The sequence below is a fragment of the Silene latifolia genome, chromosome 3 (genome assembly GCF_048544455.1).
Source record: "Silene latifolia isolate original U9 population chromosome 3, ASM4854445v1, whole genome shotgun sequence".
Classification (NCBI taxonomy): domain Eukaryota; kingdom Viridiplantae; phylum Streptophyta; class Magnoliopsida; order Caryophyllales; family Caryophyllaceae; genus Silene; species Silene latifolia.
In genome coordinates, this window is record NC_133528.1 from 152386836 (window position 1) to 152515808 (window position 128973).

The 128973-nt window shown below is 38.1% G+C and overlaps 12 protein-coding genes and 2 non-coding genes across 18 annotated transcripts; 8 read left to right on the forward strand and 6 right to left on the reverse strand.

Moving 5' to 3' along the window:
- Nucleotides 1-2967: 2967 nt before the first annotated feature.
- Nucleotides 2968-4667, forward strand: LOC141646481 (uncharacterized). The gene is made up of 4 exons (XM_074454356.1): nucleotides 2968-3131; nucleotides 3215-3312; nucleotides 3967-4102; nucleotides 4178-4667. The coding sequence occupies exons 1-4, from the start codon at nucleotides 2979-2981 to the stop codon at nucleotides 4361-4363; spliced, it is 573 nt and encodes a 190-aa protein (XP_074310457.1). The 5' UTR covers nucleotides 2968-2978; the 3' UTR covers nucleotides 4364-4667.
- Nucleotides 4668-9909: 5242 nt separating this feature from the next.
- LOC141648528 (putative jasmonic acid carboxyl methyltransferase 1) lies at nucleotides 9910-13682 on the forward strand. 2 transcript variants are annotated; one of them, XM_074457257.1, is made up of 7 exons: nucleotides 9910-10082; nucleotides 10236-10640; nucleotides 10749-11009; nucleotides 11274-12277; nucleotides 12580-13084; nucleotides 13166-13298; nucleotides 13398-13682. In XM_074457257.1, exons 1-4 carry the CDS (start codon nucleotides 10008-10010, stop codon nucleotides 11616-11618), a joined length of 1086 nt encoding a protein of 361 aa, XP_074313358.1. In that variant the 5' UTR covers nucleotides 9910-10007; the 3' UTR covers nucleotides 11619-12277; nucleotides 12580-13084; nucleotides 13166-13298; nucleotides 13398-13682. The 2 variants fall into 2 exon arrangements, with proteins under 2 accessions (XP_074313358.1, XP_074313359.1); XM_074457258.1 differs by having other exon boundaries at nucleotides 12987-13084.
- Nucleotides 12203-13577, forward strand: LOC141649985 (putative jasmonic acid carboxyl methyltransferase 2). Its single transcript, XM_074458648.1, has 5 exons — nucleotides 12203-12277; nucleotides 12580-12921; nucleotides 12987-13084; nucleotides 13166-13298; nucleotides 13398-13577. The coding sequence occupies exons 1-5, from the start codon at nucleotides 12203-12205 to the stop codon at nucleotides 13575-13577; spliced, it is 828 nt and encodes a 275-aa protein (XP_074314749.1).
- Nucleotides 13683-14706: 1024 nt separating the features above from the next.
- LOC141648525 (uncharacterized) lies at nucleotides 14707-49681 on the reverse strand. Of its 2 annotated transcripts, none has more exons than XM_074457253.1 (9): nucleotides 19482-19666; nucleotides 18867-19288; nucleotides 18702-18780; nucleotides 18188-18338; nucleotides 17926-18098; nucleotides 17727-17833; nucleotides 17566-17633; nucleotides 16367-16440; nucleotides 14707-15085 (listed from the first exon to the last, which is right to left on the reverse strand). In XM_074457253.1, the coding sequence occupies exons 2-9, from the start codon at nucleotides 19262-19264 to the stop codon at nucleotides 14885-14887; spliced, it is 1251 nt and encodes a 416-aa protein (XP_074313354.1). In that variant the 5' UTR covers nucleotides 19265-19288; nucleotides 19482-19666; the 3' UTR covers nucleotides 14707-14884. The 2 variants fall into 2 exon arrangements, with proteins under 2 accessions (XP_074313354.1, XP_074313355.1); XM_074457254.1 differs by lacking the exons at nucleotides 18867-19288; nucleotides 19482-19666 and adding exons at nucleotides 48888-49309; nucleotides 49503-49681 and having other exon boundaries at nucleotides 14744-15085.
- Nucleotides 19921-22765, forward strand: LOC141646504 (uncharacterized). Its single transcript, XM_074454375.1, has 4 exons — nucleotides 19921-21168; nucleotides 21267-21364; nucleotides 22366-22501; nucleotides 22580-22765. Exons 1-4 carry the CDS (start codon nucleotides 21082-21084, stop codon nucleotides 22763-22765), a joined length of 507 nt encoding a protein of 168 aa, XP_074310476.1. The 5' UTR covers nucleotides 19921-21081.
- On the reverse strand, nucleotides 23552-25810 carry LOC141646482 (putative jasmonic acid carboxyl methyltransferase 2). The gene is made up of 4 exons (XM_074454357.1): nucleotides 25706-25810; nucleotides 24907-25311; nucleotides 24285-24545; nucleotides 23552-24138 (listed from the first exon to the last, which is right to left on the reverse strand). The coding sequence occupies exons 1-4, from the start codon at nucleotides 25778-25780 to the stop codon at nucleotides 23794-23796; spliced, it is 1086 nt and encodes a 361-aa protein (XP_074310458.1). The 5' UTR covers nucleotides 25781-25810; the 3' UTR covers nucleotides 23552-23793.
- LOC141650002 (small nucleolar RNA R71) lies at nucleotides 31976-32082 on the reverse strand. The gene has a single exon (XR_012546068.1). It is a non-coding gene; the product is annotated as a small nucleolar RNA R71 (small nucleolar RNA).
- A 1370-nt stretch (nucleotides 49682-51051) lies between the features above and the next one.
- On the forward strand, nucleotides 51052-52957 carry LOC141648534 (uncharacterized). The gene is made up of 4 exons (XM_074457264.1): nucleotides 51052-51187; nucleotides 51286-51383; nucleotides 52383-52518; nucleotides 52597-52957. The coding sequence occupies exons 1-4, from the start codon at nucleotides 51101-51103 to the stop codon at nucleotides 52780-52782; spliced, it is 507 nt and encodes a 168-aa protein (XP_074313365.1). The 5' UTR covers nucleotides 51052-51100; the 3' UTR covers nucleotides 52783-52957.
- A 613-nt stretch (nucleotides 52958-53570) lies between these two features.
- On the reverse strand, nucleotides 53571-55831 carry LOC141649987 (putative jasmonic acid carboxyl methyltransferase 2). Its single transcript, XM_074458649.1, has 5 exons — nucleotides 55727-55831; nucleotides 54927-55331; nucleotides 54512-54565; nucleotides 54303-54479; nucleotides 53571-54157 (listed from the first exon to the last, which is right to left on the reverse strand). The coding sequence occupies exons 1-5, from the start codon at nucleotides 55799-55801 to the stop codon at nucleotides 53813-53815; spliced, it is 1056 nt and encodes a 351-aa protein (XP_074314750.1). The 5' UTR covers nucleotides 55802-55831; the 3' UTR covers nucleotides 53571-53812.
- A 6160-nt stretch (nucleotides 55832-61991) lies between these two features.
- LOC141650005 (small nucleolar RNA R71) lies at nucleotides 61992-62098 on the reverse strand. The gene has a single exon (XR_012546070.1). It is a non-coding gene; the product is annotated as a small nucleolar RNA R71 (small nucleolar RNA).
- Nucleotides 62099-76052: 13954 nt separating this feature from the next.
- On the reverse strand, nucleotides 76053-89155 carry LOC141648516 (uncharacterized). Of its 3 annotated transcripts, none has more exons than XM_074457240.1 (8): nucleotides 88844-89036; nucleotides 78990-79411; nucleotides 78806-78884; nucleotides 78552-78702; nucleotides 77672-77844; nucleotides 77369-77418; nucleotides 76451-76512; nucleotides 76053-76338 (listed from the first exon to the last, which is right to left on the reverse strand). In XM_074457240.1, exons 2-7 carry the CDS (start codon nucleotides 79385-79387, stop codon nucleotides 76503-76505), a joined length of 861 nt encoding a protein of 286 aa, XP_074313341.1. In that variant the 5' UTR covers nucleotides 79388-79411; nucleotides 88844-89036; the 3' UTR covers nucleotides 76053-76338; nucleotides 76451-76502. The 3 variants fall into 3 exon arrangements, with proteins under 3 accessions (XP_074313341.1, XP_074313340.1, XP_074313342.1); XM_074457239.1 differs by lacking the exon at nucleotides 88844-89036 and adding an exon at nucleotides 80530-80613; XM_074457241.1 differs by lacking the exons at nucleotides 76053-76338; nucleotides 76451-76512; nucleotides 77369-77418; ... (2 more) ...; nucleotides 78806-78884; nucleotides 78990-79411 and adding exons at nucleotides 84837-85520; nucleotides 85987-86018; nucleotides 86114-87505; ... (1 more) ...; nucleotides 88049-88127; nucleotides 88229-88650 and having other exon boundaries at nucleotides 88844-89155.
- On the forward strand, nucleotides 81103-84039 carry LOC141646483 (uncharacterized). Its single transcript, XM_074454358.1, has 9 exons — nucleotides 81103-81192; nucleotides 81456-81884; nucleotides 81968-82046; nucleotides 82687-82837; nucleotides 82934-83109; nucleotides 83197-83294; nucleotides 83416-83459; nucleotides 83557-83645; nucleotides 83733-84039. Exons 2-9 carry the CDS (start codon nucleotides 81463-81465, stop codon nucleotides 83913-83915), a joined length of 1242 nt encoding a protein of 413 aa, XP_074310459.1. The 5' UTR covers nucleotides 81103-81192; nucleotides 81456-81462; the 3' UTR covers nucleotides 83916-84039.
- An 8764-nt stretch (nucleotides 89156-97919) lies between the features above and the next one.
- LOC141648529 (putative jasmonic acid carboxyl methyltransferase 1) lies at nucleotides 97920-99741 on the forward strand. Its single transcript, XM_074457259.1, has 4 exons — nucleotides 97920-98092; nucleotides 98243-98647; nucleotides 98756-99016; nucleotides 99281-99741. Exons 1-4 carry the CDS (start codon nucleotides 98018-98020, stop codon nucleotides 99623-99625), a joined length of 1086 nt encoding a protein of 361 aa, XP_074313360.1. The 5' UTR covers nucleotides 97920-98017; the 3' UTR covers nucleotides 99626-99741.
- Nucleotides 99742-100141: 400 nt separating this feature from the next.
- On the forward strand, nucleotides 100142-102265 carry LOC141648527 (putative jasmonic acid carboxyl methyltransferase 2). The gene is made up of 4 exons (XM_074457256.1): nucleotides 100142-100341; nucleotides 100691-101095; nucleotides 101408-101668; nucleotides 101766-102265. The coding sequence occupies exons 1-4, from the start codon at nucleotides 100267-100269 to the stop codon at nucleotides 102111-102113; spliced, it is 1089 nt and encodes a 362-aa protein (XP_074313357.1). The 5' UTR covers nucleotides 100142-100266; the 3' UTR covers nucleotides 102114-102265.
- Nucleotides 102266-128973: the final 26708 nt, after the last annotated feature.

Below are 128973 nucleotides of genomic sequence, written 5' to 3' on the forward strand. Positions count from 1 at the left end.
GTGGTAGAATTATGTAAGAGCTTTATGTCATAGGTCATATGGTCAGACGCACCAGTGTCAATTATCCAATCAGTAAAACAATTATCAGAATGAGCAGAATGTACTTGATGAAATATACCTGCGAAATTAGAGAAAGAAAGTCCCTGCTTATTATCTGAGATTCTCTTTATCACCTGATCCACAACTGAAGTGACCAGCCCATCAATCATGGTTGGATCAAACTGAACATGAGAGGAAGCTGCAGCAGGAACCTCATCAGCATCTTCAAGTGGTGTTAAATTTTCTTGAACATCAACATTGTTTGCTGACTTCTTGTAATGTCCAGCTGCATTCCCAGGTTTACTTGAACCCATTTTGGCTTTCCCTTTGTTATTCTTGCCAGGGTAACCAACCACTTGAAAACATTTTGTAACAGAATGACCAAACTTTCCACATGCTGGACACTTATTGACCATAAAACACTCAGAAAGATTATGGCTATTCATCTTGCAGTGACTGCAATATTTTGCAGAAGAAAAATCAGCTGAAGTGCTTGCCTTCAAGGACTGGGAATCAACATCAGAAGCTTTATATGTTGCATAAGCATTAATATCAGCAATATTGTCAACAGAATCAGAAATATGCTTCTGTTTCTCAATTTTCTGCAGCAAACCCAAAGTCTTGCTGATAGATGGCAAAGGATCCATGGATAAAATTTGTGTCCTAATAGTATCATATCCAGAATTAAGACCCATCAAGAACTTGATTAACTTGGTATTCTGATCACGAATGAGCATACGTTTCATGAGAGTGCAAGTGCAAGAAGCCATCCTACCACATGTACAGCTTGGAACAGGATCCAAACTGTCCATTGTTTCCCAAAGATTCTTGATTTTACTGTAGTACTCAATCAGGGACAAATTGGATTGTGATGTAGAGTTGAGATCTTGAGAAAGTTGGTAAATCTCAATGGCATTAGACTGTCCATATCTTTCCATGAGTTCTGACCATAGCTCTTGAGCAGTTCTGATGTATTTCAGGTTCTCCCGTATTGGCTTATCAACAGAATTTAGGATCCACTTAAGAACCATCAAATCACACCGAATGAATTGATGATATTTCTTATCTGTTGATGGTGGTTTAGTGAGAGTACCGTTGATAAAACCATCTTTATTTTTAGCAGCAAGCGCCATGAGTATATCTTGCTTCCAGCTGAGAAACTCAGACCCATCGAACAAAGAAGCAGTGAGTTGAGAGAAGGGTTGATCAGAAGAGGAGAGATACAAGGGATCGTCATAATACTCATAAGAATCAGATGTTTGATCAGTAGGCATATTGAAAAAGATGAAGATAAGAAGAAGTGTTTATGAAAGAATGATGAAGATTAATGAAGAAATGATGAAGATATGAATGTTATGCGGAAGCGTTTGTATTGAGTTTCTTGATTTATGAATAACCTGATACCATGTAAAACATCAATGTTCTTGCATTGATGTTATTAGTAAAGGAGAGAGATTTGTGTAAATGTAAAGTAAATTTGATATCAGAAACTTGTATATTACAATGTGCATTGATCTAGTATTTATACTGTTTCTATAAACCGACTCAATAACTAAGTTGGTTTCAATAACTAATTTTGTAACTAACTTCCTAACTAACTTCTTGTTACATTAGTTGCCGCTGCTCTCAGCTTATCCTGAATATATAGACACGTATGTTGTGGGGAGTTGTGCATATTTTCATGCCAGAAAGTGTTTGCTCGCAATGATTGAAGGAGAAGGATGCGAACCTGCCCTTGAACTATATGCTAGAACAGCACCCCAGGATCCCAAAATACCGACACCTCTTGCGTCTGTCACATCCACATTCCATCAAGCTTATGATATTATTCACCTATTGCTCAAGCGAGGGCCTGTTGATCACCCCAACATTAAGTGTCAAATCTTTCCAGTTGATGACGTTAGTATGTGTCCATTAGAACGTTTGCTCTTCCCTGTAAGGTACTCATGTCCGTCTTCATTATCATTTTCGTAACTCATCTCATATAATTTCATGATTCTGACTCGTATTTTTCACTTAGGCTAGTCATATGCTGCATATCAGTGAATGGGATCAATGCACCTCCGTCATCAAACTTATTATTTTACTTTGCCAATGGGAAACGGTGGGTTGTTTCTGTATATCTGATTCTCCGTCATCAAACTTATTATTTTATATTGCCAATAGGAAATGGTGGCTTGTTGAGTTGTTTCTGTATATCTGATTCTCCGTCATCAAACTTATTATTTTACTTTGCCAATGGGGTTCTGTATATGTGATTCTCTGCCATCAAACTTATTATTTTACTTTGCCAAATGGGAAACGGTGGATTGTTTCTGTATATTTGATTCTGTGTCATCAAACTTATATTATTTTACTTTACCAATGGAAAACGGTGGGTTGTTTCTATATATCGATTCTCTCGTCATCAAACTTATATTATTTTACTTTGCCAATGAGAAACGGTTATGTATCTCTGATTCTCCGTCATCAAACTTATTATTTTACTTTGCCAATGGGAAACGGTGGGTTGTTTCTATATATCTTGATTCTCTGTCATCAAAGTTATATTATTTTACTATGTCAATGGGAAACGATGGGTTGTTTCTATATCTCTGATTCTCCGTCATCAAACTTATTATTTTACTTTGCTTGTAAATTGGCCTAAAATCCTGTTGATAGTATGTTCCTGTCTCGTACTATAGAAATCACGTTTGGCCTAATATTCTCCTGATAGTATGTTCGTGTCTCATATTATAGAAATCACGTTTGGACTGTGCACGGTTGCTCGTTCCACACACGAATGGGCTCAACGATATTGCATGGTCATATCTTACGGATGGCAATTTGGTATCCTTTGGCGGCTTTGCTTCTTGTAGCCGGAGAAAAGGTCTTGGTTCCATTTGATTCGGGTATTCTGTTTTCTTGAAATTTGAAGTTCAACAATTCGTTATCGCATAATGGATATGGTGCGAGAGTTAAGCTCTAAGGGTGATCTTGACGACGACGGACTTGTGTATCAGTCCATGCTTATATCTGCCTGCAAGTTATTTGATATTTTTGAGAAGGCTGGTGATGCCTTGAGGTTATATTGCAGTTCAATCCACGAACATGTATGATCAGCTGATTACAAACATTATATATTTATATTATTCACTCAAATGATAGCTTTTAATTTAATTTAATTTTTTGTCAGGTTCCTCCCCACAAAGTATTGACTGATGTTGCTACTATACTTAAGAATGCTGGTTATGCTCTAGAGCCAAGAGACCTTGACCTGAGAGATTGTTACAGGTTTGATTGTGTTTGATCGCATTCTTGTCATTCTTGTTTTGGTTGTTGGGTGTCTTAGATTTAGACCGATCAAATTCTGACCTGACCGACCCGTTTTTCAGGGTCAACACCCGAAAATTCCGACCGGGGAACCCGTTTGCCCCGAACCTGAAATGACCTGTTATTTTAGGGTCGAGATTGGATCAAAGGTAAATCAAGAATTTTATTAAAATATAAATATTTATTTATATGGTATATTTGAAAAAGTAGTTCAAAAAATATTTTTTTTATTACTTAAAATTACAAACACAATTAAAAAGTCACTTTTATATAATAACTTTTATTATATTTAATAATAAAAAAATTATTAAAAAAATTTATTTTAGTATTATGTCAATGTAATTAATGTAAACATTTGAATATGATTAAAAAATTAATTTTAAATGTGTTTTACATTTTTTAAAAAATATATTTTTTGATTATAAAATCGTTAAAAAAAGACGTTATAAATTATTTCTTGACCCGTATTCTGACTCTAACCCGACCCATGACCCGACCTGTACAACCCGACCTGGGACCCGACTCACCCAACCTGTTTAAGATGTCTACTTAGATTTGATGGTGTCCGTTCAATCTCATTCATTATCGTTGCTTCTAATTTTGTTTGCTCAATAGGGCATGTCCTGAGCTAAAAAGAGCAAGTGTGTTCAAGTTGTCCGGTCCTGAAAGCCCGAACAACAAATACCTTTCACCTTCTTCTCGTACTCATCGGACTCAAGGTTTTGGTGCAGCCATTCCAAATTATCCTTATGTAAGTTTTATGTGCGTTTCTTTGATGATAGTTTCATCCATATTCTGGTTGACAGTGTAAAACTTTTCTTTTCAGCGCGGAAATTGCCCATTATTTAACAAGGTTAAGTCAGGTCCAGTGCTAAGTTTTCGGCCTTCTGCTTCTGAGCCACGGCTACTCAGTACAGTAGCTATTCATGTCGAGAATGGTGTTTCAGGCATTCTACAAAAGCATATGGCGTGCATTGCCTTCAGACTTAAGAGAGGGTCTCTTAAGTTTTAATGGTCAACTGCCGTCTACTTATTCGTGTCGACGTATTTCTCTATAATGTATTTTGTAATACCGTATTGTACTAATAGTACAGAAAGCATATGGCACCAGTATGGCAGTATCTACCAAAGTTGGCTGGTATGAGTGGTAAGAGCTCTCATCTCTTAAACAAGTGGTCAAGGGTTCGATTCCTGATTCTTGCGAATAAAAAGGCCAAATTAACCCGTATGGCAGTATCTCAGTCCAACCTAGCAATGGTGAACTTGTCACATCTTCAACAATCAACAAATAGATTAAAAATCATTGCAATAAACTGAAAATCACAGTACGTCTTCAAAGAGTGCTAAGGGGTTGGTTTAGACCGATACGAATGCGATTTTTTTTTCTTTTCAAAATAGAGTTATTTCGCAAACTATTTCTCACTTTAGGTCGGTTTCAAACTATTTTTCCCTAATGGGTCCACCGTCCACGTTATCACTTTTCATTTTTTTTCCCCAGGTTTTAGCAAAATTGCCAACTGAAATAAAGATTGTATGTTTAAACCCAAAGGCCAAAACCTCAAGTGACTTTGAGGCGACACAGCGATTAAGCAAAATCGCTTTCTGAAATGGCGAAGTATCCCCAACAACAGAACCAAAACCTCCTGCAAGTTTCTGAAATTACGCTGTTGAAGTAAATCGCTTCGGGTTCTTTCTTTGTGAAGTAGATCTATCAAATCCTATTTTGTATGACTAAAGTCTACACCTCTTGAGTAAAGTGTGTGGTTTATAATGTAATAGCGAATTGCCCCTTGCAACGCACAATAACAGGTTCTGGTTTGGAGTTCAGATATGTAGAAAGCAAATCGCTGTTTCAAATGGCGAAATACCTGAAATTGGTAAAATCACTATCAAGATTTGTAATACTATAAATATTGTACCTTATCGAATTAATACAATCATCACATTCAAAATCAATCTCATCTCTTGCTTTTCTAAGAGTAATAAGAGTTGTAATTTTCAGAACAATACTTGCATATAGTTCAATTTTCAGAATTATTACGCTCAACAATAATTTTACGTAACTATCTAGCCTACGACTACTCAGCTCATACATGAAATCTTGATTCTTATGCTTATTAATTGTAGATTCCCGTGTTCTTTCACAATTTATCTTTAGATATTTTCAGTTTTCACAAAGTGCCAAAAATTTCGACATAGGAAGCTAAGAATAATGGTTGGGTGAATGAAGAGTATGTATACTTGAAGTTTGGCTCAAGTTGAACTATGCAAGTATTGTTGGTGGTCGAAGAAAGGCCTCTAAGAGTTAAGTGTATGTTGAACTAAAATATCTTGTCTGTCCCAAACTAGCTGATTGTACTGTATTGTATTATATAAAGGGGATCGATCGATCGTGAGATCGTGAACAGCATTCAGCTCATCGATCATTAGGCTGCACTCGGTTATTAAAAAAAAAAGAGTTAATTGCGAGAAAAAAATGGAAGTTGAAAGAGTTCTTCACATGATGAAAGGAGTTGACCATAACAGCTATGCAAAGAACTCTTTGCTTCATGTATGAAGTGTAGGAATATATTGGGTCCAATACTATTTATGGGGACACACTATTAAATCACCTAGCATCTTTCCTACCCCCTCTTTTCCTGTTTGCTATCGTTTAAGTTTAGCCCAATACAGTGATCCATCTGAATAATAATACTAGCATAATTAATTACGTCTTATATATAAAGTATAGGCCGGATATCTTAATTATGTAGATACCCATTAAGGCTTTAGATGGTACTCCCTCCGTCTCAGTCAATAGTTATCTATTTCCATTTTTTGGTGTTTCAATGAATAGTTATCTATTTACATTTTTGGTAATCTTTTGTGGGTCATTTCTCATGTGTATGTGGGAGTTAAATGATTTGTGTGGTCCAAATTCACTCATATTCATTTCCTTAATCTTTGTGCCAAAAGCAATAGATAACTATTGATTAAGACGGAGGGAGTACATGATGGGCGTATCAAACTAAGGTCGTTGTTATAGGATAATAGGGTTTATATCCCCCTTCCTCTATATATAAACAGGGTTATGGTCCCTGACAGCACACTCTTTACCTAAACTCTTATACATAAGTAGAGAGAACCCTAAGGAGAGTGTGTCTTGCTAGAAGGCTATATATAATCCAGATCTCCTGTTCATCAATTCATCCCATTCCCATGGATTCATCGGGTATGCCTCCGCTACTCTTACATCGGTATAGTGATTATTAATTTAGTATGAAGTTATGGTCTCATAAGATTTAATTCTAACACGAAGGACAAACATTTGTTTCATTAGTTTCTGTTTAAAAAAGTCTTAGTCGTTGCGCACCGGTTTCATTGTTTCTTTAAATTTTCCTTTTGGGGACAAAGAACAATAACAACACAAGCAAGCCCAGTAATAGAAGAAAGCGCAAGGGAAGTGTATAATAGCTTAAGGCCAAAATGATTTAATAGCCAATTAGTGAAGATTAATGATTTATATTATCACAAATTGTTGTATAGGACTATTTAGGACGTATAAGGATGCTATTCATTTCCTTTCTCTCAATTTCCTTTCTAAGATTCATATAATAATTAATAATAGTGTATATTTTACACCCATCTTCTCTTTATCTTTAAAGTAAATTAGATTTTACTCCCTTTTGAAATCAAAATTGTTCAAAATACTCTCTGAGATATTTTAGGTGGTAACCTTGTGTTTTTTTATTTTCTACATGATAACCTCGTTTTTAACTAAAACGCCTTTGACTGGCCATAACTAATCACGATCAAAACTTCTGAAAACGACTATTTTTTTTCCAAATTGATCGGCTTTACAAGATCTTTGATCTTGAAAAAAAAGATTTCAGTTTCTGAACTCGTGGCAAGAATTAGGGCCAGTTAAACATTAAACTTTGACTGACCGTACTTCTTTGTAGCGAGTTCCGAATGTGACATTTTTCTTTTCAAATTGACCGCATTTATGATATTTTTGATTTGAAAAAAAAAAAATCATCCCTTTCAGAACTCATGGTTGTGAGTTATGGCCAATCAAAGCCGTTTTTGGTGAAAATGAGGTTACCATGTAAAAATAAAAAAAAAACACGGGGTTACCACGTAGAATATCCCTTTGAATTTTTTTGCTAAAATTACTCCCTTAAGTTCTATTAGGATATTAGGCCCATTAGGGCCGACTATCATTAGGGTTAAGTTATGACGGCTACCGTCTAGGGTTTAGACTAATGTTGGTTTATTATATAAATCGTGTCCATGTATTCAATGAGACATACAAAATCAATAATACAATATCCCCCTTATAATCTTAACATGGTATCAGAGCCTCTTTCTTGAGGACTCTAAAAACCGTTTCCGCATTCTTACCGGTGGGTGGCCGGAAATTTACACCCACCGGTAGGATACTCAATCAAAATCTTACAATACCTTTTTTTTTTTGCAAAGAACTTAAACAAATAAGAAAATAAAATGAAAGAGGGAGATCAGAAGGGTTCATGATGGCAGATCAAAGCAATTTGAGGGCTCATGAAACTCCGTATTTGAAGAATCAAGCGCACTGCACTACACATAGATAGCCTTTGGAAATTCCTTCATTAACAAATTGTTTTTTTTGTGTGACAAATGATTCCATGTCTCATGTTGAATTGAAAAAAAAAAAAAAAAAAATCCCCAAAATTCTTCGTCTTTGAAATCATTCTAAGTTTTCGATTTTTGATCAAGGTGGTACAAAAATGAAAATTGTCTAGCGAGACCAATACGCACTGAAAAAAACTGGCGAGTTACGCACTGAAAAAAACGGCGAGTTACGCAATGAAAGTTGTCCGGTGTCTGGCGAGTCCTATACGCATTGAAAGTTGTCTGGCGAGTCCTATACGCACCCCTTACCACCTTGTGAAGATGAGAAGCTTTATGAAGCAAGATCGAGATGGAGACGTTTTTTTATTGATTATGATTTTATTGTAATTCTCCAATCGTACAGTTCGTACTATGTACTGCCTTTACGATTGCGCCTTTACGATTGCGGGAGGGTATTAGGATATTAGGCCCATTAGAGCCGACTATTATTAGGGTTAAGTTATGACGGCTACCGTCTAGGGTTTAGACTAATGCGGTTTATTATATAAATCGTGTCCATGTATTCAATGAGACATACAAAATCAATAATACAATCTCCCCCTTATAATCCTAACAAGTTCCTTTTTTTTTTTTTCTAAAATTGCTCACAAACTCCACTTTTTTTTTTTTGGGAGGAAATAAGTGAACTTAAATTGGAGTTTTGAAGCAATTTTAGGAAAAAAATGCAATTTAAGGGAGTAATTTTAGCAAAAAATGAATTTTAAGGGAGTAATTTTAGAAACGGTGGACATTTAAGTGTGCCATTATGCGATAAACTAGTATTGGTCGAAAATCGAGTACTCCCAAAACCGGCAAATATTGTTTTAGCTATTACTCCGTAGCTTTTACATGAAATTAAATCTTGAATCCTAGGCAGCTAGGCTTATTTATATATTAGTGGAATGCATGCCATGCAAAATTTTACGTAACTATCTAGCCTATGATCGAGTACTCAGGTCATGCATGAAATCTTGATTCTTATGCCTATCAATTGTAGCTTTGCGTCCCCAGCCGTATGTATTGTTAATAACGATTCCCGTGTTCTTCACAATTTATCTAGATATTTTCATTTTTGGATCGAGTAGTGGTCGCTAAGGGCTTCCTAAGCTAGACTTCAGGCTAACTGCCGCTTTCTTAAATCTTTACATATTTTCAGTTGTTACGAAGTGCCAAAAATTTCGAGACAGGAAGCTAAGAATGGTGGGAGAATGAAGAGTATGTATACTTGAAGTTCTATAGTGTTAAATTCAACAACGGGCCTGGGCTGCAACCAATTGGCGATAGAAGGAGTAGCCCCTCACATGTGAAACCCATTTTTTACACATCTTTGGACAAATTCAATCGAGCAACTTTGCTCGTCCGATCGCAAACTTTCAGACCATGAAACCCGGTCTTGAGCCATGAGATCGATACCATGTTAAATTCAACAACGGACCTGGGCCGCACTCAAATAGAGGAGAAAGAGTCCGCTTCATAAGGTCAAGGAGGTCCCACTCTAAAACCAATTGGCCATAGAGGGAGTAGTCTCTTGTCTTATAAAGTGGTAATTCTTCTCCTCTTTTATCAATGTGGGACAATCCTCACATGTGAAACTTTTAGGTTTCTTCATAGATAGAAAGCTAAGAATGGTGGGGGAATGAAGAGTATGTATACTTGAAGTTCGAGATAGAAAGCTAAGAGTAAGAATGGTGGGGGAATGAAGAGTATGTATACTTGAAGTTTGAGATAGGAAGCTAAAAATGTTGGGTGGGGGAATGAAGAGTATGTATACGTGAAGTTTGGCTGATGTCGAACTATGCAAGTATTGTTAGTTGAAGAAAGGCCTCAAAGAATTAAGTAACATAAAATAGTTAAGTGTTGAACTAAAATATCTTGTTTGTCCCAAACTACATAGCTGATTGTATTGTATGGACTATGGAGTACTACTACTACCTTATATAAAGCCAATAAAGGGATCGATCGTGAAGAGCATTCAACTCAGACTGCACTCGGTTTAAAAAAAAAAAAAAGAGTTGCGAAAGAAAATGGAAGTTGAAAGAGATCTTCACATGATGAAAGGCATCGACCAGAACAGCTATGCAAAGAACTCTTCGCTTCAGGTCTATATTATGATATACCGTAATCAGAATAATATCGATATTATTCTGATTACGGTATATCACCTAACAAAGATACATTATAGTTTATCTATGTTTGAATTTCGCGGTTTCATTGTTTTTTCTAAGTAAATTAAATTTTCCTTTTGGGGGCAGAGAACAATAACAACACAAGCAAGCCCAGTAATAGAAGAAAGCGCAAGGGAAGTATATAATAGATTAAGTCCAAAATGCTTTATGATGGCGGAAATGGGTTGCTCTTCAGGGCCTAATGCTTTGCTAGCAATCTCGAGAATCATTGATGTAATTGACGAGGCTAGTCAGAGTATAAATCAACAATGCCCTCAATTTGGTGTCCACCTCAATGATCTTCCTGGGAACGACTTCAATTCGTTGTTTGACCTACTACCAAGTTTCAAAAATGCGATAGAAGCAGCAAAAGGAAGCAATTTCACACCTTGTTTTGTGACCGGAATACCCAAGTCATTTTTCGGAAGAGTCTTTCCTGACGACTTTCTTCATTTTGTTCACTCCTCATATGGTGTTCATTTTCTTTCTCAGGTAAACATAAGCCCTTTTGATTTTTGACATTGCTTGTATAAAAATGCATGAATTAGGTAAAAATTGTTAAAGATGCATATATTACACTCGCGTTAAATGAAATGGCAGGTACCAAACGGATTGGTGAGCGAAAATGGAGAAGCATTGAACCAGAGGAACATATACATAGCAAAAACAAGCCCTCCAGAATTACACAAGGCATATTATGCACAATTTAAGAAGGATTTCACGCTCTTTTTAAGTTCACGTTCAAGGGAAATCGTCTTTGGTGGTGGCATGGTCTTGGTATTCATTGGTAGCTTCGATAGTGATGACCATGATTCAATATACGAGTTGCTTGGCTCTACCTTACATGACATGGTTTTAGAGGTAATTAACTTAGATTTATCTTTTCAAAAAAAAAAAAAAAAACTTAGATATATCGTCCAACACTTTGCTTGATTTTATTCGCTTTGCATAAAATATTTTGCGAAATTCTGCGTTGTATCCCTGAATTTTAGAGGTAATTAACTTTAATTTGATATATTGTCCAACACTTTGCTTAACTTTATTCGCATTGCATAATATTTTGAGAAATTTTGCGTTGTATCCCTGAATTGTTGGAGAATGAATAATTATTTGAATTAAAAACAGGGTTTGATCGAGAAGGAAAAACTGGACAACTTCAACATACCATTCTATTCTCCAACAGTTGACGAAGTAAGAAAATTAGTCGAGGATGAAGGATCATTTGCTCTCAACAAACTCGAAGCATTTACAACTGATTGGAGCGTAGATACGTCTCAAAACCCCGAGATCCGAGCCAAGTTTGTAGGCAAGACCATAAGAGCGGTGGCAGAACCTTTACTTACAACTACATTTAGCCCTGCTGTTATAGATAATTTGTTTCTATTGTTCGAAACACGTGTTAAGGTACGAAAGGCGGAAAAAAGGGATGAATACTTTAACATTGTGCTATCAGTGACCGAAAAAGAGTAGAACATCTTTCTTGTAAAAGTCGTCGCAAAATCAATGGATCACAATGTAATAGAATTTATAATGTCACAAGCTAAATAAATTGTCGCTTATAAACGACTACAGAGTATGTTCTAATATACGATATCGAATTTATTTTATTTTCCGAGTGTTAGTTAACTTGTCCTATAAAAGTGTCTTAGGCCGTTCACTGCCGATCCCAAGCCCAAATAAACCAGGGTTGCGGTAGGTTTGTGGCAATAAGTGTGAAAACGCCTGTCACACTTTATGGACATGAATCGGAATTTATTGTTGTAGTTTCTCAATGGTAGCTATCCGTTTCCTAGACTTTCGACAACTACCCATTTCTTTGTGTTTTATACATGGGTACATCATCATAAGCACCAAAAATTCATATAGAAAGAATGGAGGTGCAAAGAGTGTGTACTTAAAATTCGGCTTTATATTAAAACATGCAAGTATCGTTGTCGGCCTCATGGAGACCTCAAATAACTGAAGTACATGAACTATTAACAGTAAAACTACAAAACTATCTTGTATGGCCCAATATAAGGAGAACCTACCGTGAAGAGAGTTACTCGAAAAAAATGGAAATCGAAAAGGTTCTTCACATGAAAAAAGGCGTTGGTGACAATAGCTATGCAAAGAATTCTTCGCTTCAGGTCTACCCTTCGTCTCTTTCGCTTACTATGTTAAATTACTATGACAATTTATATTACCTTGTATACGGTGTATCAGAGTCTAATACTCGGCATCATGACTTATGAGAATGCCTCGGGAAATTCTTTTTAATACTTCCTCTGTCCCATTGAATTCTTTACGTTTTTCAAAATTTACGAGGAGAATTTTAAAAAAGCGTAAACAATTCAATGGAACAACATACTGTAATAAGTAAAGCGCGTAAATACTGTAAATATTAAAAACATTAGTTTCATTCTGTTTGTTAACTTTTCTTTTGAGGCAGAGAACAATTATGACACAAGCGAGACCGATAATAGAAGAAAGCATAAGGGAAGTTTACGATACTTTAAGGCCGGAATGCCTTATGATGGCGGACATGGGTTGTTCTTCAGGCCCGAATGCATTGCTAGTAGTCTCAAGAATCATTGACATAATTGATGATGCTACTCGGAGTTCAAACCGACAATGCCCTCAATTCGGAGTGTTCTTAAACGATCTACCCGGGAATGACTTCAATGCCTTGTTTAACTTGCTCCCGAGTTTCAATCAAGCCTTAGAAGAAGCTAAAGGAAGCAGTTTTGGACCTTGTTTGATATCAGGAATACCGAAGTCATTTTATGGACGAGTTTTTCCCGACAATTTTCTTCATTTTGTACACTCTTCTTATAGTGTTCACTGGCTTTCTGACAGGTTCCTCCCCACAAAGTATTGACTGAGGTTGCTACTATACTTAAGAATGCTGGTTGTGCTCTAGAGCCAAGAGACCTTGACCTGAGAGATTGTTACAGGTTTGACTGTTTGCTCGCTTTCATTATATTTTTTTTATTTTTTCATTATATTTGCTTCTATATTTTTTTTTTGCTTAATAGGGACTGCCCTGAGGTAAGAAAACCAAGTGTGTTCAAGCTGTCCGGTCCTGGAAGCCCGAACAAGAAATACCTTTCACCTTCTTCTCTAACTCCGCCTCAAGCTTCTCGTGCAACTCTTCAAAATTATCCTTATGTAAGTTTTAACATGACGGCCATCATATCTCCTTCAGAAAACGTTATATATGCGTTCATCTACGGTTGATAGTGTAAAACTTGTGTCTTTTGATTTCAGCATGGAAATTGCCAGTTATGGAACAAGATTAAGTCAGGTCCAGTGCTAAGTTTTCGGCCTTCTGCTGGTCCACGGCTACTCAGTACAGCAGCTCGTCATGTCGAGCATGGTGTTCCAGGCATTCTACAAAAGCATTTGGCGTACATTGCCTTCAAACTTAAGAGAGGGATTAAGTTTTAATTGTCAATTGTCGTCTACTTATTCGTGTCGACGTATTTCTCTAATGTATTTCGTATACGGTATTGTCTGACCTATAAAACCTATATCTATTTGACTTTACTAGTTTTATAACCGTCTGATAAATTATGCTATTTACAAAAAAAAAAAAAAAAAAAAATTATATTCAATTAAAAATAAAATATTTGAATATACATTATTGTTCTTTCATGTACATGTTATATTCTTTCGGGTACTTTTTCCATATTTTTTCTATTACATACCCTTTTTGAAAGAAAATACAACACTTTCTTGTTTTCCTCTTCCTTCAAAACTTCATCAAATTTGTACCAAATTGATCAATCATGAATGATAATTGTCATACCAAAAACGTAATAATGCTAGTTTCACCTACAGTAAGTCTCGTCTCTCTAAAGTTTTTGTATTTCACTTATTATGCATCAATTTCTCATTATCAAATTAATTAGATATCCAAACAATTAGGGCTAATTTTCCCAATTAATATTTCATGGGGATGGGGTGATTGTGGAGGGTGGATGGTCGGAGAGGGCGTGGCTGACACAAATACTATTCTGCAAGCAGTTGTATAATAGGATTGTACAACTACCTCAAAGTTCCCTTGCACAAAATTGTTGAACTATTTTACGAAGTTATTGAGCTTAATAATTATTCTGTTAAGCTCAATAATTTTGTTCTATACCTTGATAATTTCGTTAATAGAGCTCGACAACTTTGTAACGAAGCCAACTACATTAAATAAGTTGTATATACAACAAATTATATAATAGATTAACTGCCGTAGCTGGAGTAAGCTATTCCAGTTCATGGACTATACATCTGAGGTAGTACCTCTTATTATTTATTTTCTGAGTTTTATTTTAAAGTTTTTGAGTTCTACTTTAGTATAAAGTTTTTGAGCACATTTACTAAAACATTACACTAAAAAACTATAATATTGCTCAAAAACTATATTTATAAATGGTAATATGCTCAGAAAAAATGTATATATGCTCAAAAACTACAAGGTCTGAGGTACTACCTCAGATGCGTAATCCTTTTTTCTCAAGCTATTCCTACAACAACAACAACATCAAAGCCCAAAATGATTTGGGGTCGGCTGACATGAATCATCCTTTCGAACCGTCCATGGGTGAACGCACGCCTCAAAATGCGAATAAGAGTAAGTTATTCCTAATGTGAACATATTACATTAAATTATTAAAACGACCGTATTAAGATGCGTACAACAGTAGATACAATATTACATAATCCGAGTTTAAGAGCAAACCACCTTACTAACTTATTACTTGTCACAGAAATCTAATCCTATTAATAAATTTCATAGGAATATAACCCAAATGCCTAGGCACGGGGCTGACACTAGTACAAGCAAGTGACTTGCTCATATCCCTGGCTTGACAAGCTTCGGTGCTGTAGAGTCGTCCTTGCAAACATTTTGGGATTGGTAATCTTTGTCCAAAATGGGCATTCATCTTATTATTCGAGCGTATCTGAAAAAGCATGATCTTAAAGCAATCAGAAATCACATACCCTACTTCCAAACGGAGGGAGTATAATCCAATCTAATGTTTGAGCTTTTAACATTGACAACTTGTTTACAATACCACTCTCTCATGGGCGCACTAAGTGAGAATCAATTAGGAAACAATGAGTCCATTTTTGAAATAATGGTCAAAAATAAAATATTTATTGTTTTGGGTCGGTTTTGAAAATATTTGTCAAAATGGTGTCCACGTAGGCTCGGTATTTCTAGACTTGAAACACGCCACTACTAATGGCGTGTTTTGTGAAGGAAACACGCCATTAGTAGTGGCGTGTCTTTACAACAATTTTTTCCCTCAACTGACTGAACTTTAAAAAAAAAAAAATTTACATAAGACACGCCATTAGGGGTGGCGTGTTTTCCCTCCGAAACCCGCCATTCCCAATGGCGTGTTTGTTTTAGTCCATTTTTATTAATGAAGTTTCTTTCCGTACTCATTATAAACACGCCATTGGTAGTGGCGTGTTTTAGGTCCAGAAATCCCGAGCCTACGTGGACACCATTTTGACAAATATTTTCAAAACGACCCAAAACGACAAATATTTTATTTTTGACCATTATTTCAAAAATGGATACAATTGCTCAAATATCATTTACTTTGTTGTTGTGCCAAGAGCCATGAGTTAAGTTAGAACTCGGGTAATATTAAATGACAACAACAACAACAACAACATTACCTCAGTACTTCAATGGCTCACGCAAATTGCTGGGTAAAGGGGGGTCGGATGTACGCATACATGTAAATATGTAATTTTAAAAATGATGTTAACCTACACGGTGCGTATATGTTACTGGAGGTTCTAAGAAATTAAATTGTTCTGAAATATATTGAAATCCTCCAAACCGATCTACCCAAACATTTTGCCAATCTAAACACCCCAATAAACATGCATTATCCATATCCTTATCAACTGGATTTAAAAAATATTGAGATCCATATCCGGTCTATAGGATCTGGATCCCAGGATATGTGGATTCCATTGCCATCCCTAAACGATGGTGGAAATTCGAGATCATGCGCGAGCGACGTTTGAATTGGGGAAGAGGAGTGACGAGTGTACGTAGAGTACAAGTGCTCTCCGAATCAAGCAAGACAGTTTCCTATCACTAGGCTCACTAACCAAAGTGTACCTAGGGCAATTATAAGTGTATCCAAGTAGTTTGTACGGTTCGCACTGTAATAATAAAGAAATTATACAACCACTCTTTTAAATATAACTTGACTTACCTTCGGAGGATTTGAGCAGTCAAAAGGTCGAACTTCACTAGGCAAGTAACATCTACGATCAATATAGTTGGCATCTGGAAGAATCAACAAAAAGCAATGTTGAAGACTTCTTGTTTATGTACCAATAGAAAAAGGCAATGACAATATATATGAAAACATAGTAAAAAGCATTATTTGCATCACAAATACTTGTATAAGGCGATCTTACACAAGTGCATTGTCAAAACGAGTTCTTTTGATAACTACTTTACCCCCTAATATAGTTATGTTTGAATCTGTTTAATATTATACTTATGTAAAACCTTATACAAGACCAATTGTAATTCCATTTAGTGCATTGAGATATGACTCTCTACTTCACCATTCATGAAATTCTTCTCACTTTCTCTTGTCAAATAAATAAATAAATTCTTCTCACTTTCAAGTGAAAAAAACTCGACTTTTCTATACCACATTTTCAAAAACTCACTTTTTCTTTTTCTGAACATACCCTCTAACTCACACCAAAGATCATTTTCGCAAAAATAATTGTCATTTTTCAGCAAATAGCCAAATATTAATAACGAAATCTTTGTTTTTGTTCATTCGTAACATTTTTAAAAGAAAAAGAGCATTCATATTGACGAGAAAGTGTCTTTTATTTTGGCAAAAATGGGCCAGGTAGCAGTTTCGGAATTGGTCATTCTATGAAAATGTGGCACTTTTGGGAAAAAAATATTAGAAATAGTAGAAGTTTTGAAAATGAGCCATAGACAAGGTGGCAGTTATGAATTAGCTCCTCAAATAATGAAACTTTGAAGCTCAAATTAAGAGAGAGAGTAACATTTATATCACAAAAACTACTTTATACAATTATACTCCATTTGTCCCTATCATTTGTTTACTGTTGATAAAATACTTCTCGCAAAGAAGAAAGTAAAAGCTGAACAAATGACCGAGGCAAATGGAGTACTACTTAACTCTCAAATATGGGTCGAAGCTCGCAAGGGTGTAGTCTAGTGGTTAAAACTTAGGTGAAACTCTGAAAGGTCTAAGATTGAGGGTAAAATAACTTAAGAGGCTATGCCTTCTAGCCAGTTCTAGGCTTCAAGCCTTGGTGGTTTGCATGCTATTGCGGCTTCCCTCATCATCAAGAAAAAAAAATAATAAATGGGTTGAATACCATTAATAAAATCCCGAACAATTCAAATAAAACTTACCAAAACGACCAACAAGCTCCCACGGGTGTGCATCTATTGAATCTGATACAGCACGACCAAGATATTCCCTATAGATAGAATTTTACAACAAAAAAAAAAACCTGAGAAAGTGAGGATGAAATAGACCAACGAATCTCACTAAAAAGTTAACAAGCACATACTTATTCCTGGGAATACAGTCGTCTAAATTCATATCCTGCATGCCCACTATGGCTTTATGTTTTACCAGCAAGTAACAAATATCCTCTATCATATCATCTACAAAAACCTGAAAGAGGTAAAAGTAGTATCAATCAATTTTATCTATAAGATAATAAACTATTCTATTTCCAAAATGATAGGAAAAGAGAATCAACATACGTATTTTTTCATTGAGCTACGATATGAGCTCAAATCATCACCGATTAGCTCAAACAGAGTAAGTAATGTTTGCGCATCCTTGAGACAACATTTCCACTCCTTTTGTTCAAGGCAAAGCTCACCTTGGGCAAGTAAATCGATTTCACTCGTTATATAATGGTGTATCGTCAAACCTGCCAAATGAAATAAAATAAATAAATTTAGCTCAACCCTCCATATTCTTTAAAAAAAAACTCCAGAGGAATTGATAATGGACATTTACCACTGTCGAATGGAGCTATAACCTTTTCACCAGCAATCAAAAGCAGAGCTGTAAACTGTTTCAACCCTCCATTCTTTAAAAAACTCCAGGCAATACCGTTGATTGAATCAGTATATTTGACTAGCACTCCTAAAGTGTCCAACACTGGTTTCTATAATAAATCCAGTAAAGTACAAAAAAGAAGTAAGATATTAGTAGGAATAATTATAATAGTTGGGCCTCAACTATCACCTTAAGGTTTTGGTTGAGATGGTTCATCTATCATGGTATCAGAACCACCTTCCAGCACACGGTACGGGGGAGTCGGTGCACAACTAACCACTCTTCAAGCCCAATGGGCATTTGAGTGAGGGAGCGTAATAGTAATAATTATAATAGTTAGGCCTCAACCATCACCTTAAGATTTTGGTTGAGATTGTTTATCTATCAGATATTTCATATAGATTAATTTACAAACACACAGGCACAAAAAAAAAAAAAAAAAAACGAACAACAAGGCTAACCAATTACGAACCGTTTCCCACAGGCAGAGTAGCATAACAAGTTTGATGAGAGATGTCTCTCGCTTCCACGAGTATAGGTGCTCCATGACACTGGAAGTAGTTAGCAAAGAACCAAACTAAGAAACACTTAAAAAAGTGAACTAACAATCTTGAATGGTTAAGAAAGCCAAAACAACCTCAAGTTGATAAGAAGAAAATGAATAGGAAGGCCGTCAATTACACCAATGGTGCAGTAGACATTGGCGAGACAAGTAGCACCACATTTTGTTAGCATTAGGTCGATAAGTTGGGGATCTTCAGGATAACTATGTGCAATGTAAGCAAGGGGAGTCACACCGCTATCAGGCAACTTTGCTGAATCAAATGTAGGATGCATATCGCAAACTTCTCCTCTGATCAAGGCAATCAAACACTTTAAGGCATCGGATTCCACACACTTATTCACCAACAAGTTGATAATATCAAGATTAATAGGCGGCTGATCTCGAAGCTGATTTACAAAAGAAACATCATCGTCTGATTCAAGGAAATTCTCAAGCCTAGTAGATAATCCTTGGTCTTTATTTGTTGTCATGGTTATTCCCTTACTTTCTAAATACTGCAAATAAGATGAGCAAAATTGTCAAATACTCCGTAATATTATTGGCGGAAAAAAATTAATTACTTGGAAAATTCATGCTAAATAACGAAGTTAGTTTTTGTTTTCTACTCGTATAATTTTTGAAACAAGTAAGTAGATATAAACAACTAAATAATCAAACAAAACCAATAACTGAGTAGGGAAACCCTACTTTTTTTTGCAAATCAAAGCGCAAACACTAGCAATCAATATCGATCATTTAAGAATCCGTCACTCAACGGGGAAACCCTAGAAGACGAAGATCCAATTACCGCTCGAACAATCGTAAAGATTTCTCCGAAGGATGAGAGTGTAGGGTTTTTAGAGAGTGATTGGGAATGATAACGAATGATTTAGAAACAAATGTATTAAGGTAGTATTTTTTATTTTTATCTTTATATGATTTTAATATTTAATGTGATTTTCATGATAATTGTACTTATTTTATCGTATAATATTAAAACCATTTTTTATTAGTATCCCGTTTTTTAATATAGCTGTACTACTTTTATTACTTTTGTTTTAATACATTTTTTTCATTGGATTATATTTAATTTCTCAATAACTTTATTGAAAGACGGTAAACCCTAAAACAGAACAAAAACATACAACGAGTTTGCACTTGTGGTTGTTGAAAAGAGGTTTTCTCAATTCTCATCATCTCTATTAAGACTGTAAGTCATATTCTTCTCTTTGTTATGTTAGTTTCTTCAGTCCGTCTTGCTCGTGACAGTCACAAGCTTATTTCTCACTCGGATTCTTAGAAATCGTTCCGTTTGTTTAAATAATCCTCATAAAATAGTTAATATACTCCCTCCGTCTCAATACAAAGGGAGTATGCGTTGTTCATAATGGTAAGGAGTGTTTGATTAGATTATTAGCCTTGTTGTTTGAAACAGTGAAATGATAGGGGAAACCTTTGCCAATGGGATTCACTCGTATTTTTCACTTATGCTAGTCATATGCCGCATATTCGTGAATGGGATCATTGCACCTCCGTCATCAAACTTATTATTTTACTTTGCCAATGGGAAACGGTCGGTTGTTTCTGTATATCTGATTCTCCGTCACCAAACTTATTATTTTACTTTGCCAATAGGAAATGGTGGCTTGTTGAGTTGTTTCTGTATATCTGATTCTCCGTCATCAAACTTATTATTTTACTTTGCCAATGGGGTTCTGTATATGTGATTCTCTGCCATCAAACTTATTATTTTACTTTGCCAAATGGAAACGGTAGGTTCTTTCTGTATCTCTGATTCTCCGTCATCAAAATTTATTATTTTACTTTGCCAATAGGAAACGGTGGGTTCTTTCTGTATCTCTGATTCTCCGTCATCAAACTTATTATTTTACTCTGTCATTGGGAAACGGTGGGTTGTTTCTGTATATCTGATTCTCTGTCATCAAACTTATATTATTTTACTTTGCCATTGGAAAACGGTGGGTTGTTTCTGTATCTCTGATTCTCCGTCATCAAACTTATTATTTTACTTTGCCTGTCTCGTATTATAGAAATCACGTTTGGACTGTGCACGGTTGCTCGTTCCACACACGAATGGGCTCAACGATATTGCATGGTCATATCTTACAGATGGCAATTTGGTATCACTGGCGGCTTTGCTTCTCGTAGCCGGAGAAAAGGTCTTGGTTCCATTTGATACAGGTATTCTGTTTTCTTCGAAATTTCGAAGTTCAACAATTCGTTATCGCATAATGGATATGGTGCGAGAGTTAAGCTCTAAGGGTGATCTTGACGACGACGGACTTCCATGCTTATATCTGCCTCCAAGTTATTTGATATTTTTGAGAAGGCTGGTGATGCCTTGAGGTTATATTGCATTTCAATCCACGAACATGTATGATTTAAACTCCAAAATCGATCAGCTGATTACAAATATTATATTATTCACTCAAATGATAGCTTTTAATTTAATTTAATTTAATTTTCTGACAGGTTCCTCCCCACAAAGTATTGACTGAGGTTGCTACTATACTTAAGAATGCTGGTTATGCTCTAGAGCCAAGAGACCTTGACCTGAGAGATTGTTACAGGTTTGATTGTGTTTGATCGCATTCTTGTCATTGTTGTTTTGGTTGCTGGGTGTCTTAGATTTAGACCCGTTAAATTCTGGCATCCGACCGACCCGTTTTTCTGAGTTAAGACCCGAAAATTTTGACCCGGCGATCCGTTGACTCGAACGTGAAATGATCTGTTATTTTAGGGTCGAGACCGATCCGAACAGTTCAACCCGTTGGGTCAAAGGTAACTCAAGAATTTTATTAAAATATTAATATTTATATGTTATATTTGAAAAAATAGTTTAATTTTTTTTATTACTTAAAATTACAAACAAAATTAAAAATTCACTTTTATACTCCCTCCCATCCATCCTTTTTTTCCCCTTTGAAGTGGGCACGGAGATTAAGGGTGGGGAGTATAATATTGATAAATATATGAGTGGGGTTTGGTAATTGGAGAGAGGTATGAATAATTATGATTAAATATTAATAAAGGAGATGGGTGGGGTTTGGTTATTGGAGAGAGGTAGGAATAATTAGAATTAAATATTAATAAAGTATATAGTGGGGTTTGATGAGTGGAAAGAGGTAAGAGTATAATATTAATAAAAACTTTCTCAAAAAGGAAAGGGGAAGAAAACCTGAATAATCCGTTTTAGGAAATAGGGAAGAAAAGAGTGGATAGGAGGGAGTATAACTTTTGTTACATTTAAAAAGTAATTAATGTAAACTTTATTTTAATATTATGTCAATATAATTAATGTAAACATTGAATATGATTAAGGAATTAATTTTAAATGTGTTTTGCATTTTTAAAAAATATTTTTTTAATTATAAAAATCGTTAGAAAAAGGGTTATAAATTATTTATTGATCCGTATTTTGACCCTAATCCAACCCATGACCCGACTCGTATCTAACCTGACCCGTATTCGAACCCGACCTGTATGTCCCGTTTGACAGGTCTACTTAGATTTGATGGTCTCCCTTCAATCTCATTCATTATCGTTACTTCTATTTTTGTTTGCTCAATAGGGCATGTCCTGAGCTAAAAAGAGCAAGTGTGTTCAAACTGTCCGGTCCTGAAAGCCCGAACAACAAATACCTTTCACCTTCTTCTCTTACTCATCGGACTCAAGGTTTTGGTGCAGCCATTCCAAATTATCCTTATGTAAGTTTTATGTGCGTTCTTCGATGATAGTTTCATCCATATTCTGGTTGATGACAGTGTAAAAACTTTTGTTTTCAGCGCGGAAATTGCCCATTATTTAACAAGGTTAAGTCAGGTCCAGTGCTAAGTTTTCGGCTTTCTGCTTCGGAACCACGGCTACTCAGTACAGTAGCTGGTCATGTCGAGAATGGTGTCTTTTCAGGCATTCTACAAAAGCATATGGCGTACATTGCCTTCAGACTTAAGAAAGGGATTAAGTTTTAATGGTCACTGTCGTCGCTTATTTGTGTCGACGTGTTTCTCTATAATGTATTTGTAATACCGTATGTCCGTATTGTACTAATACAAGTACAGAAACAATATACCGATATCCCTCATGGCCTCAACATTATTTTTATGAATGGCAATAGATCTTTCCCGACCCGGGTTAAGATGGATATCCAATTTTACTATTGCTTCTACATTGTTAAAACATGAACACAACATTTCAGACTTTTCTTCTTGTATGAGGCCCCATATAACGCTTTTCTTCTCGTTTATTTGTATTGAATTATTGATCCCAATGTGAATTAAATCGTACCTGGTACGACTTTACTTGTTTGGCTAGGACGGAGTGTAGATGAGGAACTAGTGGTCTTTAATAAAGCAAGCCCATTGAAAATTTCGAGAATTTTAAACTTGATATACTTCTTATTTCAATTGAGATTATTAGATTATACGTATAATAACATATCTGTCTCCAAATAGGTTTTGATAATCAATTCTCAGAAATCGAGCACTAGTTGATTTCAATCTTACTGGCCGGATATCATCCGCAAGAGCAAATTGAGATGAAGACGACAATATAAAGCCTGTACAGTTTGAAAATCACATTTGTCGAAACACATCAGTACTCCCTCTATCTTTTTTTTTTTGGACGAAAGGAATACTCCCTCTATCTCAGTGAATAGTTTACGTTGACTTTATTTTGTGAGAAGAAATAAAGCAAACGTGAACTATTGATTTGGACAGAGGGAGTAATATATTATAAGTATTACTAAACATGTCGCAAGCCATCAATTACATTCATATTTGTTTTCTTTGATAAATTATGTTGATACAGAATATGATCTTTATATAACAGTACAACAACATTACATAATGTATCTCGCGATGAACAGTATCGTAAAACTCTAATATCTGTGTATTTAAACATAGATTTATCAATGATAATCTATTTTACAGATAACAGTATATAGAAATGATATTACATATGGGGTACATTTTATTTGTTAAAGCGAAGTAAAGAAGTTTCACTCTTTCTTGGTCACCGATAACACAATGGTAAAGAATTCACCTTTTTTTCTAGCAATTCGTTCTTTAACACGTGTTTCAAACAATAGAAACAAATCATCCATAACATCATGGCTAAATGCAGTTGTAAGAAAAGGTTCTACAACTGCTCTTATGGTCTTGGCTATAAACTTGGCTCGAGTTTCAAGGTTTTGAGACGCATCTACGCTCCAATCAACTGTAAATGTTTCGAGTTTGATCAGAGCAAACGATCCTTCAGCCTCGACTAATTTTCTTACCTCCTTGACTGTTGGAGTATAGAAGGGCATGTTGAACTTGTCCAATTTTTCCTGCTCAATAACACCCTGCCGATAACTCAACCGTTAACATTTTTTCTCCGGCGGTTAACAATGACAATTGTGATTTTTTGATAGAGATATTATGGTATATTGTATAATTCCATAATTTTAATTAATAATATACCTTAATATCTTTAATATTTATTAATTACCTCTAAAACCATGTCCTGGAGGGTCGAGCCAAGCAACTCAAATATCGAGTCAGGGTCATCACTATTGATGCTACCATTGAGTACGACGACCATGCCACCACCATAGACCATTTCCGTTGAACGTGACCTTAAAAACAACGTGAAATCTTTCTCAAATTGTGCACAATATGCCTTGTATACCTCTGGAGGGCTTGTTTTTGCTATGTATATGTTTCCCTTGTTTAAGGCTTCTCCATTTTCGCTCACCAATCCTCTTGGTACCTGCCATTTCAATTAACAAAACTTCACCGACAACATCGGCCTAATAATTAAGACTCTGGTATTGTGAACATTAGGTCTGAGGTTCTAATTTCACTCCCTTTATACTCTCTCGTTTCATATCATATGTCGTTTTAGAAAATCACAAATCAAAATTTTCTTTTTATATGTCGTTTTACATTGTTCCATGTATTAATGTGCTTTTCTCTAATATTATAACATTTTCGAACACTTTCTTAATCTTTTACAGACTGTTTGGGTGTTTATATAACAAATGCATCTCTTATGATGTAAGGTTTTCATTTTGGTGACGAGGTTAGGCGGCCATCAATAGTTTGGTGACTTCAAAAGGGCTTTTGTTTACCTGAGAAAGCCAGTGAACACTGTATGATGAGTGAACAAAATGAAGAAATTTGTCAGGGAAAACTCGACCATAAAATGATTTAGGGATTCCCGACACAAAACAAGGTTCGCAACTGCTTCCTTTAGCTTCTTGTAAGTCCTTGTTGAAATTCGGGAGTAAGTTAAACATGGTATTGAAATCGTTCCCGGGTAGATCATTTAAGAATACTCCGAATTGAGGGCATTGGCCGATAATACTCCTGCTAGCCTCTTCAATTACGTCAATAATTCTCGAGACTACTTGCAAAGCATTTGGTCCTGAAGAACAACCCATCTCGACCATCATAAGGCACTCTGGCCTTAAGCTATTATAGACTTTCCTTGCGCTTTCTTCAATTATCGGTCCGGCCTTTGATGTTATTGTTCTCTGTTATAAATTAAAGCAAAATTTGAGATGTCAAGGTGCAATTTATAATAAAGTATTCCCTCTGTCCTGACCATTTTTATGGCTAGCTAAGACTATTGTCTACTTGTCATTCATTAACCACAATCATACATAGTAGTTATGGTAAACTAATGATCGGAACAGAGGGAGTAATGTCTAAATATATGGCTCAATAACTTGTGTAGGATGTTTTCACACATACAGTATCGTAAAATCATCATACGCTAATTGATCTGAGCGTCTCTATCATCTTTTTAAGTAACGACCGTATTTAGCTATAGTACGGAAATTATATCTTTAATTTATACGGAGTAGTTTTTAACTATTTAAAGAGACGGAGAAATATAGTAAGGCGAGGGAGGAGATGGAGGTAGACCTGCAATAGAGAGTTCTTAGCATAGCTGGTGTGGTTGACGCCTTTGTTCATATGAAAAACATTTTTGACTTCCATTTCTTTAGTATTTCTCCGTTCTCCTACGCTTGTAACTATTAGAAGATAGGAAGATAATGCTTGGTTTATTCATAAGAATGAGAAACCTATAAATACAAACTAGTGTCAGAGATATGTGCCTAATTACAAGGATATGTAACTATAATTAGCTAAGATACAAAGCATCAAATATACATAATATATTGATAATTGATTTGGTCAATATATTCTAACACATCCCCGCAGTCGAATCGGGAGGTTTACGAACGTTGAGGCTGGAGCGGAAATCATCGAACAAGATTAGAGGCAGCCCCTTAGTAAAAATATCAGCGATTTGGTGACGAGTAGGAACATGTAGAACACGAACTTCACCACGTGCGACCTTTTCACGAACGAAATGAATATCAAGCTCGATATGTTTTGTTCGTTGATGTTGTACCGGATTACCCGAGAGATAAATGGCACTCACATTGTCACAATATACGATTGTAGCCTTAGAAAGTGGGTGATGTAGTTCAAACAACAAATTACGAAGCCAGCAAGACTCCGAGACGACATTCGCAACCCCTCTATACTCGGCCTCAGCACTCGAGCGGGATAGAGTAGGTTGTCTTTTCGATGCCCATGAAATTAAATTGTCCCCGAGAAAAACACAATAGCCGCTGGTGGAGCGACGTGTATCAGGGCAGCCAGCCCAGTCTGCGTCGGTGTAGGACATGAGAGTCTTTGGAGAAGACGTGCCGAGCCATAGACCGTGAGAGACCGTACCCTTGACGTACCTGATAACTCGTTTTAATGCATTCATGTGTGCGTCCATGGGATTATGCATAAATAGGCAAAGTTGCTGGACCGCATAGGAAAGATCGGGACGAGTGAAAGTAAGGTACTGAAGTGCCCCTGCCAAGCTACGGTAAAGTGACGGGTCAGAACAAGGAGTATCCGTGGTGGAGCTAAGTTTCGGCTTAGTATCTACTGGAGTAGAAGAAGCTTTGCACATGGACATCCCCGCGCGTTCAATTATCTCATTCGCATATTTGCATTGAGAAAGAAACAGACCCTTACCGTGACGAGAAACGGCTATTCCCAGAAAGTAGCTCAACAAACCAAGGTCTTTCATCGCAAATTCCTTGCTTAGACGGGACATGATAGACAGCCGTAAAGCCTCCGAGGAAGTAGTCAATATTATATCATCTACATAAAGAAGAAGGTAGGCTAGAGAGTTACCGTCTTTGTAGATAAATAAGGAGTGATCGCACTTACTATTTCGGAACCCAATTGTAGTGACAAAATCTGCAAAGCGCTTGTACCAAGCGCGAGGTGCTTGTTTGAGACCGTAGAGGGATTTGCGAAGAAGACAAACATGGCCGGGAAAACGTGAGTCACGGTAACCCATAGGTTGATGCATATATACTGTTTCGGAAAGATCGCCGTGTAAGAAAGCGTTCTTAACGTCCAATTGATGAATGGACCATTGCGAAGCAAGAGCAATGCTAAGCACGGTTCTGATAGTAGCCGGCTTGACAACCGGGCTAAATGTTTCCTCACAATCAATGCCAACACGCTGAGTTTTCCCGTCACCTACAAGACGAGCTTTGTGCCTCTCAAAGGAGCCATCGGACCTGTATTTATGACGAAAAATCCACATAGACCGAATAACATTTACATTAGGCGGACGAGGTACCAATTCCCACGTCTTATTACTAATAAGAGCATTAAATTCGTCATCCATGGCCATTTTCCAATTAGCATCATTAAGAGCAGTCACGGGTGATTTGGGTATAGGAGAAATCGAGACATTTGTGTGAAGATCAAAATGGGTTTTGGGTTTCCGTATACCGTGGTCACCACGAGTGACAGCTTTCGTTGCAGGAGGAAGAATGGTTGAGGGAGGATTTCTACGTGGAGGGGCCGTGGCAGGAGCAGACGGTTGCTGGTCAGAAGCAGCAACTGTAGAGGAGGGCAGGGTGGTTGTCGTAGGTGGACTAGGAGCAGGTGACGTGTTGTGGGCAGGCTGGTTATCGGGTGGGGTCGAACCGGGAAGGAGATGTTCTAGGACATATGGTGATAAGGTATCATCAAGAAAATTATATGTAGTATTGTCAGAGGTTGTGTTTTCGGAAAAAGGAAAACGGAATTCATCAAATATGACGTGACGACAGATGATAATTTTCTTGGTTTTGATATCGTAACACTTGAACCCACGGTGGTGATCGGGGTAGCCTAAGAACACACAAGGGGTAGACCGGGCCTGAAGTTTATTAATTCTAGTCGACGGAAACAAAGGGTAGCAAAGACAACCGAAAACTCGTAAGGTAGTAAAAGACGGGTTACGGAAGTAAAGCCTAGAAATAGGTGTTTGGTAGTTCATATTTTTGTTGGGAAGGATGTTAAGCAAATACGTGGTCATATTCAAAGCATGATGCCAAAAAGATGCGGGAAGCGACGCGTGAAGTAATAAAGTGCGCATAATATTATTAATGGATCGAATTTTCCGTTCTGCCTTACCATTTTGGGGAGATGTGTACGGACAAGAGAGTCGGAAGGTTGACCCGTGTTGTGTGCACATTTCCCAAATTGGAGCATTGTCGAATTCTCTACCATTATCACATTGAAACGACTTTATTTCACGGTCAAATTGAGTCTTTATATATTTGCGAAAATTTATGAAAATGTCAGGGACTTGAGATTTCTTGGCTAGAGGAAAAGTCCATAAAAAATTCGTAAAGTCATCTAATAAAACAAGATAATATAAATGACCCGACGAGCTCGGGACCGGTGAGGTCCAAAGATCGCAATGTAGAATATCGAAAGGCAAACAAGTATGAGATGTAGACGACATAAAAGGTTGCTTAATAATTTTCCCAATAGAACATGAGGAACAAACATGAGTCTTATTAATGGAATTACAAGAAATTAAATCTTGATGTCGAAGAGAATTAAAAACAGGAAGGCCGGGATGACCGAGTCTATTGTGCCATAATGACGGAGCAAGTACGGTGAAAGCTGCTGGAGAGGAAACCGAATGTGTGGTTGTGATGGGATATAGTTCGCCTTTACTGTTACACCTCATGAGACGCATCCCCGTCCGATAGTCCTTCACACAAAAACCAAAGGGATCAAATTCGACGGAAACCGAGTTATCAGTAGTGAACTTTCGAACAGATACTAAGTTTTTGACAATGTCAGGAGCATGGATAACATTTTTAAGAATGAAGGGATGTTTTGGGTGATTGATTTTGGACTGCCCATAACCACTAATTGGAATCGTTTTGCCATTACCAACAATGATACCGTTTTTAATGCTCGAATTAAAATAAGAGGAGAGAGTACCTGCATTAGCCGTCATGTGAGATGTAGCTCCTGTATCCATAAACCAGTTTGGGTCCGGTGGATGAAGCCCAAGAGTATACATGGCGGCTTCAATATCCGTTTGAGAAGGCGGATTTTCAGCCGAGTAGGCTTGCGCCTGAGCAGGAGGACGCACTGTGTATTGAGGTCGAGGAGACCGTGTCCAAGGCGAAGTCGGGTATGGACACGGGGGATATCCCCATGGACTCCAAGGCCAACCTCCAAATCCCTGATTTGACCACGGACCAGCAGCCATGGGAGCAGCTTAGACCGTCGCAGATGCACCCCCGGAATTCGAACCTTGCTGATTCGATTGCCCCTGTCCTTTGTTTCCCTTATAGCCTCCACCACCTTTCTTTTTGTTACCCTGATTCTTGCCCCCTTTATGAGAAGTTTGAGGAGGACGACCGAGTATGGAAGACGAGTCATTTGCGTCATTATTTTTAACATACAAAGCCGAAGAATTCGAACCTGTGGCAGCAATTTTAGCGAGACCCGCCTCCTCTAGTGTGAGCATAGAGCGTGCCTGATAGAATTTTGGAAGCGGGTTCCGTTGACGGATAATGGATCCAACATTTTGATAAGCATCAGTAAGACCCGACACCATCTGAAGGACAAGGCGATTATTGGAAACTGGAGCACCAACATTCTTGAGTTGGTCGGAAAGGCTCTTCAACCTTTGGCAATAGGCTGAAGCATTCTGGAAATCCGCCATTGCCGTATGGGAAAACTCTTGCTCGAGAGTAACAGCCCGTGAGTGTTGATTGTCCTGGAAAATGTCGCGAATGCGATCCCAGCACTCCTTGGCAGTGGTCTCCTCCTCAACGATTGTTTCAAGCAGATCGGTGGAGACCGTGGCGTAAATCCATTGGAGAACAGTAGCATCAAGTGTCTCCCACAATTCTTTGTCCTCAGCCGTGACAGGCGATTTAGGGCCGCCTGTTTTTGGTGACACGATATGATGAAGGACGCGATTTGATTTAGCATGATTTGTGAAGAGAGCTACCCACAAGGGATATTTATCATTATCCATCCCGAGTGTGACGGTAACATGATTCTTGATGTTTGAAACAGCGAGAGCCGGATGGAATTGTGATTTCGTATCCGGCATGGTTGATTGTGACGAGAGGTCAGGGAAGGAGAATAAGATTTTCGTGAAGAAGCACGAAGAAAACTAGGGTTTATGCGGAAGCGATTTTGTGGATCGTTGCCCTAGGAAGCTGATACCATATTAGAAGATAGGAAGATAATGCTTGGTTTATTCATAAGAATGAGAAACCTATAAATACAAACTAGTGTCAGAGATATGTGCCTAATTACAAGGATATGTAACTATAATTAGCTAAGATACAAAGCATCAAATATACATAATATATTGATAATTGATTTGGTCAATATATTCTAACAGTAACGACCTCCATGTTGTATATGCTAAGATAGTTTTAGTTGTGTTTTGGGAAAGTAATGTAAATCTTTAGCATTTACTTGTATAGGAAAGAAGGTGATATACGATTAATTTACTTCTAATTCCCTCTTTCTTTTACGCATACCGACTCGTATCGAGTCGGTTTCGGGTGTTTTTCCTTGCATTTTGTGCCCAATGCCCGTACTTGTTACCTTGCGTATCCTTTTGTAGGAAACGATCCAAGTATGGAGAAATTGGGGCAAGAAAGGCACCCCATTGCCTTTACATGAAGAAGAGGTGAAGAAATGAAGACTGTGTGTTTTGCCGGCAGACCGGCAGCCGGTCTAGCCACCGGCAAAACACACCCCAAGAATCACTCAGGATTTTTGCAGAAAAGCTGAAGAAGGTGCTTTGTCGGCAGGCCGGCAACCGGCCCACCGGTAAAGCACAGCAAGTGGAATTAAAAGAAGAATTGGAGAAAAAACAAGCTTGGCCTCGCTGCCGGCAGGAGCACCGGCAGCCGGTCAACCGGCATTTCACACATCAACAAATTTGAAGAAGTCCTGAGGAAGGTGTTTTGCCGGCAGGCCGGCAGCCGGCCCACCGGCAAAACACGGATGCCAGCAATTTTAAATCCTTGCACGGTTTTGCCGGCAGGAGCACGGGCAGCCGGCCCACCGGCAAAACGCAGCAGCTGCGGATTTGGGCTTTTCTCTCTTTTCCTCCTCTTTTCTTCTTAATCTTGTACAAGCCTATAAATACCCCTCTCCTTAAACCCTTTGACACACAACACTTTGGCGCCATTGCCGGGGAGTACGGCTTGATATTAATCGTTTTTGTTCTAGTTTAGACTAAGTCCTTTGTTACTAATCCTTTCTTTCAAGTGCTTAGGTCTTTTGCATGAGTAGGCGACAAAGAAGAGGTCAACCAACATATCCTATTGATCTTGAAATTGAAGCTACGGAAGAAGACTTAATTCATTAAGAAGAAGGGGTTTTCTAGATATACCACCAATTGAAGAAGCTAATCACCAAGAAGCTACCGAAGTGTTTGAAAATCCTTTTGGGGTTTTAGAGGAAGAGCCTAACACCATGGGTGATCCGGTTCCGATAAGAGACACTATGGCTCCTAAGCACATAGTCAATCCAAGCATCCAAAGGCCACGAATTCAAGCTAATAACTTTGAGATTAAAAATGCCTTGCTCAACCTTGTTCAAGACAACCAATTTGGAGGAGGTCCCTTGGAGAACCCAAATGATCATTTAAATGATTTCCTTGAAAATTGTGATATGTACAAGTCAAATGGGGTTTCCGATGACGCGGTTCGCCTTAGGTTGTTCCCCCGTTCTCTTAGGGGTTCGGCCAAGGATTGGTTGAAGAATTGTGACCCGGATTCCTTCAAGCCATGGGATGAGTTGGCTTCGGCATTTTTGAACAAATATTTCCCACCCTCAAGAACGGCCAAAGTCAAGAGTGAATTACAAAGCTTTACTCAAGAAGAGGATGAGACCTTATATGAGGCATGGGAACGGTACAAGAAGCTCCAACGGTTATGCCCACACCATGGCATCTCCGAAGCCGAGCTAGTGAACAATTTCTACAAAGGATTGACTCAAGACCTTAGGCTTTCATTGGATGCGGGATCGGGGAAAGGTGCCTTAGACATTTTGGGGCATAAAGCGGCGAAGGAACTAATTGAGGAGATGGCCTCAAGAACTATGGAATGGGGAAGTGATAGGCAAATGAGGAAGGGCAAGAGCAAGGATTCTAATTCGGTTTTGAATGTGGAGGTTAAGGGTATGCTAGATGAACTCACCCAACAAGTTGCTTTGCTAAATTCAAAACCTAAAGGCTCCGATATGAGGCAAGTCTTGTCTTGTGAGTTGTGTGGTGAACAAGGGCATACTCCCATTGGGTGTCCCTTGATTGCACCCCTAGGTGAGGAATGCTATGAGCAAGTAAATGGGATTTGGGAGTCAACTAGTGCAAGGCAAGGGTTCAACAATAATAACAACAACCAATTTGTCAATGGAAAAAGAACTCACCCTTTCTTATCTTATGCTTCACAAAACATTCAAAATCCCACCACTTCCCAACCTCAACAACAACCAAGGTTCAATCAAAACTCTCAATTCCAAAGACAAATTCCACCCGATTTCCAAGGGAAACAATTCATCACCCAAAACCAACAACCATTTGGGGGTTTCAAGGGGCAAAATTTCAATCAACAACAAACCCAAAATTTCCAACCACAAAACCAAAACTTCCAAACCCCTCAAAAACCATCTTGGGAACAAGCTTTTGAACAATTGGTTATTGCAAATCAAAAATCCGACTCAAAGCTTGATAACCACATTGCCTCACAAAACCGGGTGAATGATGAAATACGGGCATCACAAAAGGCTACGGAAACTCATGTGGCCCAAATTTCTCAACAATTGAGTCAATTGGCTCAAAATCCGGGGAAGTTTCCGGGGAATACGGTTAACCCAAGGGAGATGAATGCGGTGTTTTTGAGGAGTGGTAAGCAATTGGAGGAGTTTGAGAAATCTCCTAAGTGGAAGAGGAAGAGGGTGACTAATGAAGTTGTGAAAGAGCACCCGGTTGAAGTTGTGAAAGAAGATGAGATCATGGTGGAGAAGTCTAAGGAGGTGGAGATGGTTGACCCTCCAAAGCAAGATGAGCCTATTGCAACTAAGGCCAAAGAATGTACTCCACCACCAAGGGAGTATGTAGCACCGGTACCCTTTCCACAAAGGCTTGCAAAGCCTAGAATTGATAAGAAGTATGAGAAGTTTGTGGAGATCTTGAAGGGAATGAATGTCACGATTCCTTTCCTTGACATGATTACCGAAATTCCATCTTATGGCAAGTTTCTTAAGGAACTTGTCACTTTGAAGAAGAAGAATGGAGAGGTGCAAACCATCAACCTCTCTAAGGAATGTAGTGCTATACTCACTCACACAAACAAGCTTCCTAACAAGCTAGAAGATCCGGGGAGCTTCTCTATCCCTTGTTCTATCCAAGGGGTGGCTATTAAGAGAGCTTTGTGTGATTTGGGGGCTAGTGTGAGCCTCATGCCACTTTCAATATTCAAGAGGCTTGATTTGGGAGATTTGAAGCCAACTAGAGTTTCACTTCAACTTGCCGATCGGTCGGTCAAATTTCCCATTGGTGTGATTGAAGATGTACCCTTGGTAGTTGGGAAGCTTGTCATACCATGTGATTTCTTTGTTATGGATATGCCGGAGGATTACAATGTGCCTATTATTTTAGGCCGACCTTGTCTTGCTACCGGTGGAGCTATGATCGATGTAAAGAGTGGCAAGTTGTCTTTACAAGTGGGTGAAGATAGAGTGGAATTTGAACTCCACAAGTCAATGGAAGCTCCTTCTCTAGGTGACACTTGTTGCATTGTTGACATTCTTGAGAATCCCATGGAGGAGCATGACCCGAAAGCTTCCTCTATGGATCCTTTGGAGACTTGTCTTGTTAGTGGGTATGAGGTCGATGACAAAGATGTTGAGACTCTTGCATATGTATGGATGTTGGATTCAGCTCCTATTCATGAACAAGCACCCAAATTTGAAGTGTTGGAAGTCGGTAAGAAGGAGGAGAGTTCCACGCCTCCTCCTACGGTTGAACTTAAACCTCTGCCCTCTTCTTTGAAGTATGAATTTCTAGGAGATAATTCCACTTTTCCCGTCATCATCAATAGTGCACTTGATGACACCCAAACCTCAAAACTCATTTCTTTGCTCAAAAGGTTCAAGGGTGTCCTTGGGTACACTATTGGTGACCTCAAGGGGATTAGTCCCTCTTTGTGTACTCATAAAATTCTTCTTGAAAATGAGGACGCGTCCTCAATAGAGCCACAAAGAAGGCTTAATCCCATCATGAAAGAGGTTGTAAGGAAAGAAGTCCTTAAGCTACTTCACGCGGGCATTATCTATCCTATTTCGGATAGTAGGTGGGTAAGCCCGGTTCATGTAGTTCCCAAAAAAGGAGGCATGACGGTAGTGCGAAATGACAAGAATGAATTGATTCCTACAAGAACGGTAACCGGGTGGAGAATGTGCGTGGACTATAGGAAGTTGAACAAATCCACCCGGAAGGATCACTTTCCTTTACCGTTCATGGATCAAATGCTAGAAAGATTAGCTCAACACAACTATTTTTGCTTCTTGGATGGCTATTCGGGATTTTTCCAAATCCCTATCCATCCAAGTGACCAAGAGAAGACCACCTTTACTTGCCCATTCGGCACCTATGCATATAGGAGGATGCCGTTTGGGCTATGTAATGCTCCCTCTACCTTTCAAAGAGCTATGATGTCAATTTTCTCCGATTTCATTGAACAAGAAATGGAAGTTTTCATGGATGATTTCTCGGTTGTTGGGAAAAGTTTTGAAAATTGTTTGATGAATTTGGAGAAAGTTTTGAGTAAATGTCAAGAGTCTAACCTTGTACTCAATTGGGAGAAGTGCCATTTCATGGTACAAGAAGGTGTTGTGTTGGGACACATAGTGTCCAACCGAGGAATTGAAGTTGATAAGGCTAAGATAGAGGTCATAGCTAGTCTCCCACCTCCCACCAATGTTAAGGGGGTGAGAAGTTTCCTTGGTCATGCGGGCTTTTATCGCCGCTTCATCAAGGACTTCTCTAAGATCGCGAGACCCTTGACCGAGTTGTTAGCCAAAGATACCCCTTTCTTGTTTTCTAACCGGTGTCTTGATGCTTTTAATAGGTTAAAGGAAGCTTTGACAAGTGCTCCTATTATACAACCTCCGGATTGGAGCTTGCCGTTTGAGTTGATGTGTGATGCGAGCGATCATGCCTTGGGCGCGGTATTAGGCCAAAGGAAGGATGGAAAGGTGCATGCAATTCATTATGCAAGCAAAACTCTTGATGATGCTCAAACAAATTACTCAACAACGGAAAAGGAGCTCTTGGCCGTGGTTTTTGCAATGGAAAAGTTCCGGACCTATTTAGTGGGAGCTAAGGTTATAGTGTTCACCGATCATGTTGCTTTGAGACACTTGCTCATCAAGAAAGAGTCCAAGCCTCGGTTGATTAGATGGATATTACTTCTCCAAGAGTTTGACATGGAGATTAGGGATAAGAAAGGAGTTGAAAATGTGGTGGCCGACCATTTATCCCGGCTAATCAACCTCAATGTTGACAATGGGCTTCCTATCAATGATCACTTGCCCGATGACCACTTGTTGTCCCTAAGTTTGGGTGAAGCACCGTGGTATGCGGATATAGTGAATTATTTGGTTTCCGGGATAATCCCGCACGATTACGACTATCACAAAAAGAAGAAGTTCTTCCACGATGTGAGGCACTATTATTGGGATGACCCATGTTTGTACAAGTCTTGTGCCGATGGGATGATAAGAAGGTGTGTTCCAAGAGAGGAAGCTACCTCCATTATGAGCCATTGCCATGACTTGCCTTGTGGCGGCCATGCAAGCTCCAAGAAGACGGCCGCTAAAGTGCTTCAATGTGGTTTCTTTTGGCCCTCTCTATTCCGTGACGTTGCCTTTTATGTTAAAGGATGTGACAAATGCCAAAGGAGCGGGAACATCACAAGGAAACATGAAATGCCCATGAATTTCATGCTTGAGGTTGAGATCTTTGATGTGTGGGGGATAGATTATCAAGGTCCTTTCCCATCCTCATTCGGCAATGAGTACATACTTGTGGCGGTCGACTATGTAAGCAAATGGGTTGAGGCAATCCCAACCAAGACTTGTGATGCTAAGGAAGTGATCAAGCTACTTCAAAAGGTCATCTTTCCTAGGTTTGGGGTCCCGAGAGTCCTCATTAGCGATCGTGGTACTCATTTCGGAGAGAGAGCACTGGAAGCTTTGTTGAAAAAGTATGGAGTGCAACAAAGGAAGAGTCTTGCCTACCATCCTCAAGCTAATGGGCAAGCCGAGATTTCCAACCGAGAGTTGAAGACTATACTTGAGAGAACCGTGAACAAGTCAAGAAAAGATTGGTCCTTGAAAATTGATGATGCTTTGTGGGCTTACCGTACGGCCTTCAAAACACCTATCGGTACCTCACCATTCCGATTGGTGTATGGCAAGGCTTGTCATTTGCCGGTTGAACTTGAACATAAGGCATATTGGGCCATCAAGCATCTCAACTATGACTTAAAGACGGCCGGTGAGAAGAGACTTTTCGATTTGAATGAATTGGAAGAATTTAGGCTAGAAGCCTATGAGAATGCCAAGTTGTACAAGGAAAGGACGAAAAGATTTCATGACAAGCACATAATTAGAAGGGAGTTCAAGGAGGGGGAATTGGTTCTTCTATACGATACCCGTTTGAAGTTCTTTTCCGGAAAATTGAGGTCGAAGTGGACCGGACCCTTCACCGTGGTCCGATCTTTCCCTCATGGGGCGGTGGAAATAAGCCAAGGAGACCGGACTTTCAAAGTGAATGGTCAAAGACTAAAGCACTATCACGTTGGCAATCCCGTCCAAAAGGAAATGAAGACTCTTGAAACCTTTCTAGTGAATTAAGGTTCTTTTCCATCTTCATCATGAAAATTTGTTGGCTTGTTTACTTGGTCGAGCCTACGACATAAAACAAGGGCGCTTCATGGGAGGCAACCCATGCATCTTTGTATATAACTTGCATTCTAGACTAGTAGTGAGAGATTTGGAGTCGTACTTTGTCTATTTGGATTGGTGACGGAGGGCACTTTTGAAGAACACAAGTTTTATTTTCGTTGACCCGAAATCCCGACATCATGCGTCGGAGTAGTTGCGGAAAACAAGAATCCCGTGGTCAATGAAAAAGCTCAAAGTTGAGTTGAAGAAAAATTGAGCAAATATGAAGAACACAACGAAAAATAGCTGAGTGTTGTGTTTTGCCGGTGGACCGGCAGCCGGTTGGTCCACCGGCAGCGAGACCAAACAAAATTTTGAAAAATAGAAGTAAGGGTGTGTTTTGCCGGTAGGCCGGCAGCCGGCTTACCGGCATAACACACCTGATGACTTAGAAAAAATTCGAAGAATTGGTGAAGAGGAGTGTTTTGCCGGCAGGCCGGCACCCGGCCCACCGGTAAAACACTCATACTTTGAAGCTGGGAGATTGGAATTTTGAGTGAGGAGTGTGTTTTGCCGGTAGGCCGGCAGCCGGCTCACCGGCATAACACACCTGGTATTTGGGAAAATAAGTTGAGAAGAGTGTTTTGCCGGTGGACCGGCAGCCGGTTGGTCCACCGGCAGCGAGGTCAAAAATTTTGGGAGAAAATTCGAAAAATTGGAAAAAGGAAGAGTGCGTTTTACCGGCAGACCGGTTGCCGGTTCACCAACCGGCAAAACGCACACCCAGAACATAAATTAAAGCCCGAGAAATCCCTTTTTCCCAATTCATTTCTTCATTTCTCCTTCATCTTTCCTCCTTATTTTTCCCCCTTTTCAACCCTAACTCCATTAAAACTCAATCAAACTTCCTCCTACCTTCACCAATCTCCTCCAATCATCAAGATGACCGGAAGAAGAACAAGGGCGGACATTGCTAGAGATCAAGCCGATTTGATTGCTCGAGCCGCAACCGATACTTACCCCGATCCGGACTTTCCCACTGTCGAGTTTACCACACCTACGCAGAAGGGTAAGTTTATTCTCTTTAAAAATCGTCCCCTCACCCCTACTAAGTTCCTTCATCATCCGTCTTTGTGTACCCTTGGGATTGCTAGGGAGACGGAAGCTTTGTTTACGGGGTGTGGTATGAGGGGGATATTTACCATGCATGAGTATACTTACCCCCGGATTACATGGGAATTTTTGAGTAGTCTTAAGATTACCAAGCACCGCAACTGGGATGGTGGCCACTCTTAGTTTTAGACTAATGAACCGGGAACACAACATCACTTTGGGTCGGTTGGCTCAAATTTTTGGGCTAGAAAATGCGGCGTCGCATACCCCACCCGCCGATTTTCACTACTCCCGTGTTTGGAGGGCGATTTCGGGCCTTGATGATCAACCAGGGGTGAAAAGGCCCGCGACAAGTTGCCACAATCCCGTCATTCGGGTGTGGCATAGATGTATGGGGTGCACCGTTCTTGCGGTGGATGAACCTTGGGTGTTTAGGACCCACGAGCTTGAAATATTAGGGTCCTACTTGTTCACGAAACCCACCCCCTTCCGAATTAATGTGGCTCACTACCTCGCCCTTAACCTATCCAAAATTGCAAGTTCTCCGGGGCACAAAGTCCCGATACATGTGGGTGGCATGATCACCCGAATTGCCCGTAACTTGGACCGTCCGGTTGACCTTTCCACGATGAATTGGATAACCGGGGACACCTACTTGACAAAGCACTACATGGCCACCAAGCTTGAGTGGTTCAAGGTGAGCCCCATTGACGATCTTGAATATTGGCAAATCAATCATAAGAATTCAATCCGGCTTCCAAATGTTACCGAGGTAAAAATTGAAAAGGACAAGGAGTTCTATCTCCTTGATATTGAAGAAGACCCTCCCACCGACCAACCTCCTCCCAATATCCCACGGGTTTATTCTAGGGACCGTAGACGCGACACTCCCTCCTCCCTACGTTATGCCGCACCTCAAACTCACCAACCACCACCATGGCAATTTCAACAAGGGGAGGCCTCCTCCTCGGGTCAACCTACTTATCCACCCTTACCTCCATCTCTCACCGAATGGATGGAGAGGATGGACATTGCCACGGCGAAGGCCGCTAGTGAGAGGGACGTGTTGGGGAGAAAGTTGGACCGGATATACTATGATCAAGCTACCGGTACTTATCCCATCTATGATGATTTTTGTCGACGGGATTACGTGGGCTATGAGGACCCTCACCCCTCTTATTTCACTTGGCCCGATGGGAACTACCCAAAGGATGGGAGTATGGTCCGCGGAGGCTTTAACCTCCAGCCGGACTACTTTGCGCGACCCGTTTTCCCGCCTTTGCCCGAGTCTAGACCGGAGGGGCATGATGCCCAATGGTTAGGGGGATTTCGGCCCTATTTTGCTAGTGATGCGGGTGCGTCGGGGTCCGGTGGTGGTTTCACGGGAGGTGATGGAGGTGTGATGAACATGAGTGGAGACTTCACGGGAGGTCTTATGGGTGCCGGCGGTAGTGGAGGTAACTTCACCTTCAACCCCGAGGATTTAGTTCAAGGCTCCGACTTGAATACCGGAGATGATATCAATGATGAAGATTTTGATGATGTGATGGGGTCTTAGTCCCAAGAGGCCGAGTTGATGGCCTATTATTACTCCCTTCTCGATCCAAAGCCTTTGGTATGCTCCTTACAATCAATCCAAATGACAAGTATGATCTCTCCCTTTTATCCAAATTTCTCATTCATGTTTAAATTTTTCGCATGCATTTAGTTGATAATTCATTTAGTTGCATCATATAGGATTGCATTAGATTTCAATTTTGTAATATATCGTCACATTTAGTAATCGCATTCACTTAGCATAATTTGCATTGTCATTTCAATTTTGCATGTAGAATAGAGCATGCATTGCATTTTCAAAATAAAATAAAAACCAACTAAAAAATGAAAAAAGACAAAAACCACCAAAAACATGTTATTTTATTTCACTAAATTGCCCTCCCATGTCTATAAATAAGTGTGGGGAGGGCCTAAAAAAAAAAAAAAAAAAAAACATGCTTTTAATTTGAATTCCCTCCACACATTTATTTCAATTTGGAAATAATGTAAATAAATAAGTGTGGGGAGGGAGTTCTTATAACAAAAATCACAAAAATATGTTATTTTACCTTTGAAAAATTCAAAAAACCAAAAAAATATGTTCCTTCCTTTTTCTTATTCACTCCCTATGCTTTTGTCCATTGAGGACAATGTACATTTCAAGTGTGGGGAGGGAAATATCCACTCTTGTGAATATTTGTTTATAATTGTAAATGTTTATAAATTAGAGAAAATGCCTAAAAATTGAAAAATTTCTGAAAAATTCAAAAAATTTGCATTGTATATATATATGTTTTGTCTAACCTTTGGCATGGCACATTGACCACTTGAGGCAAAAAGGAGCTAGAAGACCGCTTGGTATAATCCCTCCTATCTCTTGCTCCTTTTACTATTCTTTCTTTTTGGTATCTTGGATATTTTGAAGGAGAATGGGAATTTTGTTGCTTTGGGTGTCTCCTTGGGAGACCGTTTGGAATTTTGGTGTTGATGTGCTGCTAGGTTTAGCCAATTTGTTGCACGTTTCATTTCATGTTTGTTTAAATTTCCGCATGCATAAGTTCACATGTAAATACTTGTTGCATTTCTTTCTTTTTGCATTGAGTTTGTAAATAAGTTTTTAAGGAAGAACATGGTCAAAGGAAGGGAACCAAGTACCCCCATGATGAACTAATGTGCCCAATTGTGCCTTTCCCCTCCTCGTGACTCGCACCCGTAGCCTCTTAGTTAGCCGAGGAAGGAGGGCTTGACCGATGAGTTTAGACCGATCTTGTGAGACCTAGGGCCGTAGACTAGACCTTTGGCTCGACCTAGCTACTCAAAGGTAAGGGTAGAGCCTCCTAGGGCGGGTACATTCATACCCCGCCCTCATCTAGGTTCGAGAGTAGGCCTCCTCGCGAGGCGTGTCACATCATTACGCATAAGTGTGTCGCATCGTCCTTAGACCATGAAATTGCATTACATTTTTGTGCACATGATATGAAGCAAAAATCAGTTTTTATGAACCTCACATAGCCAAATAGCCTTGTTTTCTCCCCTACATCGTTTCCCTTTTTGATTCACCCCCTTTGAGCTTAGCCTTTTCATTTGGCAAACCCACTTAAAATAGCTACATTCCCATAACCACCCTTCCTTAATCAAGAATTGGTCGGTTTTGTAGTTGTGTTGTAGGAGGTGATTTGGGTCGTGATGGTGGATGGCTGGCACGTCCACTTGGGTCGGATTTCGATGTGAGTTTGGCATTATATATAAATAAGAGGTTTTGAAAAAGAAATGAAAAACAAAATAGAAAAGTAAAAAGTCATGAAAACCAAAAAAAAATGATGAGTCGTGTGTTGTATATATTTGTTTGTTGTCAAGAAAAAAGAAAAAGGCAAGCAACACCCCTACTCATCATTAAATGGGGTAGAAAAAGCCGTTGCTAAATAAAAAGGGGCAAATTGATGTTTTTCCAATGATGAGTCGGGTTTACACATTTTTTGCATGGCTTGGGAAATCGAGCCGTTGTTACGGTGTAGACGTTACCATTTGTTGAAATAAAAGGAGTTTTATCAAATTTTTCCTACTTGAGTTGGGTTTATGCAATTTTTGCATAGTTTTGGTCATCATTGCTATGTTAGGGCATAGACGTGTCTCATGTGTTGCAATAAGAAATGGGATGTGATGTGTCGACAATTCTTGATTTGAGCCCTACATGTCCAAACGGTGCTTGCACCAATCCCGTTTCGACCTTCTCCTTAGCCCCGTTGTAACCCTTGCTTCATGTTTTGTGCATTTTCCCATTGTTTGCATTTCATTGGACATAGGACGGTGTTACACATTAGATTACGGGCACGTTTTCGCTAGTCGAGTTAGTTGAGTGTTTTTGGTTACTTTTTGTCACAAAAATCACCTTGTTCTTTCATTGAGTGACGAGTGAAAACCGTGAGGATGTCGTTGCCTTGGTCTCCTTAGTCATGGGTCCTTTGGTTGAATCTCGTGTCGGTTTTGTAATTCTCGGCGGACTTGCCCTTTCTCCCCTTACCCCGCTCTCGAATCTGTTTCTTGAGCATTGGTCACACAAGGGTTGCTTTTGTCACATTTAGGGGGTTAGCACCTCAATTGGCACTTCTGAGACGGTACTCCCGACCGAGACCATGTTTTGTTGTTTGAAAAATCCGACCACTTAGATGAGGAAAGTGGATCATTTTGTTAGATGCATTCTATTTGTTGATTACGTGCTTTCATGATGAATGTGTCGAAAGTTTTGTAGCAAGACCCAACTTGCCTTGCAATAGGGCACTCTCCCCTCATGGGTGTCAAATTGTGAGTTGAAGGGGCGTTGAGTGCGCTAATACTCGATCGGCTTAAGTAGTAGTTTAGTTGAGTGATGCTTATATTGTGCATCCACTCTCCATATCTATCATAATAATGCTTTGTACATTTGGTTTAGGGACTTACTCGGGGACGAGTAAGGTTTAAGTGTGGGGAGGTTTGATATACGATTAATTTACTTCTAATTCCCTCTTTCTTTTACGCATACCGACTCGTATCGAGTCGGTTTCGGGTGTTTTTCCTTGCATTTTGTGCCCAATGCCCGTACTTGTTACCTTGCGTATCCTTTTGTAGGAAACGATCCAAGTATGGAGAAATTGGGGCAAGAAAGGCACCCCATTGCCTTTACATGAAGAAGAGGTGAAGAAATGAAGACTGTGTGTTTTGCCGGCAGACCGGCAGCCGGTCTAGCCACCGGCAAAACACACCCCAAGAATCACTCAGGATTTTTGCAGAAAAGCTGAAGAAGGTGCTTTGTCGGCAGGCCGGCAACCGGCCCACCGGTAAAGCACAGCAAGTGGAATTAAAAGAAGAATTGGAGAAAAAACAAGCTTGGCCTCGCTGCCGGCAGGAGCACCGGCAGCCGGTCAACCGGCATTTCACACATCAACAAATTTGAAGAAGTCCTGAGGAAGGTGTTTTGCCGGCAGGCCGGCAGCCGGCCCACCGGCAAAACACGGATGCCAGCAATTTTAAATCCTTGCACGGTTTTGCCGGCAGGAGCACCGGCAGCCGGCCCACCGGCAAAACGCAGCAGCTGCGGATTTGGGCTTTTCTCTCTTTTCCTCCTCTTTTCTTCTTAATCTTGTACAAGCCTATAAATACCCCTCTCCTTAAACCCTTTGACACACAACCCTAGATCTGAGAATATTTACCCTTTCAAGCTTAAAACTTTGTTAATCTCTTTGTTAATCTTTCCTTAATTAGAGAAGTTCTTCAATCAATTAGTGATTGAATTTGGGTTTGTAAGAAGATTGAAGGATTTCCTTCTCTATTATTTCTATCCAAATTCCTCTTTCACTATTTTGTTGGTATTAATTCTCTCCCTATTTTCATTTGTTTGCATTTTGTTCTTCTTCCTTGTTTGTTTGATTGTTTATGTTAAAATTGTTGTTGTTGTTTGTTTGTTGTTCTTATTTTCACCATTGTTCATCTTTTCATTGTTCATCTTTCCTTTGTTTCTCTTTCATTTGTTCATCCTTGGATAGTTGTCCTCAAAGACTTAATCTTTGAGTTGATTTGGTTAAAGATTGTGCCTTTTGGATTAGTTAACCTTGTTATTAGATAAAATCTCTTCTTCTCTTAATTATTGTTGATTTGTTGCATGCTTAGTAGTAAGATTCATCTCCTCACCATGTTTGTGACCAAAGTTTCCATCTTTATTGTTTATTTTGCAATTAGGACCATGATTAGTGAGTAGTCTCCTTCTAGGACTCGGTTTGGCCCGATATGGGTAATTTCACTAATTAATTGTCACTAAGGCTAATTTGTGGGGAAAATTGGCTAGGGTAGTCTTGGGGAATTTTCATGCTTAAGGTTTGGTTTCCGGGTAGTGCCGGCTTTTGACCCTTGTCCACCAACGGAAGTTGGTTAGGTTGTTAGTCGAGTATTTGGGGACCGACCCTTGTCACCAACTAAAGTTGAGACCGGAAGGGAGAACCGAGGGAGGGTGCCTCTAGGCTAGTGTTTGAAATCGACCTCCGGAAGGGGGAGTGGGATGACCCGGAATATGATGAGGGCTTAATGACCTTGACCATTTACTTGACCTCCTTGGGAAAATGCATGTTCTTGGGGTTGTCGGGTTTTGAGTTAGGGAGACCGGCTTTCGAACCCGGGGAGGGGGTTAGTCGGAGTAGCTAGTGTCCTAGTGCGAGACCGGAAGGGAGGTTCTAGGCGAATTAGAGCCATCTCCCCCTTACCTTTCTACCCCTTTTGATTAGCCGAGACGATTAGTATGTGGAATTACTCATATTCATGGTCGGACCGAGTTCTAGTCTTTCTCTTTATTTGATCTATCTCCTATCTTTAGCTTGTTTTTACCTTATCTTGTTGTTTGTCTTTAAATTTGTTAGTTTAGCGTTAGTTTGTTACTACCCTCTTTGTTATCTATCGACTTAGCTAAGCTCAAGAATATAGACAATTAGTAATCACCCCTACTCCTTGTGGATCGACCCTCTAGAGTGTACAACGATAAAATCGTGCACTTGCGAGGTTTAACTTGAGACCATCAGAAGGACTCAATTATATAGTAGCAATTTTTACTATTCCATGTACATTGTTAAAAACATGCAGCATAACTTTACAGACTTTTTCTCAAAGAAAAGGACGCATATATATAACGCATTTACTTGTATGTGGATTAAATTGTACACCCGTACGACCATACTCGTTTGTTTGGCTAGAAAGCTGCTGATCAATTATGCGAAAGGCTAAAAAGGACGATGTAATGAGACGGAGACAGTATAATATTTTGACTATACAATAGACCGAGTCACATATCGACACGTAACAATTTGTTAAGCGAGTCTTAACACGACATCTTCGTTTTAATGTCTTGTGTGGATCATTAATGGGTTTGTCATGCAGTTGGGTTTGAGACAAGTTTTGTCTGGTTTGGCTCCTCAATTTATTATCGGGGCGATTTTTCCCTCAATGCAAGTAGGAGGAACAGATGTATATTATCTTTAGATTTAGCATAAGAATTACTTCTAGGAAAAGGCAACATATGATGCTTGGCATAAACACAAGTTTCATAAAAGATTTTAACTCATTACTCAATTCTCTTAACTAATTTTCAGTTATAGCTTTTATTTATCAAAGCAAAATACAATGATAAGAAATGTAAACAACTATAAGCTACCAATATTATATAAGTAATTTTATAAAAATTATTAAACTTTAAGTATCGTGCCTATAATGCACGGGGTCTAAACTAGTTGTTCGTCAATTGTATGCTTTTCATCATTGTTGAATTGTAGGAGAATATTAATCATATGAATTAAAGTGTAGAAACATTTGTGTATGCATTTGTTTATCTTTGTTGGCTTCTTTAGTTATAATCTATGACATGATTGAATTTAGATACGCTTGGACTAAATTGTCATTACCACAAGGGTTGTTTATGTGCGCTTTTCGCAATTAGTAACTAAAAGTAAGAAGAAATTCGTGTTTTCACAACAAAGTATTCAAGAGTAAATAGAGTGTAAAAGAGTCAATGATCAAAACTATATCATTTGTGGAAATTGTAAGACCCGAGACCTGTTATTATTAGAAATATTTACATAAGCACACGCTAAATATAGACCTTCCTTGTAGCCTATGGGATCGACCCCTACTTACCCTCCCTTACTATTGTTAGAGTTAGTAGTAGATAAAAATACTAATTTGGACACTCACGACAAGTCTAACCACCTTTTACCATAGCTATAGTAGACATTCGTACTGTTAAAACATGTATATAAAGCTTCAAAGAATTGATTTGCTAACATATGCCTAATCACTGACGAACCAAATAAAACAGGCTAAACATCACTGCTTTACATTGTGAGTAGGTACATTATTACTAACTTATTACTAACAAAGTGATCACAGACATCTAATCCTATTAATAAATTTCTTAGGAATATAACCCCAATGCCTAGGCACGGGGCTGACACTAGTACGCGGAACTGACTTGCTCGTATTCCTGGCTTGACAAGCTTCAGTGCTGTAGAGTCGTCCTTGGAAACGTTTCGGGATTGGTAATGCTTTACCAAAATGGAACTTCGAGCGATACTTATCGCGAAACTGAAAAAGATATAATCTTAAAGCAATTAGAAATCACATTCCCTACATCCAAACGCAAGCGTAAGTTTCCGGTGCTATATATTCATCACTGAAAAGATATAACTCGACTTACCGCGTACTGTTTTATGTAGTCAGGAGGCCCAACTGCACTAGGGCAGAAACGTTTACCAGCACCTGGAAGAATCAACAAAAGCCAATGTTGGATATGAGAACATAGTAATAAAAAGCAATATTTCAATCAGAAATACTTGTATACGACGGTTTTACACAAATTTATTATAACTAAGGTTCTTTTAAAGTTTTAATAACTACTAATATGGTTATATTTGAATCCATTTTATACTATATTTATGTAAAACCGCCTTATACAAGACCAATTACATTTAGTGCCTTGGGATCTGACTTAGGTCTACTTCACCGCTCATGAAATTCTTCTCACTCTCATGACCCGAAGTTGGTATATTAAAACATAAAAAATTGATATTCGCACATGACTATATTTTCTGTTATACGGAGTATATTACAAGGAAACTCCAAGATTCTGAATAGTGTCAAAAATGTGAATGGTGTGTTTGGATATAAATGGAGGGAGTAACATGAAATTTCGTAACAATATATCACCAAAAAGTACTTAATACAATTATACTCCATTTGTCCCTATCATTTGTTTAGAGTTGATTAATATACTTTTCGCAAAAAATATAGCTTAATTTGAACAAACGACCGAGGCAAATGGAGTACTACTTAACTCTCAATTATGGGTCGAAGTCCTCAAGGGTGTAGTCTAGTTTTAAAACTTGGGTGAAACTCCGAAAGGTCTCAGGTTCCATATTGAAGGTAAAATGACATAGCGGCTATAGCTTCTAGACTTTGACATTGCCCCCCTCGAATGGCTAACCTGGTAATCTGGTATATACTCGACGGTTTACCTATGCACACCAAAGGTAGTTGTTGCAGGTTCCCTCGTCATAAAAAAAGAAATGGGTTGAATATCATCAATAACATCCTGAACAATTCAAATAAAACTTACCAAGACGCTCCCACGGGAGTGCATCTAGTGCATCTAGAAAGGTGAAATCCCCTATAGATAAAGAATTTTAAAACAAAAAAAATAAATAAAAACAAGTTAAAAATATCCACTACCACATCATGTACAGAAACCTGAAAGAGGTAAAAAGTAGCATCAATTTATCTACAAGATAAACTATTCTAATTGTAAATGGTAGAAAAAGATTATCAACATACGTGTTTTTGCATTGCGCTACAATATGAGCTCAAATCATCGCCGATTATCTCAAACATAGCAAGTAACGTTTGCGCATCCTTGAGAAAACATATGCACTCGTCTTGGTCAAAGCCAAGCTCATCTTGGGTGATTGAATCGATTACAGTCGCTATATAATGGCTTATCGTTAAACCTAACAAAGAAACGGCAAATAAATTTAGCACATGTTTTTTACAGGAAGTAGATTTTACAACCAGTTGTACTGGTTGTATAGAATAGAATTTGAGCTTATACCTACAGATTACGAGCTTTATTTGAAAGAATCCAAACTCCATTATAATATTTTAAAAATTATAATGAAACTAAAAAAATAATAATATCTATGAGCTCAATTAGATTTTAATTTTTGACATTAAAAAATTAAAATATAAATCAAAAAATTATAAAGCAAAAAAAAAAGACACATAAGTCAACTAAATTGGTTATGGTTGTACAAATGCTCTTGTACAACCGGTTGTGTAATACTCCCTCCATTCAACTCCACTTTGCAACTATGCTTTTTGCGCGGGTATTAAGAAACGGATTAAAAAAACTATTAAAAATACATAGGGAAAGGGAATGGTGGGGTTAAAGATATTAAAAAAATATAAAGGTGAGTTTTATGGTGGATTTGTGTGGGGTATGAATGACATTTTTTGTAAATATAGATTTTCAATAAGGATAGAAAGGTCTTTTACATGTCCAAATAAGGAAACCTGTAAAGTGGAGTTAAATGGATGGAAATAGAATACTTGTAAAGTGGAGTTGAATGGAGGGAGTATTATTTGTGATTTTTCACCAGCCTAATTGTAGTGCAAGGCATGCAGGCGCCAAGGAGGTCGATATATAATGCACATTCACCTGTGTCAAACGGAGCTATAACCTTCTCACGAGCAATCAAAAGCAGAGCTGTAAACTGTTTTAACCCTCCATTCTTTAAAAAACTCCAGGCAATACCGTTGATTGAATCAGTATATTTAACAAGCACTCGTAAAGAATCTAAGATTGGTTTCTACATATCCAGTAAAATACACAAAACAAGTGAGATACGAGTATTTCATATTTTCATAGATTAAGATAAGATGCAATAATGGGGAGGATAACCAATTACGAACCGTTTCCCAAAGGCAGAGTAGCACAACAAGTTTGGTGAGAGATTTCTTTCGCTTCCACGAGTATAGGTGGTCCATGACACTAGAAGTAGTTGGCAAAGAACAAAACTAAGAAACACTTAAAAAGTGAACTAACATACTCTAAGAGATAATAACTTGAATTGTTAAGAAAACCAAATTAAACAACCTCAAGTTGGTAAGAAGAAAATGAATAGGAAGGCCGTCAATTACACCAATGGTGCAGTAGACATTGGCGAGACAAGTAGCACCACATTTTGTTAGCATTAGGTCGATAAGTTGGGGATCTTCAGGGCAACTATGTGCAATGTAAGCAAGAGGAGTCACACCGCTATCAGGCAACTTTGCTGCATCAAATGTAGGATGCATATTGCAAACTTCTCCTCTGATCAAAGCAATCAAACACTTTAAGGCATCCAATTCCACACACGCATTCACCAACGAGTTGATAATATCGAGATCAATTGGCGGCTGATCTCGGAGCCAATTCACAAAAGAAACATCATCGTCTGATTCAAGGAAATTCTCAAGCCTAGTAGATAATCCTTGGTGTTTATTTGTTGTCATGGTTATTCCCTTACTTTCTAAATACTGCAAATAAGATGAGCAAAATTGTCAAATACTCCGTAATATTATTGGCGGAAAAAAATTAATTACTTGGAAAATTCATGCTAAATAACGAAGTTAGTTTTTGTTTTCTACTCGTATAATTTTTGAAACAAGTAAGTAGATATAAACAACTAAATAATCAAACAAAACCAATAACTGAGTAGGGAAACCCTACTTTTTTTTGCAAATCAAAGCGCAAACACTAGCAATCAATATCGATCATTTAAGAATCCGTCACTCAACGGGGAAACCCTAGAAGACGAAGATCCAATTACCGCTCGAACAATCGTAAAGATTTCTCCGAAGGATGAGAGTGTAGGGTTTTTAGAGAGTGATTGGGAATGATAACGAATGATTTAGAAACAAATGTATTAAGGTAGTATTTTTTATTTTTATCTTTATATGATTTTAATATTTAATGTGATTTTCATGATAATTGTACTTATTTTATCGTATAATATTAAAACCATTTTTTATTAGTATCCCGTTTTTTAATATAGCTGTACTACTTTTATTACTTTTGTTTTAATACATTTTTTTCATTGGATTATATTTAATTTCTCAATAACTTTATTGAAAGACGGTAAACCCTAAAACAGAACAAAAACATACAACGAGTTTGCACTTGTGGTTGTTGAAAAGAGGTTTTCTCAATTCTCATCATCTCTATTAAGACTGTAAGTCATATTCTTCTCTTTGTTATGTTAGTTTCTTCAGTCCGTCTTGCTCGTGACAGTCACAAGCTTATTTCTCACTCGGATTCTTAGAAATCGTTCCGTTTGTTTAAATAATCCTCATAAAATAGTTAATATACTCCCTCCGTCTCAATACAAAGGGAGTATGCGTTGTTCATAATGGTAAGGAGTGTTTGATTAGATTATTAGCCTTGTTGTTTGAAACAGTGAAATGATAGGGGAAACCTTTGCCAATGGGATTCACTCGTATTTTTCACTTATGCTAGTCATATGCCGCATATTCGTGAATGGGATCATTGCACCTCCGTCATCAAACTTATTATTTTACTTTGCCAATGGGAAACGGTCGGTTGTTTCTGTATATCTGATTCTCCGTCACCAAACTTATTATTTTACTTTGCCAATAGGAAATGGTGGCTTGTTGAGTTGTTTCTGTATATCTGATTCTCCGTCATCAAACTTATTATTTTACTTTGCCAATGGGGTTCTGTATATGTGATTCTCTGCCATCAAACTTATTATTTTACTTTGCCAAATGGAAACGGTAGGTTCTTTCTGTATCTCTGATTCTCCGTCATCAAAATTTATTATTTTACTTTGCCAATAGGAAACGGTGGGTTCTTTCTGTATCTCTGATTCTCCGTCATCAAACTTATTATTTTACTCTGTCATTGGGAAACGGTGGGTTGTTTCTGTATATCTGATTCTCTGTCATCAAACTTATATTATTTTACTTTGCCATTGGAAAACGGTGGGTTGTTTCTGTATCTCTGATTCTCCGTCATCAAACTTATTATTTTACTTTGCCTGTCTCGTATTATAGAAATCACGTTTGGACTGTGCACGGTTGCTCGTTCCACACACGAATGGGCTCAACGATATTGCATGGTCATATCTTACAGATGGCAATTTGGTATCACTGGCGGCTTTGCTTCTCGTAGCCGGAGAAAAGGTCTTGGTTCCATTTGATACAGGTATTCTGTTTTCTTGAAATTTCAAGTTCAACAATTCGTTATCGCATAATGGATATGGTGCGAGAGTTAAGCTCTAAGGGTGATCTTGACGACGACGGACTTCCATGCTTATATCTGCCTCCAAGTTATTTGATATTTTTGAGAAGGCTGGTGATGCCTTGAGGTTATATTGCATTTCAATCCACGAACATGTATGATTTAAACTCCAAAATCGATCAGCTGATTACAAATATTATATTATTCACTCAAATGATAGCTTTTAATTTAATTTAATTTAATTTTCTGACAGGTTCCTCCCCACAAAGTATTGACTGAGGTTGCTACTATACTTAAGAATGCTGGTTATGCTCTAGAGCCAAGAGACCTTGACCTGAGAGATTGTTACAGGTTTGATTGTGTTTGATCGCATTCTTGTCATTGTTGTTTTGGTTGCTGGGTGTCTTAGATTTAGACCCGTTAAATTCTGTCCTGACCGACCCGTTTTTCAGAGTTAAGACCCGAAAATTTTGACCCGGCGATCCGTTGACTCGAACGTGAAATGATCTGTTATTTTAGGGTCGAGACCGATCCGAACAGTTCAACCCGTTGGGTCAAAGGTAACTCAAGAATTTTATTAAAATATTAATATTTATATGTTATATTTGAAAAAATAGTTTAATTTTTTTTATTACTTAAAATTACAAACAAAATTAAAAATTCACTTTTATACTCCCTCCCATCCATCCTTTTTTTCCCCTTTGAAGTGGGCACGGAGATTAAGGGTGGGGAGTATAATATTGATAAATATATGAGTGGGGTTTGGTAATTGGAGAGAGGTATGAATAATTATGATTAAATATTAATAAAGGAGATGGGTGGGGTTTGGTTATTGGAGAGAGGTAGGAATAATTAGAATTAAATATTAATAAAGTATATAGTGGGGTTTGATGAGTGGAAAGAGGTAAGAGTATAATATTAATAAAAACTTTCTCAAAAAGGAAAGGGGAAGAAAACCTGAATAATCCGTTTTAGGAAATAGGGAAGAAAAGAGTGGATAGGAGGGAGTATAACTTTTGTTACATTTAAAAAGTAATTAATGTAAACTTTATTTTAATATTATGTCAATATAATTAATGTAAACATTGAATATGATTAAGGAATTAATTTTAAATGTGTTTTGCATTTTTAAAAAATATTTTTTTAATTATAAAAATCGTTAGAAAAAGGGTTATAAATTATTTATTGATCCGTATTTTGACCCTAATCCAACCCATGACCCGACTCGTATCTAACCTGACCCGTATTCGAACCCGACCTGTATGTCCCGTTTGACAGGTCTACTTAGATTTGATGGTCTCCCTTCAATCTCATTCATTATCGTTACTTCTATTTTTGTTTGCTCAATAGGGCATGTCCTGAGCTAAAAAGAGCAAGTGTGTTCAAACTGTCCGGTCCTGAAAGCCCGAACAACAAATACCTTTCACCTTCTTCTCTTACTCATCGGACTCAAGGTTTTGGTGCAGCCATTCCAAATTATCCTTATGTAAGTTTTATGTGCGTTCTTCGATGATAGTTTCATCCATATTCTGGTTGATGACAGTGTAAAAACTTTTGTTTTCAGCGCGGAAATTGCCCATTATTTAACAAGGTTAAGTCAGGTCCAGTGCTAAGTTTTCGGCTTTCTGCTTCGGAACCACGGCTACTCAGTACAGTAGCTGGTCATGTCGAGAATGGTGTCTTTTCAGGCATTCTACAAAAGCATATGGCGTACATTGCCTTCAGACTTAAGAAAGGGATTAAGTTTTAATGGTCAGCTGTCGTCTGCTTATTTGTGTCGACGTGTTTCTCTATAATGTATTTGTAATACCGTATGTCCGTATTGTACTAATACAAGTACAGAAACAATATACCGATATCCCTCATGGCCTCAACATTATTTTTATGAATGGCAATAGATCTTTCCCGACCCGGGTTAAGATGGATATCCAATTTTACTATTGCTTCTACATTGTTAAAACATGAACACAACATTTCAGACTTTTCTTCTTGTATGAGGCCCCATATAACGCTTTTCTTCTCGTTTATTTGTATTGAATTATTGATCCCAATGTGAATTAAATCGTACCTGGTACGACTTTACTTGTTTGGCTAGGACGGAGTGTAGATGAGGAACTAGTGGTCTTTAATAAAGCAAGCCCATTGAAAATTTCGAGAATTTTAAACTTGATATACTTCTTATTTCAATTGAGATTATTAGATTATACGTATAATAACATATCTGTCTCCAAATAGGTTTTGATAATCAATTCTCAGAAATCGAGCACTAGTTGATTTCAATCTTACTGGCCGGATATCATCCGCAAGAGCAAATTGAGATGAAGACGACAATATAAAGCCTGTACAGTTTGAAAATCACATTTGTCGAAACACATCAGTACTCCCTCTATCTTTTTTTTTTTGGACGAAAGGAATACTCCCTCTATCTCAGTGAATAGTTTACGTTGACTTTATTTTGTGAGAAGAAATAAAGCAAACGTGAACTATTGATTTGGACAGAGGGAGTAATATATTATAAGTATTACTAAACATGTCGCAAGCCATCAATTACATTCATATTTGTTTTCTTTGATAAATTATGTTGATACAGAATATGATCTTTATATAACAGTACAACAACATTACATAATGTATCTCGCGATGAACAGTATCGTAAAACTCTAATATCTGTGTATTTAAACATAGATTTATCAATGATAATCTATTTTACAGATAACAGTATATAGAAATGATATTACATATGGGGTACATTTTATTTGTTAAAGCGAAGTAAAGAAGTTTCACTCTTTCTTGGTCACCGATAACACAATGGTAAAGAATTCACCTTTTTTTCTAGCAATTCGTTCTTTAACACGTGTTTCAAACAATAGAAACAAATCATCCATAACATCATGGCTAAATGCAGTTGTAAGAAAAGGTTCTACAACTGCTCTTATGGTCTTGGCTATAAACTTGGCTCGAGTTTCAAGGTTTTGAGACGCATCTACGCTCCAATCAACTGTAAATGTTTCGAGTTTGATCAGAGCAAACGATCCTTCAGCCTCGACTAATTTTCTTACCTCCTTGACTGTTGGAGTATAGAAGGGCATGTTGAACTTGTCCAATTTTTCCTGCTCAATAACACCCTGCCGATAACTCAACCGTTAACATTTTTCTCCCGCGGTTAACAATGACAATTGTGATTTTTTGATAGAGATATTATGGTATATTGTATAATTCCATAATTTTAATTAATAATATACCTTAATATCTTTAATATTTATTAATTACCTCTAAAACCATGTCCTGGAGGGTCGAGCCAAGCAACTCAAATATCGAGTCAGGGTCATCACTATTGATGCTACCATTGAGTACGACGACCATGCCACCACCATAGACCATTTCCGTTGAACGTGACCTTAAAAACAACGTGAAATCTTTCTCAAATTGTGCACAATATGCCTTGTATACCTACGGAGGGCTTGTTTTTGCTATATGTATATGTTTCCCTTGTTTAAGGCTTCTCCATTTTCGCTCACCAATCCTCTTGGTACCTGCCATTTCAATTAACAAAACTTCACCGACAACATCGGCCTAATAATTAAGACTCTGGTATTGTGAACATTAGGTCTGAGGTTCTAATTTCACTCCCTTTATACTCTCTCGTTTCATATCATATGTCGTTTTAGAAAATCACAAATCAAAATTTTCTTTTTATATGTCGTTTTACATTGTTCCATGTATTAATGTGCTTTTCTCTAATATTATAACATTTTCGAACACTTTCTTAATCTTTTACAGACTGTTTGGGTGTTTATATAACAAATGCATCTCTTATGATGTAAGGTTTTCATTTTGGTGACGAGGTTAGGCGGCCATCAATAGTTTGGTGACTTCAAAAGGGCTTTTGTTTACCTGAGAAAGCCAGTGAACACTGTATGATGAGTGAACAAAATGAAGAAATTTGTCAGGGAAAACTCGACCATAAAATGATTTAGGGATTCCCGACACAAAACAAGGTTCGCAACTGCTTCCTTTAGCTTCTTGTAAGTCCTTGTTGAAATTCGGGAGTAAGTTAAACATGGTATTGAAATCGTTCCCGGGTAGATCATTTAAGAATACTCCGAATTGAGGGCATTGGCCGATAATACTCCTGCTAGCCTCTTCAATTACGTCAATAATTCTCGAGACTACTTGCAAAGCATTTGGTCCTGAAGAACAACCCATCTCGACCATCATAAGGCACTCTGGCCTTAAGCTATTATAGACTTTCCTTGCGCTTTCTTCAATTATCGGTCCGGCCTTTGATGTTATTGTTCTCTGTTATAAATTAAAGCAAAATTTGAGATGTCAAGGTGCAATTTATAATAAAGTATTCCCTCTGTCCTGACCATTTTTATGGCTAGCTAAGACTATTGTCTACTTGTCATTCATTAACCACAATCATACATAGTAGTTATGGTAAACTAATGATCGGAACAGAGGGAGTAATGTCTAAATATATGGCTCAATAACTTGTGTAGGATGTTTTCACACATACAGTTATCGTAAAATCATCATACGCTAATTGATCTGAGCGTCTCTATCATCTTTTTAAGTAACGACCGTATTTAGCTATAGTACGGAAATTATATCTTTAATTTATACGGAGTAGTTTTTAACTATTTAAAGAGACGGAGAAATATAGTAAGGCGAGGGAGGAGATGGAGGTAGACCTGCAATAGAGAGTTCTTAGCATAGCTGGTGTGGTTGACGCCTTTGTTCATATGAAAAACATTTTTGACTTCCATTTCTTTAGTATTTCTCCGTTCTCCTACGCTTGTAACTATTAGAAGATAGGAAGATAATGCTTGGTTTATTCATAAGAATGAGAAACCTATAAATACAAACTAGTGTCAGAGATATGTGCCTAATTACAAGGATATGTAACTATAATTAGCTAAGATACAAAGCATCAAATATACATAATATATTGATAATTGATTTGGTCAATATATTCTAACACATCCCCGCAGTCGAATCGGGAGGTTTACGAACGTTGAGGCTGGAGCGGAAATCATCGAACAAGATTAGAGGCAGCCCCTTAGTAAAAATATCAGCGATTTGGTGACGAGTAGGAACATGTAGAACACGAACTTCACCACGTGCGACCTTTTCACGAACGAAATGAATATCAAGCTCGATATGTTTTGTTCGTTGATGTTGTACCGGATTACCCGAGAGATAAATGGCACTCACATTGTCACAATATACGATTGTAGCCTTAGAAAGTGGGTGATGTAGTTCAAACAACAAATTACGAAGCCAGCAAGACTCCGAGACGACATTCGCAACCCCTCTATACTCGGCCTCAGCACTCGAGCGGGATAGAGTAGGTTGTCTTTTCGATGCCCATGAAATTAAATTGTCCCCGAGAAAAACACAATAGCCGCTGGTGGAGCGACGTGTATCAGGGCAGCCAGCCCAGTCTGCGTCGGTGTAGGACATGAGAGTCTTTGGAGAAGACGTGCCGAGCCATAGACCGTGAGAGACCGTACCCTTGACGTACCTGATAACTCGTTTTAATGCATTCATGTGTGCGTCCATGGGATTATGCATAAATAGGCAAAGTTGCTGGACCGCATAGGAAAGATCGGGACGAGTGAAAGTAAGGTACTGAAGTGCCCCTGCCAAGCTACGGTAAAGTGACGGGTCAAGAACAAGGAGTATCCGTGGTGGAGCTAAGTTTCGGCTTAGTATCTACTGGAGTAGAAGAAGCTTTGCACATGGACATCCCCGCGCGTTCAATTATCTCATTCGCATATTTGCATTGAGAAAGAAACAGACCCTTACCGTGACGAGAAACGGCTATTCCCAGAAAGTAGCTCAACAAACCAAGGTCTTTCATCGCAAATTCCTTGCTTAGACGGGACATGATAGACAGCCGTAAAGCCTCCGAGGAAGTAGTCAATATTATATCATCTACATAAAGAAGAAGGTAGGCTAGAGAGTTACCGTCTTTGTAGATAAATAAGGAGTGATCGCACTTACTATTTCGGAACCCAATTGTAGTGACAAAATCTGCAAAGCGCTTGTACCAAGCGCGAGGTGCTTGTTTGAGACCGTAGAGGGATTTGCGAAGAAGACAAACATGGCCGGGAAAACGTGAGTCACGGTAACCCATAGGTTGATGCATATATATCTTGTTTCGGAAAGATCGCCGTGTAAGAAAGCGTTCTTAACGTCCAATTGATGAATGGACCATTGCGAAGCAAGAGCAATGCTAAGCACGGTTCTGATAGTAGCCGGCTTGACAACCGGGCTAAATGTTTCCTCACAATCAATGCCAACACGCTGAGTTTTCCCGTCACCTACAAGACGAGCTTTGTGCCTCTCAAAGGAGCCATCGGACCTGTATTTATGACGAAAAATCCACATAGACCGAATAACATTTACATTAGGCGGACGAGGTACCAATTCCCACGTCTTATTACTAATAAGAGCATTAAATTCGTCATCCATGGCCATTTTCCAATTAGCATCATTAAGAGCGATCACGGGTGATTTGGGTATAGGAGAAATCGAGACATTTGTGTGAAGATCAAAATGGGTTTTGGGTTTCAGATACCGTGGTCACCACGAGTGTGACTTTCGTTGCGGGAGGAAGAATGGTTGAGGGAGGATTTCTACGTGGAGGGGCCGTGGGGAGAGTGACGGTTGTCTGGTCGAAGCAAGAATCGTAGAGGAGGGCAGGTGGTTGTCGTAGGTGGACTAGGAGCAGTGACGTGTTGTGGGCAGCTGGTTATCGGGTGGGGTCGAACCGGGAAGGAGATGTTCTAGGACATATGGTGATAAGGTATCATCAAGAAAATTATATGTAGTATTGTCAGAGGTTGTGTTTTCGGAAAAAGGAAAACGGAATTCATCAAATATGACGTGACGACAGATGATAATTTTCTTGGTTTTGATATCGTAACACTTGAACCCACGGTGGTGATCGGGGTAGCCTAAGAACACACAAGGGGTAGACCGGGCCTGAAGTTTATTAATTCTAGTCGACGGAAACAAAGGGTAGCAAAGACAACCGAAAACTCGTAAGGTAGTAAAAGACGGGTTACGGAAGTAAAGCCTAGAAATAGGTGTTTGGTAGTTCATATTTTTGTTGGGAAGGATGTTAAGCAAATACGTGGTCATATTCAAAGCATGATGCCAAAAAGATGCGGGAAGCGACGCGTGAAGTAATAAAGTGCGCATAATATTATTAATGGATCGAATTTTCCGTTCTGCCTTACCATTTTGGGGAGATGTGTACGGACAAGAGAGTCGGAAGGTTGACCCGTGTTGTGTGCACATTTCCCAAATTGGAGCATTGTCGAATTCTCTACCATTATCACATTGAAACGACTTTATTTCACGGTCAAATTGAGTCTTTATATATTTGCGAAAATTTATGAAAATGTCAGGGACTTGAGATTTCTTGGCTAGAGGAAAAGTCCATAAAAAATTCGTAAAGTCATCTAATAAAACAAGATAATATAAATGACCCGACGAGCTCGGGACCGGTGAGGTCCAAAGATCGCAATGTAGAATATCGAAAGGCAAACAAGTATGAGATGTAGACGACATAAAAGGTTGCTTAATAATTTTCCCAATAGAACATGAGGAACAAACATGAGTCTTATTAATGGAATTACAAGAAATTAAATCTTGATGTCGAAGAGAATTAAAAACAGGAAGGCCGGGATGACCGAGTCTATTGTGCCATAATGACGGAGCAAGTACGGTGAAAGCTGCTGGAGAGGAAACCGAATGTGTGGTTGTGATGGGATATAGTTCGCCTTTATTGTTACACCTCATGAGACGCATCCCCGTCCGATAGTCCTTCACACAAAAACCAAAGGGATCAAATTCGATTTGAAACCGAGTTATCAGTAGTGAACTTTCGAACAGATACTAAGTTTTTGACAATGTCAGGAGCATGGATAACATTTTTAAGAATGAAGGGATGTTTTGGGTGATTGATTTTGGACTGCCCATAACCACTAATTGGAATCGTTTTGCCATTACCAACAATGATACCGTTTTTAATGCTCGAATTAAAATAAGAGGAGAGAGTACCTGCATTAGCCGTCATGTGAGATGTAGCTCCTGTATCCATAAACCAGTTTGGGTCCGGTGGATGAAGCCCAAGAGTATACATGGCGGCTTCAATATCCGTTTGAGAAGGCGGATTTTCAGCCGAGTAGGCTTGCGCCTGAGCAGGAGGACGCACTGTGTATTGAGGTCGAGGAGACCGTGTCCAAGGCGAAGTCGGGTATGGACACGGGGGATATCCCCATGGACTCCAAGGCCAACCTCCAAATCCCTGATTTGACCACGGACCAGCAGCCATGGGAGCAGCTTAGACCGTCGCGAGATGCACCCGGAATTCGAACCTTGCTGATTCGATTGCCCCTGTCCTTTGTTTCCCTTATAGCCTCCACCACCTTTCTTTTTGTTACCCTGATTCTTGCCCCCTTTATGAGAAGTTTGAGGAGGACGACCGAGTATGGAAGACGAGTCATTTGCGTCATTATTTTTAACATACAAAGCCGAAGAATTCGAACTCGTGGCAGCAATTTTAGCGAGACCCGCCTCCTCTAGTGTGAGCATAGAGCGTGCCTGATAGAATTTTGGAAGCGGGTTCCGTTGACGGATAATGGATCCAACATTTTGATAAGCATCAGTAAGACCCGACACCATCTGAAGGACAAGGCGATTATTGAAACGGAGCACCAACATTCTTGAGTTGGTCGGAAAGGCTCTTCAACCTTTGGCAATAGGCTGAAGCATTCTGGAAATCCGCCATTGCCGTATGGGAAAACTCTTGCTCGAGAGTAACAGCCCGTGAGTGTTGATTGTCCTGGAAAATGTCGCGAATGCGATCCCAGCACTCCTTGGCAGTGGTCTCCTCCTCAACGATTGTTTCAAGCAGATCGGTGGAGACCGTGGCGTAAATCCATTGGAGAACAGTAGCATCAAGTGTCTCCCACAATTCTTTGTCCTCACCGTGACAAAGCGATTTAGGGCCGCTGTTTTTGGTGACACGATATGATGAAGGACGCGATTTGATTTAGCATGATTTGTGAAGAGAGCTACCCACAAGGGATATTTATCATTATCCATCCCGAGTGTGACGGTAACATGATTCTTGATGTTTGAAACAGCGAGAGCCGGATGGAATTGTGATTTCGTATCCGGCATGGTTGATTGTGACGAGAGGTCAGGGAAGGAGAATAAGATTTTCGTGAAGAAGCACGAAGAAAACTAGGGTTTATGCGGAAGCGATTTTGTGGATCGTTGCCCTAGGAAGCTGATACCATATTAGAAGATAGGAAGATAATGCTTGGTTTATTCATAAGAATGAGAAACCTATAAATACAAACTAGTGTCAGAGATATGTGCCTAATTACAAGGATATGTAACTATAATTAGCTAAGATACAAAGCATCAAATATACATAATATATTGATAATTGATTTGGTCAATATATTCTAACAGTAACGACCTCCATGTTGTATATGCTAAGATAGTTTTAGTTGTGTTTTGGGAAAGTAATGTAAATCTTTAGCATTTACTTGTATAGGAAAGAAGGTGATATACGATTAATTTACTTCTAATTCCCTCTTTCTTTTACGCATACCGACTCGTATCGAGTCGGTTTCGGGTGTTTTTCCTTGCATTTTGTGCCCAATGCCCGTACTTGTTACCTTGCGTATCCTTTTGTAGGAAACGATCCAAGTATGGAGAAATTGGGGCAAGAAAGGCACCCCATTGCCTTTACATGAAGAAGAGGTGAAGAAATGAAGACTGTGTGTTTTGCCGGCAGACCGGCAGCCGGTCTAGCCACCGGCAAAACACACCCCAAGAATCACTCAGGATTTTTGCAGAAAAGCTGAAGAAGGTGCTTTGTCGGCAGGCCGGCAACCGGCCCACCGGTAAAGCACAGCAAGTGGAATTAAAAGAAGAATTGGAGAAAAAACAAGCTTGGCCTCGCTGCCGGCAGGAGCACCGGCAGCCGGTCAACCGGCATTTCACACATCAACAAATTTGAAGAAGTCCTGAGGAAGGTGTTTTGCCGGCAGGCCGGCAGCCGGCCCACCGGCAAAACACGGATGCCAGCAATTTTAAATCCTTGCACGGTTTTGCCGGCAGGAGCACCGGGCAGCCGGCCCACCGGCAAAACGCAGCAGCTGCGGATTTGGGCTTTTCTCTCTTTTCCTCCTCTTTTCTTCTTAATCTTGTACAAGCCTATAAATACCCCTCTCCTTAAACCCTTTGACACACAACACTTTGGCGCCATTGCCGGGGAGTACGGCTTGATATTAATCGTTTTTGTTCTAGTTTAGACTAAGTCCTTTGTTACTAATCCTTTCTTTCAAGTGCTTAGGTCTTTTGCATGAGTAGGCGACAAAGAAGAGGTCAACCAACATATCCTATTGATCTTGAAATTGAAGCTACGGAAGAAGACTTAATTCATTAAGAAGAAGGGGTTTTCTAGATATACCACCAATTGAAGAAGCTAATCACCAAGAAGCTACCGAAGTGTTTGAAAATCCTTTTGGGGTTTTAGAGGAAGAGCCTAACACCATGGGTGATCCGGTTCCGATAAGAGACACTATGGCTCCTAAGCACATAGTCAATCCAAGCATCCAAAGGCCACGAATTCAAGCTAATAACTTTGAGATTAAAAATGCCTTGCTCAACCTTGTTCAAGACAACCAATTTGGAGGAGGTCCCTTGGAGAACCCAAATGATCATTTAAATGATTTCCTTGAAAATTGTGATATGTACAAGTCAAATGGGGTTTCCGATGACGCGGTTCGCCTTAGGTTGTTCCCCCGTTCTCTTAGGGGTTCGGCCAAGGATTGGTTGAAGAATTGTGACCCGGATTCCTTCAAGCCATGGGATGAGTTGGCTTCGGCATTTTTGAACAAATATTTCCCACCCTCAAGAACGGCCAAAGTCAAGAGTGAATTACAAAGCTTTACTCAAGAAGAGGATGAGACCTTATATGAGGCATGGGAACGGTACAAGAAGCTCCAACGGTTATGCCCACACCATGGCATCTCCGAAGCCGAGCTAGTGAACAATTTCTACAAAGGATTGACTCAAGACCTTAGGCTTTCATTGGATGCGGGATCGGGGAAAGGTGCCTTAGACATTTTGGGGCATAAAGCGGCGAAGGAACTAATTGAGGAGATGGCCTCAAGAACTATGGAATGGGGAAGTGATAGGCAAATGAGGAAGGGCAAGAGCAAGGATTCTAATTCGGTTTTGAATGTGGAGGTTAAGGGTATGCTAGATGAACTCACCCAACAAGTTGCTTTGCTAAATTCAAAACCTAAAGGCTCCGATATGAGGCAAGTCTTGTCTTGTGAGTTGTGTGGTGAACAAGGGCATACTCCCATTGGGTGTCCCTTGATTGCACCCCTAGGTGAGGAATGCTATGAGCAAGTAAATGGGATTTGGGAGTCAACTAGTGCAAGGCAAGGGTTCAACAATAATAACAACAACCAATTTGTCAATGGAAAAAGAACTCACCCTTTCTTATCTTATGCTTCACAAAACATTCAAAATCCCACCACTTCCCAACCTCAACAACAACCAAGGTTCAATCAAAACTCTCAATTCCAAAGACAAATTCCACCCGATTTCCAAGGGAAACAATTCATCACCCAAAACCAACAACCATTTGGGGGTTTCAAGGGGCAAAATTTCAATCAACAACAAACCCAAAATTTCCAACCACAAAACCAAAACTTCCAAACCCCTCAAAAACCATCTTGGGAACAAGCTTTTGAACAATTGGTTATTGCAAATCAAAAATCCGACTCAAAGCTTGATAACCACATTGCCTCACAAAACCGGGTGAATGATGAAATACGGGCATCACAAAAGGCTACGGAAACTCATGTGGCCCAAATTTCTCAACAATTGAGTCAATTGGCTCAAAATCCGGGAAGTTTCCGGGTAATACGGTTAACCCAAGGGAGATGAATGCGGTGTTTTTGAGGAGTGGTAAGCAATTGGAGGAGTTTGAGAAATCTCCTAAGTGGAAGAGGAAGAGGGTGACTAATGAAGTTGTGAAAGAGCACCCGGTTGAAGTTGTGAAAGAAGATGAGATCATGGTGGAGAAGTCTAAGGAGGTGGAGATGGTTGACCCTCCAAAGCAAGATGAGCCTATTGCAACTAAGGCCAAAGAATGTACTCCACCACCAAGGGAGTATGTAGCACCGGTACCCTTTCCACAAAGGCTTGCAAAGCCTAGAATTGATAAGAAGTATGAGAAGTTTGTGGAGATCTTGAAGGGAATGAATGTCACGATTCCTTTCCTTGACATGATTACCGAAATTCCATCTTATGGCAAGTTTCTTAAGGAACTTGTCACTTTGAAGAAGAAGAATGGAGAGGTGCAAACCATCAACCTCTCTAAGGAATGTAGTGCTATACTCACTCACACCAACAAGCTTCCTAACAAGCTAGAAGATCCGGGGAGCTTCTCTATCCCTTGTTCTATCCAAGGGGTGGCTATTAAGAGAGCTTTGTGTGATTTGGGGGCTAGTGTGAGCCTCATGCCACTTTCAATATTCAAGAGGCTTGATTTGGGAGATTTGAAGCCAACTAGAGTTTCACTTCAACTTGCCGATCGGTCGGTCAAATTTCCCATTGGTGTGATTGAAGATGTACCCTTGGTAGTTGGGAAGCTTGTCATACCATGTGATTTCTTTGTTATGGATATGCCGGAGGATTACAATGTGCCTATTATTTTAGGCCGACCTTGTCTTGCTACCGGTGGAGCTATGATCGATGTAAAGAGTGGCAAGTTGTCTTTACAAGTGGGTGAAGATAGAGTGGAATTTGAACTCCACAAGTCAATGGAAGCTCCTTCTCTAGGTGACACTTGTTGCATTGTTGACATTCTTGAGAATCCCATGGAGGAGCATGACCCGAAAGCTTCCTCTATGGATCCTTTGGAGACTTGTCTTGTTAGTGGGTATGAGGTCGATGACAAAGATGTTGAGACTCTTGCATATGTATGGATGTTGGATTCAGCTCCTATTCATGAACAAGCACCCAAATTTGAAGTGTTGGAAGTCGGTAAGAAGGAGGAGAGTTCCACGCCTCCTCCTACGGTTGAACTTAAACCTCTGCCCTCTTCTTTGAAGTATGAATTTCTAGGAGATAATTCCACTTTTCCCGTCATCATCAATAGTGCACTTGATGACACCCAAACCTCAAAACTCATTTCTTTGCTCAAAAGGTTCAAGGGTGTCCTTGGGTACACTATTGGTGACCTCAAGGGGATTAGTCCCTCTTTGTGTACTCATAAAATTCTTCTTGAAAATGAGGACGCGTCCTCAATAGAGCCACAAAGAAGGCTTAATCCCATCATGAAAGAGGTTGTAAGGAAAGAAGTCCTTAAGCTACTTCACGCGGGCATTATCTATCCTATTTCGGATAGTAGGTGGGTAAGCCCGGTTCATGTAGTTCCCAAAAAGGAGGCATGACGGTAGTGCGAAATGACAAGAATGAATTGATTCCTACAAGAACGGTAACCGGGTGGAGAATGTGCGTGGACTATAGGAAGTTGAACAAATCCACCCGGAAGGATCACTTTCCTTTACCGTTCATGGATCAAATGCTAGAAAGATTAGCTCAACACAACTATTTTTGCTTCTTGGATGGCTATTCGGGATTTTTCCAAATCCCTATCCATCCAAGTGACCAAGAGAAGACCACCTTTACTTGCCCATTCGGCACCTATGCATATAGGAGGATGCCGTTTGGGCTATGTAATGCTCCCTCTACCTTTCAAAGAGCTATGATGTCAATTTTCTCCGATTTCATTGAACAAGAAATGGAAGTTTTCATGGATGATTTCTCGGTTGTTGGGAAAAGTTTTGAAAATTGTTTGATGAATTTGGAGAAAGTTTTGAGTAAATGTCAAGAGTCTAACCTTGTACTCAATTGGGAGAAGTGCCATTTCATGGTACAAGAAGGTGTTGTGTTGGGACACATAGTGTCCAACCGAGGAATTGAAGTTGATAAGGCTAAGATAGAGGTCATAGCTAGTCTCCCACCTCCCACCAATGTTAAGGGGGTGAGAAGTTTCCTTGGTCATGCGGGCTTTTATCGCCGCTTCATCAAGGACTTCTCTAAGATCGCGAGACCCTTGACCGAGTTGTTAGCCAAAGATACCCCTTTCTTGTTTTCTAACCGGTGTCTTGATGCTTTTAATAGGTTAAAGGAAGCTTTGACAAGTGCTCCTATTATACAACCTCCGGATTGGAGCTTGCCGTTTGAGTTGATGTGTGATGCGAGCGATCATGCCTTGGGCGCGGTATTAGGCCAAAGGAAGGATGGAAAGGTGCATGCAATTCATTATGCAAGCAAAACTCTTGATGATGCTCAAACAAATTACTCAACAACGGAAAAGGAGCTCTTGGCCGTGGTTTTTGCAATGGAAAAGTTCCGGACCTATTTAGTGGGAGCTAAGGTTATAGTGTTCACCGATCATGTTGCTTTGAGACACTTGCTCATCAAGAAAGAGTCCAAGCCTCGGTTGATTAGATGGATATTACTTCTCCAAGAGTTTGACATGGAGATTAGGGATAAGAAAGGAGTTGAAAATGTGGTGGCCGACCATTTATCCCGGCTAATCAACCTCAATGTTGACAATGGGCTTCCTATCAATGATCACTTGCCCGATGACCACTTGTTGTCCCTAAGTTTGGGTGAAGCACCGTGGTATGCGGATATAGTGAATTATTTGGTTTCCGGGATAATCCCGCACGATTACGACTATCACAAAAAGAAGAAGTTCTTCCACGATGTGAGGCACTATTATTGGGATGACCCATGTTTGTACAAGTCTTGTGCCGATGGGATGATAAGAAGGTGTGTTCCAAGAGAGGAAGCTACCTCCATTATGAGCCATTGCCATGACTTGCCTTGTGGCGGCCATGCAAGCTCCAAGAAGACGGCCGCTAAAGTGCTTCAATGTGGTTTCTTTTGGCCCTCTCTATTCCGTGACGTTGCCTTTTATGTTAAAGGATGTGACAAATGCCAAAGGAGCGGGAACATCACAAGGAAACATGAAATGCCCATGAATTTCATGCTTGAGGTTGAGATCTTTGATGTGTGGGGGATAGATTATCAAGGTCCTTTCCCATCCTCATTCGGCAATGAGTACATACTTGTGGCGGTCGACTATGTAAGCAAATGGGTTGAGGCAATCCCAACCAAGACTTGTGATGCTAAGGAAGTGATCAAGCTACTTCAAAAGGTCATCTTTCCTAGGTTTGGGGTCCCGAGAGTCCTCATTAGCGATCGTGGTACTCATTTCGGAGAGAGAGCACTGGAAGCTTTGTTGAAAAAGTATGGAGTGCAACAAAGGAAGAGTCTTGCCTACCATCCTCAAGCTAATGGGCAAGCCGAGATTTCCAACCGAGAGTTGAAGACTATACTTGAGAGAACCGTGAACAAGTCAAGAAAAGATTGGTCCTTGAAAATTGATGATGCTTTGTGGGCTTACCGTACGGCCTTCAAAACACCTATCGGTACCTCACCATTCCGATTGGTGTATGGCAAGGCTTGTCATTTGCCGGTTGAACTTGAACATAAGGCATATTGGGCCATCAAGCATCTCAACTATGACTTAAAGACGGCCGGTGAGAAGAGACTTTTCGATTTGAATGAATTGGAAGAATTTAGGCTAGAAGCCTATGAGAATGCCAAGTTGTACAAGGAAAGGACGAAAAGATTTCATGACAAGCACATAATTAGAAGGGAGTTCAAGGAGGGGGAATTGGTTCTTCTATACGATACCCGTTTGAAGTTCTTTTCCGGAAAATTGAGGTCGAAGTGGACCGGACCCTTCACCGTGGTCCGATCTTTCCCTCATGGGGCGGTGGAAATAAGCCAAGGAGACCGGACTTTCAAAGTGAATGGTCAAAGACTAAAGCACTATCACGTTGGCAATCCCGTCCAAAAGGAAATGAAGACTCTTGAAACCTTTCTAGTGAATTAAGGTTCTTTTCCATCTTCATCATGAAAATTTGTTGGCTTGTTTACTTGGTCGAGCCTACGACATAAAACAAGGGCGCTTCATGGGAGGCAACCCATGCATCTTTGTATATAACTTGCATTCTAGACTAGTAGTGAGAGATTTGGAGTCGTACTTTGTCTATTTGGATTGGTGACGGAGGGCACTTTTGAAGAACACAAGTTTTATTTTCGTTGACCCGAAATCCCGACATCATGCGTCGGAGTAGTTGCGGAAAACAAGAATCCCGTGGTCAATGAAAAAGCTCAAAGTTGAGTTGAAGAAAAATTGAGCAAATATGAAGAACACAACGAAAAATAGCTGAGTGTTGTGTTTTGCCGGTGGACCGGCAGCCGGTTGGTCCACCGGCAGCGAGACCAAACAAAATTTTGAAAAATAGAAGTAAGGGTGTGTTTTGCCGGTAGGCCGGCAGCCGGCTTACCGGCATAACACACCTGATGACTTAGAAAAATTCGAAGAATTGGTGAAGAGGAGTGTTTTGCCGGGGCCGCACCCGCCCACCGGTAAAACACTCATACTTTGAAGTGGGAGATTGGAATTTTGAGTGAGGAGTGTGTTTTGCGGTAGCGGCACAGCCGGCTCACCGGCATAACACACCTGGTATTTGGGAAAATAAGTTGAGAAGAGTGTTTTGCCGGTGGACCGGCAGCCGGTTGGTCCACCGGCAGCGAGGTCAAAAATTTTGGGAGAAAATTCGAAAAATTGGAAAAAGGAAGAGTGCGTTTTACCGGCAGACCGGTTGCCGGTTCACCAACCGGCAAAACGCACACCCAGAACATAAATTAAAGCCCGAGAAATCCCTTTTTCCCAATTCATTTCTTCATTTCTCCTTCATCTTTCCTCCTTATTTTTCCCCCTTTTCAACCCTAACTCCATTAAAACTCAATCAAACTTCCTCCTACCTTCACCAATCTCCTCCAATCATCAAGATGACCGGAAGAAGAACAAGGGCGGACATTGCTAGAGATCAAGCCGATTTGATTGCTCGAGCCGCAACCGATACTTACCCCGATCCGGACTTTCCCTTTGTCGAGTTTACCACACCTACGCGAAGGGTAAGTTTATTCTCTTTAAAAATCGTCCCCTCACCCCTACTAAGTTCCTTCATCATCCGTCTTTGTGTACCCTTGGGATTGCTAGGGAGACGGAAGCTTTGTTTACGGGGTGTGGTATGAGGGGGATATTTACCATGCATGAGTATACTTACCCCCGGATTACATGGGAATTTTTGAGTAGTCTTAAGATTACCAAGCACCGGCAATCTGGGATGGTGGCCACTCTTAGTTTTAGACTAATGAACCGGGAACACAACATCACTTTGGGTCGGTTGGCTCAAATTTTTGGGCTAGAAAATGCGGCGTCGCATACCCCACCCGCCGATTTTCACTACTCCCGTGTTTGGAGGGCGATTTCGGGCCTTGATGATCAACCAGGGGTGAAAAGGCCCGCGACAAGTTGCCACAATCCCGTCATTCGGGTGTGGCATAGATGTATGGGGTGCACCGTTCTTGCGGTGGATGAACCTTGGGTGTTTAGGACCCACGAGCTTGAAATATTAGGGTCCTACTTGTTCACGAAACCCACCCCCTTCCGAATTAATGTGGCTCACTACCTCGCCCTTAACCTATCCAAAATTGCAAGTTCTCCGGGGCACAAAGTCCCGATACATGTGGGTGGCATGATCACCCGAATTGCCCGTAACTTGGACCGTCCGGTTGACCTTTCCACGATGAATTGGATAACCGGGGACACCTACTTGACAAAGCACTACATGGCCACCAAGCTTGAGTGGTTCAAGGTGAGCCCCATTGACGATCTTGAATATTGGCAAATCAATCATAAGAATTCAATCCGGCTTCCAAATGTTACCGAGGTAAAAATTGAAAAGGACAAGGAGTTCTATCTCCTTGATATTGAAGAAGACCCTCCCACCGACCAACCTCCTCCCAATATCCCACGGGTTTATTCTAGGGACCGTAGACGCGACACTCCCTCCTCCCTACGTTATGCCGCACCTCAAACTCACCAACCACCACCATGGCAATTTCAACAAGGGGAGGCCTCCTCCTCGGGTCAACCTACTTATCCACCCTTACCTCCATCTCTCACCGAATGGATGGAGAGGATGGACATTGCCACGGCGAAGGCCGCTAGTGAGAGGGACGTGTTGGGGAGAAAGTTGGACCGGATATACTATGATCAAGCTACCGGTACTTATCCCATCTATGATGATTTTTGTCGACGGGATTACGTGGGCTATGAGGACCCTCACCCCTCTTATTTCACTTGGCCCGATGGGAACTACCCAAAGGATGGGAGTATGGTCCGCGGAGGCTTTAACCTCCAGCCGGACTACTTTGCGCGACCCGTTTTCCCGCCTTTGCCCGAGTCTAGACCGGAGGGGCATGATGCCCAATGGTTAGGGGGATTTCGGCCCTATTTTGCTAGTGATGCGGGTGCGTCGGGGTCCGGTGGTGGTTTCACGGGAGGTGATGGAGGTGTGATGAACATGAGTGGAGACTTCACGGGAGGTCTTATGGGTGCCGGCGGTAGTGGAGGTAACTTCACCTTCAACCCCGAGGATTTAGTTCAAGGCTCCGACTTGAATACCGGAGATGATATCAATGATGAAGATTTTGATGATGTGATGGGGTCTTAGTCCCAAGAGGCCGAGTTGATGGCCTATTATTACTCCCTTCTCGATCCAAAGCCTTTGGTATGCTCCTTACAATCAATCCAAATGACAAGTATGATCTCTCCCTTTTATCCAAATTTCTCATTCATGTTTAAATTTTTCGCATGCATTTAGTTGATAATTCATTTAGTTGCATCATATAGGATTGCATTAGATTTCAATTTTGTAATATATCGTCACATTTAGTAATCGCATTCACTTAGCATAATTTGCATTGTCATTTCAATTTTGCATGTAGAATAGAGCATGCATTGCATTTTCAAAATAAAATAAAAACCAACTAAAAAATGAAAAAAGACAAAAACCACCAAAAACATGTTATTTTATTTCACTAAATTGCCCTCCCATGTCTATAAATAAGTGTGGGGAGGGCCTAAAAAAAAAAGAGCAAAAACATGTCTTTTAATTTGAATTCCCTCCACACATTTATTTCAATTTGGAAATAATGTAAATAAATAAGTGTGGGGAGGGAGTTCTTATAACAAAAATCACAAAAATATGTTATTTTACCTTTGAAAAATTCAAAAAACCAAAAAAATATGTTCCTTCCTTTTTCTTATTCACTCCCTATGCTTTTGTCCATTGAGGACAATGTACATTTCAAGTGTGGGGAGGGAAATATCCACTCTTGTGAATATTTGTTTATAATTGTAAATGTTTATAAATTAGAGAAAATGCCTAAAAATTGAAAAATTTCTGAAAAATTCAAAAAATTTGCATTGTATATATATATGTTTTGTCTAACCTTTGGCATGGCACATTGACCACTTGAGGCAAAAAGGAGCTAGAAGACCGCTTGGTATAATCCCTCCTATCTCTTGCTCCTTTTACTATTCTTTCTTTTTGGTATCTTGGATATTTTGAAGGAGAATGGGAATTTTGTTGCTTTGGGTGTCTCCTTGGGAGACCGTTTGGAATTTTGGTGTTGATGTGCTGCTAGGTTTAGCCAATTTGTTGCACGTTTCATTTCATGTTTGTTTAAATTTCCGCATGCATAAGTTCACATGTAAATACTTGTTGCATTTCTTTCTTTTTGCATTGAGTTTGTAAATAAGTTTTTAAGGAAGAACATGGTCAAAGGAAGGGAACCAAGTACCCCCATGATGAACTAATGTGCCCAATTGTGCCTTTCCCCTCCTCGTGACTCGCACCCGTAGCCTCTTAGTTAGCCGAGGAAGGAGGGCTTGACCGATGAGTTTAGACCGATCTTGTGAGACCTAGGGCCGTAGACTAGACCTTTGGCTCGACCTAGCTACTCAAAGGTAAGGGTAGAGCCTCCTAGGGCGGGTACATTCATACCCCGCCCTCATCTAGGTTCGAGAGTAGGCCTCCTCGCGAGGCGTGTCACATCATTACGCATAAGTGTGTCGCATCGTCCTTAGACCATGAAATTGCATTACATTTTTGTGCACATGATATGAAGCAAAAATCAGTTTTTATGAACCTCACATAGCCAAATAGCCTTGTTTTCTCCCCTACATCGTTTCCCTTTTTGATTCACCCCCTTTGAGCTTAGCCTTTTCATTTGGCAAACCCACTTAAAATAGCTACATTCCCATAACCACCCTTCCTTAATCAAGAATTGGTCGGTTTTGTAGTTGTGTTGTAGGAGGTGATTTGGGTCGTGATGGTGGATGGCTGGCACGTCCACTTGGGTCGGATTTCGATGTGAGTTTGGCATTATATATAAATAAGAGGTTTTGAAAAAGAAATGAAAAACAAAATAGAAAAGTAAAAAGTCATGAAAACCAAAAAAAAATGATGAGTCGTGTGTTGTATATATTTGTTTGTTGTCAAGAAAAAAGAAAAAGGCAAGCAACACCCCTACTCATCATTAAATGGGGTAGAAAAAGCCGTTGCTAAATAAAAAGGGGCAAATTGATGTTTTTCCAATGATGAGTCGGGTTTACACATTTTTTGCATGGCTTGGGAAATCGAGCCGTTGTTACGGTGTAGACGTTACCATTTGTTGAAATAAAAGGAGTTTTATCAAATTTTTCCTACTTGAGTTGGGTTTATGCAATTTTTGCATAGTTTTGGTCATCATTGCTATGTTAGGGCATAGACGTGTCTCATGTGTTGCAATAAGAAATGGGATGTGATGTGTCGACAATTCTTGATTTGAGCCCCACATGTCCAAACGGTGCTTGCACCAATCCCGTTTCGACCTTCTCCTTAGCCCCGTTGTAACCCTTGCTTCATGTTTTGTGCATTTTCCCATTGTTTGCATTTCATTGGACATAGGACGGTGTTACACATTAGATTACGGGCACGTTTTCGCTAGTCGAGTTAGTTGAGTGTTTTTGGTTACTTTTTGTCACAAAAATCACCTTGTTCTTTCATTGAGTGACGAGTGAAAACCGTGAGGATGTCGTTGCCTTGGTCTCCTTAGTCATGGGTCCTTTGGTTGAATCTCGTGTCGGTTTTGTAATTCTCGGCGGACTTGCCCTTTCTCCCCTTACCCCGCTCTCGAATCTGTTTCTTGAGCATTGGTCACACAAGGGTTGCTTTTGTCACATTTAGGGGGTTAGCACCTCAATTGGCACTTCCGAGACAGTACTCCCGACCGAGACCATGTTTTGTTGTTTGAAAAATCCGACCACTTAGATGAGGAAAGTGGATCATTTTGTTAGATGCATTCTATTTGTTGATTACGTGCTTTCATGATGAATGTGTCGAAAGTTTTGTAGCAAGACCCAACTTGCCTTGCAATAGGGCACTCTCCCCTCATGGGTGTCAAATTGTGAGTTGAAGGGGCGTTGAGTGCGCTAATACTCGTTCGGCTTAAGTAGTAGTTTAGTTGAGTGATGCTTATATTGTGCATCCACTCTCCATATCTATCATAATAATGCTTTGTACATTTGGTTTAGGGACTTACTCGGGGACGAGTAAGGTTTAAGTGTGGGGAGGTTTGATATACGATTAATTTACTTCTAATTCCCTCTTTCTTTTACGCATACCGACTCGTATCGAGTCGGTTTCGGGTGTTTTTCCTTGCATTTTGTGCCCAATGCCCGTACTTGTTACCTTGCGTATCCTTTTGTAGGAAACGATCCAAGTATGGAGAAATTGGGGCAAGAAAGGCACCCCATTGCCTTTACATGAAGAAGAGGTGAAGAAATGAAGATTTGTGTGTTTTGCCAAGACGGGGCAGTGGTCTAGCCACCGCAAAACACACCCCAAGAATCACTCGGGATTTTTGCGAAAAAGTGAAGAAGGTGCTTTGTCGGCGGGCCAAGCAACCGCCCACCGGTAAAGCACAAAGCAAGTGGAATTAAAAGAAGAATTGGAGAAAAAACAAGCTTGGCCTCATTTGCCAGCAGAGCACACCGCACGGTCAACCCAAGCATTTCACACATCAACAAATTTGAAGAAGTCCTGAGGAAGGTGTTTTTAAGGGCAAGGAGCCGGCCCACCAAGCAAAACACGGATGCCAAGCAATTTTAAATCCTTGCACGGTTTTAGTTTTAGCAGAGCACACCGGCAAATGCCCACCAAGCAAAAACGCAAAGAACAATTGCGGATTTGGGCTTTTCTCTCTTTTCCTCCTCTTTTCTTCTTAATCTTGTACAAGCCTATAAATACCCCTCTCCTTAAACCCTTTGACACACAACCCTAGATCCAGAATATTTACCCTTTCAAGCTTAAAACTTTGTTAATCTCTTTGTTAATCTTTCCTTAATTAGAGAAGTTCTTCAATCAATTAGTGATTGAATTTGGGTTTGTAAGAAGATTGAAGGATTTCCTTCTCTATTATTTCTATCCAAATTCCTCTTTCACTATTTTGTTGGTATTAATTCTCTCCCTATTTTCATTTGTTTGCATTTTGTTCTTCTTCCTTGTTTGTTTGATTGTTTATGTTAAAATTGTTGTTGTTGTTTGTTTGTTGTTCTTATTTTCACCATTGTTCATCTTTTCATTGTTCATCTTTCCTTTGTTTCTCTTTCATTTGTTCATCCTTGGATAGTTGTCCTCAAAGACTTAATCTTTGAGTTGATTTGGTTAAAGATTGTGCCTTTTGGATTAGTTAACCTTGTTATTAGATAAAATCTCTTCTTCTCTTAATTATTGTTGATTTGTTGCATGCTTAGTAGTAAGATTCATCTCCTCACCATGTTTGTGACCAAAGTTTCCATCTTTATTGTTTATTTTGCAATTAGGACCATGATTAGTGAGTAGTCTCCTTCTAGGACTCGGTTTGGCCCGATATGGGTAATTTCACTAATTAATTGTCACTAAGGCTAATTTGTGGGGAAAATTGGCTAGGGTAGTCTTGGGGAATTTTCATGCTTAAGGTTTGGTTTCCGGGTAGTGCCGGCTTTTGACCCTTGTCCACCAACGGAAGTTGGTTAGGTTGTTAGTCGAGTATTTGGGGACCGACCCTTGTCACCAACTAAAGTTGAGACCGGAAGGGAGAACCGAGGGAGGGTGCCTCTAGGCTAGTGTTTGAAATCGACCTCCGGAAGGGGGAGTGGGATGACCCGGAATATGATGAGGGCTTAATGACCTTGACCATTTACTTGACCTCCTTGGGAAAATGCATGTTCTTGGGGTTGTCGGGTTTTGAGTTAGGGAGACCGGCTTTCGAACCCGGGAGGGGGGTTAGTCGGAGTAGCTAGTGTCCTAGTGCGAGACCGGAAGGGAGGTTCTAGGCGAATTAGAGCCATCTCCCCCTTACCTTTCTACCCCTTTTGATTAGCCGAGACGATTAGTATGTGGAATTACTCATATTCATGGTCGGACCGAGTTCTAGTCTTTCTCTTTATTTGATCTATCTCCTATCTTTAGCTTGTTTTTACCTTATCTTGTTGTTTGTCTTTAAATTTGTTAGTTTAGCGTTAGTTTGTTACTACCCTCTTTGTTATCTATCGACTTAGCTAAGCTCAAGAATATAGACAATTAGTAATCACCCCTACTCCTTGTGGATCGACCCTCTAGAGTGTACAACGATAAAATCGTGCACTTGCGAGGTTTAACTTGAGACCATCAGAAGGACTCAATTATATAGTAGCAATTTTTACTATTCCATGTACATTGTTAAAAACATGCAGCATAACTTTACAGACTTTTTCTCAAAGAAAAGGACGCATATATATAACGCATTTACTTGTATGTGGATTAAATTGTACACCCGTACGACCATACTCGTTTGTTTGGCTAGAAAGCTGCTGATCAATTATGCGAAAGGCTAAAAAGGACGATGTAATGAGACGGAGACAGTATAATATTTTGACTATACAATAGACCGAGTCACATATCGACACGTAACAATTTGTTAAGCGAGTCTTAACACGACATCTTCGTTTTAATGTCTTGTGTGGATCATTAATGGGTTTGTCATGCAGTTGGGTTTGAGACAAGTTTTGTCTGGTTTGGCTCCTCAATTTATTATCGGGGCGATTTTTCCCTCAATGCAAGTAGGAGGAACAGATGTATATTATCTTTAGATTTAGCATAAGAATTACTTCTAGGAAAAGGCAACATATGATGCTTGGCATAAACACAAGTTTCATAAAAGATTTTAACTCATTACTCAATTCTCTTAACTAATTTTCAGTTATAGCTTTTATTTATCAAAGCAAAATACAATGATAAGAAATGTAAACAACTATAAGCTACCAATATTATATAAGTAATTTTATAAAAATTATTAAACTTTAAGTATCGTGCCTATAATGCACGGGGTCTAAACTAGTTGTTCGTCAATTGTATGCTTTTCATCATTGTTGAATTGTAGGAGAATATTAATCATATGAATTAAAGTGTAGAAACATTTGTGTATGCATTTGTTTATCTTTGTTGGCTTCTTTAGTTATAATCTATGACATGATTGAATTTAGATACGCTTGGACTAAATTGTCATTACCACAAGGGTTGTTTATGTGCGCTTTTCGCAATTAGTAACTAAAAGTAAGAAGAAATTCGTGTTTTCACAACAAAGTATTCAAGAGTAAATAGAGTGTAAAAGAGTCAATGATCAAAACTATATCATTTGTGGAAATTGTAAGACCCGAGACCTGTTATTATTAGAAATATTTACATAAGCACACGCTAAATATAGACCTTCCTTGTAGCCTATGGGATCGACCCCTACTTACCCTCCCTTACTATTGTTAGAGTTAGTAGTAGATAAAAATACTAATTTGGACACTCACGACAAGTCTAACCACCTTTTACCATAGCTATAGTAGACATTCGTACTGTTAAAACATGTATATAAAGCTTCAAAGAATTGATTTGCTAACATATGCCTAATCACTGACGAACCAAATAAAACAGGCTAAACATCACTGCTTTACATTGTGAGTAGGTACATTATTACTAACTTATTACTAACAAAGTGATCACAGACATCTAATCCTATTAATAAATTTCTTAGGAATATAACCCCAATGCCTAGGCACGGGGCTGACACTAGTACGCGGAACTGACTTGCTCGTATTCCTGGCTTGACAAGCTTCAGTGCTGTAGAGTCGTCCTTGGAAACGTTTCGGGATTGGTAATGCTTTACCAAAATGGAACTTCGAGCGATACTTATCGCGAAACTGAAAAAGATATAATCTTAAAGCAATTAGAAATCACATTCCCTACATCCAAACGCAAGCGTAAGTTTCCGGTGCTATATATTCATCACTGAAAAGATATAACTCGACTTACCGCGTACTGTTTTATGTAGTCAGGAGGCCCAACTGCACTAGGGCAGAAACGTTTACCAGCACCTGGAAGAATCAACAAAAGCCAATGTTGGATATGAGAACATAGTAATAAAAAGCAATATTTCAATCAGAAATACTTGTATACGACGGTTTTACACAAATTTATTATAACTAAGGTTCTTTTAAAGTTTTAATAACTACTAATATGGTTATATTTGAATCCATTTTATACTATATTTATGTAAAACCGCCTTATACAAGACCAATTACATTTAGTGCCTTGGGATCTGACTTAGGTCTACTTCACCGCTCATGAAATTCTTCTCACTCTCATGACCCGAAGTTGGTATATTAAAACATAAAAAATTGATATTCGCACATGACTATATTTTCTGTTATACGGAGTATATTACAAGGAAACTCCAAGATTCTGAATAGTGTCAAAAATGTGAATGGTGTGTTTGGATATAAATGGAGGGAGTAACATGAAATTTCGTAACAATATATCACCAAAAAGTACTTAATACAATTATACTCCATTTGTCCCTATCATTTGTTTAGAGTTGATTAATATACTTTTCGCAAAAAATATAGCTTAAGCTGAACAAACGACTGAGGCAAATGGAGTACTACTTAACTCTCAATTATGGGTCGAAGTCCTCAAGGGTGTAGTCTAGTTTTAAAACTTGGGTGAAACTCCGAAAGGTCTCAGGTTCCATATTGAAGGTAAAATGACATAGCGGCTATAGCTTCTAGACTTTGACATTGCCCCCCTCGAATGGCTAACCTGGTAATCTGGTATATACTCGACGGTTTACCTATGCACACCAAAGGTAGTTGTTGCAGGTTCCCTCGTCATAAAAAAAGAAATGGGTTGAATATCATCAATAACATCCTGAACAATTCAAATAAAACTTACCAAGACGCTCCCACGGGAGTGCATCTAGTGCATCTGTAGCAGGAAATCCCCTATAGATAAAGAATTTTAAAACAAAAAAAATAAATAAAAACAAGTTAAAAATATCCACTACCACATCATGTACAGAAACCTGAAAGAGGTAAAAAGTAGCATCAATTTATCTACAAGATAAACTATTCTAATTGTAAATGGTAGAAAAAGATTATCTTTTTTTTTTGGATAAAAGGAACTTGTATTAAATGAAAATAAACAGGTTAGATTACATCAAGGGGGCGGGTCGGGGGAAAAAGATTATCAACATACGTGTTTTTGCATTGCGCTACAATATGAGCTCAAATCATCGCCGATTATCTCAAACATAGCAAGTAACGTTTGCGCATCCTTGAGAAAACATATGCACTCGTCTTGGTCAAAGCCAAGCTCATCTTGGGTGATTGAATCGATTACAGTCGCTATATAATGGCTTATCGTTAAACCTAACAAAGAAACGGCAAATAAATTTAGCACATGTTTTTTACAGGAAGTAGATTTTACAACCAGTTGTACTGGTTGTATAGAATAGAATTTGAGCTTATACCTACAGATTACGAGCTTTATTTAAAAGAATCCAAACTCCATTATAATATTTTAAAAATTATAATGAAACTAAAAAAATAATAATATCTATGAGCTCAATTAGATTTTAATTTTTGACATTAAAAAATTAAAATATAAATCAAAAAATTATAAAGCTCGAAAAAAAGACACATAAGTCAACTAAATTGGTTATGGTTGTACAAATGCTCTTGTACAACCGGTTGTGTAATACTCCCTCCATTCAACTCCACTTTGCAACTATGCTTTTTGCGCGGGTATTAAGAAACGGATTAAAAAAACTATTAAAAATACATAGGGAAAGGGAATGGTGGGGTTAAAGATATTAAAAAAATATAAAGGTGAGTTTTATGGTGGATTTGTGTGGGGTATGAATGACATTTTTTGTAAATATAGATTTTCAATAAGGATAGAAAGGTCTTTTACATGTCCAAATAAGGAAACCTGTAAAGTGGAGTTAAATGGATGGAAATAGAATACTTGTAAAGTGGAGTTGAATGGAGGGAGTATTATTTGTGATTTTTCACCAGCCTAATTGTAGTGCAAGGCATGCAGGCGCCAAGGAGGTCGATATATAATGCACATTCACCTGTGTCAAACGGAGCTATAACCTTCTCACGAGCAATCAAAAGCAGAGCTGTAAACTGTTTTAACCCTCCATTCTTTAAAAAACTCCAGGCAATACCGTTGATTGAATCAGTATATTTAACAAGCACTCGTAAAGAATCTAAGATTGGTTTCTACATATCCAGTAAAATACACAAAACAAGTGAGATACGAGTATTTCATATTTTCATAGATTAAGATAAGATGCAATAATGGGGAGGATAACCAATTACGAACCGTTTCCCAAAGGCAGAGTAGCACAACAAGTTTGGTGAGAGATTTCTTTCGCTTCCACGAGTATAGGTGGTCCATGACACTAGAAGTAGTTGGCAAAGAACAAAACTAAGAAACACTTAAAAAGTGAACTAACATACTCTAAGAGATAATAACTTGAATTGTTAAGAAAACCAAATTAAACAACCTCAAGTTGGTAAGAAGAAAATGAATAGGAAGGCCGTCAATTACACCAATGGTGCAGTAGACATTGGCGAGACAAGTAGCACCACATTTTGTTAGCATTAGGTCGATAAGTTGGGGATCTTCAGGGCAACTATGTGCAATGTAAGCAAGAGGAGTCACACCGCTATCAGGCAACTTTGCTGCATCAAATGTAGGATGCATATTGCAAACTTCTCCTCTGATCAAAGCAATCAAACACTTTAAGGCATCCAATTCCACACACGCATTCACCAACGAGTTGATAATATCGAGATCAATTGGCGGCTGATCTCGGAGCCAATTCACAAAAGAAACATCATCGTCTGATTCAAGGAAATTCTCAAGCCTAGTAGATAATCCTTGGTGTTTATTTGTTGTCATGGTTATTCCCTTACTTTCTAAATACTGCAAATAAGATGAGCAAAATAGTCTTTGATTAACAAAAGGGCGAAGCTGGCCCAAATTGGGTGTCACCCAGTGGCGTCCTTTCATTTTCCATTTCAGCTACAGGTAATCCAAAATAGAATCTTTGATTAACAAAAGGGCGAAGCTGGGTGATCATTAGATTCATAACGAAAAAGCGAAAACTCGTAAATAACATACCATACAAATTTGAAAAGGGAGACAGGTAAAACAACCAACCTTTATATACATTTCACAGCAAAAGATTGATTCTTTCACTTTTACATGGCTCAAGAGTAAAACTTTTCTCAGCAAAGATTGCTTGCTTAAGGCAAATTCATGCTAAACAACAAAAACTAATTATTTTTTTTAATTAAGAAATCTTGGAGACAAATAACATCGCAAATTTAACACAAATATTGGTCAAGAGTCAAGACGGCAATCACAACCGATTTAAATAAGGAAAAACTAAAAGGAGGGTTGCGAGAGGTCTTAACTTAGAAGACGATGTTAATCAAGACAGACTAAATACAATTATACAAACGACCCTTTTCATACTTAAAAAGCATTTGTTCACAACATAGATTGATCCTTCATCCTTCAATTTGGCTTGGACAATTAGAAAAAGACAAACTTTTAACATCAATAAAAATAGATGAAATAAAAAATTTACTGATGTAAAAAATGGAACATGAATCTTAGTTCACAAGTCAAGGTTCGTCTTGCTTAATACCGTCTTAAGTTAAGGACCTGTCACAAGTCACAACCCTCCTTTCATTTTATTATTTGAGTGTCGTCTTGACTTAAAACGGTTTTACCCAAGAATTTGTAGGGGGAAAATAATAAAAAAAGGTTTGCAGCAAAGATTGATCCTTTACTCTTCAATTTGGCTTGGAGTAGAAAAAGACACAAACTTTTCACATCACATCAACAAAATAGATGGAAAAAAAAGGAACGTGAATCTCTACCACATGAATTATTAGTGAAAAGTAAAATTGTGATGCAAATTTATGCGAAAGACTTAAACTTTTCACATGTAATTGATAGAAGGTAAGAAAAATGAAAATTATGATATAAAATTATGGTAATGATACAGAAACTGGGAGCTAGGAAGAGAATACCTGCTCGGCCGAGGTTAACCCTTAAACTAGAAATTGATGGAAATTGAGAAGAACAATTTTTATTTTTTTGAGGTAAAGAGGGTGGACATTACTCTTCTGTTTTAAAAAAAAAATTATCTAGAATTGATATCCGATCCGTGTTCTACCCTAATATCGAATGCTTGGATAGACCTAGCAAACGGGTCAATCGAGTCGGGCCAATTTAGATCAGGTCAGATCGAGGTTTCAGTTCTTTTTTGGGTATGTTGGTCGGGTGAAGCGGGTCGAGTTATTTCGGTTCAGTTATTTTAAGTCTTTTTTTGTTTAATTAGAGTTATGATTTATCAAGTTAGATGGTTTCGGATCGGGTGATTTCGGGTCGAGTCATGTTCGAGTCGTGTTGGGCTAATTAGAATTTCGGATCACATGTAGATTTGTAGTACGGGTCAATTTCGGATTTTGGGTCCGTCTTTTTGAATCGGGTCACTCAAATCGGGTTGGTTTTGCCAAATCTATCAACAATGATACTATCCGTCTATAGCTATAAACGAATAGTGTCCGTCTATAATGAGAATTTGTGAACTACTTGTGAGCCCGTTTCAACCTACAAACTTTATTCCATTGAAGGGACGCTTTCTATTTCATCCGTGTTGCAGCTCTCTCTATCCTTCCCTCTCTTTCTGGGTAAGTGTAGTTTTCCCTCTTCTCCGTTTCAACCGTTTCTTTGATAGTATATATATGTAGAGGAGTATTGTATTTCTGGACGTAATTTTCATATTGGGTCATTCGAAAACCGCTGTTAGTGTATATGCTTCATTCCACAAGTTAATTCTGAAACAAAGCACGAAAATTGAAATGTCCTTGGCACGAAAATGTCCTTGAAACAATTGTATGTTTTTTTTTTAATTTTTTTTATTCTATTAAACAATCACCCAATTGTGTGGCAGTGTATTCATGGATATCTTGGAACGACCCTTTTATGACAACCTAGAACTGCATGAGAAACTAGAGGAGATTCTCAAATGTGATGACAAAGAACGGTTCTTGCCGTTGATCTCAGAATATGCTGATTCTGTATGCATGCATGTGGTGGTGCTTTGTGCGGAATTTCATGCGAGAAAGTGTTTGCTCGCAATGATCGAAGGGGAGGTGTCCATACCTGCCCTTGAAATTTATGAGAAATTTATACCTCACCTTCCCCGAACACCCACGCCTCTTGCGGCTGTTGCTAGGTTCTTCCATGAAGCTTATGATATTATTGACCTATTGCTCAAGCGAGGCCCAGTTGAGCATGCCAAAATTAAGGGTTATGCATTTGACGCGATTACTGCTGCTCCATGTACCTGTCCGCTAGATCATTTGCTCATGTCTTTGAGGTAGTGATGACCCTCTTCAGTCTTTAATCTTTGATTTATCGTCATAAACCCATGAATCTGATTCCGTTTCTTTCTTATGGTAGTTATAAACCGCATTTGTTTATATGGACTCCAGGCACTTCTCTCTACAAACTTATTCTTTTACTTTGCCAATGGGAGACGGTAAGTTGTTTATGATACTCTTCTGGTCGATCTGAGCCAAAGCTTCCCTCATTTACTTTTTCTTTTTCATTTCCCTAATTCCCTAATGTTTTATGCAACCTTTTCCCAAATAATTCTAAAAAAGCACATGTGGCCTCTTGGGTCGGAATTAATTTTCAAACTAGGGTCTATGTAAGGCTCGAATTTAGGCTTCCCCGAGAAAGAGGTAAAACTGCCATGTGGCGGTTTCATAAAGTGTGGTAACTCTTGTTTGCTTGGCGCAGTTGGTGGATTCAAGGTAAGGGATATATATAATTTCGAGGTGTAATGTAGCAGGAAGTTGTCTTAGCATAGTGGTGTGATGATTGCGCAACAAGTGGAATGTCCTAGCACATTTGTAAGAGTGTTGCCAACTCGGCTACCATATTATCCCTCCCTTTCCCTCCCTTTCCCTCCAAAACCCCTCATCCAAACAAGTCCTAAGTGTGTTTAAAACTGACCCTTTTTGTTAAGATTTTTGTGTGTGTTTTATTTCAGAAGCAGATTCATGTTTTCTTTAGAGTAGAAGAGTTGTTTTCCATTTTAACACTGCCTTGTGTTTATTTGTCTGGAATTTGGCCTATGATCAGACTGATATTTGATATGTTCTTTTCTGATATAGAATGGAAGTTTGAAAAGTGCACGGTTGCTTGCTCCACACACTGATGGGATCAACGATATTGCATGGACATATGTTAGAGATGGAAGATTGGCATCATTTGCTGCTTTGCTTCTTGTGGCTCAAGAGAAGGTCTTGGTTCCATTTGACTCGGGTATCTTGCTTTCACTACCATGTTCACGTGCTTGTCTTCTGTTTGGAAAATCTTTCTGGATATTATGATTAATAATGGACTTATTGTGCAACTTAGGCTTGACAATTAGACAACGCATTGTGGAAATTGTGGATGCATTGCGTCGCGAGGGTGATCTTGACCATGAAACACTTAAATATCAGTCAATGCTTGTAGAAGCCCGCGAGTTGCTTGATATTTTTCAGAGGGCTGGTGATGCCTTGAGCTTATATTGTAGTTCAATGCAAGAACTCGTACGTTATATACTTCAAAACAATCAGTTAGCTACGAACTTCCACTCAAACGATAGCTTTATTTTATATATTTTTCTTTCCTATCAGGTTCCTCGACACAAAGTATTGATCGATGTTGCTAATGTGCTTAAGAAGACAGGTCATGCACTGCGGCCGATGGACCTTGACCTTAGAGATTGTTTCAGGTTTAAATTTTTGGTCTCATACTTGTCATTGTGGTTGTTGTTGTTGTTGTTGTTGTTGTTGGGTGTTTCAGATTTAGCGGTCTTTATTCATAAAATTTGCTTCTATTTTTTTGCCAAATAGGGAATGCCCTGAGGTAAAAAACGCAAGTTTGTTCAAACTGGCAGGTAAGCGATAATCAATGTTTATTATGCTCTCAGTTTGTGTGATGTTATGAATCTTATGATGAGATTTACTTCCACGTATTGGATGTTTGTCAAACAGATCCTGAAAGCTCATACAACAAATACCTTTTACCTCCGTCTCTTACTCGTGGCCAAGCGTTTTCTCCAACAGGCCGCAGATTTCCTAGTGTAAGTTTCATCGTGAGTTGATTATTATCCTTGCATAAAACGTTATTTGTAGGCGCTATTTACAGATAGCATGCGTCTAATTTTCAGGTTGGAGATTGCCAGTTATTTCACAGGCTTAAGTCAGGTCCAAAGCTAGATCTTGTGCGTTCTGCTTCCATGCCAAGGCTGCTCAGAACGGCAGCTAGGCAGGTCGATGCTGGTGTTTCAGGTATTTCAATGAAGCATTTGGCGAACATTGCCGTACGACTAAAGAGAGGGATTAAGTTTTAAAGTTTATTTGCTGTATACCCTTAAGTATTTCTCTGATGTACCTGTATTACAGTATTAGTGTGTTATTTCTTTTATTTTGTAACTTTATCTATCTAATTATCTAACTTGTATTAAATTTAATAAATATTATTAACGGATGTAATTTTAATTAATGTCAGATATTAAAACATGGTCTAATTTTAGTTTTTGAAATACATGAATGAAAGCTTTCAAACTCTACAAGTGAAATTTCGGTTATGGTACAAGAAATGGCATTTGAGCTAGGAATGTATTATGTGGTCGCTAGTTGGCTACTACTTGGGTAAGATTGGTGTAAAAGAGTCAATGATCAAAACTACTATATCATTTGTGGAAATTGTAAGACCTGAGACCTTTTTATTATTTGGTTTACTCCATTCTTTCATTATTTTACTTTGTTAGATTTAGACTTCTATCCTACAACCAGTTGTATAGTAGCATTGTACAACCGCCTCAAAGTTGTTAAACTCTTACACAATGTGTTATTTTACAAGTTATTGAGCTATTTTACAAAGTTATTGAGCTATTTTACAAAATTATTAAGCTCAATAACTTTGTATCATAACTCGATAATTTTGTTAAGAGAGCTCGATAACTTTATCACAAAACTCAACTACATTGAATAAGTTGTATATACAACGAGTTGTATAATACATTAACCGAACCACGAACACCCCCCAATTAGTTATCTTAGAAATATTTGCATAAGCACACGCTAAACATAGAACCTTCCTTGTGGGATCGACCCCTACTTACCCTCCCTTACTATTGTTAGAGTTAGAAGTGGATAAAAATACTAATTTGGAGACTCACGATAGCTAGTGACCTAGTGTAGACATTTCGTACTGTTAAAACATGTTTATAAAGGTTCGAAGAATTGATTTGCTAACATTTGCCTAATCACTGACAAACCAAATAAAACAGGCTAAACAACATCAGTGCCTTACATAGTGAGTAGGTACATTATTACTAACTTATTACTAACAAAGTGATCACAGATATCTAATCCTATTAATAAATTTCTTAGGAATATAACCCAAATGCCTAGGCACGCGGCTGACACTAGTACGCGGAACTGACTTGCTCATATTCCTGGCTTGACAAGCTTCAGTGCTGTAGAGTCGTCCTTGCAAACATTTCGGGATTGGTAATGCTTTTCCAAAATGGAACTTCGAGTGATACTTATCCCGAAACTGAAAAAGATATACTCCCTCCGTCCCGGTCATTTGTTGTCCTTTGGTTTTGGCACAAAGACTAAGGAAAGGGTAGGGAGTCAATGACTAAATGACAAGTGGAATAAATTGAGTGTGAATGATCAAATTACTCATCAAATTCAATCTTAAAATAGAAAGGACAACAAATGACTGAGACACCCAAAAATGGAAAAGGACAACAAATGACCGGGACGGAGGGAGTATAATCTTAAAGCAATTAGAAATCACATACCCTACATCCAATTATCCAAATGCAAGCGTAAGTTTCCGGTGCTCTTAATTCATCGCTGAAAAGATATAACTCGACTTACCGCGTACTGTTTTATGTAGTCAGGAGGCCCAACTGCACTAGGGCAGAAATGTTTACCAGGACCTGGATGAATCAACAAAAGCCAATGATGGTTGATGGAGAGTTGGAGACATCTTGTATATTTTACGAATAGTAAAAGGCAATGGCAACATATTGAGAACATAGTAAAAAGCACGATTTCAATCACAAATACTTGTATAAGGCATTCTTAGTGTCTTACACGAGTTTATTATAAAACGGGTTCTTTTAAAGTTTTAGACTTTGAGTCCGCAAGGGCGTAGTCTAGTGGTTATAACTTGGATGAAATTCCAAAAGGTCCGAGGTTTGAGATTGAAGGTAAAATGACTTAGGCTATAACTTCTAGACTTTGAGCCTGTTATCCCTCGGGGGCTAACCTGGTTTACGTGCTATCACGTATATTCGACGGTTTACCCGATACACACCCATGGTAGTTGTTGCGGGTTTTCTCGTCATAAAAAAATGTCAAATAACATCAATAAAATCTTGAAACTATTCAAATAAAACTTACCAAAAAGCGGAGGAGGACGATCAAGATTTCCCCTATAGATAAAGAATTTTACAACAAAAAAATGAACTTTTAGAAAGTGAGGATGCAATAGACCAACTAATCCCAGTAAAAAGGAACAATCACTTACTTGAGACAACAGTCATATAAATCGATATCATCGCTGTATAAACTGAGTTTATTTTCTTTAAACAAGTTCCAAATATCCTCTACCGCACCATCTACAGAAACCTGAAAGAGGTAAAAAGTAGCATCAATTTATTTCTTCTGTCCTATTCAATAGTTTATATTTGCTTTATTTTTTCTCACAAAATAAAAAAAAGGGTAAACTATTCACTAGGACAGAGAAAGTACAAGATAAACTATTCTATTTTTTTTTTTGCTGAAAATGGTACTAGTTAAATAAGAACAAAGTCGTGTACAAAGTTCAAGGGGGATAAGGAGGGGGGATAGGAGGTGAGCCTCCATACCCATTGTCTTTACATAAAGTACTAATGACGAAAAATGGGGGGTTATTCCACATTTCCACCAAAACAATCTCGAAACAGAATTGTGGGCATTAGACGTAACCCATCTAGCAACTAGATCCGCACTTGCATTACACTCCCTTCTCTCGAAAATGAGATCCCAGCCTTGTAAAGCTTGCAACAGTTCCCCACAATCCATAATAATATTAGTGATAACACTATTACTTAAGGAGGGCCTTTGTATTTCATCAACCGCTTTTTTGCAGTCCGAGCTAATAATCCCACCATCACCTGAAATATTAGTAACAAGCAAAAGGGTTTCCCTAATTGCAAGAACCTTAGCATGGAAAGGAGAGCTGCATTTTATTTTTGATCCCGATCCAACAACCCATGTACCAAGATGATCACGACAAATACAAGCAAGACCCGCTATACCCAAAGAAACGTGAAAAGACGCATCACAATTAATCTTGAAGCTACCAATAGGGGGAGGGGTCCAAACAAAGGTGGTAGGGGCAATAGGTGTAGGGGCAGGGAGAGTTGAAACAAAGTTTGGCTGCTGGGAAAACCATTCCCAAGCCAAAAACCGAATATGAAGAAGCCAAAGATGGTGGTGAGGGACCTTATCCTTGAAGACCTATTTATTCCGTCTCAACCAAATATTTCAAATGAAGAAGGAGAAAAGAGTTGCCAAAGGGGAGGCCATTGTTAGGAGATTTTTTGGTTAAATTTTGATGCAGCCAGTTTGTAAGGGAGAGATTGAAAAAAACTTGATGCACTTGAAATTCATCCCATACATTCCTAGAAAAAATGCAGTCACGCAAAACATGAAGGGTGTTTTCAGGGAAAGAATTACACAATTGACAAAGAGTAACAACATACGTATTTTTGCATTGAGCTACAATATGAGCTCAAATCATCGCCGATTATCTCAAACATAGCAAGTAACGTTTGCGCATCTTTGAGAAAACATATGCACTCGTCTTGGTCAAAGCCAAGCTCATCTTGGGTGATTGAATCGATTACAGTCGCTATGTAATGGCTTATCGTTAAACCTACGTACCAAATAAACGGCAAATAAAGTAATTACCACATCTTGGGTGATTGAATCATTTTGAAGGCGCCAAGGAGGTCGATATATAATGCACATTTACCTGTGTCGAACGGAGCTATAACCTTCTCACGAGCAATCAAAAGCAGAGCTGCAAACTGTTTCAATCCTCCATTCTTTAAAAAACTCCAGGCAACAGCGTTGATTGAATCAGTATATTTAACAAGGACTCGTAAAGAATCCAAGATTGGTTTCTACATATCCGGTAAAATACACAAAACAAGTGAGATATTTCATCGATTAAGATAAGAGCCAAAGTTGGCTGGTGTGAGTGGCAAGGGTTCTCATCTCTTAAATAACTGGTCAGGGGTTCGATTCCTGTCTCTTGCGAATGAAAAAAAACAAACTTGGGAGGGGTCAATCCATTAATTTGCCTTCAGTACCCCGAAGGAGATTGCCCCAGCTATCAGTAGGGGATACTCCTGAACAATAATAAAAAAAAATAGATTAAGATAAGACGCAATGTGGAGGATAACCAATTACAAACCGTTTCCCATAGGCAGAGTAGCACAACAAGTTTGATGAGAGATTTCTTTCGCTCCCACGGGTGTAGGTGCTCCATGACACTAGAAGTAGTTGGCAAAGAACAAAACTAAGAAACACTTAAAAAGTGAACTAACATACTGTAAGAGCTAACAACTTGAATTGTTAAGAAAGCCAAAACAACCTCAAGTTAAAAAGAAGAAAATGAATTGGAAGGCCGTCAATTACACCAATGGTGCAGTAGACATTGGCGAGACAAGTAGCACCACATTTTGTTAGCATTAGGTCGATAAGTTGGGGATCTTCAGGACAACTATGTGCAATGTAAGCAAGGGGAGTCACCCCGCTATCAGGCAACTTTGCTGAATCAAATTTAGGATGCATATCGCAAACTTCTCCTCTGATCAACGCAATCAAACATTTTAAGGCATCGGATTCCACACACTTATTCACCAACGAGTTGATAATATCAAGATCAATAGGCGGCTGATCTCGGAGCCAATTCACAAAAGAAACATCATCGTCTGATTCAAGGAAATTCTCAAGCTTAGTCGATAATCCTTGGTCTGTATTTGTTGTCATGGTTATTCCCTTACTTTCTAAATACTGCAAATAAGATGAGCAAAATTGTCAAATACTCCGTAATATTATTGGCGGAAAAAAATTAATTACTTGGAAAATTCATGCTAAATAACGAAGTTAGTTTTTGTTTTCTACTCGTATAATTTTTGAAACAAGTAAGTAGATATAAACAACTAAATAATCAAACAAAACCAATAACTGAGTAGGGAAACCCTACTTTTTTTTGCAAATCAAAGCGCAAACACTAGCAATCAATATCGATCATTTAAGAATCCGTCACTCAACGGGGAAACCCTAGAAGACGAAGATCCAATTACCGCTCGAACAATCGTAAAGATTTCTCCGAAGGATGAGAGTGTAGGGTTTTTAGAGAGTGATTGGGAATGATAACGAATGATTTAGAAACAAATGTATTAAGGTAGTATTTTTTATTTTTATCTTTATATGATTTTAATATTTAATGTGATTTTCATGATAATTGTACTTATTTTATCGTATAATATTAAAACCATTTTTTATTAGTATCCCGTTTTTTAATATAGCTGTACTACTTTTATTACTTTTGTTTTAATACATTTTTTTCATCGGATTATATTTAATTTCTCAATAACTTTATTGAAAGACGGTAAACCCTAAAACAGAACAAAAACATACAACGAGTTTGCACTTGTGGTTGTTGAAAAGAGGTTTTCTCAATTCTCATCATCTCTATTAAGACTGTAAGTCATATTCTTCTCTTTGTTATGTTAGTTTCTTCAGTCCGTCTTGCTCGTGACAGTCACAAGCTTATTTCTCACTCGGATTCTTAGAAATCGTTCCGTTTGTTTAAATAATCCTCATAAAATAGTTAATATACTCCCTACGTCTCAATACAAAGGGAGTATGCCTTGTTCATAATGGTAAGGAGTGTTTGATTAGATTATTAGCCTTGTTGTTTGAAACAGTGAAATGATAGGGGAAACCTTTTTCAACATTTTCGAGAATGAGGAGTTGATTGAGATTCTTAAAAGCGATGACAAAGAACGGTTCTTGCCGCTGCTCTCAGCTTATCCTGAATATATAGACACGTATGTTGTGGGGAGTTGTGCATATTTTCATGCCAGAAAGTGTTTGCTCGCAATGATTGAAGGAGAAGGATGCGAACCTGCCCTTGAACTATATGCTAGAACAGCACCCCAGGATCCCAAAATACCGACACCTCTTGCGTCTGTCACATCCACATTCCATCAAGCTTATGATATTATTCACCTATTGCTCAAGCGAGGGCCTGTTGATCACCCCAACATTAAGTGTCAAATCTTTCCAGTTGATGACGTTAGTATGTGTCCATTAGAACGTTTGCTCTTCCCTGTAAGGTACTCATGTCCGTCTTCATTATCATTTTCGTAACTCATCTCATATAATTTCATGATTCTGACTCGTATTTTTCACTTAGGCTAGTCATATGCTGCATATCAGTGAATGGGATCAATGCACCTCCGTCATCAAACTTATTATTTTACTTTGCCAATGGGAAACGGTGGGTTGTTTCTGTATATCTGATTCTCCGTCATCAAACTTATTATTTTATATTGCCAATAGGAAATGGTGGCTTGTTGAGTTGTTTCTGTATATCTGATTCTCCGTCATCAAACTTATTATTTTACTTTGCCAATGGGGTTCTGTATATGTGATTCTCTGCCATCAAACTTATTATTTTACTTTGCCAAATGGGAAACGGTGGATTGTTTCTGTATATTTGATTCTGTGTCATCAAACTTATATTATTTTACTTTACCAATGGAAAACGGTGGGTTGTTTCTATATATCTGATTCTCTGTCATCAAACTTATATTATTTTACTTTGCCAATGAGAAACGGTTATGTATCTCTGATTCTCCGTCATCAAACTTATTATTTTACTTTGCCAATGGGAAACGGTGGGTTGTTTCTATATATCTTGATTCTCTGTCATCAAAGTTATATTATTTTACTATGTCAATGGGAAACGATGGGTTGTTTCTATATCTCTGATTCTCCGTCATCAAACTTATTATTTTACTTTGCTTGTAAATTGGCCTAAAATCCTGCTGATAGTATGTTCCTGTCTCGTACTATAGAAATCACGTTTGGCCTAATATTCTCCTGATAGTATGTTCGTGTCTCATATTATAGAAATCACGTTTGGACTGTGCACGGTTGCTCGTTCCACACACGAATGGGCTCAACGATATTGCATGGTCATATCTTACGGATGGCAATTTGGTATCACTGGCGGCTTTGCTTCTTGTAGCCGGAGAAAAGGTCTTGGTTCCATTTGATTCGGGTATTCTGTTTTCTTCGAAATTTCGAAGTTCAACAATTCGTTATCGCATAATGGATATGGTGCGAGAGTTAAGCTCTAAGGGTGATCTTGACGACGACGGACTTGTGTATCAGTCCATGCTTATATCTGCCTGCAAGTTATTTGATATTTTTGAGAAGGCTGGTGATGCCTTGAGGTTATATTGCAGTTCAATCCACGAACATGTATGATCAGCTGATTACAAACATTATATATTTATATTATTCACTCAAATGATAGCTTTTAATTTAATTTAATTTTTTGTCAGGTTCCTCCCCACAAAGTATTGACTGATGTTGCTACTATACTTAAGAATGCTGGTTATGCTCTAGAGCCAAGAGACCTTGACCTGAGAGATTGTTACAGGTTTGATTGTGTTTGATCGCATTCTTGTCATTCTTGTTTTGGTTGTTGGGTGTCTTAGATTTAGACCGATCAAATTCTGACCTGACCGACCCGTTTTTCAGGGTCAACACCCGAAAATTCCGACCGGGGAACCCGTTTGCCCCGAACCTGAAATGACCTGTTATTTTAGGGTCGAGATTGGATCAAAGGTAAATCAAGAATTTTATTAAAATATAAATATTTATTTATATGGTATATTTGAAAAAGTAGTTCAAAAAATATTTTTTTTATTACTTAAAATTACAAACACAATTAAAAAGTCACTTTTATATAATAACTTTTATTATATTTAATAATAAAAAAATTATTAAAAAAATTTATTTTAGTATTATGTCAATGTAATTAATGTAAACATTTGAATATGATTAAAAAATTAATTTTAAATGTGTTTTACATTTTTTAAAAAATATATTTTTTGATTATAAAATCGTTAAAAAAAGACGTTATAAATTATTTCTTGACCCGTATTCTGACTCTAACCCGACCCATGACCCGAATTGCTGTACAACCCGACACTGGGACCCGACTCACCCAACCTGTTTAAGATGTCTACTTAGATTTGATGGTGTCCGTTCAATCTCATTCATTATCGTTGCTTCTAATTTTGTTTGCTCAATAGGGCATGTCCTGAGCTAAAAAGAGCAAGTGTGTTCAAGTTGTCCGGTCCTGAAAGCCCGAACAACAAATACCTTTCACCTTCTTCTCGTACTCATCGGACTCAAGGTTTTGAAAAAAACCATTCCAAATTATCCTTATGTAAGTTTTATGTGCGTTTCTTTGATGATAGTTTCATCCATATTTCAGTTGATGTGTAAAACTTTTCTTTTCAGCGCGGAAATTGCCCATTATTTAACAAGGTTAAGTCAGGTCCAGTGCTAAGTTTTCGCCTTCTCGCTTTCGAGCCACGGCTACTCAAGACAAAGTAGCTATTCATGTCGAGAATGGTGTTTCAGGCATTCTACAAAAGCATATGGCGTGCATTGCCTTCAGACTTAAGAGAGGGTCTCTTAAGTTTTAATGGTCAACTGCCGTCTACTTATTCGTGTCGACGTATTTCTCTATAATGTATTTTGTAATACCGTATTGTACTAATAGTACAGAAAGCATATGGCACCAAAGATGGCAAAGATCTACCAAAGTTGGTGGTATGAGTGGTAAGAGCTCTCATCTCTTAAACAAGTGGTCGAGGTTCGATTCCTGATTCTTGCGAATAAAAAGGCCAAATTAACCCGTATGGCAGTATCTCAGTCCAACCTAGCAATGGTGAACTTGTCACATCTTCAACAATCAACAAATAGATTAAAAATCATTGCAATAAACTGAAAATCACAGTACGTCTTCAAAGAGTGCTAAGGGGTTGGTTTAGACCGATACGAATGCGATTTTTTTTTCTTTTCAAAATAGAGTTATTTCGCAAACTATTTCTCACTTTAGGTCGGTTTCAAACTATTTTTCCCTAATGGGTCCACCGTCCACGTTATCACTTTTCATTTTTTTTCCCCAGGTTTTAGCAAAATTGCCAACTGAAATAAAGATTGTATGTTTAAACCCAAAGGCCAAAACCTCAAGTGACTTTGAGGCGACACAGCGATTAAGCAAAATCGCTTTCTGAAATGGCGAAGTATCCCCAACAACAGAACCAAAACCTCCTGCAAGTTTCTGAAATTACGCTGTTGAAGTAAATCGCTTCGGGTTCTTTCTTTGTGAAGTAGATCTATCAAATCCTATTTTGTATGACTAAAGTCTACACCTCTTGAGTAAAGTGTGTGGTTTATAATGTAATAGCGAATTGCCCCTTGCAACGCACAATAACAGGTTCTGGTTTGGAGTTCAGATATGTAGAAAGCAAATCGCTGTTTCAAATGGCGAAATACCTGAAATTGGTAAAATCACTATCAAGATTTGTAATACTATAAATATTGTACCTTATCGAATTAATACAATCATCACATTCAAAATCAATCTCATCTCTTGCTTTTCTAAGAGTAATAAGAGTTGTAATTTTCAGAACAATACTTGCATATAGTTCAATTTTCAGAATTATTACGCTCAACAATAATTTTACGTAACTATCTAGCCTACGACTACTCAGCTCATACATGAAATCTTGATTCTTATGCTTATTAATTGTAGATTCCCGTGTTCTTTCACAATTTATCTTTAGATATTTTCAGTTTTCACAAAGTGCCAAAAATTTCGACATAGGAAGCTAAGAATAATGGTTGGGTGAATGAAGAGTATGTATACTTGAAGTTTGGCTCAAGTTGAACTATGCAAGTATTGTTGGTGGTCGAAGAAAGGCCTCTAAGAGTTAAGTGTATGTTGAACTAAAATATCTTGTCTGTCCCAAACTAGCTGATTGTACTGTATTGTATTATATAAAGGGGATCGATCGATCGTGAGATCGTGAACAGCATTCAGCTCATCGATCATTAGGCTGCACTCGGTTATTAAAAAAAAAAGAGTTAATTGCGAGAAAAAAATGGAAGTTGAAAGAGTTCTTCACATGATGAAAGGAGTTGACCATAACAGCTATGCAAAGAACTCTTTGCTTCATGTATGAAGTGTAGGAATATATTGGGTCCAATATATTTTATTTATGGGGACACACTATTAAATCACCTAGCATCTTTCCTACCCCCTCTTTTCCTGTTTGCTATCGTTTAAGTTTAGCCCAATCTGGTGATCCATCCTGAATAATAATACTAGCATAATTAATTACGTCTTATATATAAAGTATAGGCCGGATATCTTAATTATGTAGATACCCATTAAGGCTTTAGATGGTACTCCCTCCGTCTCAGTCAATAGTTATCTATTTCCATTTTTTGGTGTTTCAATGAATAGTTATCTATTTACATTTTTGGTAATCTTTTGTGGGTCATTTCTCATGTGTATGTGGGAGTTAAATGATTTGTGTGGTCCAAATTCACTCATATTCATTTCCTTAATCTTTGTCCAAAAAAATAGATAACTATTGATTAAGACGGAGGAGTACATGATGGGCGTATCAAACTAAGGTCGTTGTTATAGGATAATAGGGTTTATATCCCCCTTCCTCTATATATAAACAGGGTTATGGTCCCTGACAGCACACTCTTTACCTAAACTCTTATACATAAGTAGAGAGAACCCTAAGGAGAGTGTGTCTTGCTAGAAGGCTATATATAATCCAGATCTCCTGTTCATCAATTCATCCCATTCCCATGGATTCATCGGGTATGCCTCCGCTACTCTTACATCGGTATAGTGATTATTAATTTAGTATGAAGTTATGGTCTCATAAGATTTAATTCTAACACGAAGGACAAACATTTGTTTCATTAGTTTCTGTTTAAAAAAGTCTTAGTCGTTGCGCACCGGTTTCATTGTTTCTTTAAATTTTCCTTTTGGGGACAAAGAACAATAACAACACAAGCAAGCCCAGTAATAGAAGAAAGCGCAAGGGAAGTGTATAATAGCTTAAGGCCAAAATGATTTAATAGCCAATTAGTGAAGATTAATGATTTATATTATCACAAATTGTTGTATAGGACTATTTAGGACGTATAAGGATGCTATTCATTTCCTTTCTCTCAATTTCCTTTCTAAGATTCATATAATAATTAATAATAGTGTATATTTTACACCCATCTTCTCTTTATCTTTAAAGTAAATTAGATTTTACTCCCTTTTGAAATCAAAATTGTTCAAAATACTCTCTGAGATATTTTAGGTGGTAACCTTGTGTTTTTTTATTTTCTACATGATAACCTCGTTTTTAACTAAAACGCCTTTGACTGGCCATAACTAATCACGATCAAAACTTCTGAAAACGACTATTTTTTTTCCAAATTGATCGGCTTTACAAGATCTTTGATCTTGAAAAAAAAGATTTCAGTTTCTGAACTCGTGGCAAGAATTAGGGCCAGTTAAACATTAAACTTTGACTGACCGTACTTCTTTGTAGCGAGTTCCGAATGTGACATTTTTCTTTTCAAATTGACCGCATTTATGATATTTTTGATTTGAAAAAAAAAAATCATCCCTTTCAGAACTCATGGTTGTGAGTTATGGCCAATCAAAGCCGTTTTTGGTGAAAATGAGGTTACCATGTAAAAATAAAAAAAAAACACGGGGTTACCACGTAGAATATCCCTTTGAATTTTTTTGCTAAAATTACTCCCTTAAGTTCTATTAGGATATTAGGCCCATTAGGGCCGACTATCATTAGGGTTAAGTTATGACGGCTACCGTCTAGGGTTTAGACTAATGTTGGTTTATTATATAAATCGTGTCCATGTATTCAATGAGACATACAAAATCAATAATACAATATCCCCCTTATAATCTTAACATGGTATCAGAGCCTCTTTCTTGAGGACTCTAAAAACCGTTTCCGCATTCTTACCGGTGGGTGGCCGGAAATTTACACCCACCGGTAGGATACTCAATCAAAATCTTACAATACCTTTTTTTTTTGCAAAGAACTTAAACAAATAAGAAAATAAAATGAAAGAGGGAGATCAGAGGGGTTCATGATGGCAGATCAAAGCAATTTGAGGGCTCATGAAACTCCGTATTTGAAGAATCAAGCGCACTGCACTACACATAGATAGCCTTTGGAAATTCCTTCATTAACAAATTGTTTTTTTTGTGTGACAAATGATTCCATGTCTCATGTTGAATTGAAAAAAAAAAAAAAAAAATCCCCAAAATTCTTCGTCTTTGAAATCATTCTAAGTTTTCGATTTTTGATCAAGGTGGTACAAAAATGAAAATTGTCTAGCGAGACCAATACGCACTGAAAAAAACTGGCGAGTTACGCACTGAAAAAAACTGGCGAGTTACGCAATGAAAGTTGTCCGGTGTCTGGCGAGTCCTATACGCATTGAAAGTTGTCTGGCGAGTCCTATACGCACCCCTTACCACCTTGTGAAGATGAGAAGCTTTATGAAGCAAGATCGAGATGGAGACGTTTTTTTATTGATTATGATTTTATTGTAATTCTCCAATCGTACAGTTCGTACTATGTACTGCCTTTACGATTGCGCCTTTACGATTGCGGGAGGGTATTAGGATATTAGGCCCATTAGAGCCGACTATTATTAGGGTTAAGTTATGACGGCTACCGTCTAGGGTTTAGACTAATGCGGTTTATTATATAAATCGTGTCCATGTATTCAATGAGACATACAAAATCAATAATACAATCTCCCCCTTATAATCCTAACAAGTTCCTTTTTTTTTTTTTCTAAAATTGCTCACAAACTCCACTTTTTTTTTTTTGGGAGGAAATAAGTGAACTTAAATTGGAGTTTTGAAGCAATTTTAGGAAAAAAATGCAATTTAAGGGAGTAATTTTAGCAAAAAATGAATTTTAAGGGAGTAATTTTAGAAACGGTGGACATTTAAGTGTGCCATTATGCGATAAACTAGTATTGGTCGAAAATCGAGTACTCCCAAAACCGGCAAATATTGTTTTAGCTATTACTCCGTAGCTTTTACATGAAATTAAATCTTGAATCCTAGGCAGCTAGGCTTATTTATATATTAGTGGAATGCATGCCATGCAAAATTTTACGTAACTATCTAGCCTATGATCGAGTACTCAGGTCATGCATGAAATCTTGATTCTTATGCCTATCAATTGTAGCTTTGCGTCCCCAGCCGTATGTATTGTTAATAACGATTCCCGTGTTCTTCACAATTTATCTAGATATTTTCATTTTTGGATCGAGTAGTGGTCGCTAAGGGCTTCCTAAGCTAGACTTCAGGCTAACTGCCGCTTTCTTAAATCTTTACATATTTTCAGTTGTTACGAAGTGCCAAAAATTTCGAGACAGGAAGCTAAGAATGGTGGGAGAATGAAGAGTATGTATACTTGAAGTTCTATAGTGTTAAATTCAACAACGGGCCTGGGCTGCAACCAATTGGCGATAGAAGGAGTAGCCCCTCACATGTGAAACCCATTTTTTACACATACTGGACAAATTCAACTGAGCAACTTTGCTCGTCCGACTGCAAACTTTCAGACCATGAAACCCAGGTCTTGAGCCATGAGATCTGATACCATGTTAAATTCAACAACGGACCTGGGCCGCACTCAAATAGAGGAGAAAGAGTCCGCTTCATAAGGTCAAGGAGGTCCCACTCTAAAACCAATTGGCCATAGAGGGAGTAGTCTCTTGTCTTATAAAGTGGTAATTCTTCTCCTCTTTTATCAATGTGGGACAATCCTCACATGTGAAACTTTTAGGTTTCTTCATAGATAGAAAGCTAAGAATGGTGGGGGAATGAAGAGTATGTATACTTGAAGTTCGAGATAGAAAGCTAAGAGTAAGAATGGTGGGGGAATGAAGAGTATGTATACTTGAAGTTTGAGATAGGAAGCTAAAAATGTTGGGTGGGGGAATGAAGAGTATGTATACGTGAAGTTTGGCTGATGTCGAACTATGCAAGTATTGTTAGTTGAAGAAAGGCCTCAAAGAATTAAGTAACATAAAATAGTTAAGTGTTGAACTAAAATATCTTGTTTGTCCCAAACTACATAGCTGATTGTATTGTATGGACTATGGAGTACTACTACTACCTTATATAAAGCCAATAAAGGGATCGATCGTGAAGAGCATTCAACTCAGACTGCACTCGGTTTAAAAAAAAAAAAAAGAGTTGCGAAAGAAAATGGAAGTTGAAAGAGATCTTCACATGATGAAAGGCATCGACCAGAACAGCTATGCAAAGAACTCTTCGCTTCAGGTCTATATTATGATATACCGTAATCAGAATAATATCGATATTATTCTGATTACGGTATATCACCTAACAGTACATTATAGTTTATCTATGTTTGAATTTCGCGGTTTCATTGTTTTTTCTAAGTAAATTAAATTTTCCTTTTGGGGGCAGAGAACAATAACAACACAAGCAAGCCCAGTAATAGAAGAAAGCGCAAGGGAAGTATATAATAGATTAAGTCCAAAATGCTTTATGATGGCGGAAATGGGTTGCTCTTCAGGGCCTAATGCTTTGCTAGCAATCTCGAGAATCATTGATGTAATTGACGAGGCTAGTCAGAGTATAAATCAACAATGCCCTCAATTTGGTGTCCACCTCAATGATCTTCCTGGGAACGACTTCAATTCGTTGTTTGACCTACTACCAAGTTTCAAAAATGCGATAGAAGCAGCAAAAGGAAGCAATTTCACACCTTGTTTTGTGACCGGAATACCCAAGTCATTTTTCGGAAGAGTCTTTCCTGACGACTTTCTTCATTTTGTTCACTCCTCATATGGTGTTCATTTTCTTTCTCAGGTAAACATAAGCCCTTTTGATTTTTGACATTGCTTGTATAAAAATGCATGAATTAGGTAAAAATTGTTAAAGATGCATATATTACACTCGCGTTAAATGAAATGGCAGGTACCAAACGGATTGGTGAGCGAAAATGGAGAAGCATTGAACCAGAGGAACATATACATAGCAAAAACAAGCCCTCCAGAATTACACAAGGCATATTATGCACAATTTAAGAAGGATTTCACGCTCTTTTTAAGTTCACGTTCAAGGGAAATCGTCTTTGGTGGTGGCATGGTCTTGGTATTCATTGGTAGCTTCGATAGTGATGACCATGATTCAATATACGAGTTGCTTGGCTCTACCTTACATGACATGGTTTTAGAGGTAATTAACTTAGATTTATCTTTTCAAAAAAAAAAAAAAAAACTTAGATATATCGTCCAACACTTTGCTTGATTTTATTCGCTTTGCATAAAATATTTTGCGAAATTCTGCGTTGTATCCCTGAATTTTAGAGGTAATTAACTTTAATTTGATATATTGTCCAACACTTTGCTTAACTTTATTCGCATTGCATAATATTTTGAGAAATTTTGCGTTGTATCCCTGAATTGTTGGAGAATGAATAATTATTTGAATTAAAAACAGGGTTTGATCGAGAAGGAAAAACTGGACAACTTCAACATACCATTCTATTCTCCAACAGTTGACGAAGTAAGAAAATTAGTCGAGGATGAAGGATCATTTACTCTCAACAAACTCGAAGCATTTACAACTGATTGGAGCGTAGATACGTCTCAAAACCCCGAAATCCGAGCCAAGTTTGTAGGCAAGACCATAAGAGCGGTGGCAGAACCTTTACTTACAACTACATTTAGCCCTGCTGTTATAGATAATTTGTTTCTATTGTTCGAAACACGTGTTAAGGTACGAATGGCGGAAAAAAGGGGTGAATACTTTAACATTGTGCTATCAGTGACCAAAAAAGAGTAGAACATCTTTCTTGTAAAAGTCGTCGCAAAATCAATGGATCACAATGTAATAGAATTTATAATGTCACAAGCTAAATAAATTGTCGCTTAATATACGATATCAAAGATTTATTATTACTAATTTTTGCTACATTACCTATGAATGATTTTCGCATAAATAACCACATCGGATTTATTTTATTTTCCGAATGTTAGTTAACTACTCCTATAAAAGTGTCTTAGGCCATTCACTGCCGATCCCAAGCCCAGATAAACAAGGGTTGCGGTAGGTTTGTGGCAATAAATGTAAAAACTCCAGTCACACTTTATGGACATGAATCGGAATTTCTTGTTGTATTTTCTCAATGGTACCTATTGGTCCCCTAGACTTTCGACAACTACCCATTTCCTTCTGTTTTATTTACGAGTACATCAGAAGCACCGAAAATTCATATAGAAAGAATGGAGGTGCAAAGAGTGTGTACTTAAAATTCGGCTTTATATTAAAACATGTAAGTATTGTTGTTGGCCTCATGGAGACCTCAAATAACTGAAGTACATAAATTATTAACAGTAAAACTACACAACTATCTTGTATAGCCCAATATAAGGAGAACCTATAGAGCTTAATTCAATTTGCTCGACGAGTTACTTGAAAAAAAAATGGAAGTCGAAAAGGTTCTTCATATGAAAAAAGGCGTTGGTGACAATAGCTATGCAAAGAATTCTTCGCTTCAGGTCTACCCTTCGTCTCTTTCGCTTACTATGTTAAATTACTATGACAATTTATATTACCTTGTATACGGTGTATCAAAGTCTAATACTCGGCATCATGACTCATGAGAATGCCTCCGGAAATTTTTTTTAATACTTCATCTCTTCCATTGAATTTGTTAGTCAATTAAATATTTACAAAAATATTTAGATGACTAACAGAATTGTTTACGTTTTTCAAAATTTAAATTTTGAAAAACGTAAACAATTCAATAGAACAACCTAATAAGTAAAGCGCGTAAATACTGTAATTATTAAAAAAATTGTGCATCAGTTTCATTCTGTATGTCGATTTTTTATTTTTTTGAGGCAGAGAACAATTATGACTCAAGCGAGACCGATAATAGAAGAAAGCATTAGGGAAGTCTACGATAATTTGAGGCCGAAATGCCTTATGATGGCGGACATGGGTTGTTCTTCAGGCCCGAATGCATTACTAGTAGTCTCAAGAATCATTGACATAATTGATGATGCTAGCCGGAGTTTAAACCGACAATGCCCTCAATTTGGAGTGTTCTTAAACGATCTACCCGGGAATGACTTCAATGCCTTGTTTAACTTGCTCCCAAGCTTCAATCAAGCCTTAGAAGAAGCTAAAGGAAGCAGTTTTGGACCTTGTTTGATATCAGGAATACCGAAGTCATTTTATGGACGAGTTTTTCCCGACAATTTTCTTCATTTTGTACACTCTTCTTATAGTGTTCACTGGCTTTCTCAGGTAAAAAAAAATAATAATAAAAAAAAAACCTTTTGACTAGAGGTGATCAAATACGGGCTTGAGCTGGATGGACATGGGTCGGGCTAACGTTTAATTTTTTGGCGCATGGACAAGCGGGTTTGGGACGGGCTGGGCCTTTGTATTTTTCTTAAAATGCCTTGTCCGTACCCGTTTTTTTAGCGGGTGAGATGGGTCTGGTTCAATGGACGGGACGATCCATGAACAGCTCTACTTTTGAAATGTAGAGCAGTGAAAAATTCCTGTTTGCTGTAACTATAGTAGTACTAATTTTATGTAAAACGGAGATGGCAGGTACCAAGAGGATTGGTGAACGAAAATGGAGAATCGTTGAACAAGGGGAATATATACATAGCAAAAACAAGCCCTCCAGAAATACACATGGCATATTATGCGCAATTTAAGAGGGATTTTACATTGTTTTTAAGGTCGCGTACAAAGGAAATGGTCTCTGGAGGCGGCTTGGTCTTGGTACTCCAAGGTTGCTTTCACAGTGAAGACCCTGACTCGATATGGGAGTTACTCGGCTCTACCCTCCAAGACATGGTCATAGAGGTAATTAACTTGGATCTCTTGTTTAACACTTCCTATTATTATCCGTTTCGCTTTACATATTGAAAAAAAATGAGTAACTCTTTTGAGTTATTAGCAGGGTATGATTGAGCAGGAAAAATTGGACGAGTTTGACATGCCGTTTTATTCTCCAACAGTCGAGGAGGTAAGAAAATTAGTCGAGGCAGAAGGATCATTTGTTCTCAACAAACTTGAAACATTTACAGTTGATTGGAGCATAGATAAGTCTCAAAACCTCGAAACCCGAGCCAAATTGGTAACCAAAACCATAAGAGCAGTGACTGAGTCTTTACTTGCTAATGCATTTAGCCATGCCGTCATGGATGATTTGTTTCTATTGTTCGAAATACGTGTTAAGGAACAAATGGTCGGACAAAGAAGTGAATACCTTAACATTGTGTTATCAGTGACCAATAAGAAAGAGTAGAACCGCGAAATTAAAATGTAACGAAATTTCTATCGTTAACTGCCAAAAAGAGATTGTATTTATTTATCGGTACAATGTTAATGTCGTTGCTGTACTATTTTATGAATCAAAGATCATATTCTGTTTCAATAACATAATTTTATAAACCAAAACAATCTTCAACTTACAAAATATGATTTTCAGTAACGAGAGGGTGGCACCGAGTCTCAGTACCAACCGGTGATGCTTTGTTGATCATTTTCCATGCATTTTCAAATGGAGTTTTTCTGTACCTACATCTCGTGTGACTCGTAAACAGGACATATGTAGTATAACATTGACCTCGAAATCAAAACTAGTGGATTACCTCAATCGGTACAATGTTAAAGGGCTGACGTAGGACTCCAACCATCAGCTTTAGCTTAAGCTATATGACATCAGCTAATTCACGTGTCACTCCCACATGAAAAATATTCCCGCCTAACAATTCCCTTGCAACCCCAATTACAATGCAAATAAAAACCCAATTATATCGGCCTATTTTAATACTTTACTCACAATTGGGAAGAATTTGGTGAAAAATATGCCTATCTTGAAAGATTGCGGATTAGTTGAATATTAGAGGTTTGTTTCTCAATTATTGTCTTACTTTTTATCATAATGATTATGGATTAGTTATTGGATTTTCAATATCAGTGGGGATTGTTAACAAAAGTCGAAAGAGGCTAGATGAAGCAGGTTGTTATTGTTACGTCGGATCAATTATAGTGTCAATCTTGACAAGTTTAGAATAGTATTGCCTTGCACAAGTTAATATCCAAATCCAATTTTACTGCTGTTTCGGTTTCTCAAAATCGCTAATCTAATATGCCTCAAATTCTTATTGTGTATGTTGGAATCCCAAATTAAGATTATACGGAGTATGTTATTAAGATAAAGAAGCTAATCCTACCATTATGTGGCGTGGTAATTTTTCATTAACTAGTTTTAAACCCGTGCAAAAAAATGCACGGGTTGTATAGACGCTATCATTTAATACATGAGCTAAATAGTTTAGTATTTAAAACATGTATTCACTATGCTAAGGGGGCGTTTGGTACGGGAAAGGGTAAGAGAATGAAATCAAGAAAGAGTAAGAGAGGGAAATGAATGGGATCACCCATATTATACTTGGGTGTTTGGTTGACAATAGAGGGAAAGGGAATTAAAAGCCAACATCCACCACCTCCACCACCATTACCTACCACCTGCCACCATTAGCTACCCCGGCACCACCACAAGTAGCGGCGCCGGAGATCTTCCTCACGGTACCCCACGGTGAACCTAATCACCGCGCCTCACGCCCTCAACAAACACCACAATCCCGACCCCAAACACCTTATTCATTCTAAAAAATCCACCACAACCCTTCGAAAACCCCTCCCCCACCCCTTAAAACACCGGATCTGGTGCGGCCAACGTCGAGCGGTTGCAGTGGTGTAGCCGAGGAAGTGTTGGTGGTGGTTGGTGGGGGTGGGAGAGTTATTGAAGGTGCTGGTGTGGTGTTTAGTGGTTGAGGATATGGGGTAGCGTGGACAGGCGGCGTCGCTGGTGGTGGTTGTGTTGGCGTCGTTGGTGGTGGTTGTGTCGGTGTGGCGGGAGTAGGGTGTAGGTGGCAGTGGTTGACGGTGTGGGAGGGTGTGGTGGGTGTTGGTGGGAGTGGTGGAAATAGGGAGTTGGAGGAAGAAGAGGTTATTGGGTTATGGGCTTACTCAGGGGAGGGAGGAGTATGGATGAGAATGGTTTTGGGGATAAGGGGGGTATGGGTTACCCTTTCTTAGTGTCAAACAAACAACAACAAAAGGAATCAACCATTTTTATTCTCTTTCCCTTTCCTTATTCCCCCAATCAAACGCCCCCTAAATATTTTATTTATGATACGTATTTTTTATGAACCCGTGGTGATGAAAATAATTGACGCGGACTTACATATAATAATAAAAAATATTCATTTATCAACATTAAATATATATTCTTCGATTTTTGTCCTTCATTAATTTTCAACCAAACACGTCTGTTTTTTTTTTTATTATTATTAATCTTCGATTTTTATCCTTCATAAATTTCCCGATTTTTGTATGCATTTTCATAGACTTTATATTAGTTTTATTTAATTTAAGACTTGAAACTTATTTTATTTCCAAGTCGGTGATTATTTGTAATTTTTCAATCTAACTTTACATGTTCTCGGTTCCTAATGTATTTGGAATATTTTAGCAAATTATCATTTTCATGCATGATTTTGATTGTATATATTTTAATTTGGGTTTATAGTGCTGGAGGAATAGGATAAAGTGTAAGGTATTTAATTAAAGAACTAGTTTTGTAGCCCGTGCAATGCACGGAAAATTTATATCTTGGCTGGAAAGTCGTCTCAAGGATGGATGACATGTTTTCTCTATGGACATTGTATTATTGATACCTCACTTCTCTTGTCAGACCTCATGACAGGCTTATAGGTCATGAACGATATTGTATGATAGTCTTGGCGTGTTGTCATGGCAATTTTTTGTTTCATACGGACTTTCTCCGTCCAGAAGAAAACGGATAAGAAATTAATTATTTTACGATAAAATGTAAAAGATTTCGTGATAAAATGTTACACATTAATTTTATATTACTTCAGTTAAAAACATTTGGTTATTAAACGGTCATTCTATTTAACAAAACGTTGTCTTTTTTCGTTTTATGGTGAGACCGTTTAAGAAAGATTTTCTGTATTCCCAAATAGATATTCACACAACATCCTCTTCTTTAATGAATGATATGATGAAAATTAAGTAGAAGCAACAATACGTTCTTCTTCTCTTTATAAAAAGAAGGCTTTATATACTCCAAGTTAGAGAATATACAAGTGTAGAACTAATAATCAAGATTTCTATAAGTTCAATTCGTTATTTTAGACTTTGCATGTTTATTATTTTGCTTACAACCTGATGATTGAGATTGAGATTGAGATTCATCTGTTCGATCCTGTCAATTGTTAAAAGGCGAAAACTATATACGAAGTTCTTGTCACTATTCATACTTCAATAGTATGAAGTATAAATGCTAATCTGTAGATTACTTTCGTGACTTTTGATGCTCACCATTTTATAAAACTCGTGATTATATTTATTAATTTTTCAACACTTGTAATTCTCATCGTCATTTTATAAAGATTAAAAATGAAACAAATGTAGCATCTTGTTAGAGAATCTAAGGTTTAGTAGTGACTGCTATGTTACGAATACTTATGATGGCTATCTCTAGGGTCTTAGGGGTTGTTTGGTTACCCATTTTAAAACACATGAATTGTAATTCATGGGATTTGCAAAATGAGTGAGTTATTTGTTTGCCCAAATCACATGAATTGAAGTTTCATAGGAACTCCAATTCCTCCATGATGTGGGAAATTGCTTACCTAGGTCCCCCTAGGTAAGTGGAAATTCCTGTGGAATTCACTTCCTGCATTCCAACCAAACAACTTTTTCCCATTTCATGTGATTTATAAAATCATGGGATCTCTTAATTCCTTGAAACTTCAATTCCCTTAGTGAACCAAACGACCCCTTAGTAGTACTTAGGATTTCTTATAAGGTATTTATTATAAAAACCGATCATCCGACTGATATCTTATCGATACAAAATCTCTTATGAAATCTTCTCCCTCTTAATAATTTATCAATCTCCTCTATTTCACTTTTATTGTCTCATTTTTTTGCAAATGTATTTCAAATTAATTATTTGCTTATTAAGTTTAGTATGGTTAATGGACTGAGTATCACTATTACTCCTAATCTTTTAACTATCACCCCCTCGATCACTCTATCAAAATAACATAGTCCCAATCATTTTAATTAAAGGAATATAACCGTAATTTTACCCCAATTTTTTAAATCCATCCTAGAATAGAAAGAAAAAGTAAAAGTTAATGTTTCTTTTCTCAGATCAAAAATTACTTCTTTAAACATTCAAGGGAATATATTCATTCATAACTTCATACATAACTTAGAGCAATTGCAATGGAAGAACTTCAAATAAAGTTTTTTCTATTTTCAAGTCATTTTTTACTAATTACTAAGTTTAAGAACTTTACACCACATTAAGAACATTTTTTACTAATTACATACATTATTATTTTAAAAAAAAAATACTCCTCTCATTAATAATTTTAGCGTCACAATAGATTTGAGCATGTTTGATAAAAAGCGTAATAAGGTCATGTATTAGGTACGAAACAACATAGTCAAAAACTATAATTTTTTTTTTATCAATGTTCTCTCTTGGCAAGTAGTAGTAGTAGTAGTAGTAGTAGTAGTAGTAGTAGTAATAATAATAATAATAATAATAATAATAATAATAATAATAATAATAATAATAAAAATAATAATAATAATAATAACAACAACAACAATAATAATAACAATAATAATAATAATAACAATAACAATAATAATAACAACAAAAACAACAACAACAACAATAATAATAATAATAATAATAATAATAATAATAATAATAATAATAATAATAATAATAATAATAATAAAGTTAAATAAAATAAAATAAAATTAAGTTAAGTTCGGCTCCTATAAGTTCAGTTCAGAAAAGTTCAGATCTTATAAGTTCAGTTCAGTTAAGATCCTATAAGTTCAGTTCAGATCCTATAAGTTCGGATTCGATTCGAGATCCTATAAGTTTAGATCGATTCGGATCGATTCGTTTGATCCAAAAGAAGAGGGCCTTATAGGATCTGAACTGAACTGAACTTATAGGATCTGAGCTGAACTGAACTTATAGGATCTGAACTGAACTTATTAGATCTGAACTGAACTGAACTTATATAATTTGAAGTGAACTGAAATTAAGTGACTTTAAGTCCAAAAGAACATGGCCTTGGTTCTTAAATAAGAACCAAGTTTTAATTTTGACAAACCCAATGTCATTCACAATGGGAAGAACTTTATTTTTGAAGTTCTTATTGACAAACTCAAGAATAAGAACTCTCATTACATTTGCTCATAGATACTCAAGCATCCTAAAATTGTGTGTGAGCTAAATTTAACAACTACTTTGCTTATTTCATATTTTTATACATTGTAGGATAGTGATAGGGCGCTATCGGGTGACGCCTAAATTGGGTGCCACCCTCTCACAACAATTGTTTATTAAAGGGGTTCCCACTCACCCCATGTAAGAGGGTGACGTCCAAATTGACGCCCTTTCATTTTCCATACAGTAGTTAGACCCAATAGGTTTGTAGACTAATAGTGTTTTTCTCATTAAGTATACCAAATTTTTAAAAAGATAGATTTTTTTTTGGACTCGTGTCATGTTGTCAATTCTTTTGTGCACATTTGTTCGCCCATACCTTATTGTTAATCCTTTATGAGCACCACAGTTTGGTTCTACATTATAATTTAATCCTTAGCTTGTGGTAAACCACAGTTAACCCAGTTATTAGTGGAAATATAAGCTTAATGGGAAATGGGAAAAAAATATAGCGCATCAGATAAGATTGATCTATAGCTTAAAACATTAAAACCCATCAACTTAAAATGTATGATTGATATTAATATATAGCAAACGATCGCTGAAAATAAGCACTTTGACTCACCTATATGCATGGCTTAAAACTGCCATATAGAATTGCAAAATAGCAATATAAATATTTTTTTTGGTGCAAAGCAATAATACATATTACATATATACCTTATATCTAATTTGTACTTAAGAGCGTAACTACTGCTCTTGAAATAATACATCCACTTAAGCACTTGATATTATAGACCATGTTCATTCAAGAACTCAAAATAAAAGATGCATTAAATTTTTAAATAGGAACTTATATTTTTATATGTTCTACAATCTATATATAGCCAAGGCGGAAACCATGATGATATCAAAGAGAACCCCATCTCAAGAGAATAATATGGAGAACTTCATACTATCAACGTGCGCTTTACACCAGTGATATGTGTCCAAGTTCGAATTCTGACAATTAAAAAGGTGAACAAATTATCGAGACGAAAGGAGTAGGAAACCAAAGATCAAATTCATTAGGATATAAATACTTAATAACACTATACTTAAGCAACCATTGAGTTTAAGTGAAGTAAACCTAACACATGAAAAAGAGGTCGTAAAAAAAACCAATATTGATACCAAATCTCGGGTAGAATTAGGGATGTCAATGGATCGGGTTCGGGTTGGGTGGAGCCTCATCCGTCATCCATCCGTCTTTTTAAAATCTCATCCAACCCGTCCGTCATCCGTGAAACCTATCATCCGTCATCCATCCATCCATCATCCATGGATAAAACGGGTGGATCGGGTGATAAATGGATGTTGTGTATTTATAGGTTTCAAGTTACAAAAAGTGATGATTTTTTATTCTATACAAAAAAAATGTTAGATAATTATTTTAGTTTAACTTTTTAATTGTTAGTTTCACAAAATATATATTTAGAGAGTGGAAAAAATTGAATATTTGAATATTTTGTATCCTAATAATGTATTATATGTTAAAAAAAATAAATAAAAAGTAATTAAATCGGGTGATGGATGGATGGCGGGTGAAATTTCTTCATCCAACCCATCCGTCATCCGTCATCCGTTCCATCCGTCATCCATCCATCATCCATTTAAGTCGGGTTTTCATCCGTCTTTTAAAATCGGGTGGATCGGTTTTTGATCGGGTGCGGGTGAAGTTGACATCCCTAGGTAGAATACCAAAATGGAAAAGAAAAAAAAATATTAAAAGCAACAAATAAAAGAAGAATACCGTCCGTCTTTAGAACAACAAAGGTTGTGAATAAGGTGGCGAAGAACTTTGAAGCACTTGTGTAGTACAATCCTATCTACTCTCTTTGCCCTAACCATTTAGAAAAAGTAAACAAATGAATGTAATGAGGGAATTATTATTTTTGGAAGAAAATCAAGAATATATATATGGGATGGGATTTCAATCGCCAGAGGTTGAAGAACTTAACGAAACGGTTAATGCATAATTATGATGGCAAATGAGGAGTTTGCCGTAACGGAGGAGTTGAACAACTTAACGAAACAGTTAACAATTTTGATTTGGTACGAGTTAATTTTTTTAGTGATGGAGTAATTACCCACCTTCTGATTGGCTATGCTGAAAAACGTAGTGCTAGAAGCACAATATGTTAGGAAAAGGCTTGCCACGTAAGATTTATTGGTATGTCTAGCCTTTTTATATTATTTATAGAAGTAGAAAAAAAGGTAATCTATAAATATTATTAAAAGGGTAAACCTTAAAAGCCACGTAGACAATGTCACCTCGCATTACTAAATGCCACATCGCATTACCAAAATTCCACGTCCAATCCTCTATGTAGTATGACATGTTTAATTAAAGGAGTAATTCATGTTCGTACAATGATCCATTTAAAATGATACCTAAATTAAAAAAATATTTATATAAAAAATAAATTAGCATAACAAACATTAAATTTCGATCTTTTTAATTTCTAGATAAATTAAAAAACAATTTAAAATCAAAATTCATACTTTTAAATTTCGACGTTTATTGTTAGAGTATTTTAAGCAACAAATCAATATCGCATAATAATTTTTGTTATTAATTATTGATTAATTTTAAAAATTTATTCGAGGATAAATATTATTAAAAGGGTTAACCTTAAAAGCCACGTAGATAATGCCACCTCGCATTACTAAATGCCACATCGCATTACCAAAATTCCACGTCACCAATCCTCCATGTAGTATGACATGTTTAATTAAGAGGGTAATTCATGTTCGTATAATGATCCATTTAAAATGATACCTAAATTAAAAAAAATATTTATATAAAAAATAAATTAGCATAACAAACTTTAAATTTCGGTCTTTTTAATTTCTAGATAAATTAAAAGACAATTTAAAATCAAAATTCATACTTTTAAATTTCGACGTTTATTGTTAGAGTATTTTAAGCAACAAATAAATACCACGTAATACTTTCTGTTCTTAATTATTGATTAATTTTAAAAATTTATTCGAGGGAAGAGGAACGATTTTGTGAATTAAAAGGGAGATTAAAAAATTATGATAACTACAAATTATAATGATGGTGAGAGAAAACCAAAAAACCATCCTATTAAATAAAAGAAATTAAAGGTTAAATAAATAAGTAGATTAATAACCAAATTTATGAGAGGAAAATAAAGAGTTTGTATTAATTTATTTTTTGTGTTTGCAATTAATATTTTTTAAATTTTGCATTTTATTTTTTAAAAATATAATAGGTTAAACGACAAATAAAAATTTACATCATGTATAAACTCTTTATGTGTGCAATTCCTCTTAAGTCTTACTGCTATAAACTTGCTCAATTTCATTATATTAGATATATAGTATATAAATCTATAAATATAATCTATAAATAAAAGGCAAGGCAAAGTATGTACCATCTTTTAGTTTCGTAAGATAACTCCCTAAACAACACTCATGCAAAGTGGATTTTGTAAAAAAAAAAAAAAAAATAGTAAAAAAAATTAAAGCAAACCTTTTACATTTTATTTCTCCCTACTCTATATTTATTTCTATAATAAATTTGCTAATAAATAAAAAAGATGCTTAAAAGTCATAAAAAATTTCTACATATTTATGAATATATTAAATTTGATAATTATTAAAAAAAAAGACGTCCAAAAGTCATAAAACACATCCTTAACTGGCTATAAATATTTGGCAGGCAATATTTGTGAGCCAAAATTCAAGTCAATATTTTTTTCCTTCATCACCAAGAGAATTGTATGTGTCAATAATCTTTCATATCATTGTATCAAGGTAAATATATTAATGTTTTAAATTAATAATTTATTTAATTATTTTTAAGTTTAATTGGTTATGAAGTACTCATTACACATTTAGCCTTCACATATACGGAGTATGTTGTTTTGCTCTTATTTAGGAGCTATCAAGATTTGTGGAGTTGTGTTATTCAAAGGTAAATATACTTACATCTTTATGAATCAATGCTCTTTTTTTTTTTCATTATTTATAGGAAAACTTAAATTAATAACGATAAGATTAATATTACATAAATCAAATTGCACCATTTTGTTTGTTATTAATCACTCAATGGATTTTTTATTTTGTAGGGTTGGTTCATTGGAGAAAGAAAGCTATATGAAGAGGAAAATGTTAGAATTGTTCTCTTGTATTATTTTATTTTTTTATTACCCCTTGGTGGATGAATAAAAAGGATTATGAATTTCTTGCAAAAAAAAAATACTAGAATTGCTTAAATAAATACTCCCTCTATTCCATTCAATACAAGATTATAAACTAACTATAAGATTGACAACATGAATGTAAATGACTAATTGTTTTTAGTTTCATAAAAAAAATTAATATTTCAGAAACTTTCAAATGTAATTTTTATTTTGGTCTGTGTTATTTTTTTATTCATCATTTTCCCTTTGAAAAATAGCTCTCATAATGTGAAATTTGAGTTGCGCGGATCTCAATCTTATTAACAAGTTGGACAAAGTAAATCCTATTGACATGGATAATGGTTAAATGTATATTATGATCTAATATTTATGCGCACGTGTCATATTATCTAATGTATATTTCTTATAACACATAATGAGATTGCAATGTGATTTGTAGTAGACTACTATTTAACTCAATTTATCATTTTTGCAAAAAATTAAAATTTAGAATTTCTGACAAATTGATATAAATGATATATTAAAACTAGCATTTATTAAACTTCATAACTATGCTACTATAAAAAAAATATAATTTATGAGAATTAAAATATTTGGAAGATAAAAAGTACTATAATCCTATATGTTTTAAGCTCCTTATATTGGGAGGTTTATCATTCTAAAAAAAATGAAAAAAACAAAGAAAAAATCAGCATAATGCATTAATTTGTCCTTTCGTTTTAACTAACTTCATTTACCTAGATAACAAAGGGACGTTCAAACTTTTACATAGAAAATTTAGTACACAATCTTTCTATACAATCTACTTAAAAGGTAATCGTAAACATTAATGTTTTGCCACATGACAACTACTTTAAATTATTAAAAAAACTACATTAATATACTTATTAATAATTAATTTTGTTCATGTTCAATTGTTCATGAACCCATGTTGCTGAGGGTTTTGAAGCCGAATAATTATAATTGTAGGATCAGTAATGTAAAGTTTCAATGGCTATTGACACGTTTTTATTCAAGCCAAGTTAAAATAACTTTCATCTCACAGGTGTTTCAATATAAATACTTTATAAGAGAGAAAGCAAAATAATTAAAAGATGAGATGTGAAGGCCCAGTACAGTATGTGTAGTTTCAGCAATTTTAGTAACATAAACATCATCTAAACCAACTTTAACATCTTATTTAATTTACAATATCTATTTGATTAGGGCATGTTGCTCGGATGTTGAATAATTGGTTGAGTTACTCATGAATTTGTTGAATGTGTTTTCATGTCATGAATTACTGGACTCATTGAAGATATTTTTTTTTTTTAAAACCACATGCTATTAGTATATTAATCAAAATAATAACTAAAGTAGAACATACAGCTTTGAAAATAAACCAAAGTAGTCAAAGAAATAAGGCATTAGCTAACCAACTTTTATGTATTTTAAGACTATATCTTTTTAAATGGATCAACTAATTGTTCGGTCAAATCTTAACAATACGATAAAATAATAAAGCTAAAACAGATAAACCCGTGAATTTCACGGGTCACAAACCTAGTTAATTAATGAAATTGGAAGAGAAAGTAATTAAATGTGTATTAAGAACATGGAGGGTCCTACATATAAAATATTTTTTCAAACCCTAAAACCAATAGCCAATAGAAAGCCAAGAAAAAACTCATTTTTTATACGTAGATTGATATTTTTTTGTAAAAGCAAAATAATATATAGATCACATATAGTGTAGGGGAGAAAGCATTTACTCATTCGTGACATGTTTTTAGGTCCATCTATGATAATTGAGAGCTGTAAAAGCGATTGTAAAATGTTTTAAGATTTTCTAACTCATGAGAAAATATTTGAGATTTTCTAATTCATATCTAACATGTTTTAAGGTTCATATTTTGTTATTCATTCTTCATTTTCCTTCTACTACTAGATTTTTTCAAAGTAAGAACTTTGTAAGGGCACATTTCAATGCATCCTTTGACCCTCTTCTTACGACTTATCGTTGGTTAAAGCAATTCCTCCACACCATCTTCTGGTGCTTGAAAATGAAATATGAATATGCAAAGGGATTTTCTAATGGACAGTGTATTGATATTACTGTGACGGAAATTTTGTTGGTTATCTTACTAAGGTACTCTCTATATATTGTGCTAATGGTGTGTGATCTTTTAATTGATTATTATGTATTAAACTAGCCGATTTCATCTTTTTATTAGCTTTATTCATAGTAATTCTTATTTTTAGGGTCCGTTTGGATTGCGGGAATTGGAGGGAAGGGAAGGGGAGGGGAGGGAAAGGAAGGGATTCGATTTCCTTTGTTTGGATACAAAATATGGAAGGAGGGAAATGAAATGGGAGAGAATTGAGAGGATTTATTTTCCCTCCTATAGAACAAACTATAATCTTTCTTACAATGACAAGATTTGGAAGGAAAACTTTGTTTAGACTCTATTATTGTTATTATTCATCATATCCTATCGGCATTTTCCATCTATTCTACATCTAATCTGTCATCTCCCTCCCATCTCCCTCTCATCAATTATGTTATCCAAATGACTACAATTCATTTTACATCCCCTCCCCTCCCCTCCCCTCCCCTCCCCTCCTAAATTGGTATCCAAACATGCCCTTAATAGTTGGTTCAACTACATGTAATAGTACTGTCTTATTTAGTTTTTAATTGTTGATTAGATAAAATTTGTTCCAATACACAAGTATTTGATGTCTACAATCAATACATTAGTATATGGAACTGAAGAGGAACAAAATTGTTTGGGTGGTTCCTAACAACACCACCAATACAAAAGTTCAACGAGCTCTGGGAAGTTCATCCTAAAATCGGCATTGGGTTTCTTGAAAGGCGAAGACAGCTCGTCCCAACCCGAGTCTTTGGTTTGGCAAACAATATGGCGATTACCAGTTCAACAAAGAATACGGATGTTCTTATGGCTAGCTGCTCATGAGAGGCTCATGGTTAATGTTAATCGAGTAAAAAGAAATATGGGTGACGATCCTATATGCCCGAGGTGCAAAGTAAATGAAGAAACAACGGAACATCTTCTTAGATCGTGTCCGGTTTCAAGGCAAATATGGTCTTTAATAGGTATTGATAATTCTAATCAATCCTTTTATAACTCCTCTTTTACAGATTGGTTATGCAAAAGTGCAAGCAATGACGTTTCTACGTCGGATGCGGATTGGCCACTTTACTTCGCATTAACATGTTGGTGGATATGGCGATGGAGAAACAATATTGTTTTTGGCCGCGGAACCGAGAACCCTACTCAACCCCGAGCCTTTATCTATCGTCAAGTCGAGATAACCAAGCAAGCTTATGATCGATTCGATTTCCTAGTACCGCAACCTCAACCTCTTCACTCTGAAATTTTTATTCGGTGGCTCCCTCCTCCCCATACTTGGTTGCTTTTGAACACCGATGGAGCTTCAAAAGGGAATCCGGGTCCAGCCGGTGGTGGCGGCATTATTAGGGATGAAACGGGTAATTTCATTACCGCTTTCTATTTGTCTTGTGGCAATTGCTCATCTATGAAAGCCGAGTTATTAGCTCTCCCTGTGGGTTTGGAAAGAGCAAAGTCTATTCACATAAGAAAATTACTCATCCACATGGATAATTCTCCTTGTGTTAAACAAATTAATGAAGACCAACTTGTGAGTAATAGCTTGAAGGTTATTGTCAAGCGATGCAAGGAGTTAATACGAGAAGAGCATTGGACAGTCAGATTAGAACATACGTATCGAGAAGCTAATCGAGCAGCCGATTTATTAGCAAACCAAGGAGTCTACTCTAGCACCACACCTACTTACTTGGACAGTCCATCCGGCAGCTTAAGAACAATCATTTGGGAAGATATTTTCGGGGAAGCTATTCCCCGTGTAATAGCTAATAGTTAATTTTCGGGGCTACGCCCCTCATTCCTACCAAAAAAAACCAATACAAAGTTCAACTAACTAAAGATCTAACTTGGTCTACTCATTGTAAGCAATTGATTTCTTATTATTACCTATCCCTTCAAAGTGTTTGTCCCTCTCTCTAAATTCTATTCCCTTCATCCCCGTCATTTATTTACCTTTGGTTTATTTTGGACAAAGACTAAGGAAAGAGGAGGGGACCAATTCTTGAATGACAACTGACAAGTAGACAAAATACATTGTGGATGATCAAATTGTCCATCAAAGACTTCCTCAATTGATTGAGACTCCCTAATGGAGTAGGTAAACAATAGACCGAGGGAGTACTATGTAATTTAGATTTAAAAGCGTCTATTTTCATCCATTTTTGATAGGTAAATTTTGATTAGACAAAACAGTTGGGGTATATAATAAAACATGTACACCACTAAGCACAAATCCTAGGCAATGAATATAAAGAGGGAATGACATGGGAGGAGATGAGATGGATGGAAGGGAAAGGCAAACAAGAAATGATGGTACAAGTTTATTTATTGGCTTGACTTGGTAATTTGTGTTTTTGCTAAGGGATAATCGCATAACCAAAGTTTGTTGATAGAGACTAGGGAGTCCGACTTCAAGTCTTGAGTGATTGAATACTTACATCAGCATAATAACAATTGAATTATGATATTTAATCATGTAAATTATTAGACGATATTGTTTCCTTATTGTAATATATGATATTATTGTGTATATTCTTTATTAGGAAGTTGTATTATTTTTCCCTTATTTTGTTTAATAGCTTTAGCATATAAACAGATGTACATACACGCTTTATCTATCAATAACATACATTCAATTTCCCATCTTCTTAGTGTTTATATTTTTCCTGTTTTTCATGGCATCAGAGCAATTCTGATCCTGGTTACACCTTCCGCTACAATCCAAATCAAAATCATTCAATCATGGTTGGAGTAGAAGGCAATGGAAAGAAAGGTGCAATAGACGGCGGACGTGGACAGGGGCGTGGTGGCAGAGAACAAGGAGGAAACCACCAGACAGCCAACGTTACCACAAGTGAAGGGTCTCTTACAGCAGAAGAGGTAAACCAAATACGCCTTTTATTGAGAGCAAAGTAGGATGGAAATCAAACCAATTCAGGTATGTCTTATGAAGTTAATAATTGGTTAATCGACAGTGGTGCGTCACACCACATGACAGGGCAAAAATCCTTGCTTTCCAATATCAGCGTACAAAAGCCGTCAACTGTGACATTGCCGGATGGTTCGAAAATTATAGCACGTGAATATGGAGAAGTTATATTGAGCGAAAACTTTGTTTTGAAGGACGTTTTATATGTTCCCAAATTAACTTGCGATTTAATTTCCGTAAAACAATTGATTGAGGAAAATAATTGTGTTGTGACATTTTTTCCTGATCATTGCACCATACAGGACCAATCTACGAGGATGAAGATTGGACGGGGTGAGCACCGTGACGGGGTCTATTTCTTGAAGACAGAGCAAGTACGGGCATCGAGAATGAATGACAAAGGAGATGCACGGCTATGGCACAAGAGATTAGGCCATCCGTCTCACAGTGTTTTACCAAATTGTGGTAATTTAATTGGTTTTTCTTTAAGTTGGAATAATGATGATGTTTGTGACGCATGTTGTCGAGCAAAACAAACAAGATCGGTTTTTAAAGCAAACAATAAAATTAGTGATGAGTTGTTCCATCTTATTCACTGTGACATATGGGGACCGTATCACCAAGCAAGTTTTTCGGGGTCACATTATTTTTTGACTATTGTTGATGATAAAAGTAGACATGTTTGGGTTCAATTGATGAGAGATAGAGGAGAAGTTTGTCGTTTAATGATGAATTTTTGCAAAATGACATTAACTCAATTTGGAAAACAAGTCAAAATAGTACAAAGTGATAATGGGACGGAGTTTCTTTCGGGACCGTTAAAGGAGTATTATAGTGATAATGGCATGATTTTCCGAAATAGCAATATTGACACCCCACAACAAAATGGTAGGGTAGAACGAAAGCATAGAAATATTTTAGAACGTGCTAGAGCCCTTCGATTTCAAGCTAATCTACCCATTGAGTTTTGGGGCGAGTGCGTCTTAACTGCAACTTATTTGATCAATTGAACCCCTACACGTGTCTTAAATGGATTAACCCCGTATGAAATATTACATGGTACACGGCCCATTGTAGATAACTTGCGTGTTTTTGGAAGTCTTTGTTACGCTCACAACAAAGATCGTCCTAAGGATAAATTTAATGAACGTGGAAAGAGGTGTGTTTTTGTTGGTTACCCAAGTTCAAAAAAGGGGTGGCGTGTCTATGACATTAAGAGTCGGAAAATTTTTGATTCTCGAGATGTAATTTTTTATGAGCACACTTTTCCTTTCGTGGATAATAGTACCCTAGAAGGAGATAAAGGACCGCATCCCACAACAAGTGTCCCAATAGTAATAGAACCCATTGACGTTTCACCTCGTTCTAACCAAGTAGAGGAGGAAGTTATTACTAGGGAAACAGGGGAGAATAATGCAGCCAATGGTGAGAGCGAACAGGAGCGTGAGTTTGCGGAAACAGAAGCAGAAATGCCGAGTCCACCACCTGCTAATCAGTCTGCAACTAACGAAAACAGTCCTGCTAATCAGTCTGCAACTAACGAAAACAATGGAGAGGGAGATGGACAGCAGGGACGTGGAGCTCGCCAACGTTTCGAATCGTACTGGAAGAAGGATTATGTTTGTAAAACTGCTCGCATTATAGACCCCACAAGTCATGCTCAATCCGTCCAGTCATCATCCGGCAAGACAGGTACTCGATATCCTATAGCAAATTATGTCACAACCAATTGTTTTTCCCTTAATCACAGGAAATTTTTGGATCGTGTCGATGCTATGGAAGAGCCAAAAAGCTATGGAGAAGCGGCAAAACAGCAAGAATGGCGAAATGCCATGAACAAGGAAATCGAAGCACTTGAATTGAATGGAACATGGAAAATAGTTGACTTACCAAAAGGTAAGAAGCCAATTGGGTGTCGTTGGGTGTATAAAATAAAGTTGAAGGCAGACGGAACAATTGAGCGCTATAAAGCACGATTAGTAGCACAAGGGTACACTCAAGTTGAAGGAATCGATTTCCATGAAACCTTTGCACCAGTTGCGAAAATGACAAGTGTGAGGTGTTTGCTTACTGTTGCCGTGTCAAAAGGATGGAGAGTAGAGCAGTTGGATGTGAACAACGCTTTTCTTCACGGAGATCTTGACGTGGAAGTTTATATGAGGTTACCACCGGGAATTCAAGGCCAAGAACCGGGGAAGGTATGCAAGCTTTTGAAATCCTTGTATGGACTTAAACAAGCGTCACGAAATTGGTTTGCTAAACTTACGAGTTCCCTAACAAGGTATGGATTTATTCAATCATTAGCGGATTACTCACTTTTTACCTACAATAAAGATGGAATTTTCATTGGTCTATTGGTATATGTTGATGATATGATAATTGTGAGTAATAACAAAAATGCTAGTGATCGTCTTAAGGCTTTTCTTGATAAGAGTTTTGGAGTAAAAGACCTAGGGGGTTTGAAATATTTCTTGGGAATTGAGATAGCCTCGAGTAGAAAGGGCCTTTTCTTAAGTCAACGGAAATATGCTTTGGAATTAGTAAAGAAAGCAGGAATGGAAGGGTGCAAACCCGTGTACACGCCCATCCAACCGAACCATCAGTTGGCTTTAGCTAAGGGTGAAATCTTACATGACCCATTGAAGTATAGGAGGTTGGTTGGACGACTTATTTATTTGACGATAACGAGACCTGACTTGGTGTATTCGGTTCATATTTTAGCTCAGTTTGTACATGCTCCGAGACGCGAACATTTAGATGCAGTTAATCGAGTTATGCGTTACATTAAGAGCAGTCCGGGAAAAGGAATTATACTCGGCAGAGACAGTGATTTATCGTTGAGAGGTTATTCGGACTCGGATTATGCCAAATGCCCGTTATCACGGAGGTCTATTACGGGATATTGTGTTTCACTAGGAGGTTCGCCCATTTCGTGGAAAGCGCGAAAGCAGTCGACTGTTGCCTTATCCACGGCCGAAGCGGAATATCGGGCTTTAGTTGGAGTAACCAAGGAGTTGTTATGGTTAAAGTCCTTCTTGAAATCTCTCGGTATAGATCATAGCAAACCCATGCAAATTCTATGTGACAACAAAGCCGCAACGCATATTGCGAAGAATCCTGTTTTTCATGATCGGACTAAGCACATAGAAGTAGATTGCCATTTTGTTCGACATCATCTAATGTCTAAGACGATCTCAACTTCGCATGTGAGGAGCAAAGATCAAATAGCCGATATGTTTACGAAAGCTCTTGGAAGTGAGGCGTTTCATTATCTTCAGTCCAAGTTGGGCATTGGAACTCCAAGTGCTCCAACTTGAGGGGGAGTATTAGACGATATTGTTTCCTTATAGTAATATATGATATTATTGTGTATATTCTTTATTAGGAAGTTGTATTATTTTTCCCTTATTTTGTTTAATAGCTTTAGCATATAAACAGATGTACATACACGCTTTATCTATCAATAACATACATTCAATTTCCCATCTTCTTAGTGTTTATATTTTTCCTGTTTTTCATAAATTAATGTTCTTTTCTCTTCTTTTTTTCCTGTAGATTGTATACAAGTTTATAAAGAAGTTTGCCACAAGATTATATATCCTCTTTCTCAGCTAACTAGCTTGATAGCTAACAAAGTAATTTCTCACAAGTAACAAGGAACTCCGTGTGAAAAATGAAAGCATACTAGACGTTAATGTTGACATGAAGCTAATACTTACTCTTATTGTGCTTAGTAGAGGCCAATACACCATAGATGGAGTATTTGGTTTCATACTTACGGAGTACATAGGTTTCGACAATTTTATAACTATGATGTTTGCTATGACAGAGAGAAATTGCCATTAGTATGGTTTTATATAGCCTTTATGGACTTTTATCACGGCTGCCTACGTGTAAGCCGGGCCACCAACAATGGTAGATGGTTATTGTCAACTACTCCCTCTATCCCGGTCATTTGTTGTCCTTTTCCATTTTGAGGTGTCTCAGTCATTTGTTGTCCTTTCTATTTTAAGAATGAACTTGGTGAGTAATTTGATCATTCTCATTCAATTTGTTCCACTTGTCATTTAGTTATTGACCTTTTCCTCATTCCTTGGTCTTTGTGCCAAAACGAAAGAACAACAATTGATCGGAACAGAGGGAGTAATATAATGTTGTATTATAAAATTTAAAGCTTATTATAATATTATCTATATATGTCCGTGCATTTTTGCATAGGTCCTAAGTGTGATGATCCACACACTTCGAACCCTTAGATTTATTCATGCTTATGTAATTCGTAGTTGCTCATTCATGTACAAGTTTTACTCATTCATGTACTTTTTTTCATTACTTTTCCATAGTATACCCTTTGTCTAATTCTCTCTAACTTTCTCGCTCACAAAATTAATCAAATCTACAAAACTAATCAAATCCGTCAAATTTCACAATTATGGATACTAATTCTCGAATCGATCGAGTAATAATTCTAATTCTTAATTTTATTAATTGTATTATACCAAATTAAGAAATAGATTTATACTAATTAATTAGGGTTTGTAATTGTAAGATACAGACTCTTCATGTACTCGAAATCGTAGTTTTATTCTTCTGCCTTCTGATGTTTTGTTTTGCTGTTGCCCAAAAATTTTGCCGGTACACCACTATACCATATGTTGCTCAATCAAACTTTAAATAATTTTCAGAACATGGACCGTTCAGTTGTTTCCTTGCTCGTAAGAATGCACTATGCAATAGCTTTATACAACCGTCACAAGATACCCCATTTGATTCCAGCACATCAGTTTCTACGAAAAAAGACCAGGCAAATGCACAACTCCATTTCCAATAACACAGCGTTTTTTCATTAAGGATGTCAAAAGGAACTAAATGAGTTGTAGATCGTATATTTAGTCATTAAATGATTGATCAGTAATTGGAATTGAGTCGGATCAAACCGAACCGAATAAACAAGTAAAGAGAAATAAACCTGATATATACCGTATAATCGTTGGGAGGCGGATATGTGAGATCGACTGATGGCCGGTGACGCAAGGAGGTGACGGTGAGGGTGGTGGATGGTGGCGGGCGGGTGGTGGTTAGATGGTGATAGTTAGAGTAAGAAAAGAATAAATGAAGGAGAGAGAGGGTGTGTGTGAAACAAGGGTATGAAAATGAATTCATTAAAATATAAGGGGTATTATGGTCATGTACGTCCATGATTGAGTAAAATTCGTACATGAATGAGCACCACCCATGTAATTTCATTTTCCTTGTATATTTTTAGTAAATACTTTCCTAGTTTAGTATAGTTAGCATAGCTTTTCTTTCCATAAATAGGTATATCGCTATTCTACACTAATTTTGTAATTTCAATGTCTCATGCTAGCAGGATGTAAATATCAAATTTCCCTCTTTAGGGAGTACTAGTGAATGAAAATTTGCTTCCTACCTTGTGCCTTCGTGTTGCTTGTTGTTGCTTTGTTGTGAACAACTCTTTGCCTTCACTTTTCTAACAAGTCGTGTTTATAGGATCGACATTAGGATCCCGACTCACACACCCGAGACCGATTACGATTCGCCTAGTGCTTGACAAACACTAGTTCTTGGCGCTCTCGTTGCAATCTTGTCGAGTGTTTCCGAGACCCGAGTATCGTGCTAGTGAGCGATCCTTCACTAGTACGAAGATCTTTGTCGCTTGCATCTTGCCTTGAGCCGGGCAAGGGTGCGCGCCACGATCCGACAAAAGTACCGGACCGTGACATTTGGTATCAGAGCCCGGTCTTCCAACGGGTGTCTGCACACCGCATTTGTTTATCGAGATCGAGAAAATGGGCGATACAATTGAGGATCGAGTGGATGCCTTAGAGGAATCAATCGACGTCAAGCTTCCCAAACTCGAGGGCGTCATTATGCGGATGGCTGCGAGCCTCGAGGAGTTGCAGAAGACGGTTTGTGAACTCAAGACGAAGGTGGACGGGATGAACACCCGCATCCAAGCGATTAGTGATGCGATCCCCGATGATTGGGAGGAAGAGATCAATCATCTCCACCGAAAGGTCGAGATGTTAGAGAACACTTGCGCCACACTCGTGAAAGCGGTGGCCAATGACGGGAAATATGTGAGGGGCCATAAGGTGAAGGCACCCCCACCTCGTACCTACGATGGGGTGAGGGATTCGAAAGCGGTCGATAACTTTAGCTTCGATATGGAGCAATAATTCCGAGTAAGTGGGCTCGACAAAGACGTGGAAGTTGTCACGGCAAGCATGTATCTAGTCGATGATGCCAAGATGTGGTGGAGGGCTAGGTACAAGGAAATCGATGCGGGCACGATTACGGTGACATCATGGGGCCGAATTTAAGAGGATCTTTATGATCGCTTCTACCCCGAGAACACGAAGTTTGTTACTCGGAAGAAGTTGAAGGAAATTAAATCAAGCACACCAAATCAATCCGAGAATATGTGAGGAAATTCTCAACATGCATGCTCGAGTTTACCTAAATGTCCGAGACAGACGGGACATTTGAATTCATTGACGGGTTGAAGAGGTGGGCAGAACAGGAGGTCATGAGGCAGAATCCCAAAACTCTGTCTTCGGCCGTATCGGCCGCGGAGCGCCTGCTCGACTTTCACGAGGAGCGAGAGGCACCAAGAGTTGTGGCACCAACAGGGAATACTGGTGCGTCGCAGAGTGGGTACAATGGACAAAAGCCACAAAATAGCGCCATTTCAGTTGGGAACAGTCGGTTTCGCTCGCAAGGAAGTCAATCCCAATCGGCGAGCACTACGAACTCGCCCTCAAGCTCGTCTTCGAAGGCGGGAAACTCAATTGCTTCCACAACGAAGAAACCGTTCGCGTGTTTTGTGTGCAAGGGTCCTCACAAGATGGCCGATTGTCCGAACAAAGCGGAGTTCAATGCCATGTTCAAGAAGATGCCGAAAGAGGCTCAATAACGTCTTGATGGGGCATTGGCCGACTATCACCAAAAGTATGACGAAGACTCGAGTGATGCGGAAGATCAACCACGGATGGGCTCACTTCAAAGGATTAGCGCGATGGGGAAGTACGAAGATTCCTGCACCAAGAAATCCAACGGGCTCATGTACGTGGACTTGATGGTGAATGGGAAGCAAGCACGAGCCTTGATCGACTCCGGCGCCTCCCACAACTTTGTTACGAAAGAGGAAGCTGATCGGTTGGGGCTAGTTCTGCGGGATGCTAACAGCTGCCTGAAGCCGGTCAATGAGAAATTGAGACGCATTCAAGGAGTGGCTAAGAAGGTCGCGGTCCAAGTGGGTGAGTGGACAAGGGAGCTCGACTTCACCACCGTTCCGCTGGATGAATTCAAGTTAGTACTTGGGATGCAGTTCTTTCAGAAAACATTGGTAGTATTGAAACCGAGTGACGGATCAATGCTACTAATCGAGTCTATCATAGTGAAGACGGTAGGCAGCATCGAATTTCGACTATGAGGGTGATACCGACGCCTAAACAAGAGATGCGACCTTGGAGATTGCCTAAAGGTTCGGTGGAGCCGAGGGCGAACAAGACCCAGGCTAACTACGCTGCTAAGTGGCCTGGGGGACGAAAGGAGAGTCTATCACCTCACCGAGGAGGAGACAATGAGGGCCCAGATGCCCAAAGAAGTAGGTCTCATACCATCAGGGGGCCGCGTCGATATGCTGAATCGACGTCCTGGTTTGCGGGTCAGTCGACCCAAGAGATAAGGCCTCGTACCATCAGGGGGCCACGCCGAAATGCTGATTCGGCGTCCAGGAGATCTCACATGTCCTTGAATGCAGGTACTGCAGTGAAGATAGACAAGAGGAAGGTCCATGGGAGCAAGTGTTTGGAGAAAAGACCCCGAGAGATCGCCGGATGTTTACTCGAACAACGGCAAAGTGGGATTTCCTAGAAGACAAGGAGCGAGTAGTGGACTTGGAGAACACGATGTTCAACAACTTCTATGTCAAGGAGCTTCAGCTTATCCTTGAAGGGACGATGACGCCGATCATTGTGTGGTCAGAAGCTCGCCCACAAGCCGGAGTGCAGAGAAAGCTAAATCCCAACACAACATGGACAACCAGGGCTCAAGCACGATGTCTCACTGAAGCGCCATTCAAGACTATGGCGTTGCCGAGGGCGGCAACAAGATTAGGTGGGGTAGAGTGTGATGATCCGCACACTTCGAACCCTTAGATTTATTCATGCTTATGTAATTTCATTTCCCTTGTATATTTTTAGTAAATACTTTCCTAATTTAGTATAGTTAGCATAGTTTTTCTTTCCATAAATAGGTATATCGCTATTGTACACTAGTTTTGAAATTCAATGTCTCATGCTACCAGGATGTAAATATCAAATTTCCATCTTTAGGGAGTACTAGTGAATGAAAATTTGCTTCCTACCTTGTGCCTTCGTGTTGCTTGTTGTTGCTTTGTTGTGAACGACTCTATGCCTTCACTTTTCTAACAAGCCGTGTTTGTGGGATCGACACTAGGATCCCGACTCACACACCCGAGACCGATTACGAATGCCTAGTGCTTGACAAACACTAGTGCTTGACGCTCTCGTTGCAATCATGTCGAGTGTTTCCGAGACCGAGTATCGTGCTAGTGAGCGATCCTTCACTAGTACGAATTGAAGATCCTTGTCGCTTGCATCTTGCCTTGAGCCGGGCAAGGGTACGTACCACGATCTGGTAAAAGTACCGGACCGTGATACTGTTGGAATAACTTGAGTCAATTACAAGTTTGTTGTATTGTTATTAGCTTTACTTACTGTGTGTATATATAACAATTGTCTTTGTAACTTATTATACATTCATTCATAATATCAATAAAAACTCTCTTTCTATTTACTTCCTCTCTCTCTAGAATCTTCCTTTATTTTCAAGCTTTCTTGTTATAACATCAATGGCTTCCTTCATCAATGGTTTCCTTCATGGTATCAAAGCAGGCTAGTCCTGTCTCTATGCCTATTTCGTCTTCATTTCGCTTCCGCAATTAGTTTCGTTTTCTGTTCATTTCAATTTTCCCCAATTTCTAGGGTTTATATCATAAAATCAAAAAAAAAAAAAAAAAAATACATTCAATTTCCTCTTTCTTTTATCACAAAATCATCAAAATTCTCGTTTTTCTGCAAATTCGTTCTTAATTCTCTTATCACATATCTTTACACAATCGAAATTCCGAAAGATTCAACACAATGCCGAGCTCCGACGAAACAAGTGATAATAATCCGACGAAGATCAGCAAATCTGATATGTTGTTATCAAAATTGGTCTCCACTGTGTTCGACGGTACTGGATTCAGCGGCTGGAAAAGGAGCATGCAAATCGCACTTTCAGCGAAGAACAAATTAGGGTTCATCGATGGTACGATTCCTAAACCTACTTCTCCTGTCACTGCTATTGCTATTTGGCAACAATGTAATGATACTGTTTTCACATGGATTCTCAACTCTTTATCTCCCGATATCGCGAATTCTATTCTATATTCTAAATCCGCTAAAATTGCTTGGGATGAACTTGAGAATCGTTATGGTCAGACTAACGGTGCACAATTGTATGGCATCCATAAGAAATTAACTGATTTTGGTCAAGGTGATGATAGTATTGCGACATATTTCACTAAACTTAAGCTAATTTGGGATGAAGTTGATGCTATGGGTCTCAATCCTACATGTTCTTGTACTTGTACTTGTGGTGCGGCTGAAAAGAGGGATAAATTTCAGCAGAATCAACGAGTTGTTCAGATGTTAATGGGATTGAATGACTCGTATGGTGTTATTCGAGGTACATTGTTGATGCAGAATCCTCTTCCTTCTATTGCATCCGTGTATAGCATTCTCCTGCAGGAAGAAAACCAAAGAGATTTTCATAAAACCACACAAATTCATCATGAATCTGCATCTTTCTATGCCAAGAACTTCAAGAGCAAAGGACCAAATCCACAATACAATCAAAATCAGAATCAAGCCAGACTCAATTTCAACCCCAATGCTCAATACAATCAGTACCAGAATCCACAGTATAGTCAGAATGCACAATACAGTCCGTACCAAAATCAATTCAAACCTACTCCTAACAAACCAGAATTCAGGAATGTTCCAGATTTCAGAAACATTGACACTCAAACAACAGTCAAAACCTGCAATTACTGTAAGAAACCAGGCCATCTTATCAGCAATTGCAAGCAGCTGGAATATAACAACAACAAGAAACGATTTGCCAACAATGCTGCTGCTCAAGAATTCATGAACCCAAGTCATAATACCAATGGTTCCTTCTTTGGTCTTCAGCAGGGGATGTCTTCAGGTTCTGGTACTTCAAGTCAAAGCCTTGATGATCATGGTTTTACTGCTGATATGTACAACAAGTTGAGGAATGTTCTTCACACTTCAACACCTACAGACAATTCTAATGCTGTTTCTGCCAACTTTGCTGGTAACACCACTCTCTCTAATGCTTTCTCTGTTTGTCATAATTCTTGGATATTGGATAGTGGTGCTAGTGATCACATGTGTGCATTCATTAACTTGTTCTCTAATGTCAGAAAAATAACCAAACCTTATTCCATTACTCTACCTACTGGCCAGACCACTATCGTCGACACCATAGGGACTGTTCCTGTTACTTCAGAAATCACACTTGAAGATGTACTTTTTGTCCCCTCTTTCAAGTTCAATCTATTGTCCATAGCCAGACTAGCCAAACAACTAAATTCCACTATTAGCTTCTCACCAACTCTTTGCTTATTGCAGGGCTCTTCTATGAAGATGCCAACGACTCTTGGTAAAGTTCACAAAAATCTCTACCTCCTTCAGGCCTCATCTCAGTCTCAACCTTTTCTAAATTCTTCACATTCCAATTCTGTAATAGTTTCTAATTCTGCTGAAATTTGGCACTCTAGATTAGGCCATTTACCAATGTATAAACTCAAGAATATGCCATTTTGTAAATTCTCTGAATTGAATGAAGCTCAAATTTTGTCTTGCTCCATTTGTGCTAAAGCTAGACAACACAGATTTTCTTTTCCTAATAGTTACATTCAATCTACTCGTGCTTTTCAACTCATTCATGTGGACCTTTGGGGACCTTATCCCATACCTACCTTTAATGGCTATAAGTACTTTATCACCATTGTTGATGATTTTACAAGAACCACATGGATACACCTCATTTCTTCCAAAGGGGTTGCTTTTGACTTAATTAAAAATTTCATTGTCTTTGCCAAAACCCAATTTCAACAAACTGTTCAAATATTGAGATCAGATAATGCTCTTGAACTTGGCTCTAGTATATCCACCACTGACTATCTCAATAAAAATGGAATCATCCATCAAACGTCTTGTGTTCATACTCCACAACAAAATGGAGTGGTTGAACGCAAACATAAGCACCTCCTGGAAACTGCCAGGGCCCTCATTTTCCAATCCAATTTACCTAAAAAATATTGGGGTGAGTGTGTTCTTACTGCAGCTTACCTCATTAACAGACTACCCACCAAAATTCTCAACAACAAATCTCCCTATGAACTTCTCTTTCACAAGCCACCCAACCTTTCTCACATAAGAACCTTTGGTTGCTTATGCCATGCTACCTCTCCTAAACATGGCAGAGATAAATTTGATGCTAGAGCTATACCTGCCTTATTCTTAGGCTATCCATTTGGTAAAAAGGCCTACAAACTCATGAATTTAGAAACCAAATCAATTTTTTGTTCTAGAGATGTTGTCTTCCATGAACAAATCTTCCCTTATGTTCCTGACACTTACAATCATTTCTTACCTATTTCCATCCCTTCTCCTCTTTCTTCTAACCCTGACCAGTTCACCACTCACATTCCTAATTCCACTCTAAATTCCACAGCAAATGAGACTAACACCAACAATAACAATAATAACACTAATAGTACTGCGATCTCTTCACCTCATAATACTACCCATAATGCAAATCCTCAACCAACCAGACACTCTTCTAGAATTTCACATTTTCCTTCTCACTTCAAAGATTTCCATTGTTCATCAAACAAATCCACATCTGCCAATTTATCTGTTTCAGACTGCCACCATACCCTTACCTCTTTTTGCATCTCTGACCTAGCTTCACACCATTCTGACATTAATACAAGTTATATGTTAAATGCATCTACTCTACACCCTGTTCAAGAACCCGAGAGTTATGAACAAGCTGTGACATTTCCTGAGTGGCAGCAGGCAGTAGCAGCAGAATTCTCTGCCTTAGAGGCTAATAACACCTGGTCACTGGTCCCTCTTCCTGTTGGAAAAAAATCCATTAGCTGCAAATGGGTTTTTAAAGTGAAGCATAAGGCTGATGGCACCATTGAGAGGTACAAAGCTAGGTTGGCAGTGAAGGGATTCACACAAAAGGAAGGCATCGATTATACTGAAACCTTTTCTCCTGTAGTTAAAATGACCACCATTAGAAGCTTGGTGGCAGTTGCTTTAAAAAAGGGATGGACATTAAATCAATTAGATGTGAATAATGCCTTCTTACATGGAGATTTGGATGAGGAGGTTTATATGAAACCACCTCCTGGTCTACCTTTGTCTAATCCTCATTTGGTTTGCCGACTACAAAAGTCT

What these genes read in the sequence shown, in the direction of transcription:
- LOC141648534 (XM_074457264.1), top strand. Translation starts at nt 51,101, where the DNA reads ATGCTTATATCTGCCTCCAAGTTATTTGATATTTTTGAGAAGGCTGGT. An exon ending in GCATTTCAATCCACGAACAT is followed by an intron (nt 51,188 to 51,285) that starts GTATGATTTAAA and finishes ATTTTCTGACAG; the next exon opens with GTTCCTCCCCACAAAGTATT. An exon ending in CCATTCCAAATTATCCTTAT is followed by an intron (nt 52,519 to 52,596) that starts GTAAGTTTTATG and finishes TTTTGTTTTCAG; the next exon opens with CGCGGAAATTGCCCATTATT.
- LOC141646483 (XM_074454358.1), top strand. Translation starts at nt 81,463, where the DNA reads ATGGATATCTTGGAACGACCCTTTTATGACAACCTAGAACTGCATGAG. An exon ending in CATTTGCTCATGTCTTTGAG is followed by an intron (nt 81,885 to 81,967) that starts GTAGTGATGACC and finishes TTCTTATGGTAG; the next exon opens with TTATAAACCGCATTTGTTTA. An exon ending in AAGTTTGTTCAAACTGGCAG is followed by an intron (nt 83,460 to 83,556) that starts GTAAGCGATAAT and finishes TTTGTCAAACAG; the next exon opens with ATCCTGAAAGCTCATACAAC.
- LOC141649987 (XM_074458649.1), bottom strand. Translation starts at nt 55,801, where the DNA reads ATGGAAGTCAAAAATGTTTTTCATATGAACAAAGGCGTCAACCACACC. An exon ending in CTAAGAACTCTCTATTGCAG is followed by an intron (nt 55,332 to 55,726) that starts GTCTACCTCCAT and finishes AATTTATAACAG; the next exon opens with AGAACAATAACATCAAAGGC. An exon ending in CCTTAAACAAGGGAAACATA is followed by an intron (nt 54,480 to 54,511) that starts TACATATAGCAA and finishes CCTCCGTAGGTA; the next exon opens with TACAAGGCATATTGTGCACA.
- LOC141648529 (XM_074457259.1), top strand. Translation starts at nt 98,018, where the DNA reads ATGGAAGTTGAAAGAGATCTTCACATGATGAAAGGCATCGACCAGAAC. An exon ending in CAAAGAACTCTTCGCTTCAG is followed by an intron (nt 98,093 to 98,242) that starts GTCTATATTATG and finishes TTTTGGGGGCAG; the next exon opens with AGAACAATAACAACACAAGC. An exon ending in TACATGACATGGTTTTAGAG is followed by an intron (nt 99,017 to 99,280) that starts GTAATTAACTTA and finishes AATTAAAAACAG; the next exon opens with GGTTTGATCGAGAAGGAAAA.
- LOC141648525 (XM_074457253.1), bottom strand. Translation starts at nt 19,264, where the DNA reads ATGACAACAAATAAAGACCAAGGATTATCTACTAGGCTTGAGAATTTC. An exon ending in TACTCTGCCTGTGGGAAACG is followed by an intron (nt 18,339 to 18,701) that starts GTTCGTAATTGG and finishes GATTTATTATAG; the next exon opens with AAACCAGTGTTGGACACTTT. An exon ending in GTAGCTCAATGAAAAAATAC is followed by an intron (nt 17,834 to 17,925) that starts GTATGTTGATTC and finishes TACCTCTTTCAG; the next exon opens with GTTTTTGTAGATGATATGAT.
- LOC141648527 (XM_074457256.1), top strand. Translation starts at nt 100,267, where the DNA reads ATGGAAGTCGAAAAGGTTCTTCATATGAAAAAAGGCGTTGGTGACAAT. An exon ending in GTGTTCACTGGCTTTCTCAG is followed by an intron (nt 101,096 to 101,407) that starts GTAAAAAAAAAT and finishes CGGAGATGGCAG; the next exon opens with GTACCAAGAGGATTGGTGAA. An exon ending in TCCAAGACATGGTCATAGAG is followed by an intron (nt 101,669 to 101,765) that starts GTAATTAACTTG and finishes AGTTATTAGCAG; the next exon opens with GGTATGATTGAGCAGGAAAA.
- LOC141646504 (XM_074454375.1), top strand. Translation starts at nt 21,082, where the DNA reads ATGCTTATATCTGCCTCCAAGTTATTTGATATTTTTGAGAAGGCTGGT. An exon ending in GACCTGAGAGATTGTTACAG is followed by an intron (nt 21,365 to 22,365) that starts GTTTGATTGTGT and finishes TTTGCTCAATAG; the next exon opens with GGCATGTCCTGAGCTAAAAA. An exon ending in CCATTCCAAATTATCCTTAT is followed by an intron (nt 22,502 to 22,579) that starts GTAAGTTTTATG and finishes TTTTGTTTTCAG; the next exon opens with CGCGGAAATTGCCCATTATT.
- LOC141648516 (XM_074457240.1), bottom strand. Translation starts at nt 79,387, where the DNA reads ATGACAACAAATAAACACCAAGGATTATCTACTAGGCTTGAGAATTTC. An exon ending in TTTCTTCTTACCAACTTGAG is followed by an intron (nt 78,885 to 78,989) that starts GTTGTTTAATTT and finishes AACTACTTCTAG; the next exon opens with TGTCATGGACCACCTATACT. An exon ending in TACTCTGCCTTTGGGAAACG is followed by an intron (nt 78,703 to 78,805) that starts GTTCGTAATTGG and finishes CTGGATATGTAG; the next exon opens with AAACCAATCTTAGATTCTTT.
- LOC141646482 (XM_074454357.1), bottom strand. Translation starts at nt 25,780, where the DNA reads ATGGAAGTCAAAAATGTTTTTCATATGAACAAAGGCGTCAACCACACC. An exon ending in CTAAGAACTCTCTATTGCAG is followed by an intron (nt 25,312 to 25,705) that starts GTCTACCTCCAT and finishes AATTTATAACAG; the next exon opens with AGAACAATAACATCAAAGGC. An exon ending in GTGTTCACTGGCTTTCTCAG is followed by an intron (nt 24,546 to 24,906) that starts GTAAACAAAAGC and finishes TTGAAATGGCAG; the next exon opens with GTACCAAGAGGATTGGTGAG.
- LOC141648528 (XM_074457257.1), top strand. Translation starts at nt 10,008, where the DNA reads ATGGAAGTTGAAAGAGATCTTCACATGATGAAAGGCATCGACCAGAAC. An exon ending in GTGTTCATTTTCTTTCTCAG is followed by an intron (nt 10,641 to 10,748) that starts GTAAACATAAGC and finishes ATGAAATGGCAG; the next exon opens with GTACCAAACGGATTGGTGAG. An exon ending in TACATGACATGGTTTTAGAG is followed by an intron (nt 11,010 to 11,273) that starts GTAATTAACTTA and finishes AATTAAAAACAG; the next exon opens with GGTTTGATCGAGAAGGAAAA.
- LOC141649985 (XM_074458648.1), top strand. Translation starts at nt 12,203, where the DNA reads ATGGAAATCGAAAAGGTTCTTCACATGAAAAAAGGCGTTGGTGACAAT. An exon ending in CGAAGTCATTTTATGGACGA is followed by an intron (nt 12,922 to 12,986) that starts GTTTTTCCCGAC and finishes GCTTTCTGACAG; the next exon opens with GTTCCTCCCCACAAAGTATT. An exon ending in GACCTGAGAGATTGTTACAG is followed by an intron (nt 13,085 to 13,165) that starts GTTTGACTGTTT and finishes TTTGCTTAATAG; the next exon opens with GGACTGCCCTGAGGTAAGAA.
- LOC141646481 (XM_074454356.1), top strand. Translation starts at nt 2,979, where the DNA reads ATGGATATGGTGCGAGAGTTAAGCTCTAAGGGTGATCTTGACGACGAC. An exon ending in GCAGTTCAATCCACGAACAT is followed by an intron (nt 3,132 to 3,214) that starts GTATGATCAGCT and finishes ATTTTTTGTCAG; the next exon opens with GTTCCTCCCCACAAAGTATT. An exon ending in GACCTGAGAGATTGTTACAG is followed by an intron (nt 3,313 to 3,966) that starts GTTTGATTGTGT and finishes TTTGCTCAATAG; the next exon opens with GGCATGTCCTGAGCTAAAAA.